We start from the raw sequence: 143,102 nt of genomic DNA, 5'->3' as shown, positions 1-143,102 counted from the left end.
CAAATTTGCTTGAAACTGTGTATGTTAATAAAACATTTACAGCTACTGATTGGCCCACCATTCAGTATTGAGCTTCATGCAGAGGTTCCTTGCCAACAGTGTAAATGTTTGAATATTGTAAATGTTACACCCGATTTTTACTCATTGCCTGTATTGGGATATAATCAGCAGAATTGTTTGGATCCAGGTCAGAGCTTGTTAAAGTGTATTAGCTTTCACACTCTAAATCACATTACCAGTATAAATAACATGTGTATGCTACATGGCATAAAGTAGTAAGCAAACAGTACTTTGGATGCTTTGGTACCTCAGTTGCTACTTTACTGTTTTGTAGTACTAGGGCAAGTAAATCCTCTTGAGACGATAAATGCTTAAAATTAAGGCTCTAGATTAGTATTTAGAAGACCTGTTTCTGCCCTTGAATTTGCCACAGCTTCTGCATTTGACCTTTGGGCAAGATAATTAGGGCTTTGCTCTGTGTGTTTAATTCACTGTCTGTGAAGTGGTGATAACGTTATATATGGCTAGTAGGAGGTAAAAGTATTCATGTTTGTAATGAATTGAAACACTGTGGTAATAAAAGACAGTGGAGGGTAAGCAAATGTGTAAAACCCCTTTGCTCCCAAAGTCTTGTCTTTTGCTGTGGTTTTGCTTTAAACACAGCTATTTGCCTTCCCTACCTGACCTCATATTTAGGAGAGCAGTATGAATGTGTTTCTGGCCAAAATCCCACAGTAAATACATAGAGTCATCTGCAGTCCAGCCCCTGCTCCAGGCAGAAATGACTTCAAAGCTAGATCAAGGTGCTCAGGAGTTTACCCAGGCATGTTCTGAAAATCTCCAAGGATGGAGATTCCCCATCCTCTCTGGGCAACCTGTGCCAGTGCTCAGACACTCTTGTGGAGGTGAATTTTTTCCTTCCATCCACTTGGAACTTCCCTTGTTCCGGCCCGTGTATATTGTCTTCACTCCTTTGTGCACCTCTGAGAAGAGTCTGACTCCGTTTTCTCTACAGCACCCCTTTGGGGAGAAGAGCACAGCAATCAGATCCTCCAAAGCATTCTCTTCTTTTTAAGCTTTCCATCTAGGCTTTTAGACAAAGTTGCGGGGGGGAGGGTACTTTTAGGTTTTGTATTCTTTTAGCTCTTCTGAAATAAACTGTGTTGAAATGGAACAGCAATTTTAAATTATCTGCAAACAAGATTTTTTTCCCAAATTCTGGAAAGAAGTAACCCAATGTCATGGTTTAATCCCAGCCAGCAACTAAGCACCATGCAGATGCTCACTCACTCCCCCCCCTCCCCCAGTGGGATGGGGGAGAAAATTGGGAAAAGAAGTAAAGCTCATGGGTTGAGATAAGAACCCTTTAATAGAACAGAAAAGAAGAAACTAATAGCAATAATGTTAACACTAATAAAATGGCAGCAGTAATAATAAAAGGATTGGAATGTACAAATGATGCACAGTGCAATTGCTCATCACCCGCTGATCAACACCCAGTCAGTCCCTGAGCAGCGATTCCCCCCGTCCCCACTCCCCCTCAGTTCATATACTGGGCATGACATCACAGGGTATGGAATACCCTGTTGACCAGTTTGGGTCAGTTACCCTGGTTGTGTCCTGTGCCAACTTCTTGTGCCCTCCAGATTTCTTGCTGGTTGGGCTTAAGAAGCTGAAAAATCCTTGAGTTTAGTATAAACACTACTTAGCAACAACTTGAAAACATCAGTGTAATCAACGTTCTTCACATACTGAACCCAAAACACAGCACCATACCAGCTACTAGGAAGACAGTTAACTCTATCCCAGCTGAAACCGGGACACCCTATTGTGGATCCTCATTTTTAAAAAGTGATGTATCTTAGTTTCACTCACAACAGAATCACATCAGTTTCTCAGAGTCCACCTTAGTACTTGGGATGGTTACATTAGTATTAGACTTTTATATTCAAGAATCAAAAAGTATGAAAATTCTACTCAGTGTTAAAAGTAAATAATCTCAGGAAAGTGAGTGGCAAGCTGGTGGCCAGCAAAGTGACACCCGTGAGCTCTTACACTAAGCTGACCTGCTAACATGGAGCTTAGAGAATAGGCAGACCATGCCAAAATTTTCACATACCTCTTCCTCCTCTTCTTTGGTGGTAGAATAAGCACAGTGGTGGGACACAAAGCCTCATGAATTTGTGGCCAAGTTTACAGTAACCCTTGAAAACTTATTTCCAAAACCTTTCACCTCAAACTCATATTTTTCTGAGGTAGGTAATTACTGTTGCACCTTGTTTCCATTGAGACTATGTTCATTAATGCTAGTTAAATTTTTTTTTTCATATGTATAACAATATAAGATAGGTATGAAATTGTGCTGGTTTTGGCTGGAATAGAGTTAATTTTCTTCACAGTATCTGGTATGGGGCTGTGTTTTGGGTTTGTGCTGGGAACAGCGTTGGCACCAGAGGGATGTTTCCCTTACTGCTGGGCAGTGCTCGCCCAGAGCCAAGGGCTGTCCTGGTTCTCCCCCACCCCACCAGCGAGGAGGCCGGGGGGGGGGCACAAGGAGTCGGGGGGGGGGGGGGGGACGGACACAGCCGGGACAGCTGACCCCGACTGACCCCAGGGATGTTCCAGACCATAGGACGTCATGCTCAGCAGATAAAGCTGGGGAAGGAGCAGGAAGGGGGGGACGTTGGGAGTGATGGCGTTTGTCTCCCAAGTCACCGTTCCTTAGCGTGCTGGAGCCCGGCTTTCCTGGAGATGGGTGAACGCCTGCTGCCGGTGGGGAGTGGGGAGCTGGGAATGGATTCCTGGGTTTGCTTTGCTTTGCTTGCGTGTGCGACTTTTGCTTTCCCTATTAAACTGTCCTTAACTCAGCCCACGAGTTTTCTCTCGCTTTTACCCTTCCCATTCTCTCCCCCATCCCGCTGGGGTAGTGGGGGAGTGAGCGAGCGGCTGGGTGGGGCTGAGTTGCTGGCTGGGGTTAAACCATGACAGAAATGTAGACTCTAGAGAAAGAAAACAGTCAGTCAACAAACATAAAGGAGGAAGGAAATTTTCACCTCACACTGAGTCAAGGAGTTGTTAATAGGCTACAGAAGTACAGACATGCCACCTAGCCTGCCAAAACAGCTTTTGTAACCCTTAAGACACAAACCAGTCCTTAGTTTAATAAGAACATCTACTATCTCTTAAATAAATTAGAAGAAGGTTTAGTTTTGAAGGAAAAGACTGAAAAAATTCTTCAGCAGTACTGGAGAGAGACTGCTTATGAAGCTAAGGTGCTCCACAGCTAAGATCTTCCTTCTGATGCAGCCTAAAATGTAAGAATGTATGATGAATCCCCTTAAGAAGACATCTACAATTGTTTCAGTGAATACAAGAGGTAGGACAGGCACCTTTTTGCATAAGAAAATTAAACGTGTTTTTTTCTTTCATTTCTTTAGGTGTGTCATATGTAAATACTCATGACTTCTTGGTCTACTGCAGTTGTCTTAAATAATTTCAACCTCTTCCTATCCTTTTAATGTTAGTGTAGTTTGAGCTGAATGGCCTTGCAAGGTCAGTGGCTAACTTCAAAGTATTCTCCATCTAGGAAAGATGTGGACAAGGAACGCTCAGAGGGCAGTAAGCATGGACCAAACCATTTGACATGTCTGTGGAATAGTATTTGCATGCGGGCATCACATAAATTACAATAATAAGGATTTGTATAGATAAAAGCCCAGTATTATTAGTGTAGTTGTCAACTCACACATAGCAAGACCAATGAAGCTGTTCTGTGCTTCTCTGTAACAAATAACCTGTCTCCTTTCACTTCTTGGCAGATAAATCATTCCTAAACAAAGAATACATCATCATGGAAGAGCTGATGTGGTTTTTTTGTCATTCTGCTTGCCCGCCTGCCTGAGTGGTAGATTGTTTTTAGAAAGAGAGGACTGCCTCAGCCATTTTTTGTGACTGTCAGTAACAAAACTGACACAATGAGGAACTGCATGTTTGGACATTACACCTAAGTGTTGAAATCAGAAACCGAGGCCAAGCATTCAATTTAAATTCTGGATTATACTAATTGCAACCACATTAGATTTCTTTAATCCTTGAAATCTGTGATAAAAGCTGTGTAAGTAATGGGCAACTTCTGCAATAACAGCCAAGTTCTAGACTGTACATTCAACCTTATGTGATACATGATCACAATCCCATTGTGTTAACAGCACTTCATATCTGCTTATTTAAGAACTGGATTTTTCTGCAAGTCTGGAAAGCTCTACTCAAAATAGAATTCTGTGCTTGCTTAGCAAAATGATAAAAGAAGATTGGGTTTTGAGGTAGCAATTCAGTCATCTGGGCTTTTGGCTTATTTGAAGCTTCAAAACTTTACTAAAAACGTATATATACAAAAGAGGGAACATGTATTTCCTTGTTTTGGAGAGTTCTAGGCAGGTACTGCTATATAACCAGCTACTTTATTCAGGGAAATTATGATTGCCTTTCATCATCTACAGCAAGGGAGTGTGCACTATGGCCACTTGAGAATTGCACAGTGCTGCTTAGTGATTATCAAGTAATGGCTGATTGCCTTTGCTAATGGGTTTGCTTTTGATGTTGTTTTTTGTGTCACGTCACTTCACATGCAGGATTTTGAAGTGTTTTGCTGAACAGGAGAAGAATGTTAAATCATACCTGTCCTAGAATTCTATTGTTTGTGAATGTAGGGGATGTCAGCTATAGGAGGGATACAGGCACTACACCTCTGCCATCATCATCACAGAAGAAAGGACAGAAAAATCACCAAAAAAAAGATATAGAGCTTACAATTCTGTAGTTCTTCAAAGAACAAATAATTACTTGGCTCTTATCATGTTTCTTCTTGCAATTTGATATCAAGTTTTTAATACTCCATGAGGTAGTTTTCATTTTTTAATGTTATCTTGCTGTACTACAAGTAATTCTCCAGCGAGCATTCAGAGTTATTGCTCATGTACTGAGGGCTGATTTTTATTTACATGAAATCCATAGTTTCTTTCTGCTTTAAGGGATGTTCTGTGAAACTGAGTTAATTATAGATTGTGTATGGTACTAATTGTCTCACTTTCTTTTATGTATTATGGCAAACATTTCACATAGAGCTTCTGAAAATGTCTATGTATTTACTTTTTGTTTTCATTTCATAAACACTTTGCTATGTTTCAGCATGACTGAAGATATATATTTGATCTGCAGTTTTGTTCCAGGGCAATCCCATTATTTTTCCATGCCTTTTAATCTACTTTTTTAAATATATGTCAGCTCTATGAAAGGAGGCAAGAACTTGGGCTTTATACTTTGAACTGTAACCTGGAGGATGAGTGTTTAATTACTTCTGTAACCTTAGTCATTGAGACTATCTGATCCCTTTATCTATGAAATAGAGGGGAAAAAAATGAGAGTAAACAAAACTTTTTTCTACCTGCAGTAATTTTGGCCTATTCATGTGCACTTTCACAGATGATTCTTTGACAATGTTTTATTTTTAATTCTCCAAAACTGGGAAATAAACAGAGTATGCTTTCAAAACTTCATTTAGAAACTGGAAATGGGAAAACTTCCATTAACACTTTGGAAAAAAAAGAAAGTTTTGGAAAAAAAAATATTTGGCAAAAAAAGTTCTGTAACACCTAACAATTTTCTGATTCACTGCACTTTGAATTCTTCATGTACACAATTTCTGCCTTGTCTACTCAGAAAGGGGGAAAAAATGTGCTTATATAAAACTATAAATGACTAGTAAGGTAGATCAAGTTTTATTAAGTGATAAAATTTGTTTACCCTTGAACAGTATAGTGAAGAACATTATTCTTCACTTAATGGCATGTTGTATTTTTCAGTTGGCCACCTCTTTACATGAATGAGATTATCAATATCACTTGTGTGACAAGAACACTAATAACTACAGAGATATCCTGCCTGGACTTAAGAATCGTTGGGTTTATTCTGCATTCAGTGAGGCAACTAAAAAAGGATAGACCCTATTTGTCACAATGGAACCTGTCTGGAGATGCCTATGAGACACCCAGCAGCACTGAAGATACATAAAAAATCTCGCATCCCAGTAACCCTCTGAAAGACACATCACATCTACAGCCTGATTCTGTCTTCACCCATTAAACTTATGACAACACAATTCCAACATTTCAGTGAAGATCCATTGGCATAAACCCAGAGAAAGGCACTGGTGAAGCCCATCCTGCAGAGAGCACTCCCGTGTAAAGGAAATAGGAGGTGCGATTCCCAAGATCTGTACCTTTGTCCAGTGACTGTGGAAGATACAAGGATGGCAGCTCCAGTCAATGAAGCAAAAATGGGGAAAAAATAGGATGGTTGTTCCAGCTTCTACTAGCTTCTACTTTTGCTCTGTGAAAGGAAAAATCTAGGCACAGTAAAAAATTCATCATTCCTCATTTCATACTTCAGCTTTTTTTGGGTTTATGATTAAGTCTTTCTCTTTTTTTTTCCTGTTCCATTCTTTTCTCCCTGTGTGCTTACTGTGGATAAGTATTACTGCTCTTTCTATTGTAGCAATGCCCGGAAGCCAACAGAGATCAGAATCCTGATATATTTGGAACTGTACATACAAGTGGTAGAAGCAATTCCTACTGCTAAGCATTCACATCCCAAAGGGACACAGTAAACAAAGTGGGAAGAGAAAAAGAAAAATTACTGTGGTTCGGTCTTCTCAGAATTACACAGCTGGGTAGTGGAAGAAGCAGGAATAGATCAGAAGACGATGGCTGCTATAGACTTTGCAGTACAACAGAACAACTGTATTGAGTCTAGCGGGGGGGCCACGGAGGTGGTTGAGAGGCTGGAGCACATGATGTACAGTGAGAAGCTGGAATTCGTTTGTTTAGCTTGAAGAGAAGGCTCAGGGGAATCCGATTGCTGTGTTTTCTTCTCCCCAAAGGGGTGCTGTAGAGAAAACAGAGTCAGACTCTTCTCAGAGGTGCACAAAAGAGTGAAGACAATATACACGGGCCGGAACAAGGGAAGTTCCAAGTGGATGGAAGGAAAAAATTCACCTCCACAAGAGTGTCTGAGCACTGGCACAGGTTGCCCAGAGAGGATGGGGAATCTCCATCCTTGGAGATTTTCAGAACATGCCTGGGTAAACTCCTGAGCACCTTGATCTAGCTTTGAAGTCATTCCTGCCTGGAGCAGGGGCTGGACTACAGATGTCTGGCATTCCCTTCAGTCCTGTATCCTTCTATCATTCCTTGTATACACTGTAGGATTTTGGCCACAAGCACTTTCACTGGACACCATGCTGCTCATCCCCTCAAGACTAGATCTGGTGGGTAAGAAAACATTCATGTTTCAAGTAGGGAACAAGGTGAGAATTCAAGACAGTTTGGAAGAAAAGCAACTGTACACCTTTGTTTACACCCCAGTAGTTACTCTGTGATTTGATACTCATATAGAGGTTTTCCTACAGCCAAACCCACATCCTTTTTTATTGGCCAAAGGCAACATGGTTCTGTGCTATCACATTGTCTTACTGGTTATAATAAGCCTGTCTGACTTCTTACCTCTGAACTGAACTTCTGGTTATGTAGATAAGACAAGTCATGGGCACTCCTGATAGCTAGGACACAAGCACTGAAACAATTGCTGTTGTCACCCTCTATTACAACAAACATTTTTCTAAGATATCAGTGAATCTTTCTGTTGTGTTTTATGGTGAAACTTACTTTTTTGTCACTGTGTTTCATACAAGCCTCATCTGTAAATACTTTTTTATTGCAGAATTGGCAGAATCTGAAGGTGAATGCTGAGCAGCTGGAGATGAAAGGAAATAAAAGCAGAATCCTCCTGTTTAGAGGAGAGAAAATGTAAAATATCAAATTGGCATTGAGTAAAAAAAAAGTCTCACTTTGAAGTCTTTATTCTTCAATGTTAGTTAATTCATTTTTGGAGAACAGTCAGAAGCCTTTAAGGAAGTGTTGTCATGGTCACTACAGTGTACAGTTTCTCTACAACTGCCATTAAATAAATATGGCATACTAATGTGATATATTTGTATCTGCTTTGAATAGATATCCATTTATATGTGCAGATCATTAGCAGCTATTGTCCCAACAAGAATGCCACAAGAGGTTTTTTTTTTGTTTCAGCAGGGGTTGATTCCTTTACGTATACTTGTTAGTTTTCAGGATGCCTGAGTGAAGGTCCATACAAATAGACAAGATCTTACTTTTCAATAGATCAAGTGCACAATTAGTCTGAGAAGTCAGCAACAGTGACTAAAGGATCTTTAAAAAAGGTCAGCCCATCCTCAGTTTCTCTAAATAGTTTGCCATAAAACAATGTACTTAATTTAAAACATTTGGCAGTTTTACCTGCTCTGTTATGATTGGGTTGTTGCCTTTAAAGTTTCAAACAGTGAAGTTGATTTCAGTAGATTTTTCATCAGGTCCTAGATCTCTTTAGGAAGAGGCTATTTTAAGCAGACATGACAGAGCATATTGTAAATTCATGTCTATTAACTTCTGCTTTTAATCATCAAGAAAAAGGGAAGGGGTGATAGCTAAATTATCTTGAAAGCTCTTGCATTTTAGATTGTGTTTGCACACTTCATATATTTCATATTTGAATATAAATTACTCCTCAGACAATGTTCCATGGAATTACAAAATGAGCCATAAGTTACTCCCAATAAAACAAAATACGTCTGTCTGTCTTTATGTCTTTATTTATTTCTGCAGAGGAAGATGATATCTCAATATTTTATTCCCAAAGTAAAATGTTTCTTAGAGAATTTTTTTGGCTTGTGGCTTTGAAACATAATAACATCTTACTGATCTGTGAACTTCCTGCCATCAGGTGTTATAATTGCATCAAGTGAAACATTTGGTCTCTAATACTAACTTTACTAGACCTAAGTACTTAGACAATATTTGGGGCTCTACGTACCGTTTTTGATGGTTTAGATAGAGAAAATAACAATGGAAGGCAGCTTAGTCATTTAACAAAAAAATCTCTCAAAATGGCACATAGTTTTGTTTTCTCCCACTACAAAAGTTCTAATTTAGTTTATTTTCTGACAGCTCTGAAGCTCCAGAGACAGAGTTATTTCTCAGACCCATGCAGTTTCTCTGTGCCTGAGGCTGTGGTTATTTTTTGATCTCCTCTAACAGCTCTTTTGATTGCCTTTTTTCTCTGGTTAATGGGGAATTAACTTCTGGAAATATGTGACAGAAGCAGTTAAGGACAGTTCTGACAAACTCTTCAGGAAACCCTGTTATCTACAGGACAATAGCCTATACTGCTGAGATACCTGAACTTCTTTATTAGCTTCATCCTAACTTTCCACAATATTTTGACTGTCAGATTTACTCATCGTTTGAGTTCAAAGGACTCATTCAGGTAGGGGGGAAGCCTAAGCTGGAATCAGTGCCCTTCCTGAGGAGATTTTGTCCCAAGCCACCCAGTAGGCTCCAAGAACCAGTATAACCTGAGATCGCTCTCTCAGCATCACCTCTTGAAGTGCAGGGACCTAACTCTTCAGCAGGGCACTGAAATCAGGATTTTCAGCTTTTCCTGTTCATCAGCCATCCTAGAGGAAGAATTACGTTTGCATGCCTGTCATGTTAAGGGGAGAACAGCAGTGTTATGGGAGGAGTTCTGATCACATCAAAAGATGTTTTTATAAATTTACTGTAAGTCTACAGAGAACAGCAATTACTCTACTTGGTTAGATTGCTCACCTGGATTCAAATAGCTGCTCTGATAAGAGTTTAAGTATTTTACATCAAGTATTCATTGAACAAGAAACTGGAATCCAAGTCATTTTCTTTTGAGATGAAAGCCTCTGCTCACAGGCTAGAAAATCATATTTCATTCTCTTTTAGATTCAGTAAATTCACAGAATCATAGAAAATATGGTACAACCAACAGTTTACTGCCTAGGCTACAGCCTACCAAGAAGAGTATCTGTCTTCAGTTGTATTTAAAATGGCATGAAGGACTTCATTTGTCTCTCATTCCTGCACATTAGCATCATTCTCTCGTTTACTGTCTGTCCTAATTACAGCTTAATTAAATATACAAAATGCAATATACCCAGAGCTAGCATGAGAAACACTCTTCAAAGAGTAGCCTGTAGACTAGTGCCTGGGTTCACATCCATGCCAGAACAAGGCACCGTTCTTGATTCTACAATGGTCTTGTCTGCCCTGCATGAGAACCCTGATAGCATCAGGTTTTGGCTCTTCTGAATGCTGCTTGTGCAGCAACTGCCTGAAATTCTTAAGAATATGTCATCTTTGCTCCAGTGAAGAGAAGAAAAAATGTTTCCTACACAGCTTTAGACAGGGCTATTTGCCAGCCAGTGGCCCCGAGAAATGAGTGAGATGGGACCATCCAACAGATCCTCTGAAGGCATTGGCACTTGGAGGAGATTGCCAGGGAGCGATGTACGATGTGCAGCAGGAGGAGCAGCACTGTAGTCAGCAGCAAGATTGGGATGTCCTTAAAGTGCCGCTTGCTGTGCTTGGTCTGCTATAGATCTGAACCAGCCACAGTGTAGGGGTGTGTGTCTCTCTAATGGGCCACCCCAGTGAGCTTTTTAACTCACTTCTCGGTGTCAGAGAAGAGCCCTTTTGGCATCTAGGGCTAGACTCACAAGAAGGTACATGAGACTAAAAATACAAAAAGGTATCTCCTGGGATTCATTTCTGTTTCTCTGTTAGGACCTCAATTCACATTACTTTTTAATAAGAGGGAGGTTGGGAATCTATCCACAGTCCCACCTCCTTTTATAAACAGTCCCTATACCTATTCCCTTGAGGGAATTCAAGAGGAACGTTGCTGCTGAGCTGGGGAGACAGTGCAATGCAATGGCTCAAAGTAGCAGCAAGTGCACTGAATGCTCTATCAAAATACCAAGTCAGTTAAGCCAAGTATGGGAATTTTTAAACTTTAATATATTGAAGTTGCATAGGTTCTTGCATATGTGGAAAACTGTGGTTGCTCAATCAAAAGAATAATCCTTCCCCCCCAAAAAAAATGTAGGAGAAAAAGTTAGGGGGAGGCATTTTAATTGCTTCTTTGCAATGCTAGTAAATCTTTGACTAAAGCAGTAATGGAAAACCCTCAGTAAAACTGACAGTTGCTGTTCCAAGTGTGAAGACAAAAATATGTTTCACATACATTAGCATCCAGAACTGAAAGTTTCAGGAAAGAGAATAAGAACAGGGCTAGTACAGAGTGATACTGTTCTGTCAAATACTAGGAAGACCACTTGTTATGGGAAAATAAAGCACACAATTAATTATCTTTCAGTTAAGGCATTATAAATGAAAAAGCCAAACCCAAATTATAGTTCCTATAAAAGAAAGAGTAGGAAACTCTTTGGATGTGGTGGTAAATCCAATCTCCCAAACCTCGTACTTCTATTTTGATACCACATTTCCTCATGCATTTTTTTCTTACGTTATAGCTGGCTCTATTCCAGGATCCCAAGGCTTGTGTTTCAGTATGACTGCATTCATGGCAGTACAATAAGTGTTTTGCAACATGTCACATCTTTTGTGTAAAGCAAATGGGCACTTAAATCATAGTATCTACCTTTGCATCTGGTCAAAGGGGATAACACTGCTATTAGTAAGGCACATGCCATTTGTTATCTGCTCAGGCTGTTTACGCAGTTGCTTGTGAATGGATGAGAAAACTTAGCATGGGTGTGCTTATGTCAACAGGCAAAATGGATGTCCTCGTGCTAAGTCACTTCTTTGAGGGACTTCCTGAGTCAAAGGTTATATCTGCCTTTTTCATTGTAATAACCTTTGATGGATGATCTTCTGTGGATTTGTCTAATCACTGTCATCAATGCTTTATATTTTTGGCATGTATACCTTTCTGAGGCAATGAATTCTATAGTTTAATCACACTTTGTGTGGAAGAAGTCCTTTGTTTGCTTCTGATCTGCAGCTTAGTAATTTCTTTTGATGTTTCCTGTAGTTCTTGTAAGAAATAGTGAATTATTGCCTATTCACCTTTTTCAGGGCAGTCATATGTCTACATACCTTGTCGTATTGCCTCCCTCACTTATTTCTTTTCCATGTGGAAAGATCCTAAATTCACTTAATCACTACTTGTACAAAATCCTTTTCATGCATTTGCCTTGTTGTCCTGTGCCCAGCACTTTCACAAAATAGATTCTGGATGGGAAGTTGTACATATGTAAAACTAAGAAAATATTTGTTCAAAAATTTACCCTGAATGGGCAGTCTGTTGAGCTCGGTGACACAAACAGGGACAACCTCTAGTTCTCCAGGCCTACACTGGTTTGCCTGAATTAAAATTTGCTTCCTACAAAGCTTTCTGCACTGACTTCCGTAGTTGCAATGAATCAGAACATGGTCTGGACAATGCTGCCTTCCCTGCTGTGCAGCCCATCACCTAAATGAGGCACAGATCATGTGGGTGAAGCATAGGGCTATGCCTGAAAAGGTTCTAAAAGAATTCTTACTGGAAGCTATCAGAGCAAGGTTGTGGAAATAAGAAATGCCAGGATTAAGGTAAACTTTTATCTGTTTGATTGTGGTGTGTGCAAGTTTTAGGTTTTCTTCTCTTCCAGGATAAACTGGAACCTCCCCCAGAAAATCCATATTAGATTCACAGAAAGATATAGATTGGAAGAGATTTCTGCTGGTCTTCCATCCAGCCTTCTGCTCCAAGCAAGTGCAATGTTGAAGCTAAAATAGGTTGCTCAAGGCCATGTCCAGCCAAGTCTTTGACTATCTTTAACGACGGAAATTTCACCACCTCTCTTGGCAAGCCGTTCCACTGCTTAACCAGCTTCACTGTGAAATTTCTTTTCTAGTATCTGAACTGTGATGCCTCCTTAGCAACTCCTGTGATAAGAGATTTGGAATTTTAGATCTTTTTCAGAGGTCCCTTTTAATTGTCCCAAGAGTGGCTGGCTATAAGGAGAACTTTTTTCACCATGAGGACAGTCATGTAGTGAAACAGGTTTCTCAGAGAGCTTGTGTAGTCTCCATCTTTGGAGATTTTCAAGGCCAGACTGGATAAAGCCCCAAGTAACCTAACCTCACCTTGTATAGCTGACCCTTCTTTGAGCTGGAGGTTCAAATAGATGACTTTCTGAGTTACCTTCCAGACTGAACTTTCCTATGGTCCTACCATCTCATTTTTCTATTATTTTTTTAACAAAATCCATACTTTACAAAGGAAGAGTACAACTACAGAATTTTTTTTAAACTTATCTTCTTAATTAATACTCATTGCATAAATCCCCCATACTAAGGCCACTGTATTTCACAGACACCTCATTAGTCATTCATGCTAATTGACTTAAATAGCTTTAAAGAAAACAGTTGCTATCAGTGCTGACCTTGCAGAACGCATCATCTTTTAGATATCCTGTTCTGTTACATTTTCAAGAAATCAGTCAAACACTATGCAAATAACTTTGTGTTTCTGTTTATTTAAAAACTCTCAGCTTTGAACTTGTTTTCCTGCTTTGCTTCAATTACAGTCTGTTGAAGAGATTACTTCAGCCCTCAGAATTTTGTTCTCGGCTGCACATGATGCTTTTCAAACTTTAGACGGAACCTACCCAATCTGTTTTTGAGTTGTTCAGTTAAGCAAGACATTGGCTGTTGCATGCGCTCCTCAAAGTTACAAAAAAGTGTTCTGAATAACTCCTGGTGCTGATCGTTATTTGAAATGCAGACCAAGTAACATTTATTTTACTGCTAACATTTCAGATTTCTTAAAAAGTTCACAAGAGAACTGAAAGGATGTACTTGAAGAGCTGGACTCTGTGGGACTTTCCTGTCACATTTGCAAGGTAGAGAAGGAATATCAGGTAGCATGGAAAACTTTATTTTGCAAATTTTCTTTTTAGAATGGGGTTAATGAAATTCTAGCCCAAACTTTACACCCAGAACTAAAAACATATGGGTTGGGGGTTTTTTATTTTGTTTTGTTTTTTTATTTTATTTGTTTGTTTCTCATACAGGGCATGGCATGTGAGGTTGAAATAGGGAAGTTTTAATGAGTGTTGGCTACTCTGCTTTGCCCTGGTTGGGTTTAGAATCACTGCCAGGCAGCATTAAGAGAATCAAGGGAAGCTGTTAGAAAGGGGCGGGGGGGGGGGGGGGGGGGTACCATTGAGAAGGCATGAGGTGGGAAGGGTAAGGATGATTATAATTTGGGAGACTTCCAAGGGAGTTCAGTGGGAAGCAGAAGATGTCTGTTTCTTGAGAGAGTGCAAAAAAGGCGCAGCACTTGCTCCCATTCTTAAAGCTTAGAAACCTCTTTAAAATGCCATCTTAGCCAGTGAAGACAGCCACAGTGATCTGCCAGAGATGGGGGAAAAAAGGCATTCCCTGGGAAAGTGTCATAGTAAGCTTGGATGTATGGCATGGTCTTGTGTAACATACACTCTTAAATATCTGAACTGGAATTATAATTTCCAACCCCTTCCAGTTTAATAGCAAATACTGCTAATTATTTGAGCTGGCAATCTAGAAATTGAGCAAGGCTTTTTTTGGTGAACATATGCTTCCAAGATATGTCAGCAGAATATTTTACTGTCATGACCAGTTTTGTTGCCTGTGCAGAAAGCAAACACAAAAGGGCCAGCCTAAGGCACAGTTGGAAAGTCTCTTTAATTACTACCTTTGGCAGAATTTATTTCCAGAAATGTTATCACAGAATTGGAAATAAAAATGTCTCCTGGCACCACAAGAGCATTTTTAGACATTAGTCTCAAATGCGACACTTCTGAGCAAGTTGGAGGAAAAAAGAGAGAATATTGTGCCCACTGACTTCTGACAAAATGTTATAACCCCAGAAAAACTCATTTTAAGAGACTTTCTGTATCATCAGCACTTACAGTACAGAAGCAAACCTTAATCCCTCAACAGCCCTGCTAAACTACCATGGCACAGTCACATTGCTTCAGATTCTGCTAGTTTATTACCTTTTTTTAATTTCTGCTGTTGGACATGGAGAGGGTTCTCAGGCTTCTCAGTACTAACCTGCTTAGCTTTTGTTTCTGCTGCACACAGAGAAGACTTGAGTCCCTTTCAGACTTAGACTAAGAGCAGACGTGGCCAATATCAGGTAAGATACCAGGTAGGGTAAGGCCTAGAACGTAGAGAAAAGCACCTCTGGATGTGTTATGAAAATACAATTTTTCCCAATATGCTGCTGCAGTCCTTACTGCTCATAAATTGTTGATGGGTGAGGTCCCAGCTAGTGGTGCCTGACGTAATCCTGTCTGGTGTCTGCATTTCTGGCTCCGAACGTGGCACCAGCTGAGGCAGAACTTGCTGCGGTTGGGTGAGGAAGGCTTAGTGGGTGGGCTCCAGACTTCAAGGCAGAAGGTGAGGGTTTATCGTAGGAAGTGGTGAACCTAGGGTGGGATTCCTGGCTTGGACAGGTGAGACCTGTGACAAACAAGTGGGAGAAGTGGGGACAATGAGCCTGGGGTCCCATTTTAAGAAGACAGGTTCTTGTGGCTCCAGAAATGGGTTCTGGAGCTCCTGCTTCTGCTACATCAGGTCATGCTTGCCGTGAAAGGTGGCCCCAGAGCACACCACGTCGGAGAGTCCTGGGCTACAGAAGCATGACTCTTCTGCTCTAGGCTGATGCATTTCCCCTGCAGGGAGGTAACCAGACCTGGATCAGTGGTACATCGACTGAGAACCACAAGATCAGAGAAAGCATAACCAAATTTTTTCCATGGTGTAACTTCAAATTACAGAGATCTTAATAAAAAATTAGAGGAGAAAAGGAAAGAAAGAGGAAGAGACAAGTTTCTAAGAGAGTACTGAGATCAGTGAAATACTTTATGGAAATACAGGCAGTTACCCACTCATTGCTGAGGTTATCCACTTACTGTTCTCTTCACACAGAAGCTGGCAGTACCTGGATTTGACAGGAGAAGGGAACAATGCTTTTGGACATTTTTAAATTCTCTCATTAGTCTCATTTTTGTCTGTTCTAGAAACCTTTATGACTTAAGCTAATTACAAAATAGAGAGTCACAGCTATACAAATCGTGTATAAATAAGGATCTTCACACCTCTGTGTTTTTCATACAAAAAAAGCTTTTCTCTGTATCTCTATACATCAGGTAATATCCAAAGACCAGTAATGTGAGCATGTTTTTTCTGTTCTCTTCAATTACCTTCAGATCAGATGTCGACTGAATTTCTCATAGGTGAGAACACTGGTTTAGAAAATAACTGGAGAGATGTATAGTCTTCTCATATCTAAAACTGTGGATACTATTCTGGAATAAAATATACTGTCACAAATACATTAATTCTTCAGCATAAAATCTAGACTAAACTTTTCACTAGCTCTTAAGAATTACCTTTAGAAATTACTCTAACAAATTCAGAAATGCATTACTCAGTTGCCATAATTAGTTTTTGTAATGTCTGAAATTCTTTGTGAAAAGACTTTCAGAGGATCAAAGCCATTTATAATATCTCAGTTTCAAATGTGATCCAATCCTATTGATAATGAAAATTATAACTAAGAAACGAGGAGATAGAGGATATATGATATGAACATAAAAGGAAACCGATAGAAGTCTTCCTCAGCATACATTTCCAGATCTCAGATAAGTTGAAAAGTTCTTGTCAATGCTTATGCTTTTATTATCTTTGATCAACACTGTGATCCATTCCAGACTGCATGTTACGTTCCGATGCCATGAATCACTGCTGTTTATTATAAAATTACAGTCATATTAGCTTACCTTTTACTGTAATCCTCTAAACCTGAAAGCAAATAAAACACCCCCTTAGAAGAAGAATGTGAAACCTGCTGGCTTTGCTAACCCAAGAGACCAACAGTGCTGCAGCAAGACATAACAGCTGCACGGCACGCTCAGAAAAACAATTCATACCAGTGTGCAGAATACTGCAGGCAGGGATGCCTTTGCAATTTAAAAACTATTGCTTGCATCTTATCTTTTAACAATGTTTTTTGCTCCACTGACTGTACTGCAAGTGTAGAAGAAAAAGGAGTGTATACTCCTTTCTAATTTTGAATACCAGCAAGACTCACTTTCATCACAGGGCATGGAGAGAGCTTTCCTGGAATTCTCAAAGGACACTTGCCTACAGGCATCTAATTTGCACAGACAAGCAAAGAGAAAGAGAGTTAGCAATAACATCTGATAGGATCTTACCACCGAATTGTTTATCTTAGTGTTCTGCTTTTCATGCTCACGTCTACTACAGAGATCTGCAAAACTGAAATATTTAAGTAACTTTCTATCTAAAAGCTCCTGGCATAATGCTTAGTGTCATAAATGCAAAAGGTGCTACAGGTAATTAGTTTGTATCTCAAAATGTAAATATTAGATTGCATCTTGCTTGGCATTACGGAGAAGCGAATGTCAAAATTTTTCTATACAGCTGACTAGATACTGCTTTACCTTAATAAGTCACATCATGAGTTCCCAATGCAGAAGATTCCACACACTGATCTGCAGTGTGTGAAACATTTCCATGTATTTCTGAACTCAGGAGCCATCCCTGTCACAGCATGCTCCCTCTCCTACTTCTTTTCAGGACTGAGTGCAATGCATTTTGCTGTTTGCTCCTCATGTACTCATGCAGTCCCATGCCTTTTCTCAGCAAAGTTGGTTATTAGTTCTGTTGGGTTTTATTTACTTATCACTCAGTGGTATAACTGAGATCATTGGATAATAGAAGAACTTAAACTGGAAGGAACTCTGAATGTCTTCTGACTCAAGCACAAGTCCAAGAAAGACTGTCTTCAAAGCTAATGCAGGTTGCTCAGGGTCTTGTCCACATGAGTTTTGAATATCTCCAAGGATGCCAATTCCACAACCTCCCTGAGCAACATATTTCAGTGATTGAATGCTCTCATGGTGAAGAATTTTTTCCTTACGTCTATTCAGAATTTCCCCTTTAATTGCTGCCTCTTCCCTTTTCTCTGTTGTGCTTGTGAAAAGAGTTGTGCCCCTGTTCTCTATAATTGCCCTTTAGGTGGTATAAGACTGGATCATTCAGGCAGGGTGAAAACAAATATAGAAAAATATACTATTCCTGACAATAGGAGTCACTATTAGTATCATTAATTCTGATTTCACAGGTAAGAGTTGTTCTGCTAGAGATATTTTTGCTTATGAAAAAAAATTAATGCAAACAATTATTAAAATAGCCCTGTCCCTTCCTCTTTTTCATTAAAGTCTCTTGTCTCCCTGTACCTGTTATCTTTCTACAGGTCTTGCAAATCTCAGTGAATCTCTCATCCCGTTTTGTTGTTGCACCAAAGTCTACTAAATAGGAAGCTGGCAAAATTAATTCTTCTGCTTTGCATTCTGATAGTATTTTCTCAATGGAATAAAATAATTCAGAACATACATTTATATGCAGAATATTTGACTGTTCAAATGTCTGAAAGAAATTTATCATGAAAATGTGTGAGCTTGTCCAAACAAAAACATAACCATTTTCTCTAAGCAATTATGCTACATTTTCCAAGTCCTGACATTCATTTTCTAAAAGGCTTTATGACTGTTTGGATACAAGGTGCTAGAGACTTGCTTTTTAGGACTGTTAATTGCAGGACTACTCTGCAGAACACTTACTTAACCACAGGCTACTCTCAGAAGACAAGTATGAAATGTACATCATTTCCATGGAGACACCACATACTCTCTCCTGGCCCTGGTGGAAGAGTCCTCAACCCCACTGAGCTCACTTCAGCTAGGAATTTGCAGAACAAGAAACATGACTTTACAGGGGAAATCAAGCTCATCTTCATCTGGGAAGAGTTTATCAAAGAGTTTTGAACTCCTTGATTTATTTCTCTTCTTTATTGAAGAAAAACTGTAAGAAAAGTTAAATTCCTAAGATAGCTTCTGTTTTTTCTTGGATAATCTGAAAGCATAGTCTGAATGCATATACTAAGACTGGGAATTATCAGCTAAGATTTGGAGATAGCAATATATCGTATCACAATATCTTCTCACTGATGAGAGTTCAGCATGAGAAGAACCTGCTGCTGAATCAAAAGTAAGTCTCTTCTTAGGAAGGAAAAAAACCAGGGCAGCAAGACAAAAAAGAGAGAAAGGCAGAGAGAGAGAAAGTTCCTTTAAGTGATAATTCGGTCTCCCTGGGCTTCTTTTGTGTTTGTTTTATCTAGCAGGCTGAGAAATATTCTATTCTCTCCAGATGAAAAGGTGAAGATAGACTTCACTGGAATTGAAAGAGGTATTTAATGAACTCTGCTGATGATATCCCTGGTAGTAGAACAATGGATAGCAGTGAAATATCTGACTTGCTTTGTATTCATAGGAGTTCAACTTAATAGTAGAGCTTAATGTTCTACTAGTAGAAAATCAGGTTATCCATCCTGAAAGTGCTTTCTAAGTAATAGGAAGAATAAAACAAACAGGCAGGCAGTGAGGCAAAAATGTTTTGTTCTTGTGTTGATTTTTTTATTAATAAAGAAGCCATACACAATGCTCAGCTTAGATGCAAATGCTGAAATGCTTTCTCCACAAAGTGATGTATGATACAACCTCCCCACAAAGTCTTGGAGCTATTCCCCTTCAGTACGCAAAAAGATGGAACGTGTCAAGGGGGAGTGGTATGACAACACATATGTTTCTCACCATTCCTTCACTGTACAGTTTAACAAATACATATCACAGGAGGTACTCTACCCCTCAAAGCCTTAAATGACATGTCCTGTCAAAGTCCTTAATGTAAACAATATGAACTATTTATATATTTCATAAAGGAACTGCTAACTCCCCTCCTCCTCATTCAGCTGCGCAGTTGCTCTGTGCCAGGAGGGGTGCAGGGTTCCTTCTGAATCTCAGTAGGAAAAGCACAGCAGCAAATGGTGTAACAAAACTGCTTTAATAACACCATCACCACAATAGCAATAGGAAGAGAAATGTAGTTCATGAGTAAATCTTACATTTCTTCAGGTGCTGGGAACCCTACTCACCTGCATCATTGGAGAGGCGCTGGATGCAGAGCCGCCGCACGCCGCGCACATCCCACCCGTGGCGAGGTTCACTACCGTCCAGTACCCTGTCTCCTTATAACTAGTGTAGCAAACCAAACCATATATCTTGTTTTGACAGGTCTCTTTCTTTATGCCCACCGGAGCATGCCTCAGTAAACATATCTAGGAACTGTACCCAGCAGCGGTACATATCCAGAGCTTTCCAGCATGTGGCCCTCTATTGCTATATACCTGGGGTTACGTGGCAGTTGCTCATGCGAACATACAGGTATATCAAGCACAAGACCCACTATGGCTGTCGGGGCTTGCTCAGGATCACCGACTCCTCAAACACAGTGTCTCCCATGAGACTCACAATGCACTTGGGGAGCTAAGACAGAAAAAGTTATGCAAGAGAGAGGAGCACAGACTGGAAACGAGACTGTGATGGGATGACAGCCTGTGGCAATTAGTGTATCTTTCCACTCTGGAAAGTCTAACGGTGCCTAAAATTCCCAGGTTTTATCATTCCTCTGCTGTCAACAAACATCTGTGGAATGAGGGCTGATTTAAATAGAAGATAACACCAGCTGTTGATGTTAGTCTTTCCATTATCTCTAGTGACAAACAGGTGTGCAAGAGATCTTCTTGCGATGGGCTCTGTGACGGGATCTGTGCTCTTTTAGAACAGAAGAAAGGTTTACAAATGTCATACAAAGGAAATGTTATAAGTAGACTCAAGCACAAAAAGTTCAGAAGCATGAACATTAATATTCGCTGCAAAAATCCTCTTTTTTTCTCTTCAATAGCTAATTCAGCACACTAGGTGTATCTGCCTTGTGGATGAAACAGGACAGTATAAGAACAGAGGCAGTAGAACTGCCTGAGTTTCAAGGTATGGTGTGAGCAAGGCAGGGTGCCATGTGAGACCACATTGGTCTCCTGATCAAGGAAATTAAATGCTAATTAGTAGACTTAGTATGCAGCCTTGCCTCTTCAATATTCCTGTAAGGATGCTTGTTAAATTAGTAAATGAAGTTACCTGAAGGTAATAACTCACTTATGTTCCTCTATTCTTGGATTCCGTAACTGAGACTGTATTGCCTGATTTAAATTCATCTTTCTGATTTGCAACTGTAGCAAGTACTTGCAACTTGAAATGAAATTAATAGTGCGGTTTCTCTGAATCTATGAGAGTTTCCTTCCCCTCAGGGGTACTGTGAAGGTACAATAACAATGGATCATGCATGCTCATAATATTGTGATGAGTTCTAGACAATGGTTTGTGAAGAAAATATTGGGTTTCTTCATCAGAGTGAGTTCTGAATAGTGTATAGTAAACAAGTTCTCATTGCAAAATAAGGAGAAAAAAACAGATCATGAAGTGTGCTGGTTTTACCCAGGAAAGAGTTAAATTTCTTCATGGTAGCTGGTATGGGGCTGTGTTTTGGGTTTGTGCTGGGAACAGTGTTGATGATAGTTCAGAGATGTTTTTGTTATTGCGGGGCAGTGCTCGCCCAGAGCCAAGGGCTGTCCTGGTTCTCCCCCACCCCACCAGCGAGGAGGCTGGGGGGCACAAGGAGTCGGGGACGGACACAGCCGGGACAGCTGACCCCGACTGACCCCAGGGATGTTCCAGACCATAGGACGTCATGCTCAGCAGATAAAGCTGGGGAAGGAGCAGGAAGGGGGGGACGTTGGGAGTGATGGCGTTTGTCTCCCAAGTCACCGTTCCTTAGCGTGGTGGAGCCCGGCTTTCCTGGAGGTGGGTGAACGCCTGCTGGTGGGGAGTGGGGAGCTGGAAATGGATTCCTGGGTTTGCTTTGCTTTGCTTGCCTGTGCAACTTTTGCTTTCCCTATTAAAGTGTCCTTATCTCAGCCCACGAGTTTTCTCTCCTTTTTCACTTTTACTCTTCCCATTGTCTCCCCCATCATGCTGTGGGGGAGGGAGCGAGTGAGCGGCTGGGTGGGGCTGAGTTGCTGGCTGGGGTTAAACCATGACATGAAGAAGTAATTGCTTAAATTAGCTCCAGCTAGTCTGTACACTGGAAGAGGTAAGATTACCATGGGAAACATCTAATGAAGCTCTAAGGCTCACAGTGGATTCAGAGGTAGTCAACTTCAGGGTCCAAAATCTCATTATCTTCTGTTTGTGTAATGTTAGTGACAGTCCTTGACAGTTGCAAAAAGTGTCAGAGCCCTAAGGGCACAAAGAGGTCTTGGTCAACCTTGCCCATGGGCTCCACCCACCCCACCCCTTCTGCTCCAGGCCCATTTAAGCTCCATCCTGGGCTGTTAGTCCCTGTTAGTCTGACCTATGCTGTAGGTTTGCTTGTCTCTAGCTGTATCGTAGCACGTCTGTGCCTGGCCCTGAACCTGACTGCTGCGCCTGAGCTGTGGACTGACTACCTGGTTTGACCTCAGACTTGTCAACTGCCTTGAAACTGCTTGACTGGATCTGACAAAAAGCAGCATTAAATGATTTAGCTTATGTTCATAGATGACTCCTTGTCTTGCTTCAAATATGGTCATGGATTTTTGCTTTAATATTCAAGTCTGAGGAACGCACAGTTTTCTTGGGGCTTGGGAAAGAGCTACATATGAAAACAACGTTAGGTCTCAAAAATGACTTGTGATCAAGTCCTCTTTGGATCACAATACTCTTTAGTGCGCTGGAGAGCAAAACACTCTTCCTTGAGAGATGCATCTGTCACATCAATCTTCTGACAGTAGTCAAGAAATTCCAGCTTAGACTTTTGAAGATAATCAGAGGTCGGGGGGGGGGGGGGGGTGGGGGGGGGGGTGGGGGGGGTGTTTACTTCTGTGGCTTTGAAGGAGATTTTGAACACTATATGAAAATGTGCTGTATGAAACTGGAGTGTGCTTTAGGCATAGAAAAAGCTCCAATCCACACTGATATTATTCAATCACACTGCCGTTTATGCCTCAATCCTTACAGAATCTAATTAGTTAAAATTAATGGATGGGGTTCTCATTTTCTTAAACTTATACGAGCACTTACTCTATGTAATTTTTCACAGTTCACAACAGCTGCAAATCTAGTCAACAGGCAGTCCGTACTTCAGCCAGCATAGGATGTGTATTTCTTTCACTCTTTGACAGGTAACCTTGCTCTTATCAGATAGTTTGAACAGCGGGCCATTAAGAATTTATTACTCCTTGCAGAAACTTGGCTGTGATAACAACAGAAGGCAAAACAGACAACTGCCATAGCCCACAGCTGAAACCTTTTTGTCTTTTCTCTATGCAGTTCATGTGAATCCTTCCTTATAAAAACCCAGATTCTTCAGACTGAGGAAGAAAATATTCTAGCTATTCTGTTATTCTAATATTTTGGTTTTAGACAAAAATAACAATAGCAAAAATATCATAAATTTTGCTAAAGAAAACAAGGTAGTTTCTATCTATGCATTCTGTGAAGGCAATAGTTACAGGCAGAATACTCCAAAGGATTCTTTAATGTGAACTGTATGTTGACACATGATTTCTCAGTTTGGGATGACATATCCTCTTTTTCGAAGTAGCAGTAATATTTATCTAGCATTTTTGTAATATTTATCTACAGTTTCTCCCAACTTTCTTTGGCCAATACCAGAGAAAATTCTTAAGTAGGTCTGTGAGATATTATGTGATGATTTTCTACAAAGCTTAGAAAAGACGTTACCAGATACCTTCAGTTCACAGGATGCTATTCAAAGAATTATAGAATACTTTAGGTTAGAAGGGACCTCAGAAGGTCATCTAGACCAGTCTTCTCCTCCAAACAGGACTAACTTCCATGTTATATCAGGCCTTGTCTCATCTCCAAAGATGGTTACTTCCAGGAGGAGTCTGGCTCTATCTTCTCTGCCACTCCCTTCAGTAAAGGAAGACTGCAGTGCGGTTTCCCCCCCCCAACTTTCTTTTCCCCAAACTTACAAACCCAGCTCCCTCAGCTCCTGCACATGCATCACATGGTCCAGCCTCCTAACCGCCTCCCTCAGTGAGACATTTCCCCTTTGTAGGCAATGGCAATCCAGGGTGGCTGCATGCCACTCTATCCTGAATGGCCAGCTTCTGATCCACCCTTGGATTGACTACGAAGCCCTTCAGCACAAGAGCAGCTGAGAGGTGGGCCTCTGGATGCACAACAAACCAGAGCCAAGCTGCTGTCACAAACTGATAAAGAGCAAGCAAGGTAGTAATATATATATATATTTTTTTTTTTTTTACATATGGATATAGAATATAATATAAAATACCACTTTGCATTCAAATAACACAGAGTGCCTAGAAGCAAGAAATTAAAGTGAGCTGCTCGTAAAGTCTTAGCAAATTGCAGAAGATACTTTAAGGAGTATCCCATATCTAGCTTTGAAGTTAGCCCTGCTTGGAGCAGGATGTTGGCCTAGAGAGTATCCAAAGGTTTCTTTCAAATTAAATTACTCTGGTTTTATTCTGCACCTTGAAGCACTCAAGAAAAGTCTATACCATACTTAAAAGAACATTATCTGTAAAGACAAGAGCAACTGACTGACTGGATGAAGGAAAGAACTCAAAAAAAACTTTTTAAAATTGAGATAAAAGAATATATAGATACTCGAGTCCAACATTTAGAAACCACAGGATGTTACTAAAATATCCACTAACCTGTTACTTAAAACTGACTGAACCCAGAATAGAAGATGCAATAGTTATATGACTGGGAGAAGTATATGAGGGGAGGTGTCTCTCATTTTTTATATGAAAGTGATGAACTACCACACGAGACTTGACAGGAAGAAAAGTAACTTTGAATCCTGACCACTAGACCAAGTGACACAGCTGGAAACAGGCAGATCTTGAACACAAAAGCCCTTCCCTAGGGCATTTATGAAACATTGCTGCTAGCCTGTAATAAGCCTCCCAAACTCACTAAATTCAGCAGCACATTTCCAATGTACAAAATAGAGCAAACGGACCTAGACTGTGCAAGAAATCTGTTGCAAACAAACAAAAGTTTGTCAACAGAACACCACTAATACCATGATGTGACAGAATCATCAGTATAAGGATGGCCACGTTGGGTCAAACCTAAAATATATCTTCTTGGTGCTGATTCCAATATTCTGCTTCTCCCGACCAGGAGCAGCTGGAGGGCTGCGCCTGCCCCCCTCACATTGCTCCATTTGTTTTTCAGCCACCTCAGAGCACCAAGCAGACATATGCATGGAAGAATCTTTTGTAACTGCAAATTCTCACTGCCAAGGGGTAACAGTCAGCTCAGAGCCATTCTTTTTATATGTGTAATTAGGATTATTCTTCCCCTCATGTGCATTACTTCATGTTTGCTAACAAGAATTTCATGATTCACTGTGGTGCCCAGCCATACCATGAAGAGCTTCTGCTGTAGTTAAAAATGCAAGGACTTTTTTACCACTCTGGTAGCTCAGCATCAGCTGCGAACTTTGTCACCTCACTGTTTATTTCCCTTTCTAGCCTGTTGACGAATGTGTCAAATAGCACAAGCATAAGCCCAGATCCCCAAAGAACTCTCCCTACTCCACTCACAGATCTGACCTCTGCACACTTCGCCCAGCACACCAAAAGCTCTCAGGAACTGTGGAGGTGAAAGTAAGCAGCCACTCCGAGTCAGAATTAAATCCAGTGGTAGTGTGTAAAGGATGAAAACGCCAGCCAGCAAGGAAATGCTTTGCACAGAACAAGCACTTCATCTCTCAGTCCTGATCCTCAAGGCAGACTTACAAACCACTGTGCACAGATGCACCTGGGAATTAAATGCATAACACTAGGACATCGAAACCCATGGATTCAATAGCGACACTTTTTATGGCACATTATAGTCTCCTTCTTCCCCCTCCAACCTTTTTGTGCTCCACAGAATACAAAACCTCTCTCTCCCTCTTCCTTTCCCCCCTTGCACTAATATCCTACCTGCTCTGAAGACTCCAGACAACTTTCCTTGCAAAGTTAGTCTAATAAGTAAGTGACCTCAGAGGACATAATCTGAATGCCTAATTATGTCTGATGTCTGCTGCTCCTGGAGAAGGGATTGCCTGCTCAAAAATTGTCTACTTTTCTCCTCATTATACCACTTCATCTGATAAGACATTGCTGCCTATAGGCCTTATCCAGATGATATCTTTAGACCATCGTGTTCATAACAAAATGCAATACTTCATGTTAGTTTTGCTTGTTTGTCGTTGGTATTTTACATTCACAGGGGATCCAGCTGGATTGTGAGATCTCCAGTCTTGAATACTCCCCTAATATTTCACAAATATGTTTACACTGGGCAATAGCCTAGTGCAGTGATTTCAGGCTACGCCAACTTAGTCTGACCTTGAACTTCTACAATACTTCCAGCTGTCTTATGTATGTATGTAAAAGTCATCAGCTAGCTTAAACCTTTGGCCGTCAGGCAATATTAGGCCAGCACTCAACACCAGAACCCAGATTCTCAGGTACCCAGAATGTGAATCTTCAGTAGAAGAATCCCTTGATTGTCTTTCATTCCCATGAAAATCTGACAGATAACAAGTGCAGGCATCCTGTTTCTCACAGACAGTGAATGAAAATGGAAAATGACACTCTTATTTGATATACTGAAAGGCACAATGGAACTGCAAGTTCCATATGTTCTTTTTGCAGTTCATTTGTTTAATGGCTTACAAGGAACTGCAAAAGGAACATATGACACAAAAGATGCTGACCTTGCGTGTCCTTTTGAAAGAGGTCAGAGGTTGAACAAAGTTATTGTGCTTTTCCTTGCTTACCTTCGCTCAGAACAAATGTGAATGCAATAAGCAGCCCCAGCCATATTCAGGTTACACATCAGTGCTACAAGTGCCAGCCAGGAACTACATTATGTACAGCAGCAACCCAAGTGCCTTCTAGATTCACAGGAAACTGCTATCCAGACAAATACACATTTCCTAGCACAGTCTGAAACTAAACCAACTGTCATTAGGGAAGATAATATCAATATAGGAAGTATTCATGCATGAAAATTTCCCTCATAATATCATTTATTCGTATCCTTTTAAATTGCTATTATGTTTGGGGATTTTAGGTTTTACTTTTAACAGTGACATGTAAACAGGTAACATGTTGCTCTTAAGCATTCAGAAATGCAGAAACTAAGGACAGATAGAAAGGAACATTTAAAGATCTGTCATCCTCTCTAAGCAGAATTTCAAGAATGATGCAAAAAAAGGATTAATATTACATAGGTACTGGACGCACTCTTATCCTAAGCTAAAAGTCTTTGCTGTATTGTATTTATGTTGTTTTACACTTTTTACTCACTTAAATGGATTTATTTACTCTACATGCCCATGAAATGAAGCAAGAAAAACAGTCCTGTGTTAAGGTACTTCTCTTACAACTGAAACCAATACAAGATCTTCATTTTACTGGCACTGAGAGATTAAAGTAACAGTTTAGTTGTTTCCCACCTGTTTCACTTTTCAGCTTCAAATATAATTTATCTTCAACAGGCAAGTTTATTTGCAAATGACATCTTTTGTTTCCTCTCCTGTAAAAATAATTTTACACTTAAGTGCACTTTAAGACAATATTTAGACAACTAATAGCACTGATAACACAGAATATTGTAAAAAGCCACAGCCCTTGAACAAAATGCTGAAAACAGTTTCACTGGGGTGGGATCAAACTACTGCGGATTCAAGGGAACTAATTCCCTGTTAGTCTGTTTCTTCTACACCACTGCCAAGTCCTTTGTTGCCAGAACAGAGCCACAACTTTCTGGCTTTCTGACCCCACGTAGCAGATACAGGGAGCTGGACCATGTGTGTCTCTCACCAGTAACAGCTCGTAGCAGTTCGTATCAGGCATGGAAATAATAACTATTGAGTTTAACCTTTGATACTAACGTGCCTGGAATTCCCACCATGGGAAAGGTCTAGGGATCAGAGGTTTTTTCTTTCTTTCCTGAGATGCCTCATGGAGATAGAAGAAAAAGGAGGTGGAAAAGGACACAAAACTTTAGGAGAGAGGTGGACATGATATGCCAGTACTTCCTCCCACAGCATCCTCATTTGAAAACTGAGAATGAGCGTGATGGACAAGACTGTTAGATGGCCTTAAAATTGTCTCGACTAACATGCTTAGAAGGCCGTGATCAATGTCCCGCTGCAAGATGACAGTGAGCAAAGCGGAGATTCGTACTCATGCCCACGTGGTTCAACATTTTCATCAGTGGCCTGGATGGTGACAGGGTCCATCTTCAGCAAATCTGTAGAGGGGACTGTCTGCGGGGTAAGGTTATGACCGTTAGGCTTTGTCAGGCCAGTAGCCTGGGAGAGAAACACTGCTGCACCTCCAGGCCTCCAGGACCAACCAGGAGCAAGGCCACGCGTGTATCGGCCACAGGCACACGAAAACAACATGTACATACATATACACACACGTCCAGCCACATGCGTCAGCGCAGGCAGACGCACTCAGCCCAGGCTGAGGAGGATTTGGCAAAGAGGCTGGGAGGACTGCAGGATCGCTGCCTGAAGAGGCAGCCACAAAGTCAAGGGAAGAAGACATTTCGCCGTAGCGCCAGGAAGCGTAAGGAACAGCAGTAGCTGCGTTCGGCACCTTGGGGGCTTCACCAGGAGGGCAAAGCAGCGCCAGAGCAGGTTGCCCGGGGAGCGGTGGAGAACGCGCAGCTGGAGGCTCTCAAGCTGTGGCTTGGCAAAACCCGGGCTGACAGAACACGGCTTTGTCCTGCTTGGGAGGAGGAGGTCAAGGAGGAGCGAGCCACGCGCTGCTCTGCAGCCGTCAGGGCAAGGGGCTCACCAGCCCACCAGCTCCCAGTCCCACAGCGTCCCAGCGGGGCGAGCGGGGCAGCCGGGGACGGGGACGGCCACGTTCAGCCAAGAGTCCAGGCGGGTCTGTGGTGGTGAGGCAGGTCCAAGGTCGAGCTGGGGGGACAGTCTGCAGGTCAGGGTCTGGGTGGGCATGAATGTGGAGATGAGCACTCCTAAAGCGGAGTTCAGGCAGGGGCTGAAGCCCCCAGGCTCAGCTTGAAATGGGGTTCCAGAGCCATGGGCAGGGTGGCGTGAGGCCCCAGGTGGGGCTGGTCAGGTCCAGGAGGCTTGGCAGCGCCCTCAGATCTGGTGGGACGCTGAGCTGGAACCCTCCGGAGGTCTCTGCCAAGCAGCATTTCCATGTTTCTTCAGATGGTGCTCAGTTAACTGGGGGTGGCAGCCGCATAACCTCCGTCGCCGTCCTAATCTGTGTTACTGGACCCGTGGAGCAAGCCAGAGAACTGAATTTCTCTTCTCTTTTTCCCCTCCCCCAAGGTAAGCTGGGAAGAGCAGAGAACCTGCTTAATCTGATTTTCATAAAGTAAATCTGATTATGGAAATGGAGAGTGCTTGCTAATGCAATCAGCATTTCAAAATATGTATAATTTTAATGAACAAACCCGACAAAAGGTTCCTAATTGCGCTTTTAAGCATACCTTCATCTTCAACTTTCTATATTCCTATAGTGTCTGGCATGTATTTTCTACACCGATGTATGTATTTTCTTTTGTACTCCCTCTTGGCTGTTTCTGTGAACCAAAAGCACTTGGTCATCCAGTAGGGAGAAAAGAAGGAAGTATCAATTTAATTTCTCTTTTTACATATACAAGTAGCAACTAGAAAAAAAGGACCAAGTAAACCATGTGAGGAAGTACACTTCAGTTTCAGCATTAAGACAGTATATATAAAGGCAAAATAAATACCTCTGAGAGATCAGCTACTCAAAATTATTGTGAGAGAGAAGGCATTGAAAACTAATTATGAGATGCGAAAGCCAGATCTGTAGTGGTGCATGAAAAAACTTGCATAATGAGGGGCAGAAAGGGAAACATGATGAGAGGTAGGCAAGTTCAGCACTATGTGAAAAGGGAGGTGTATACGAGATATGCCAACAAAACCTTCTGTGCTGCAGAAAGGAACACATTCAATGAGAAGCAAAAAAGCAATGAAATGCAAAAGAGAAAAAAAGATTTTCTGAGGAGATACAGAATGAAAGGTGATATATAAAAACGAACATGTGTGTAAAAGTGAAAAGTAAAAGCTTTAAAAGTCATAGGTGTGTAGAAAAGGGCATGATGAAATGGAAAAATCATAATGAAAGGCAAGTATGTAAGAAGAGGAAAAGGTGAAAGAAATGCAGAAAGCATCACAGACTGGTATGTAATAAAGAAAAAAGTGTAAACAGGAGGAAATGCAAATAAAAATATACATAATGTTATATAAAAAAAAGGAAACATAACAGCCTGTGGAAAAGAATATTCTTAATATTATATAAGAGGTAAAAAGGAAAAGCTGTAGTGTGATGCCCCAGTGGGATGGGGGAGAGAATAGGAAGGAAAAAGGTATAACTCGTAGGTTGAGATAAGAACAGTTTAACAGAACAGAAAGGAAGAAACTAATAATGATAATAATAACAATAATAAAATAATTGGAATATACAAAACAAGTGATGCCCAATGCAATTGCTCACCACTTGCCAACCAATGCCCAGTTAGCTCCCGAGCGGAGATCCACCCCCCAGCCAAGTCCCCCAGTTTATATACTGGGTATGACGTCACACGGTATGGAATATCCCTTTGGCCAGTTTGGGTCAGCTGCCCTGACTGTGGACCCTCCCAACTTGTTGTGCCCCTTCTTGCTGGCTGGGCATGAGAAGCTGAAAAATCCTTGACTTGGTATAAACACTACTTAGCAACAACTGAAAACATCAGTGTGCTGTCAATGTTATTCTCATACTAAATCCAAACCATAACACTATACCAGCAACTAGAAAGAAAACAAATTCTATCACAGCTGAAACCAGGGCAGTAAGCAATGCATAAGGATTTGTAAAATGGAAATGTGTAATGGCATTTTAAAGACAAATGGGGAACAAGATGTGAATAATGGAGCTGCATGATGAAATGTAGAATGGATATAAACATTAAAAGAGGAGACGCAAAAATCTGAAATAGGTATTGTTATACACCAAAGGAGGTAGTGTATAAGTTAAAAGATCAAATCAGGTGACTCATTCAGGAAAATTTCTAAGAAAAATTTAAGCTTCGTAAGAGACAAAAAGGAAAATTAATTCTGAAAAGGAAAATTCATAAGACAATGCAAAAATAAAAGTGCATAAATAAAGAAGAAAAGCATGAGAGTATTCAAAATTGGAAATGTGTCATGAGCTATAAAATATGAAACACGTCATTAGAAATAAATCAAGCTGCATAATCACATGCATTAGGGAAAGTGCAGAAATAGTTCTGAAAAAGAAAACACAGAAAAAGATGCACAATCTGAGAAGGCAACATGGGAGGATTTGCAGATATGAAAATGTATGCTAAGAGGTGCCACCACCCCCAAGTTTCAAAAAACACAAAAAAGGAAGTTCATTATGCATTTTGTAAATTAAAATCTAGTATGAGATACAAAAATGAAATTTGCAATGCGATACCATTCAAATGAGTAATGAGATATTAAAAGAATATGTTTATTGAGGTGCAAAAGAAAAACAGTTTACTCAGGTATTACAAAAAATGACAGATTTGAAAAATCATAGTAAGGTGTTAGTAGGAATATATGAAATTTGTCATAAGATGTAAGAAGTTAACCGAAGAACATGAGAAAAGGAAAATGCATGGGGAAATCTGAAAGCTCATGCTCAGAATGGTATGCATAGTCTGTAATGGGCAACAAGAAGGAAATTGGCTAATAAGCGATGATACATGAAATTCCTAATTAGATCTAAAAGTACATAATGAGATGCTGAAGCAAAACCAAGCAGTGAAATAAAAATGAACAGGCACAGCAAAAACCGAAACTGGAAACTGGAAATGAGATGTAAAAAAGCATTCATATTGAGATGCAGAATCAAAAAAGTGGGTAATGAGATGTGAAAAGGAAAACTCATAATAGCATTTGACATCAGAAATGCATAGGAAGTTGAAAAATTGTAATAAGCCATGAAATACAAAATCTGAAAGACTAATGATAGGCAAGACCAGAAATGCACCTTTGAGATCGAAGAGGAAAAACTAAGTAAGATGCAAAGTTAAGTAGTGAATCATGTGATGCAGTAGGGAAAATGCAGAATGAATTATGAAAGATTAAATGCATGATGAAATGCAGAAGGAAAAATCCATAACAAGTTGTGAAAAATCAGTATTTGACAGGAAGCAACACACACACACACCCCCAGTGTATGATGTAACATGAACTGAAATCCACAGTGAAGGTCTGGAGAATGAGTAATGAGATGTGAAAACAGAAATAAAATTATCTGTGATAACGATCATCCATAATGACAAGCAAAAACAAGAATTGAAATGCTAATGCAGCATGGCATGTGAAATGCCAAAGGAGATACAATAGCTGAGGTACATAATGGAATATGGAAACAGAAATATATAATGAAGTGTGAAAAAGAAAACATGTACCAACACAGGAAATGTTCATAATAACACAGGCATTGCAAACCAGTTTGTCTTAGAAGGACTGAAGCACAAAAAGCGGCATGAAAATAGAGCAGTAAAGAAGTTGAACTGTCAGAACTGAAACATTCAAGAGGTTCAGAGCAGGAATTTTACTTGAATATTTGAACAATGGGTTACTTACAAAGTCACTAGATGTTCTGGGCTTATTTTACCCTTTTTTTCTTTTGAGCTTGCCCCGCTTGCCTCAAGTCAGATAAAAGAAGGATCTGACCCTCTGTTCACACATGAGTTCTTGACATCCAGTGATACGATATCGTGATGTGCCAGCTTCACTTTGTGTGGCATCGTGTCTTGCCATGTCATAGCAATAGGCTACACTGGCAGATTACATAGGAGAAACAGCCTTTGGGAATTCTCCCTCAGGCATGTCAAGGCCACCAAGCATCTTATTAATTGCCTTAAGGCATTTGTGCCCAGCCCCACCAGCAGAAATGTGGATGACTTGGTTAGGTACAGGTCTACAAAGAATCAGACAATAGGTACACAGTGATTTTGAGCATGTTAATAGTCTATATAAAGAATAGGCTTAAGTGCTTAAAGAGGAAGCCAAACACTTGCGCTACATTTTTACTACCTCATGCTTTAGTTATGCCAGGCTATATATATATAAAAATATATATATAAGGCTAAATTCCCCAAGCAGCAACAGCATACTTGGTCTTGAAGCACACTTGTAAGCCTTGTGAGGGTGCTGTGTTGAAACGCTGGGTCTGCTTGGCCCTGACAGTGCCTTCTGGGCTGTGTCCAGCCATTGGGCTGTGACCTTGACTTTCACCTGTGAATATTTAATGCTAAAGCACGTCTGTTCTCCAGTGCACACCCCAAAGGCGATGTGACATTGGCATCATCTCATGTCCCCAGGATATTTCCATCCCACAGGTAACTCATTTTTGCAAAGACTCTGTAGCACAGGTAGGTTGCAGGTACTGCTCCTACAGGAGGCTCATCACCCCCGCGGAGCGCGCCTATGAACAGGGAAACCTCTGAATCACAGAGAGGAGCAAGATTTGGATCACGCAAGATGCGCGCCAGGGAGGCTACGCAGGCGGGTCGGGACCATGCTTCGCCTTAACAAGGATGAGCAGAATGCTCTCTGGGATAAAGGCGGGGACGCAGTAGCAGTAACCCCAGCTGACCCGTCCAGGGCCATCCTACCCCTAAGCCAAGTACTTCACAGGCTGGACTGGGAAAGCACACCAGAAATGCGGTGAAGCACAGGCTGAGTCACCCCTGGTCAGTGGCCTCCTCAGGAGGGGTCACTGCACTGAACACGTGTTGCCTTACTTCTGTTGCCAGTTGTCCCTGCCACGGGCCATAAAAAAGGCACTGCTCAGAAAAGACCTGGTACCGAGGCCACCACTGCTCCTTCCATCTGGAGTAGCTTTTTGGAGAAAGGGTCTCAGATTCCTCCAGGGAACTGGCTGAAGTAGAAGAGGGCAGCGCTGGCACTCACCTCTCTTTGTGAAATCTCCCTGTCGTAAAAATATCATGGCATGCCATCGTATCAACCAGCTGAGTCATCAGTTCTGATGGGATCAGCCCAAGGGATCAGCCTGGCATGCTGGTGGTGCTAGAGCAGGGTCCCAGCTGCTGGGCAGAGAAAACCGCAAAACCCTCACATGGCATCCCTAGGGTATTTCCTTTTTTCAGTACCTGGCACTAACAAGAAGTGTTCTATCATCTTCATAACTGCCCACTAAGATGTAGGGAGCAATTAGATCATCCATCAGTCTCATCTTTGTCAGAGCCCCTCAACATCATATGCTTCCTCAAGTCATATGTTACGGGTCTCTGATCATCTTTATCTGTTTGTCGTCATATACAGACAGCTAAATGCTCTGCCTAGGATTACTGAAAGAGTTGCAAATAAATGACACACCTTTCTTCCTTGCAGTCACGTGAGGTCAGAGGAGCAGAGTATAACTGAGGCAGTTGTTTACTGTAACCATGACACACATACATCAGAGAAAAGGCCTTTGCAGTCCTGCCTTGGACCATCTGTCCAAGGCAGCTCTGCCTCGGCTCCAGTCCGAACACAGGATAAGAGGCTGCTGGAGTTCTAGAAGTGGTGGCTGAGGAAGGACAGCTGCCAGGACAAGCGTGCCTGAGCACCCTGATCTCATACGGTGTTTCAGTCTAGAGATGCCTTGCGCTGTAAGGTCAGGACAACAGTCATGGCTTGGGGGCTAACATGAAAGAAGAATGCAAAGTGGTCTTCTTGGTGGACCTTTGCAATGGTTAGTATCAAATGTTTCAGCAGAAGTGGTGGTTCAGGAGTTTCTTTCAAGGGGAATGGTTGGAGAGGGATTTTTAATAGGGAGAGGCTTCTATCTCCTCACTCTTGATGCTTCTCCTTTTCTTACTGCCCACACAAATTCAATCCGACCCCTGCTTTCTTGAAAGGATCAACACCAGATTTGAAATGTCCAAGCTCTTTCATCTTATACCCATCCCTCAAAAATGAGAAACTCCTCATAGAAAGCTGAGTGTCATCTAAGATTTGGGGAAAACTCCAGCTGACTGCAAGAAAATCAGGATTTCACCAATAAGTCTACTTCAGAAACTCTGATCCTTCTAGTACAATAACCTGTAGAAATTGATCTGAGAAGAGGCAAAACCCTCAATGGCATTAAGCTTATTAGGCTGATTCAAAAGCTAAAGTAATACTGTGATTAGTGTACATTGCATGCATTAAGACTGTAATAAAGAATGCAATCAGTTGCCAGAAGCAGCTGGTAACTCGTCTTACGCTGTAGAGTCAATCCAAATTACTCACTGAATGGCAGAACACTTTAAAAATGGATAATGTTTTGGATGAGAAATAACACAAAAATATGGACTCTGATAGTACAGATTATAAAGTTAACAGCTGAATCGGATAGAGATACTGAACGCACATGAAGACTCCATTATCTTTCCACAGCATGCTTCCCTTCTATATATCTGGCAGCCTCCATTTATACTGTCTGGTAAAAGACTATTAAAACCATGCTCAGTCAGCTACAGAAAATGCTCACAGATTATTTTAAATAAATAAGCATTCAGCAGAACTCAACTTTAATGGTGCAAGAAGCGTTTTGTCAGAGCTAAAGAGCAACATGAGGATTGTATATCTCTGATACAAAATTTACCATACAGTTGGTTAGTGAGTGTTCCACTTCATGAAAATGTTGAACAACTTCTCTTTTTTGAGAAAATCAAAATGTCATTACAAAATAGTCTCCTTGTTTCAGTTAAATGTAAGCCATCTTTATGCATTCTCTGGGCACACATTATTCCTCCTATAAATAAAACAGGCCCAAATCTTGGAAAGGCATATGCATACCTCACCCAAACCTCCAAAATTTTAAGGGGCTGTCACAATAAACTTTGTTTGTAACTCCTCTCTAGCTCACCGTTTTGTTTTTCTTCTCTATGATGCTTTTGTGGTTCTCCTCCAGGACGTTGCTTGGGTGACATACTGCAGCACTGCAGTCAATTGAACCTGAACAGAAAGTTGCACCAAGGTTAGAAAATGCCTCAAAGAAAACTGGAGTCTTTGGCTGGGCATTCCTAACTAAAACATATGAAATATGCTCTTGCCTTCTGTATTTTAAATTGTCATGTTACCATGAATCAAGGATGCGGATGAGAGGAGACTAGTATTCAACCTCTTATCCTCTGATACATAGCCTAACAGTGTTCCAAGTGAGTTTACACTGGCTGGCAAAGACCACTTTGAATCTGATTTAAAATGAGTATGAGGGGTTCTCTAGAAGTGACACTGAACAGCACAAGTAAAAATTAGGGTTCATGTAGAAGTCATGATTCCCACATTGCACATTGAATGTATCCCCCAGCACTTTATTGAAAGTGGGGGCAGGCTGACTTTTAAATTTTTCATACTCATAAAGAAGTAACAAATTGGGTAGTTAGCATATAGTTAATATTGACTTGTTATAGAACTTGGTTTCTGCTAATGTCATGATTTAACTGAAACCAGGATGGCTAATTACGATTTTGCGAACCTTAAGCTGTTTGGGCTTGAATTCTCTCATTTATGTGCTTGCTGCAATTGACTGTTATCTTTTTAATTTTTAGCTCATGTAATACAGCTATTTCCAAGACAGATGTGCCAAAACACAATTTCTGAAAGTAATAAGTAAAAAAAAAAAAAAAGGCCAGAAGAAAAATCCCTTAATCCCTTCTGATAAATGTTTTTCTTAAAAGCTTTAGTATTTCTGCAGATGAAGGAGTTGCTACAGTCACTACCTATATAACAAGAAGGCTTTTTTGGGTCTCGAGGCTGCCCAATTACATTCAAAAGATAATCATTTGGAAATGAGACATCGGAAGTTCACAAACATTCAAAGGCTACAAAATTGTCAGAAGATGTGGCCTTCACTGAGTATGGTCCATCCCTTCACTGCTTTACATATCAAGCAAACAGCAACCGCTCAATGAGCCACAGAGCAGATCCGTATGTATCGCACTTCAGCGGTGGGCTGAAAGGACTTTGCCTGCTGATCCTCCTCCTGACTGACAAAACAAAAAGTCCCTCTTGGAGTTCCCAGTGCTTCCTCCAATGGCAAAGAGCACGAGGAGAGGCAGACTGCTCTTCTGCTGGTCCTTCTTGCAATGGGAACGGGAGTCCTAGAAGCAGAGTCAGGAACAGATTCCCATCATCTCTCTGCAGACATATGGGAACACCACCAGCAAAACGTGTCTCTTTTTTTGTAACGGCAAGTTCATGTACAGGCATCCCTTTTAATGAAGGGATAGAGGACTGTGCTGTGGCTCTTCAGGCCCCCAGCCAGCTGGTGACTCACGCTTTAAGGAGGACTGAGTTCTTTTTAAGTATTTCCCACCAAATTCTAAGGCAAGAAGTCTAACTATACTTTAGCTCACTTAGAAGAACAGCATGATTTGGAAATGGCTCTTTTCATAAAATGGCTTTGTAGAACACATTTGAAAGCAACTGCTTTCCTGAATGCAAATGTATGAATTCCTCTAATTATATAACTGGGGAAAATGAAGTGTTTTTCAGACTGCCAATATCTGAAGAAACTGTGAAAGGACAGTATTCCTTTTTAGTATGTTTTCTATTCTAGTTCTAAATACAAATAACCAGTGAGATTGACAGCACTTTCTTTCTGTTATTTAGTAATTAGATGTCACTCTTTTAAAAAAAAAATAAATTACAATTTAAGTTTCAGCTTGTCAATCCTAATTATGCAACATTGTCACACTGAAGTCTGGAGCCCCTAAAGACCATCACATGGAGTTCAGAGAAGTAGAAGGAACATCTCCAGGACTTCCTATTACAAACCTTAACTTGTCTTTACCCTGACAGGTAAATAACACCCCTGTAGTAAGTACAGCATCTGATTGCATGAAAAAGCATGTAATAGGAAGTGTATGTTTAGTTTCTTTTAATGTAATTTCACAGCAGGAAACTCAAGAAACAAGCATCATGGCTGCATCTGAGCTCCTTTAGAATATGATTTAGAGACTAAAACAGATTCTACCCTCACCGCTTACAGGTGGGACCATCATCAGGACTAAATCTAGAGACCTCTGCTCGGTTTTCCAGGGTGGGTACGGGTGGGGGGAACCACTGCAACTTTTATTTAATACTCTGAAGGGAATGTTCAGCTGCAGTCAGTCACCCCCCACCTATCTCACTGACCCTTCTGTTGACAGTATCGGGCAGAAAAAGATGGTCTGCATGTCTTTCCTAACTGCAGGAGCAGGTATGCCCTGTAGGTATTAAGAACTCGGTCTGAATGCATATCATATGGGTACTGGCGTATCAGAAGGAGATATCTATTCTTCTCATGATTGGCACTAGTGAGGAAGCCCTGGTCTCTCGGCCAGTTCCCAAGGTGGCTGCAGTGGGAAGCTCAGGTACAGATGGGGTCTGAACAGCCCCTAAAGCAGCTGCCAGCCCTGCCCCTGCATACTTACCTTCCAGCTGCCTCTCTTCCTGTTATCACACTGTTTGCTGTCATCTGTGCGCTTGAACTCCCATTTAAACAGCCAGTCATTGAAATTTTCACAGCTGAAGAAGTCTCTTCAGGTCCTCAGGTTAACCCTCTCTGATCCTGCTACCTCATTATTTTGTAGCCGATAGGACAGAAGGCAGAATGGTAAGAGGTTTGCTCTGCAGCTCAGTGGAGCTGTGCTTTCATGGTAGGTGTGCTGGGATTTGTCACAAGGATTTCTCAGCAGGTAAGAGGTCTTCCCATAGAGCAGTTGGCTTGGATAAAGGAAAGTCATGTCTGCACCACTGTATATAGACTTTGGTAAACTATTTTTTGCTCTATACTTGGCTTCCTTCCCCCAGGCACTGTTTAGCTTACTCCGGATTGGATGCAGAGGATGACCTAATTTGCACTCGGGGGGGGGATAAGGAAGGGACCAGATCTCTGGAACACCCCAAGCAGGTGAACTGACAGCATGATGGCACCGGGAGCATGGGGGAATTCTGCTGAGTCCCAGAGGAGCTGTGGCAGGGGCAGCACACAGGCACCGAGAGGAGCTGCCAGATCCGGCAGCCCGACAGAGGCACGGCAGGCACAGCTCCAGACCTCCATGTACAACAGCAGCAGCGCTGAGCCTGTGTTTGTCCCCAGCAGGCACATGCACAGCCCTGCACTGGCCGCCACGGGGGTTACGGTCAGGTTCAGAGCAAAGCCGGGGTCAGGTCCAGCCTGGAGACAAGCCCAGCAGCAGGGTTCACATCGAGACGGACCCCTCTGCGCCCCAGAGGTGCACTGATGGTGCTCATCCAGGGCAGACCCTGGACTGTGGCTGGAGGGTCCCAGCTCCTTTGCAGTGTCCCCTGGGTTCAGCGACAGTCCCTAGCACCGCCGGGAGCATGGCCAGATTCCCTGCAGGGGGATCGCAGAGGCACGCTGCAGGCACTAGCAACAGTATTGACATGTACACTGTCTGCATCATTTACAGGGTAAAGTTCAGTCCGCGGGTGGGTATAGAGACACAGAAGTGAGGAGAGGGCTGAAAGCATCGAATTCTTCATAGGATGGTGAGGCTGAAATTTGTACATTTTGGCCCTCCTAGGGGCTCCTTGGTTTTCCTGTACAAATCAGAGCCCTGCTACCTGATTCCATGAAGGTTGAAATTCTTTCTGTAAGTTGAGGAAATTGCTTTACAGCTGTTTATTTCCCATTGTAACTGGATTTCTCAAATTCTACTGGGCAGTTTGCAGAGAATCCTGTCTTAGCTTGTTCCTCTCAGGTCTCTGTCTGCTTCATGGCTGTCACAGTTTAGATCTCCATTTGTGGTGGGCTACCTGCTTTCAAAAGACCCTGAATATGTGCCTTTAAGTATACATTTTCTTCAAATAAACCAATTCCACCCACAAGAGCCAATTTATGTCTCATTTTTGACAGTAAGCTAGATTGTTCTCAATTCAATTACTTGAGTTGTCCCAGCATTTTCCCTCACAGTCATCTAAAGTTTTGGTGAATAATTCTAGCACATGGGACACATTTGCAAAAGCGTCAGTCCCTTCTACACATGGGAAATTTGCCTCGGTGATGGGCATGTCATGTTGCATCTGTGCTCCTACATGTTTGCGGAGATGCGCCTTTTATGGGCTGATTACTCTCCTGTGATAATCCTGGGAGTAGTCTGGCAGGGTATTATTTGGGTTCCCACCATCACCGTTGTTCCTTTGTGCACCTTTGTGTATGTGAAGACAAACATTTTATAACATAACCTAGCGCTTCCTAACTTGATATTCCCTAAAAGGCATATCTTCCACATCCTGTGCTTCAAATCCTACAAGAACAAGCATCTTAAAGTCAGTTCCCGTAAGATATTCTCCAGTGTTTTTCTGTGTCTATTCTTAACATTCCCTTCCCTGCAAATAGATCCAGCAGCAAATTTCTCTTCTGCTGATTCACTACCCATTCCTGGACTCCAGTTAACGCAGCAATTGAGACTAAGACTCTGCCCCTTTCCTTAGTAGACAACACAGAATGGTAGATCATTTCAAATCTTCCAAGTCTTATTCTTCTAAGGAATAACCAAGATGTTTTCCTTCCTGGCCAAATGTTCAGCACTGGATATTTAAGTTATGCAGTTAAGTCTGCATATCCTGCAAGATGCAGCTAACTGAAAGTACTGGCCAGCTGCAATCCTCCAGTCCCTTTAGGACAGGCTATCCTCTTCCACTGTTTGAAAGTCTTACTACCTTCCCATCTTCTTTAGATATTTTTCATTGCAGACCAAATCTTTCTGGTCAAATAATAATATATACAGTTGTCCAGCTCCTTCATGCTTTCAGGATGCATAGCCTCAGCAATCTTATACAGTGATCTGCCTCCTGGACATGAAGATGAGGGCACAGGCATGCAAATTTTTGTATGTTAACTGTTTCCTATAATTTCTGGTGTCTGGAAATTCATAAAGCCAAGGGATGGCTGAAAAGCAAGGAACCATCATGGAAACATGCCTGTCACACTGCAGCAGATAAACCATGCTACACTAATCCCAGTGACTGGTTCTGCACAGACCAGTGATCCTTGCTGCTCAAAAGTCCCTCCAACAATACCATACAATTATACAGTAGGTGGAAAAGTGTTCCATGTACTCGATCCCTGGTTCTGAGACAGGTGCGTATGCATATCTGTGTATGGTTTATATACATATAGATATTGATTTTTATACATGAATGTGTGTATTATGTAATCTCACATGGCAATAGAAGTGCTCTAGCTCTACTTAAGCATTTTTAATATTAACGGTTGTGGCACAAAATATTCTCTGGTCTGTTTATAGCTTCCTATCCTATTTTTCCCATTCATCTATAATGGTTCTTCTTATCATCTAAAAGTTGGTGGTGTATTAGACTAGAAAAGTAAGAAGGTACCATCTAGCCATTTCCTCTGTTGTTACCACAAAATCTGGATTTCCTCACCCTTCTCATCTGTCCTGTGAAGGAGGTAGAATCTCCCTCTTTCCTGCACACCAGATTTTTTCTGTTCCCATTAAAATATCATGAAACATTCTTGGTTAAGATGTATAAAACATACATACATATACAGATATATGTTGCTTCATCTCACATTAATAATGTTATGAACTTAGAACTCAAATCTCATCTTAAACATTAAGAAATACCACAACTGGATTTCAACTGCCAATTAGCAAGTGTCTCATTCTTATTCTCATGTTTCAGTATAATTACCTCACTTTTAGCAAAATTAAGAGATCCAGATCTTGAAAGTAGAGAATAGAGGCCAGTGGTCTGTCAGTATAATAAACCAGCACAACAGAACATTTCAGAGCAAAACAGAACATTTCAGTGCAGTGTAGTATGCATTCAGCTGCAATATCAATTACAAAGCCTTCAGATTAAGTTTGACTGTGGTGGAATCTGAAAACAAACAAGCTATTGGACTTCCAGTCATGTGTTTAACTTCACTCCTGAGCGCATAATTTGGGGACTTCATTCTCTGCTGTGGTTTGTAATTTGGGAATACTTTCCTTCTTCCTTCCCCCAATATCAACAATTAATTCTCCTGTGAATTAGCATAGCTATCACAATGCTATATACAGACTCCACTGACCCCTGTGAAGGTACCTTGTCAGACACAGAAGGAAGAATACTCATCCCAGACAACAAAGGGAGAGAAGAAAAGTCTATCTTACTACAGCTGCTTCTTTGTAAATCAGCCTCAAGAAATGGGAGGAACTCTGATGTCTTCTCGTCATACCCATTGTAATTCTAATGCAAGAACCTTAATAGGAAAAGATGATGAGGGACATACAGGAGAGACTTCATCAGTGCTGGAGCTGGAGAAGCCTGACCAGCAACCATTATTCTACATACACTGTTAATAAAATTTCTCTTCGTATGAGTTAAACAGGTTGCCCAGGGTTTCATTTCTTAATGTGCGGAGTAGCGGTGTGTTGGTAGACATGTCTATGCCACAGCTCCTGTTAGAAGACACTATGCTCCTGGGAAAATGGAAAGTTTTGGGGGTATAAATTACCTCTTCGAAGTAGCTAAAAAGCAAATCCCCTCTCCAAACAAAAGGCATGTGGCAGTGTGGCTTGCACACCAAGATGCTTAAAGTTTATGCAAGGCAGCCAGAAAGCACTTTAAAATAAACAAGGTGATTGTGGCAGAGGTGGAGGCACAATGGCGGCCTTGGTGGATGTGCAACACTTTTCCAAACACAGCGAAGGTATTAAGTGCATTTCATGGTGACAGGTATATTATGCAGGCCACTATGTAATAGCCAGGGCTATTTTAGAACAATTTTTACCAAGAGCAGACCACCTCAGAAGTTACAGATTGAGTGGGAAAAGATGTTTTAAGCCATCTTCAAACAAGCTTTTAAAGCTGTGTAACATTCACAGCTTTGTCACTATTAATGAAATAAAAACCCTCTATCACAGAGCACTTTAACAGGTTACTCAAAACCAAGATGTGGAGATATTTTATAACACACAACACTTTTTGCTACATTGATATATTATCAGGGTTTATAAGGAGCTATAACCATAGTTGCCCCAGAACTCTCCCAGCCACAGAGCCTATGGAACTGAAATCTTTAAACTTTCTGAGGGTTTAAGTTTAAAAATTTAAATTAAATTTAAATTAAAGAATCTTCACCTTTCCCAAAAAAAGGGGGTCGTGTAAGGGTGTCTGAAAGGAAAGTGAGATTTGAGAAGAGTTATAAGCATTCATGGATGAAATTTACAAGGTAGCTAAAATTGTGAAAAGGGATACCCATGTACAACTCAATAGATCAGAGCCACAAAGCAACTAAAGGGACTTTTTACGTGGAAGAACCTCAAAAAGTGAATCTAAATAAGGGCAGGCTCTACAAAATTGAGAAGGTCATCACTGCAAAAGTGAAAGGAAGGAAAAAGAAGGTGCTGGTGATGTGATGTGGCTCACCCCAGTTATTTAACAGTTGCATAGAAGCCTCCCAAGCCCAGGCACATCTAGTGATTGGGTTGGAGAGAGGAGAAAAGAAGGACGGTGGACAGTGGTTTATATGTCTCAATACCCAGCAATGCCAGCACCAGAATTTCCCCACAGACCACAGTCTTAGGCTTCATCATACAGCTGGTGAGGTCCTCGGAGCTCAGGTGAGTCAGAGATGGAGCTAGCAGAAGTATGATACCCACGCATCTGGAATAACATCAGTGAAAATGTCACCTTTGAAATATCACTGCTGGGCAGTAGACATGGCACTATACCTTGCAGAAAGGTGGTCCGTTTTGGTGGAAGGTGTGAACCATCTCATTAACCCTCACAACAAGCCTTCAGCCATCCGGTCTCCAGCCATTGGCCTTGTCTGCAATCCTGTCATATGGAAAACAAAGCTTAAACCAGATGAAAATCCTTACACTTTTCCTGAAACTGGGATTTTAGCACATACTGGGAGGGGGGCTTTGCCAGGGGCTTCTGCAAAAAAAAGTTCACTTTGTGGCAGGCATCAGTAGAGGGTTTAGCTTGCTCTACCTCTACACACATCTTGTAGAGTACCAGCTTGTTGGGGACAACTTGGTTGCATTATTGCGCTGTGTTCCAACCAGCAGTAATAACGAAGAGATAATTTCTGCAATTGGGTGGTAAGCTGTACTGCCTGCCAGTATACTGCCTGCACATTGACACAATTGGGGTTGAAATAAAGACTGACCAGAACAAGCACCTCTTATTTTGCTTTAGAAAGTTGATTGTAAAGTAGCATCTGCAGCCCTGGAAGTGTCTGATATTTTAATAAACCCCACAAACATGGTAGAAGTAAATTGTTACAGGGACCCAGCCTTGTAAATGAATTATACAGTTGTCCTGGTTTCAGCTGGGATAGAGTTAACTGTCTTCCTAGTAGCTGGTACAGTGCTATGTTTTGAGTTCAGTATGCGAAGAACATTGATAACACTGATGTTTTCAGTTGTTGCTAAGTAATGTTAAGTCTAAAGTCAAGGATTTTTCAGCTTCTCATGCCCAGCCAGCGAGAAATCTGGAGGGGCACAAGAAGTTGGCACAGGACACAGCCAGGGCACCTGACCCAAACTGGCCAACGGTGTATTCCATACCATGGGACGTCCCATCTAGTATAGGAACTGGGGGCAGTGGGGGCAGGGGATCACTGCTCGGGGACTAACTGGGCATCAATCGGTGGGTGGTGAGCAATTGCATTGTGCATCATTTGCATATACCAATCCTTTTATTATTACTGCTGTCACTTATTATTAGTGTTATCACCATCATTATTAGTTTCTTCTTTTTATATTCTATTAAACTGTTTTTACCTCAACCCACAAGTTTTACTTTTTTTTTTCCCCCGATTTTCTCCCCCCTCCCACTGCGGGGGGGGAAGGGGGGTGGTGAGTGAGCGGCTGCATGGTGCTTAGTTGCTGGCTGGGGTTAAACCACGACAACAGTCCAGGCTAGCAATGGTGTCCCTGATTTTCCAGGCTTTCCTGCTATGTATGCCACAAGTGTAGGTGGTATACTCTGTAGCCTGCCAAATAATCCGTGTATGTAAGAGGTACATTCCATATACTTCAGCTGTAGAAAGGCCAGACAACTTTTGAAAAAGGGGTTGGAAATTGTTAAGTCACGTGTTGAAAGCATCACTCAAGACATCGCTGAAAATATGTTTGGACACATTTCCAAGGCCATGCTCGGCAGGTTGGAAACACCAGCAAATCAAGGCGGGTTTGCAGCTTATTTACATTCAAAGAAAAAGCTTTAAAAGAAAAACAGACATGTCATGCCTTCTGGCACAGGGACAGCCTGTGCCTGCCCTTTAAAAAGATGAGGACAGGAGGCAACAGACAGCAGTCTGGCTGCGGAGAAGAAAAAGAACAATCCAGGCCAAATGGTGCAAAAGAAATTGAAAGCCCAGAAGAAAAAAAAAAAGGTGGCCTGTTCTATGACTCAAAAAGGAGATATATTTTTAAAGGGATGGCTTACATTTAGAGCGTCTCAGAATAACATAGCAAATCAAAGCTGGATTTGTTTGAAGTGTCCCCAGCACAGACTAGCATTGAGAAAACCTGTTTGTGGAGGTGACTCCTCTCTCCACCATGGCAGTCTGCACCTCTGCACTTTTTCATAGCCAGGACTGGGGAAGATTAGAGAGACCTGAACAACAAACTTCTGTACCTTTGCTGCAAAACTATGAAATCTGGGGGTCCAACCTCAATGCCAGTGAAGCTGTGAGCCTTGCCAGCCTCTCTTTTCCATCAGTTACATTGGGAGACAGACTTATACACCAGAGCAACAACTGCTACCTCTCCTGCCCGCCAATTTTGTCACTCCCCAGTTACAGCAGTGACACTGTCCACACTTTTCTTCATGGGGCTGTTCTGCAAAGACACAGCCAGGCAGCAGAAAGCAGAAAATGGAAAGCAGTCGAGGCAACGCTCAGCTCTAATGGCCCAGAGTAGGAGGATTGAGCACTTGGGACCACTTCACTGCGAACTGTTCTTTCAAGACAAGCTTTTGCAGAACTGAGTGGATGTAAAAATTAGGTTGATACGCAGCAAAGACAGCATTTGTTTGATGGGCTCCCTGGCAACAGGGCCTGCAAGCCACTTATTACCTATGGCTTGCTGTTTGTGAAGAGAGTGTGGGTGGCACAGAGGGTGCATTTGGGACACAGTGAGTCTTTACACATGGCCAACACTAAATACCTGCTTGACCGGGTGGGCATGAAAGCATTCAGCATAACAGGCAGGCAGCCATGTCAGTAACCAGGAAAATTTGTTTCTGGGACAGCTGCCTGAGCTTGTTATTGTGTTGATAGATAATGATGCTCTTAGCAGCAATTATGCTTAGAACCCTTTTAACTTTAAACACTAAGATATAAATTTTGTGGCTTTATATGTGGATGGTGAGTAAACCCTAGCAAAACCACTGCAGCTTGATTTTAGGAATAGCTGTTGTGTGAGAGAATACCTGCAGCTCATAGAGAGGATTGGCAGCCATATGAAAGACCACATATGCTGTCAACCAACAGGGAAGAGTTCACCCCTGGCTATAACCTGTTTGCCTTCAACCTGTCTCCAGATCAGCAACATGCTGATCACTATTCCTTGATTAAACATGGAAAATTAAACAGAAAACATGAGAGTAGAAATGCACTTTCCAGGGGCTTTGACCACCACTGTTAATATGATCGTGGGCAGCATATTTGGCAATGTGATAGAAGTAAACCAGAGGAGGTATGTGCCTTTTGACTAAATGTGAAGATGGACACCAAACAGCCCTCCTTTTTTTTTCAGCAAACCCCTGTGCCAGAGAAACATTGCTAGGCGTGTACCCAACTGACTGATGGCATAGCCCTGAGTGCACTAACAGATCAACACCTCCAGAAGATACAGGTCACTCGTCAGACGGTGGGACATCATGCTCCTAAGCCTACCCTGATAGCAATGCAGGGTGTTGGGTATCAAGAGGTATAAACCACTCATACCCATGGCCTAAGCGCTCCATTTAAGCTCAGTCCTGGGCCTTCAGTCCATTCCTGAGGTATGTATTAGGTGTGCCTGTCCCTAGACCTGTTCCTGGGGTGGTGTTTGGCTTTCCTGGCTTGACCTTGGACCTGTCTTGTTAACTTTGCCTATGCCTATTGGTCACAACACAGGTTTATGCCTGCTCAGGTCAACTGTTCCATGGATCACTACCTTCTTAATGGACAATAGTCTTCTGGCTAGGTCCACTACAGTTACCCCAAGCTGCTTACAAGCCATGGGAAAAAAAAAAGTTAAGGCTAATTACCAACGAAAATCAAGCTCCACTTCTTATGGTACCTACATATGATTGTTATTGTTTGGAGGTGGAGTTGTTTGGAGACAGCAAGCACAAAGCACAGGAGAGAGCACCATCATTTTTAGCCACTCTGCAGTGAAAAGGCCTGTGGACCAAGTGTCGTTTGTGGCTGTTGGAACATTGTATTCACAGGGGATTTCCATTAATATCAAACTGAGATCTAATTTCATGCTGGCCTGCAGCAGTGTGATGGCCAATGTCCTATAAAAAAAAATCTCAGAGGCAAGTGCAGAAGCTGTCATAATTTTCATTAAATTAATTTGGGATAGTAATTTAGGAAAAAACTGTGGGAATATGGGAACCTATTAACTGATAATATATAATTCATATTGGGCGCATAAAGAGCTAACATGGTGCTCAAGGTTTGCATGAGATTTAGTTCATTTTTTGTACAGGCTTTTTGGTAGCATTCTACACACAAGTCACTTGAAATGAGGAAGGCCACAGTAACCTCACTGAACACCTTTTTCCTCAAATTTTGTCTTTAAATGTCCCTATGTACTTTAGCCCATTAGCACTACAGTCTTAGACTTGAAGAACACAAACAGGACCATGAACATGCAGAGGCCAGCATGACTTTCCACACAGCAGTCCACTCAAACATTTTCATCATTATCTTTCTCGCAGCATGGGGGATGATCTCCACCATAGTCTCACTCCTCTCAAAAGTGCTCTCTATGCAGCCTCTCAAAAGTTTCATGTTTTGTTGGCAATAAGTCAGTTCTTACAAGCCAAAAATTTTCTCCTTCATTGCTTTGTACCATTCCAAGAACTGCTTTTTTGCCCCAGACAACGATCACTGGGCTGTTTCTGATCCTGATCACCCTCACGAAACCTGACCCTGACCTGCAGGTTGGCTTCCTGACTTGACTTGGACCTGACTCATTTGACTTGACCCCTGGACCTGACTTGCCTTATGATCTGAACTCTCACTTCAACCTGGCTACCATCTTCAGGGCTGTCCTGCTTGTCTTGCTCAGATAGTGCGGGACTGTGATTTGGACAGCGAGGCACCAGCCCTGCTGAATCTCTTGTCTTGCTCAGCTCATCCTCCCTGAGGAAGCAGCTAACCATCACTGTTCCCTGACACACATAATATTCACGTTGAGGAATGGATTGTATAATTTTGATTTTCAACAGTGTCAAAAAAAGGATGGGAGGAGGAACAACACTCACAGGCCTAGGATTGCAGTGCTTGGGAAAGGCTGCTTAGTTTCATGAGTTAAAAATATCTGAAGATTCTAGGAAATGGATGTTGAGACTGGGGACTTCCATGCACATGCATTAGGGCACCTTATTCTTGTGCCCAGGTGCATGGCAGGTAGAGCTAGCAGTAATATTGACAGCCTTAAACGTGTTTGTACAATGAATGACAAACCTCACAAAAATTTATTAACCCAAACGCCTTCCTGACACCCTAACCCTAATGCTCATTGTGTAAAAGGATAAAATGGGCCCCAGGATATAAGAGATTGTCAGCTGACAATGAGGACAGCCTGCCCCCATTTTTCCTCTCACACAAGGTGATGACCTATATTAACGCGTACCAAATCCTCAAACAGTGGAATATCACTTAGCAAGCCTTTCCAATTCATGGAAACCACTTTGTACCACTCAGTTCTGGGTCTGTCAGATCTGTCGCTGCTGTGAGACTACCAGCAAAACTAATATTACTGTCCCTGTTACTTAGATTACATAGCACTGCTCCTTGTCAATAATCTTAGAACTGAAGATAGACTGTATACAGCATCCCTAACACTTTTACAACAGTGAAAGAAGTCAAATACAAAGTGGACCCAAAAAAACCCCTCCCATTGAATATGCAGATTACTGACCCATTTTAAAAATGTCCCCTCATTCATATTGCTTAGATTCATTGGGGAGCAATATAAAAAAATCATGCATGCTGGCATGATCAGGACAGAGCTGATCATAGACTACATGCTCAAAGAATTAATGTAAGTAGTCAAAGATTTGAGGTATTCCCCCCAATCACTTTATAAGCAGTGAAACAATACCTGACCATTACTAAATCTGTATCCTTCCAAATGTTCCCTACTCCTAAATTTCTGAACTGCCAATTCCCACTGCCACACATGTTCCATACCGACCATGAGCTGCACTCTCTTCCTCTTCCTTCCTGCATTTCGTGTGAGCAACAAACCTGGAGTGTATCTGATGTCTCCTTTTGGGGATCAGCCTCATTCTAACTCAGCAGGAGCATGGGCTACAGCTCTCCTGGTGGGAAAAGACACCCTGCAAGTAACCACCATAGTGTGACAGGATCAAAAGAAAAATCAGATTCAAAAGAAATATGTGGTGGGTTGAGGGGATCCATTAACCGCTACCCTCTGGGCCTAAACTTCCAACCTGTTGTTTACCCCTCAAGTCATGTATCTATCCAGACTGTATCATACTGACTTGAATACTGTGGGGGACAGCACTTAGAGCTTTTCTGAAGTCACGATAGATGACATTCACTGCTCATCCCCCATCTACAGATGCAGTCATTCAATCACAGCAGGCAAGCAGGTGGGTCAAGCATAACTTATCCTTGGTAACTTACTCATAACCCGTAACTTACCCATGCTCACTGTTCCCAGTTACCTTCTTCTGCACGTGTGGAGAAGTGTGCTCCAAGATGACTCACTCCATGATTTTTCTAGGCACCAACGTGAGGCTCTATTTCCCTGGGTTGACTTTTTGTGTTTTTTTGAGGATGGGTGCAACTTTCTTCAGTTATATCAGTAATCCTCCCTCAGCCTTCAAAATTATGAAGCATGGTCATGCAAGGACATTGGCCAGCAGTCTTGGCACCCTCAGATACAGCAGCCCACAGGCTTCCATGTACTTGTGGCAGTTGAGTTCTCGGATATAATCCCCGACTCAGTTCTCACCTACTACTGATAGTTCCTCTTGTCCTTGAACTCTTTCACTAAGCACAGAGGCTGGGATATATTGTTAGGCTGATGTGCTCAAAGCCTCAGTCTTCACTGTGTCTACTTCATTAAATCCACTGACCCAGTAAGCAACTGGACCATGTTTTATTACTAAAGTAGCAGTAGAAGTTCTTGGTGCCTGTGATGTCCTTCACCAGTTTCAACTGCAGCTGAGCTTTGCCTTTTCTAATCCATCCCAACACTCCTGGACAATATTACTAAAGCCCTCCTTTGTACCCTGTATCTGCTTCCTCCTCCTAGAGCTGCCTTTTTGCATTGAAACCACAAAGTGAACCTGGTCCTCCTGCTGGTGTCTAATGATTGTCAAGGAGAGGGGAAGAATGGCTTTCCCCACCTTACCAGCTCCACTCTAGCCACAGTCTGCTGGTAGTCACCTTTGCCACAACAGCACACCACTGACTAATGTTGGACCTGGGTTACCTATTTTGCAAAGCTGCTGCCCAGCCTGCGGGAGTCCAAACTTCCTTGCTGCATGGGGTGATGCTGTCCCTCGTGCAGGGACTGGCCTTTGCCTGTGCAGTTGACGAGGCTTATTTTGACTCATTCCCTCAATGTGAGGGCAGCCCTCCCTGCAACATAGTGCCTGAGCTCCAGCTGGGTATTGTCCAGGAGCTTCCTGTGAGTGCCATCTGTCTCATCATCAGAGGATAATCCAGGTTGGAAGGGAAGACCGCGGTTCGTACAGTCCAACATCCTGCTCAAAGTGGGACAGTTATAAGACCAGACTGCATTGCCTCGGGCTTGGTCTGATCTCCAACATCATCACAAAAACCTCCAAGGACAGAAACTGCACAGCCTTTCTGGGCTACCTCTTTCACTGCTTTTCTGTCCTCATGGTGAAAAAGCTCTTCCCTTCTATCCAGTCCCATCCCTTTAAGGGTCCTATTATTAATGAGGCTTTCCTGTATTCATTTGGAGCGTAAACATTATTGTGACTGTAAGCAATATTGTAACTGGACTAATAATAATGTCTGTGGTATTTTTATTAGATTTTTAATTTGGGTAACAAATAAAGGTGAGCTCCTTTTTATCTCTAATAATACCTCCAGTGGAACAACAAGAGGTGGGAAGGAGCCAGACCACCAGTGCTGTGAGAGGGTCACGGTGAGAGGGGTGCTTCTCTGCTTCACCTAAGGGGAGTGGGCCAGATCAAGCATCTGGTGGGGCTGCTGCACCTCCCTGTTTCACTCTACCCCGCGTGAGGAACTGAGAAGTGCCCATCTCGCACTTCTGATGCAAACCTCCTCCCACAGCATGCAAGAGTCATACACAGACACTTCTGAGCCCAGAAAGGGCTGGCTGAAAAGTAGAGTGAGGGTACTGGTGGGCAGCAGGGATTTGAGGGACCTGCATGAGGAAGAAGCAGGTGAAAGCGGCTGAGGCTGCTGCCCAAGGCTGCCTTGGGACTAAGCCAAAACTGTGAGTTGGCTTCCTTCTGGGTGTGAGAAGAGGGAGAGTGAGGGTATTTGCCATGGCTGTTCCTCCATTGGGTTGAAGTACCTCTATAGATCAGCCACGGAAGTTGCTTCTCAGAGCATGGAGGTGAAACGTTGTTGTATGGCCAAGATACAAAACACCAGTTTGGGTGTTTTAGCTGTGTTTTATGTGCTGTAGCAGGGAAGGAGCTGGCTGGAGTGCATGGGCATGGGCAGCCATGTCAGTCTGGTTAGGAAGATAGCCATCTGAGTATCTTTACAGCTGCTGCGCTATCATTTCTCAGGAGGCAACACTCCAGTCTGTGAAACAGCTGGCTCCTGTTCAGCAATAATCTCTGGCAGCTGCTGCTTTCCCTGCTATGGTTGCTGTAGGAGACTGTCATTTGAGGAGATGGTAGCTCTCCACCACCCTCAAAGGCATGTGCCAAGTTTCTCCATAGGTTGCCCAACATGACCAAGTATCTGATGTTAGAAAGGCTCCATATTCCACCGCAAGAGGAAGTGTAGAAACCCCATCAATGCTCACTGGAGTTCTCTTCTGGCCTGTAACCCACTGATGGTTGGGGATGCAACAGCAGTGGATCTCTCCAGCATCATCTTCCCTAAGACTTTCACCCCACACACATACACACACTGCTAGTCCATCTTCCCACACAGGGTCTCCAAAATGGGGGTCTTCATCTCTTCAGGATTCCACGTACCTCTGAGCCATTTCTCTTATCAAAGGCTTCAAAAAACAACAGCCTCTGTGAATAGGGTTTTCACAACATCATGCAAAGGCAGTTCTTTTCATGACATGCTGATCTATATGGGAGCACAAGACCTAATGGGAAAGAGACAGAGGACTGAACTGGAAGCATTCTTGCCAAGATGGTATGATGTAATTTATCCTGGGAACTAGGCACATTGCCTGGCCCAGACCATGCCTGGGAACATTTGTAGGCACAGTTTAATTCACTAGTATAGTCATAGCCTAAGTGTCTGTCCCCCAAAATTTATATTTAAACTCCCAGCAGAGATCAGTAGAGGGACTTATCCTATTCAATAGGTTTATCAACAATTTAGAGAAGGAAATGCACAATGAATTCTCTGAGTTTTTGAATGATACTAAACTCTTCAGAAGATCAGAGGCTGATTTAAGTGTTCAGGTTGCTTGTGATTGTCCAAAAATGGCCACATGACCAGTGGTCATATCTTGAAGGGGAGGACTTTACATCCAAAAGCCCTGCACTCATCCCAAGCTCACGGCACTGCCTTGTGTTGCTGTAGGACTGGCCTCCTGGGACCAAGATACCTCCTCCACACGGTCATTGTCACCAGGGGCAACCACAGACTGATGCTGTTGATGGGACCCCATGTCTCCTAGAGGGGTGTGGGAGTGTCCATGTGCCCCTGCCGTCTCTCCATTCCACCAACAACATGGCATGGATACCTGTTCGCTCCATTTTATGAAGTTGTTCTGGAGTTCCTTCCAATATGAACAGCCTTTGAATACCAAAATGTACCGTCTGCAAACTTGGAAATTTCACTGTACACTGCCATTTCCAAGTCAGTGATGAAGATGCAAGATAAATCTTGGTCTAGTAGTGATCCCTGGGATGCCACTGCTGATACTTCTCTATCCTGGAAAATGACCATCAATCCTACTTTTTCTTTCCTGTTCTTTAAACAAGCTTTCAAACCATAAGAGGATATTTCCTCCAACCCTGTAGGAACGTGATCTCCATCTGTATGGGTTCCTCATACTCCATTTATCCCCTACAGAGACATAAAGAAATAATCTTGAAAGCAAACCAGCAGAGTAGCGTTACGTTTTAGGTGACATTCAGAGAGACAGCGAGGATGGAGTGCTGTATCCCCTCTATCCACCAGAGCCAGAGTAGTTGCTACTACTGTCAGAGCACCCCGTTTTAAGTGTTTGCCGTGCCAAAAGGTCAACTAACTGGCATGCTGCAGAGTATTCTGGGGTGACCAGCAGAGCACTGCTGCTTCTGGCTCTGTTCCCGCTCTGTAGGGCAAAGAAGCAGGTAAGAAGGTCTCTGTAACCTTGTGGATACGTAAGAAGCACTGTCCAGCTCTGTTCCAAACGGCATTTAAATGTAGTGGGTTGCCTCCACTAAGGGACAGAGAACATAGTTCCACGTAACATATGAACTGACAATTAAGTAATTATTTCATGAGGTACAGCAGGAATGACTGCTCTTTCCATCTGTAACCACAGTAGAATACCTTACAGAGAAAATGCTCAAAACACTGCATCCCAGAGCATCATGTACAGTCATCCTCTTGACATCATGCCATGAGTCTGTGAGGCAGGAACTCATCCTGGAAAACAAGAGGGCTTTATGAGGGTCCATCTCCGAAACAGGCCAAGAGCGATTTGTAATTCAGTTAGCCCAAAGCAGTGTCAGGGACCAGCAAGAGTGGGGCTGCCCAGCGAGAGGGGACAAGCCAGGAACTGAGGGCGACCACAGCCCCAGCGGTGTCCTCACTGACGGGGCACAGTCCCACAGGGTTAGGACCCAAGCCCACAGGATCTGCAGACAGCGGGCAGGGCGCTGGTAACAGGCTCTGTCATTACCTCAGACAAAGCAAAGCAATCATCAGGTTTGGGGGTCCACTTATGATGGGCAGGAGACAGGGCCAGAGGCAGGAGTGGAAATAACGTTACCTGCTGCCCATGTCCAAGGCTTGTCCCGAGGAGGAACTAGAGACCATCATGCCCACAACATAGCTCAAGCAAGGACTAAAGACCCAAGATTAAGCTTAAGTGAGGCCCCTGGGCCCGCCAGCAGAAGGGGTGAGTGAAGTCCCTGGGTGAGGCTGGTGAGGGCCTTGAAGATCCAAGAGGTCAGATTTTCTTGTAGCAAGGAAAGTACCGTTTCCTCGCCAGTTTTATGCAATGTTTTCAGACAAAACCATTCTACACAAATTTCTGGTTATGTTTAGGTCTCTCAAACATGCATGTTTTAGCAAGTGAGCTATTTAAAACCATATTCAGAACTACTCAGTTCTGCCCTACGTACAGACAGGACCTTTTGATGATGCTAGAGTTAACAGAAAATTACCTTGTTTTAATTCAATGAATTTTGACCACAACTCTTTAGAAGCTGAAAGCTGTTAGTGAGTGGTTCTAATTCCCTTGTACTTCAAGCTTGTTTCTTTTTAGAAGAGGTTATATGTACTTGCTGATGAAATCTTTTTAATGAGGCTCCAGTTTGGAGGTTGGGGGTCATTTTTTGCAGCTCAGTCCCAACTGCTTGAAAATTGAAGTATTAATTTTGCATTGTCTATAGCTGCACAGACAGCAACTGGATCATGAAAAAACAACTATTGCTTCTGACTTAATTTTCCAGGCATACATATCACCCACAAGGAAGCTTGGAGCTAAGTGCAGTAAGGTTATTTGTCTTACTTCAGGGACATATGAACAAATGCTCTGTGATTTATTACGACTGACAAATTAAATGAAAGAGATAGGGAATATCCATTCATGAGGTACTAACAAGTGCAGGAGCAATGCACCAACGTGTGAATAATAAAAATGATCTATTAAGATAGACTGCATGATATAAAGGCAATTTGTTATTCAGTACAGTTTAAAAAAATCTAAATGTTTTCTTTCCTTTTTTTACAGATAGTTTTGCAGAGCAAAATATACAAAAATCAGCAAAGAAATTAGTCTTTGTCTTGATTATTATAATTTACGTTTTTTATTGTATTCTATTCTGTTGAGCAATCCCATTCTTAGCCAAAGTTATAAGTTTTCAAAACAGTTTGCTAGATGGCATTGAATGATTTCTCTCCTGGTTCATCACTTTCAATATACTGTGAGTACTTCCTTCAGGTATTTCACATCTGTTCACATTTTTTATCTCTATTACCCTTGTCTCTTTCCTCTGTAGATGTATGCTTTGAAAAATCCGCAAGTCCTGGATGATGCTTTCAAAAAATATTTTTATGGTTTATTTGGTTCTTTATCTTTCCTACCTGCCTATATCCAAGAATCATCACAATGTGTGACTGCCTTTGGAATACACTCTAACTCTTTGCCAAGAAAATTTGGTGACTTTAATCCTTTTAAACATCTGTTTTTCCTTTTCTAGCACACTCTAGCTGACATGTTGATCAAATAAAGTCTCTTCCTAATATTTCCCATGAGAAGGTGGTGACAGAGAAGCAAAGGCACCCGAGAATCTGGAGCTATGAAGTTAATTCTTGCCCCAGCGGCTGCTTCCACTCAACCCAGCCATGCACAGACCCTTTAGATGGCATCAGAGGCCACAAGAGGTAAGGCTACGTGTTATGTTATGTAGACTTTGACTATAGAAACTGGATGTGTTTTGCCATGCTGGTGCAAAGAGCCCTGTGGGCTTGGATGTATCACTGATTTGTTGTCTTTGATCCCTTTTATTTCTTCTTCTGCCTACATTACCTCTGCCCTCTAATACCAGACCCCACCATCTCAAATTCTCTGAGCCTGTCCATGATGCTTAAGTCTTAGACTGGCTGCACTTTTGTTAAAAGTTAGGAGAGAGAAGACTTCCAGGTGATATAACTCAGACATCCAAGTTGAACATTTTGTTTTAGAATTGAATAGTACAGTTTCTCATTTCCCTGCTATTTTAAATGTTTATTACTACACAGTTTTTATCTTCATCTGAATTAAAAAGTACAGTCTCTCAGCTGACCATTAAAATCTTACTTTGCTGCCAGCTTATTATATACAATCTCTTCCATCTATGTCATCTTCATAACTAATAGCATACATTTGGAATCCCTCAGGAAATTTAGGGAGTGAGTGTCAGAGCAGACACTGTTAAACAGTGTCCTCAAAATGAACCATAGCTTTTTCATCAGATGTAAGGAATAATTTGTCCCTTGTGGATAAATAATAAAGATAGACTAAGTCAATTTCTGGGCATTTTCTGTTTGTGAGCTGAACACTTGGACCACTTCAACTTAATAAAAGTCATGGTTTAATAAAGTCATACCAACTGCAGTAAATTATTTGAGAGATACACAAAACAGCAAATGGAACAGTAGTAGAAACATATTCTAAATTTGAACTCCTCAACTGTGATTTCTCCTGAACTGTGATAAACGTGCAACAAGTTCATTTCTATTTTACATTCACATAAAACTTTAGGCTTAGTCTGGTGTCTAGTTCCAATTCACTAGAGGTATTTTTACCAGCTTTGTGGTCTTTTGACAGACAATCCATAGAGAAATGTTAATAATGTTGTAATTTCCGTTCTTATTTCCCTAAATATAACTGCAAATTCTCCACATGTATTGAATTTTAGGAGGAAAAAAAGGTGATTTCTATTTCACTTCCTGATGGATAACCTTCATGGTGGCAAATATGAGTTGTGTCTATTTTAATGTATCTTCAGTCTTGATAGTTACTAAAGCTACCTCCTCTTAGGTCTTCCTAAGGTCAGCAATTTAAGTCTTCATTTTATAACCATCATTTGTCATACTGATCATTCCTAAATAGACAAACATTTGGTAGTAGCTTATCCCAGAAATAAATTGCCAGAACTACCGAAACATGTGCAAACCATCATAGAATCATTTGGGTTGGAAAAGACCTTTAAGATCGTCGAGTCCAACCACCATCCATGCCCACTAAACCACGTCCTGAAGTGCCTTGTCTAGGTGCTTTTTGAATACCTCCAGAGATGGCGACTCAACCACTTCCCTGGGCAGCCTGTTCCAATAGCTGACAACCCTTTCCATAAAAATTTTTTTCCTAATATCCAATCTAAACCTCCCCTGCCGCAACTTGAGGCCATTTCCTCTCGTCCTATCACTAGTTACCTGGGAAAAGAGACCAACCCCCACCTCGCTACAACCTCCTTCCAGGTAGTTGCAGAGAGCGATCAGGTCTCCCCTCAGCCTCCTTTTCTCCAGACTAAGCAACCCCAGTTCCCTCAGCCGCTCCTCATAAGACTTGTGCTCCATCATTGGAACCTCTCTGCTCTATGTGTTGTCTGCCTCTGGGATCCTATTTGTCTTTTCTTATATTGCTGTTTGTTACTCACAGCGCATCACCCAGAGGTCCCATTTGGTACCAGAGGTTTGTTACGCAGGATGCTGCGTATACACGGGAAGATGGTGCCTCTGCCTCAAAGTCCACCCCACAGTGGCTCTGCCCAGACAGTGCAGGGGATGGCAGGAACGGTGCTTTCCAACACACTTTCAGCAGACCTGTCTCCACCCATACCTCCTCGTCCCCTGCCACGTGGAGCTTGTACCCTTGGCATCATCCCGGGGAAGCAAGCTCAGAGACAGCAGCATCGTTACTCAAGGGAAGTAGGTGTGGGTCCTTCCTTGCAGCTGTCTATCTGAACATCTCCCAAGCCTCTGAGGAAAGAGGAAGGAGAGAGATTTGTAATGTCAAATCACCATCAGCCTTGTACAAGGTGCTGGCTGTACCCACAAAAGCAAAGAGAGTGCACAGCAGTATTTCAGATCCACATCTGCAGGTGGCAGAGGTGAATCAGAAATCTGGTGCTCTTTTCCTACCCCTTCTGTTCCCTACCCAACTCTAGAAAATTCCCAGTTGCTCTCCAGTAACCACCCAGTCTGTGAGCAGGTTGCTGGGAGGTCAACAGCAACCTCAGGCAGGGGACAGAGGAAGTTGCCCAACTTACCTTGGGATGAGATGAACGCTGCTCACTTCCTTACATACAAATATATAGAAAAAGGCTGGAAAAACACAGCAGAGAACTGCCACACCGCTCACTCTCTCCTGCAGTCCACTTGCTACAGGCCATCACTGCAGCACCACTCTTCTCCCCCAGGTCAGAAACCACTCGCACCAGCATTCCTGGAGTTCTCCAAGTAGTCCTCTTCGGATATGGTCTGTAAAAGAGCAGTACAAAACTGGAAATAAATAGTTACGCCTAAGTGTGTCAGGAGTGGCGGTCATCCTAGGGCAATGGTTTCGGACTCGAGGTTACAGAAGTTACAGCCTGACAAAAGGGAAGCAGATTGGTTTAGAAATCTGCTGTAAACTGTAAAGTAGTCACAGACTGTTGTGTAGGCTACATTTACAGTAGTTAAGACTGAGATAGCTCTCTATCATGATTTAGAGACAAAATAATATATGTTCAAGCATCTCCTTTCTGCAGTACTGCAGACCCTCCAATTAGAAGCTGAAATAACAAGAAACTGTCAGAAAAGCTGCAGTATCAGCTAGAACAGCAAGCAGAGCAAGAAGCAGGTGTGGCTTGAAGAGCAAGCAATGAAGGAAAACAGCAAAAATGGAGAGCAGAAGCTGCTCACAGCACAAGCTCTACAGCAGATCTTCAAGGCTTGACCATAAATCTGTAAATATAATTGTTGCAAAAAGAACAACCTTCTTTTGAACTGGGTTCCTGCTAGCTTTAATAGTTTAGGCCTCTAGGTTTTGTATTGTAGAGCAGTGAACAGATTTGTAGAGCCCTATTTTACCCCCCCATCTTTACTAGGCTGTAAAGTTACATGGTAGGTGAATGGATTCAAGCAATGGAACAATGGCTTTTTTTTTTTTTTTCCCCCCTAAAAGTTCATATTTGGTTTGCTATTTGGATGATTCCTGGGCACTGAGCCAATGTCTTCATGGAATCACTTAGCATAGCCCCACCATCTTGCCCCTGAATGGCACAGATCAGCTCTGAGCCCATCATTTTACAATTGAAGCTATGCCTATCTTCTCCCAAAGTACATCACTTTACAGTTACTCTGTTGAATTTCATATGAGTAAGTTTATTACAAGACTGAGTGACTTGGAAATGTCCTTCAGTTCTTCATAGCCTGCTCTAAATCTTACTGCTATGAATAACTTTGCACTATCAGCAATTTTCTTAACCTGTTGCTCATGTCCTTTTCCGGTGAGCAGCACAACTCCTTGTAGATGTATTGGTGATTTCTCTTTAGCCAGACCTAACCATTTACTCTCCATTACTTACCTTCTTAGCCAACGATATATTGATGCATGGGCCTTCTGTCCTATGTCATAGCTAATTAGTTTCCTTGAAAGGTTTGGTGAGGGACTTTGTCCAAAGATACTGATCTCTTCTACTTATGTGTCCGTATTCTGGAAGCTCTGATGGACCAGGTGCCCCAGGACATAAATCAGTCTGCTAATGAGGCTGGCCGACTAATAGGCTTCACATAGTGAAAAGACTACTCAAACACAAGCAACAAACACAGCATTTAAGAAGCACCAACAGCAGCAGCAGCTGATGCAACAAACACCATAATGAACCGCAGGCTGTTGCAAAGTGAGGAAGGAAAATGCTGAGCATAACATGTCTTACATGCTAGTGTAAAAATCTAGCATGCAAAATCTGTAGGGCACATGCTGAGGCAAGGGTCTAAGTGCTACGCTATATGAACAAGGCCAGTCATTCATAGTGGGGAGCATTGGGGATAGATCCAAATCATGCTGACATAAGCCAGCCTCTGGCAAAGGGTCACTACGGTGTGATACAATGACTATAACTCTACATACGTGTGTGTGTGTATATATGCATACATGTATATAAAATGATAACAATATATAGATAAACCCAATATGCATTTAAAATGTTTCTTTTAATATTCAAATATTGAATAATATTAATTCATTACTTGTTAATTGAATCATTAGTTATTGATTAATCAGTAATGACTATTGAGTGATGAAATATTTACATATTTCTTTTTAAATTACTACATTTTTTAGATAGTTTAAAAATTTCTCTGTCAGGAACTTCCATGCCCTTTCATATCTAACTTTCACCCCTTACAGCAGCTGTCAAGAATCCCAGTATCATATGAATATTACAGCTGCAAATGCAGGAAGAAAATCTACAGCCAGACAGGTGCTTTTCAGATATGACAATCTAGAAAACACAAGAGGTTAATTCCTGCTGCTACCCTTCTAAATCCAAGTGCCTTGAAGGTCCCAGATTTTGGAATTCAGGACAGCCACAGGTACCACTGTGATGGATGTGATGAAAGAATCAGAAAAGGGAAACTTTGTTGTGGGGATTACCCAGCTCCTCACATATTTTATAGTAAAATTAGATTTGTTGAAAGAAAAGCAATGCCTTGAAAGAAACTGTTTTAACAGTGCAGTTCAGGTCACATGGTTTTTTCTAAATAAGGATTTGGAGGCAAATTTTCTTCCAACTAGCATTTTGCAAACTACATTTCAGATCTACTTTCTTAGAGTATAGCAATACACTGTATGTAATGACATAAGACTGACAGACACTGTACAAAAACTTAGCAAGCAAGATTTAAAATAGATCCCCGAGAACATGTGAAGAGGGAAATATCATAGTCATAAACATTGAACCAAGAATCTCCTTGGATGCAGAAATGCAACATAATGAAAATTTCAGAAATGTGGTCATTGTTCTCAACATACTATTGCAAGAGAAGATCTTTTGCTAGCAAAATACTTTATGCAAGATTTTTCATATCTCTTTCTTTTACGAAAGGCAGCAAGAGATTTTGGAAGAACTTTGTTGTCATTACAAACACTGTGAAGAAGTAGTAGGTAAAGCTTTGCTTTCAACATGATGAGTGCACATCACAGTACACTAAGTCAGGCAGAGCTGTTCTGGTTTCATAACCAGAGAGCCAGTGTCATGCTAGCTTTTCTTTCTATAGGCAGTGCTGGGACACTTTCCTCAGGTATGCCTGCATAAATTGCTGGTGTGATACAGTACTAAAAATAACCAAGAATAAAATCATAAAATCTGTCAGCAGAGGTATTCCCAGTAGATGGAAAATTGCTCCTCTGAGCCACCATCTCAGTAGTGGATCCAAGTTTGATGACCTATACTTAAGAAAGATTAATCTTAAAAGGCATCTGGAGAAGGCCTACCTGAAAGCTGAAAAGAGAAGGGGGACTGTTTTAAGAGAAACTATAAGAAAGTATTTGCTCTTTGGTTCCAAGCAATCCTCCTCTGAAAGGCAAAAATTATTCTAGAGTGTAGTGTATACACATAATAGCAGATATTTGAGTTAACATCAGGGAAGAAAATGAACTATTATCCATGAGAACAAATGATTCTTAATGAGCCATGAATAAATATCCATTTGAAATGAGAAGAGGATATCTAGACCATTCACACAATCACATTCTGAAATGGGATTTTGAGAAGAGCAGGATAAAAAACACCCTCAAACAGTTTAAAGATGGGTCTTAGTAAATTCATGCTTGCAATACATCTGAACTGATTCGGCCACCCAGGAACTGTTCACAAGTTCCATTGAACAGTGGCAATCACAGTTTGGGTAGGACCATAAGCATATTGCATGGCTGTCTCCCTATCTGTAAATTACTGTGAAGTTGAAAATTAATTCATTTAAACCCATGAGAATGGCCTTTGTGAAGTGGGAAATTAAAGAGCTGTACTAAAGAAAACTCTCAGAAAATTGAGTCTTCTATTTGTATTTTAAAAACTATTTAACTATCTTTATATTTGAAGTTTTATTCTTTTTATAGGCCTCCACATCTAAATTCATATTAAAACTGCATCTTAAACAACTGTTAGTGATAGTTTTCTATTCCTAGCCAGCCTCATCCTTGCTTTTAACTGACAGATTTCTATTCAGGTCCACAACCAGGTGCAGCAGGCACTCTCAGACCTTCCCAGCAGTCTCCTGAAGGTTAGGTCTTTAATGAAGATTAATTGACTGACATGATATTGAAACATTCAAAGCCTATTGAAGAATACCTATGAGAATAGTTCTTCCTGTAGACAAAATTAAGAGTAAATATGCAGTGGCTAAAAAGTACAGATAAACTGGAAGGCAATGAAAATGCAAACACTGGATAGCTCACCTGCACTCATCTTAACCTGGTGTATAGGAAGGGCAAAAAAGACACAAGAGAGATAACAGAGGCAATTTGAATGCTGACACTAAGAGCACTATGAACCCATGGTCTCAAAAGTAGTAAGGCAAGAAGCTTCCTTCAGTTTATATAGGTGAGATATTTTTCAGCCTATAGGGAAGAATAGGCTGAACTAAAAGCACTTCAGGGTGTTTATACAGTCTAAGTACAGAAAGTACTGCTATGGCCCAAGAACTATATCATTTGCTTCTTAAAGAGCTCGTGCTATATATGTCGTTTCCTGAAGCCTGACATCATGGCCATTAAACTGAACAGGCTAGTTCATTAGGATAGAAATAGTGCAGCATCCAAAAAGTGATGATGTTTGTTAGAAGCCAACAAGTTACTATACTTAGGAACTCCCGTTTCTTATGCATAATTCACATGGGAGGGACAACGGATCTGAAGACAATTAACTAAATCCCAACTTAGTAACTGATACAAATCTAGAAAATCTGGAATCAAATTATTAACAGTTTGAACATGTAGCCCTGTAATACAGTTTTCTATGGCTAGAGACAGGCCATAAGCTTTGTAATGCTTAAAAGGCACCAGACCTGAAGCTTCTCAGACCTGTTCTGTCTCAACTTTCTTTGACCTGCCTGCAAATTTGCTTTACTTGGTTCTTCCAAATTAGTTTGCTTGGTTACCACATGTCCATGGTTAATGTGTATTACTTGCGTTTATTTTTGTGTTGTGCAACCATAGCTTTATACAGATAGCAGTAGTAGTAAATTATTCTATGCAGAATGAGATATTTACACCTCTAACACGATGATAAAGTATAGCGAAACATAGGCCTGGTAAGATAGCAGAAAAATAATACATTTCTTAATAGTAATACATAAAAGACGCCAGATGTGGAAAATTTTGATGTAACAGAGCTGGAGACGAGTGAGGAAAGGGCAAAGGTGTAAAAGTGTGTTAGAAAACATACAGAAATGACCCAAAGTGGATCCTATATTGAGGAAGACAAAATTATCAACATGAGCCCCATATTCCTCCTGGCAAAGCACACCAGGTGCTGACAACTCACTGTAACGCCTACCACCACCACCAGAATGAAACCACAGAGAGTAGGATCCAGAGGAGCAGGGAAAGGGTGAGAATGACATCAGGAAATGAAGTTATTAATGATCTGGATGATGGGGCAGAGCGCTCCCTCAGCAAGTTTGCAGGTGACCCAAAGCTGGAGGAAGCGGCTGATATGCCAGAAGCTCATGCTGCCATCCAGAGGGACGTCGGCAGGCTGGAGTAGCAGGCCGACAGGAACCTCTCGTGAAGTTCAACAAGAGGAAAAGTGGGATCCATCCAACCCTCCCTCAAGCCCTTCCCTGTCAGTGGCTGGATTGACGAGAAAACCACCTGGGTCTCCATGTATGTGACCCTGGACACCAGGGACATGCAGTCTCTGCTGGAGAGACACTTGGGGTCTCTCCAGCAGTATCACTGGTGCCCACATGGAAAAGCAGCAGGGCAGAATAGCGTGAGTCTTTCCACAGCGCCCTGGATCCAAGCCCCCAGCAAGCAGACACCTCCCTAGACAGCAAATCAGCTCGCAAGTGGGGTCTTCTGTTTGCTGCAGGAGGGAGTCTCCCAGTACCGCCGGGGGTTGCTTCCTCCTGGTACTGTCACACAGCTCAGGCTTGGCCAGCTCTGACACCTGGTGCCCAGCCCCTCGCCCGCTGCCACGGCACTGAACTTATTCTGCAGGTGCAGACCCGCAGCTGGAGAAGGAACTGCCCTCCTGCTGCCTGAAGCCACCAGCCTCCAGCCTTCGAGTCAAATCAAATCGAATCACAGTCACGGGAGCCTCCATTTGCCACCCCGATGAGCACGAGGTCTGGCTGCTCCAAGAGTCCAGGCTCCTGTTTCTGCAGTGACTGGGTCCTGTCCGGACCCTGCCAACCTGTTTCTCGTCACCCCTGATGCTGTGCTACGTGCCACCCTCCTCCCACAGCTCCTTAACTTGATGGCAAACCTCCTCGACCAGCACGCGCCTCCTGTAAGACGGACACCCTCTCCCTCGGCCCCAGCCTCAGGCAGCGGCACCAGGTGCTCCTGGCAGCTCCGGAGTGGGAAAGCGGCCGCCTCTGGAGCTGCCCCTGAGCAGGCACCTCTGATATTCCCAGGGCAGTTGCTCTGGCCTGTGCTGGAACGGACAGTGCCCTGTAGCATCACGTTGTTGTCACATATGCCACCTCCTTCTGGGATTAGTGAAAACTATGCCCTTGCGAGGAAAATACATGCCTACCATGATTTAAATTCTAGGGCAGAGCTATATGTAGTAACAATTTATCACACACAGGAAACTAACAATAGGCAAATTGGGGGGGGGGGAATAAAAACCTCCTTGCTGATGTTACCTGAAGTAATTACGACAGTCTTTTTTTCTCTTCTTTCCTGTTAGCCTTTAGAGCCAACCCAGTACGGTACTGATAATATTTAATTAGCTCCTTGTTTATCAATTATTGTTCCTTTCAGAAAGAAACTGTATTTTTCAACCATTCAATATGTTCTGTAAATATTCTTGTTATTTAAATATATTATGAGCAGTTAAAGCTGGTCTTTCAGTATATTCTCACAGCTAAGTCAAACTTAAAACATAAATTTTCCACTTGTAAAAAGAAAACAATTTGTCTAGCCTAAATCTCAAAAATCTAATGGATTGGTTCCCTCCCCCACCTCTTTTCCCTGAAACTCTTTTGATGCCCACATTCTGTCCAAACTGGTTTTCTCCCAGTTTTACCTAAAGTTGGAGTCCAGGATTTTATGAATAGTAGAAAGCCAGTTGTTTTCTAAACCTGTTTAAGCTCTTGACTTCATAACGTACCTCAAGGGAAAAGATTTCCGCTGGTTAATGATGAAAAAGAAATATTTCAATCATATCACAGATGTAACAAGCTGTCTTCAGAAACAGTCCTGATTTTTTAAAATAAAGTCCCATCAACTGTTTTGCATCCAGAATAACCCTATCAGGAGATAAAGCAAGCCACAGTGGTGCATAGAAAGGGGATCCAGCAGTCACCACACCTCAGAAGGCTTAAGACGGGGTAGCAGATTCATATACAAAAAGATAATCTCAAGGAGAAAGCCTAAGTCAGCCTCCTAGGCTTTTTCCACATTTAAATGACGCAAACCAGCAAGAAACATGGAGAATATTCCTGATCACCTAAGCTGATTCCTTCCTTTTGTGGTTTGGGAAACATTTTCAAGAATGGCTGTAAAGGAAAAAAGGCCCTGTAAGATGCCAGTCTACAAGACAGTAAACACTCCTACTAAGGGAATGAATTATTAGAAGAGGATTAACCTTTAAACCAATAGATATTTTATAAATAGCAGGATTAAGAAACAAAAGACAAATTATATTACTAAATATTAGAACTGTTAAATAGATAGGAACAGAGATGTTTAAGTCCCTTGAAACCCCTTGCAAGAGAAACTGAAATACCAAAGCATAAATAGCTTGCTTCAGCTCATCTTGCACAGCAGTTCTGTTTTAACTGGAGAGTTTTCCTCACTTCCCTTGACCTGCTATGGGTGTAGGATGTGGTGTAGGAAAGGCTTCCTTCCCGAGTATTACAGGCTTGCTGTGATGGACAGAAACCATTTTTGTACCTATTTTTATTGTAAGCAAAATGAAACTTTTTTTTAAGGGAGCAGGAGGGGCAAAAATGTAAAAGCAATCTCTGTTTGTGCAGTTCCCTGTATATTTCATGCAGCTGTCTCATGAGGTCGACCAACCTGGACAGAGAAATCAGATCACAGAATAGCTCAGATTGGAAGGGACTTCAGCCCCCGAAGGTCATCTAATACAACCTGCTGCTCAAAGCAGGATCAGCAAAACATTGCCAAAGGTTTTATCCAACCTGGTCTTGAGTATTTCTAACAAAGGAGACTACACAACCTCTCTGGGCACCCTGGTCCACTGTTTGACTGTCATCATGGTTAAGAAGTTTCTCCTTACAACCAGGCAGAACCTCTCACGTTTCAATTTATACCTGTTGGCTCCTGCCGTCCCACCAGGAACCACTGCAAAGAGCCGGGCTCCAGCTTCTCGACGACATCCTTGTGGGTCCTGGCAGCCCACCAGCTGCCCTGACCCCTTCTCCCCTCCACGCTCAGCCAGCCCCAGTCCCTCAGCCGCTCCTTGCAGAGCACATGCCACGCAATCCCTGCGATAACACACTTTTTACAGTTTCCCCGAAAATCTGCAACTGGGTGAAGGGGAGGCACAAGTACGCGAGCATCCTGACACCAACGTGCGGTCATAGCTCAGAGGGTGTGCTGTCCATACAGCCGTGGTCAGCAGGAAAGCTACGGCTACAGGCTTCTGCCCAGCAGTGATAGCACAGGAGACACGTGAGGCACTGGGATTGAGGGTAGGAGGCAGAAACAGCAAAACCAGAAGAGACTGAAATTCATTGGTTCTGCTGCTCATAAACCAGCCTCCTTCTATCAGGTTTTGTTTTCTTCAGAGGCAAAATTCAATCACACTCATTATGTAAGATTCGTATTTGCTGTAGCCCTTTGAGCATGTTGCTTCTGCATAGATATTATGATTATATCTATTCATTGTTCTCTTCTTTATAGTTAAAAATGGAGCATGAAGCAAACAGAGATCAGCTTGAACAATCGTATTCTGCATTGTTCAACTCAATCCAAATCATCGATATGTGACTTTTTCAGAATTATAACTGTTTTCCAGTTTTTGAGAATAAAAGTAACTTTTACAGACTGAAAAGAATTTATAAAAAATGAAAATAGCTTGAATTGTTTCCACTGAATGGATATACAGTAGTTATTCCTCATAAATTACAATCCTGTATGTGGACACGTTACTTTCTGGGGCTCCCTGAGGTGAGCTATATTTTTTTAAGACTATCATCTCAAATAGTGAACAACTTAATTAGCAGCAGGATTTACATTCTAAGAATACACAGAATGTACCTGCAGCAACAAAGGAGACAAATTTAATCAAAATGTACTCTGCTTCCAAATCTTGATATCTGTCACACATGAAAAACTGTAGTTCAGTGGGATGCAAGGCTGATGAATAGGTCTAGAAGACCATATTTTTAGGTAGGTTTCCTAAGAAAATGAAGCTTATGCAATTCCATTTTCTAGCTGTCCCACCTACAGGTCTTCTATTAGAAGATCTGATTCTGTTGGCCAACTTCAATCAGGCTTGAAAGGGGTGAATATCAGGAAGATGACTGAGTTACTCTAAGTCACATGAATGTTAGCAGCTTGGTAGGTAGAGGACACCGAATCACAGCAGCATACCTGAGGAGGGAAAGTTGCAGAATTCGGCTTCTACGCACTCCATTTATCAACCATTGAAGATGCTGACATTTGAGTCTTACTAGCACTGTCTTAGATTTTTATAAGCACTTATTAATTATTTCAGTACTTTACACTTCTCAAGACATTTCACAAACATTAAATCCTGCATTATATTAAAACACTCGAGAGCATTTTCTTAGCTGCTCTAAATCAGTTAATTCCACAGCGGTATTCTGACACGCACCAACAGAGGAAGCATCCCCACAGAAAATAAAGTAATACTGGATTGCAGCTAAGGAGAAAAGAATTACCCTGATGCATTATACAGTCTGCGTGATCTATTTTTTCTTTCCATATGGGGGCATACTAAATGTTTTTATAATGAAGTAATAAAAGTCATCTAGATTTCACCTCCCAAAGTCCATGTATAAATGGAATAATTATGGAGTAAAAATGGAGTAATTCCCTGGCATGTGAAATCACTGAATTTTCAGGAAGGAAAGTGTTTTAGTGTTAGACATTGTTAAGTATAGGGATTAAGAGTATTCCTGCATACCTCTAGTAAACACTGTGTAGTATGAATTGAATACATAGAGAAAGAGGACATATTTAGTTTAAAAAAAACCTCTTTAAAAGCATGACCAAGGGATTCCCACACATGTTACAGCAGCTCTGTAGGGTGCCCTAACCTGTACCCAATCAGAACTGCCAAGAGTCCAAACCCCACAGGCACCACTCAGAAACTTGGCACGATTAAAATAATCAGTGGAACATTGAAGTAGTAAGGTACAGATTACATACAAAAGAGTTTTCTACACATTAGAGAAAGCTTGATTTCACATGTGTGAGTACATTAGCCTTACTAGTATTTACCACAGACTCCACTGGCCTGAATGCCATGTGTGGGTAGGAGCAGAGCCGTATCCAGAAATGCCATCGGCCACCCACCAGAGCGGTGGCAGCGACAGGCTGAGATAAATCAGAGAAGTGGCAGGTGGCAGTAAAGACAACAATAACTGGAGGCTCTAGTGCCACACGGTATTACATGGGTAGATGGGTAAGTGCTGCAGTAGGGCACAATGGACAAAGAAAGCATTAAGGCCCCCTAAATGGCTGCAAATTTTCTCTCTTCTTTATTCTTCCTTTTCCCTCACCCACTACAGGCCCCACTGATCTCTCCCTCCACTCCCCCTCTCTGGCACCTCTGTGCAATTAGCTTACTCATCAGTTTCTCCTTCCTCTAAAGCCCTTTACTGCTCTCCACTATCCTGTACAGTTGGAGAAGCCAGTATCACCAGCCCCTTTTAATGCAATTTTCTTTAATTTCATCATCTTATGCCTTTTCCCAGATCCTTTTCATTGCAGAAACTCTTTTTCTCTTCTGGTCCTTTCCTCCTCCACGCAAACCACTCTCAGCTTACCTCACCCTGGAGCCAGCCAAAGGTCTGGAAACAGCTGCCTGCCTCTGAATGGGGATAAAAAGAGATGTAGCAGGAGAGGGATGCCATCATCTGGACCACACAGCTCCCCTTTCCAAACCAACCCCTTTGCAGCTCTGGTGGTTGCCTCCAGAGGTGCTACCTTGCACTTAATAGCCCCGAATGGGTTTCTTTTCTTGGGATTTGTCCAACTGCTTTTCAAACTCAGATAAGATTTCACATACAAAATCTTTCAGGAGGAAATTCTGCAGCTAAACCAGTAGTTACAAAAATTGGTCCCTTTGCTCCCTTTCAACCTACACGATTTGTTTGATGCTGTTCACCTGTTATTAAAAGAGACAAGCAACGATTCCCTCACCTGATATTTTAGACCTTTGTCATGTCCATCTTCACTTATCTTTTGTCCAAGGTGAAAAGTCCTAATCTGTGTAGTCTTATTCTATTCCTAATTCTGTGTTGTCTTATATGGAAACTATAGAGTTTACATAGAAACTAAACAGGACATTACTCTCATCCCCTCCAGATCTGGCCATACTTTGAATAGACGGCTCAGATTCTTAAATTAATCTGAACTGAGGCATGCATGTAATGACCAAGAGCTATGCAGAAGCAACTTATGTAGAAAAGACATATGGGCTAGGCTGCATTGCTGAGAGCTGTTTTTAGATGTATGTTGAATTCAAAGTAAGAAATAGAATACCAAACCAGAAATCTAAAATATTTGATCAACCTCCAGCAGACAAAGGTTTGGCAAAACACAAAAGGTTTGATACACAGTAGTGACAAACCATGATTTTTTTTCTTAAAAACTACTCATTGTACAGCCTAGGAAGTAGCTGGAGAGAGAAACAGGCTCTAGGAAAGATTTCCTTTTGGAAGAAAATTCAGACCCTTCCACTACAGTAGAGCAAATGCTTACTTCTGACAATGAAAGCCAAGAAACTCTGGTAAAACCACACATTTCTCACAGTGTCAATATAAACACAAGACAATGAAAGTCTTAGATGCTCTTACAGAATGTTAGTCTAAATGGAGGCAGTACCCCAGCAAAAAGATACAAAATGAGAAACAGATTTTAGCACCTTCATCTGCAGTAACTTGAAGTAAAGGCGGGGGGGGGGGGGGGGGGGGGCGGCAGGGGGAAGATATGAAAGAAAAGTTTTGGGGGGAACCCAAATGTAAAACAACACCCAAACCCAGAGAGAAATAACTCTAATTCTGAGGTAAGGAAAGATAACCTTATGAACAACTACACCTGTGTTTAGAAGCTCTTTAGTTAAATGTAAGAGCCTACTCAAATAGAAGGTCTTCTGATTCAGCCTGTTTCACTTGCAATTCCAATTCCTCTTTAAAAGCACAAAATTAACTCCTAAACTGATGGTAAGACAGACTCCCTGCATACAGCCTGGACTGCACAGAAGAACTGAATGAAGTTCTGGCTTGCACATGTCTTTGGTCTATGTTAGAAGTCCTATTCCTATTTATTCTTCCCCATGAACATTCAGTGAACACAAAATTATTTGCCATGTGTCCTGGTTTCGGCTGGGATGGAGTTAATTTTCTTTCTAGTTGCTGGTATAGTGTTGTTTTGGGTCCAGTATGAGAAGAATGTTGATAACACTGATGTTTGCAGTTGTCACCAAGTAGTGTTTATACCAAGTCAAGGGTTTTTCAGCTTCTCGTGCCCAGCCAGCAAGAAGGCTGGAGGGGCACAAGGAGTTGGGAGGGGACACAGCCAGGGCAGCTGACCCCAACTGGCCAAAGGGACATTCCATACCGTGTGATGTCATGCCCAGTATATAAACTGGGGGGAGTTGGCCTGCGGGGGATCACTGCTCAGGAACTAACTGGGCATCAGTCAGCAAGTGGCGAGCAACTGCATTGTGCATCACTTGTTTTATATATTCCAATTCTTTTATTATTAGTATTGTCATTTTATTACCATCATTGTTTTCTTCCTTTCTGTCCTATTAAACTGTCTTTATCTCAACCCACGAGTTCTACTTGTTTTCGATTCTCCCCCCCATCTCACTGGGTGGGGGGAGCAAGTGAGCGGCTGCGTGGGGCTGAGTTGCTGGCTGGGGTTAAACCAGGACACCAGGGTGATTGCTGATATTATGTTACTGACTAAAGATTTCACTCTATCAACTCATTAATCTTAAGAAAATAGTATTAATGGTAAATTGACTACTGAACTAAAGCTGGATAACACAAGGAACCTTAGTACCTGTTTGTACAAATCAAAGAATCTCCAATCTGGATGACGTTCGGAGCTATTTTCAAGAGCGTCTTTTACATCCTTGCTGAGAATACCCTATTTTAAGCTGGCATCTTAAACTTGAAGGGAGAGAAGAAAAAAAAAAAAAGAAGAAAATGGCCATTTCAGGCTAGCTAGAGAAAACCTGTCAGTGTCCTAGTTCCATTCCCAAGAGCACTCAGGAAAAAAGAAAAATCTCTTCTGCATGCTAAAACAATTAGGAGCTCTTGCACCTGAGCTGGAAGTGCGTAGTTAAGGGACTGAGAGATCCCTAAGAAGAAAACAACAACTTAACATCTGGAATTATGAAACATTATGCTAGCGGTATAGCAGCACAGCTCAAATCGAACATAGGGTTTCCCAGGTATCTTTTTTTGATAGAAAAACTACCTTGGTCAGAGATCCATTACTGAATGCAAATAAAGTGTTCTGAGTACTACCCAATGAAACAAAATGAAATGACGCTTAAAGCTACCCTGTGGCTCAGGAGAGGTTTTATCCGTCAGGGCAGCATCCCCTCCAACCTGCGCCGGTGAGCTGCTCGGTTCGCGATGTGACATGAGCACGGTGCAAGAGCGCACCCTCCCTGCAGCCAGGGCAAATTGAATTTAGCAAATGTCATTTACCTTACTGACAGCAGAAAGCCTTGTAATAAATACCCTGTAAGGAGACAAATAAAAAAATCCTATGCTTGAGTCAGTTTAAAGACTTATTGCTTTATGAGCAATATTCAGTTCCAGGACTCCACAGGGAATTCCACTTGAAATAAAAGGATTATAAAAAAAATAAAAAAAATAAATAAAAAATAAATAAAAAAAAACAACAAACAACAAAAACCCCACACCCAAACAAAAAAAACTGTGCCAAATGCACATGAAAAAAGCTCTTTTTTTCTCCAGATTCAATATCGACCTGGCAAGAAATAAGGATAAGCTAATTGTGAAGTAACTACTGACAGCAATGTGCTTAAACAATGCTGAAAAAATTAATTCATGTTTACCACAATCCTTTTCATAAAACATCTTTAGAAAGATCCTGCTGAGCTCTTTCTACCTCATGTGCATCAAAAGGGCCTCTGAAATTTAAATGCATAATGAATAGCTCGTTTTGCCTTGGTAATTTAAATAGCCTTCATGCCTGGAGGATTACAGTCCTCACAATCCCAGATGCCCCCCGCCCCTCCTCCCCCATGGTCCTCTCTCCTCTCAGGAGTTCATGAGAGCCAGAAAGCACAGATTTTTAGTTCCTACAAAAGAGAAAGGCCTATAGGGAAAAGAGAAGATAGCTGTGAGAGGAATGAACAGGTGGATCATTTTGAGAAGTGTTTATTAGCCTTTTCTTTCTCTGAAGTTTGGTTGACGTGACTGTTTATACCCTAGGATACTCCTGGCAGCATCCTACATCATCTTTAGGGTCTGTCTGGGCATTTCTGAGTCTTCCAAGCAAATAATCTTAGCACTGCACTGCAAAATGCTGCTGTACACTTGGATGTCTCAACAGATCCATACTGTTTGATGAAGGTACAGGTGGACATCTCATCTAGCTGTTCTGAACATATCGGAGGTGGACACATGTCTGAGCAAAGCTCCATGTGTGGCACTAAGGTGCATCTTGTCGTTACTGTGCGATCATGGAGCAGACTCTTAACAGGATCTAACGTGCCCCATCAGCTTGAATGACAACTGCATGGTCAGGGTTGGTCCCAAAACCCTGTCTGCCATAGGCACAGTATTGGGACTAAGGCTTAGTGCCCTGGGCATCTCCTAGATGTCAAGAAAATTTCAAAAATTCCTCTGTCCTGAGAAAATAAACCAATAAATGAATTTCCTAATCCAAAACGTACTTTAGAGAAAGCTGCATCAAACACTTGAAAGGACTAAAAATAGGAAACTAGCAAGGATAAAGATTCAACAAGGTCAAATCTGTCATTAAGTCCTGAACCTTAACTCTTCCCAGCAGATGGGTAACAACCACCAATTCTGTTATATAAAGCTATAAGACCATGTTTTCCGCTAAGGGCATGTTCACAGCAGACTTTTTTTAAGCATCAAATGTAGAGCTGCAGGGAGTGTACAGAGAAAAAAAACAACTATATTCTACATAAATCTGAGAACATTGATATTACAAATATTGTAGAGCAAGTAACAGGTAAAATCAGCTTAGTATTTCTCCCCTTTGGGACAGTCTAAACTATCCATATGAAGCTAAAGCAAATACACTAAAATAGTGGAGAAGAAAATTCTTTCAGGTCACCAAGACCTGACTGCGCAAGTAGATGAGAGAGGGACTTGGGGAGGGGACAGAAATTTATTGCATGTAGACACAACGATCCTGTGGTAGATCTCTCCTTCCCTACAGGAAGACCCTTCTTGCTGATGAAGAACTAGCTTTTTTTCAAGCCATTGCAGACAGCCAGGAGCCACGCAACGAGAATTTAAATAGCTTACATGCCTACAGGATTATATTCCTTACAATCTCAGATGCCTCCCCACCCCTCCTCTCCCACAATTTTGAGTTTGGACCTATCTGTATCAGTAGGTCAATGAACAGGAATGGGAAGCAAGAGCTGTCAGGGACGGAGCTAGGTCTTGGATGCCAGGCTAGGTCAAAGGGTGTCATGAAATTCCCACCTCATTCTATCCACTGAAGTTATCAGGGTTACTGGAGGGGCCTGGGATGTTTCGTGCCTTTTTCCTCCAGATACCACAAAAGCATCCGACAGGAAACCCAGCTTAAAACCATTTCTCCACCAAAATTGATAAAGGAGGGCTGGCTACCTCAGTCATACCACATTCCCTAGACCTATTACATCCAGTCAGATCTACTTGTCATCCATAGATCTGAAATGACAGTCAGCAGTATATTCAGCATCCCCAGGAGGCAAGTCACTCCTACATCAAAGCCAGAGATCAAAAGTTTGTCAATGCAAGAATGGTGCAAATAGATGCAAAAAGCTGGGTGATGGTATCTGTCATTCCTAGTACTTCACATCATTTTGACATGACATCATAAAAGCTAACCTGAGCTGTGATGAATCTCCAGAAGAAATAGATCCTCAGGTGTCAGAAGATTCTTTAAACCTGAGCCTGTAGCTCTTCCATGACTGGAAGAGGATTACACTTCTTTTCTTTTTGTCCCTTTTTTTCCTGAAAGGAGGAAAGCCACAGGTAATTTCACCAGTAAAACCCAGGACTTGTAATAAAAGATAATCACTAACACTACTGGAAATACTTCATCTGATATGTCTTAGGTTCACATATCATCTTTACGAGACAGGTTGGTGAATTCAGTCGTACTGTCAATATGCCCAGGTCTCTCTCCTCTTTATCATTTCTAACCCATAAGCTTTCACTGTTTGGACATAGCTATAAATTCTTAATTTCCAGCCTTATGCTTTGTATTTCATCCCACCTCTAACACTCGGTACTAAAAAACTCTTAACGCTGTGTATTGGCCACGCTTCCCACATTCGCCACATCAGCAAACTCAGCCGGTGCGTGGCAGTTCTTGTGTCATGATCACTAGCAAACACAGTCAAAAATCATAGGTTTCCCAAACGAATCCTGAACCCAATGCACGGCCTTGGCCCAAAAATTTGCTCCCAGCGCCATCTATTGATACCCTCCCGCCGAAGTGGAAGGCAGCACCTCGCTCAGCCACCGCACGCCCATCAACTGTATCATATACACTTTACTGAACAAGTTAAATATATATATTTTTATTATTATTATTATTTAATAGCAGCAACACTGGGTTAGGCATTACAAAAAATTTGATGAATTAGTGTTAAATTTTGCCTCAGTTTCTCATTAGCCCTATTCCGCTTTCCCACAGAAATAAAGGTGAAATACTGATGGGAGTTGCCCAGATGATGACTTTTGCCATTTCTTAGCGATTCTGGTATCTTAGAGATCCTGGGAGCTCTTCTCCATACATCATAGCCCTAGAGGGTTATTTGCTGGTGGGTTTAAGTCCTTATTAGTAGATCTGCAGCTTGGCATGTCACAATTCCCATTCTGCTGGGATGGTTATTTTATCTTTCAATTTAAGATCATTCATCCCTTAGATTTTGCTTCCTTTTTCTTTGTGGAAATTCCTTTTCTAAATACCCACTCCTGATGAACGTTCTTCTCTCCCTGCTTTCTACGATGCAAAGGAAAGGATAGCTCTGATCTAGACAGATATGATCTAGATGTATTTAGGCAAAACTTGACTAACAGTAGCTTCCACATCTTACCTTTAAAAAAGCCTTTTCATGATGTTTTCAGCTCCATCAGTGCTGCTGTTCTACTACCTTTCAGGAAGCATTACTGTAAGTAATCTACCTGTTCCTGTACTGCAGAATAAATGCAAACAAGCAGATTTTAATTATCAAAAGTTTCCATGATGAATCTATGCAACTCTCATCAGGGAGAAAAGGTGAAGGACTTCGCATTTTGGAGTATTTTGCTGATGTCCTACACAAATCACTACTCCGACACATCTTCAGTGTGTTACCATTGCAAATGCAAGCTGACTGAAATCAAAAGAGACAAAAATATGTGTTTATCAATAATACTAATAAAACAAAGAATGCAAACAAAAATGCACTTTAGTCAGGAAAACTTATTGATTTACTTCCTCATCAGTAATCTATGTTTGGGGACCATGCATTTCCAGGGATTAACTTCAGAAGTTAGTCTGTTCTTACCTGTTTCAACCTGTTGGTCCCAGAATTTGCAGATACATTTTATCAAGTGCAGAACAAAGCAAAAAATGAACAATTCCTACCTGTCTTCTGTCCCCTTTAAAACACTTCATAAATCCAACAGATAAAGTAAAATAAAAAAATAGTTATTCTTTTTTGCGATATAGATAAATTCAGATTAGGAGCAGCCATACAGAGGTCATGTGGCCTGACCTCCTGGCCCAGCAGGACTGCCTTCGACATTAGATTGGATTACCCGGGGCCTCGTCCATGCAAGTTTTTAAAATTTCAAAGGATGGAAATTTCACCACCATTCTAGAGGATTTGCATTCAGTGCTTAACCACTTATGATTTCCAACATTCACACAGTGCCTGAAACTCACATTTACTTTACTTTCCCTGACCACTCCTTTTTAACGGAGGAGTAAGAGGAAACGGCAAGTAATTTTGTTCAACCGCTACATCAGGAGCTAGTCAGAAAACTGTTGCACAGACCTACTCTTGAGCAGAAGTGCCAGCATTTCCCCCTAATCTGAGGGGGAGACAGATCTACTGGGCTGACTTTGCTCCCCCCAAGGTCCTAGTAAGGACAGGAGAACAAATCTTGCACTTGCAGAGGAGAACTGCAACTCTGCTCTGTTCATCCGCAGAAAACTGCACACACCTATATGAATGACTAATAGATTAATCTCACTCTCCATTCCTCCATCTCCTACAAAATTTCCATGAGAGAACAGAGATAATTTGATGATGTCGCCCATGATTATGCAGTAAGTGGTACTCAAGCTGTCTGCTATCACCTGGACAGGCAACTCTTGACAAGGGTGAGATTTCACCTACTCGTCTTGGCTTCTCAAATTAGCCTGATGCATCCAACAGAAATCCTGAAGGAGTGGATGTAGCCCATCAGAAGATTCAGCTTTTCCTCTCTGAAAAGCAGAAGCAAGAAGTAAGGAATCTTCTTGCAAACACTTTCTTAACAGAACATCCCCAAGGGGATCAGTGCCAAAGTTTTCACTGATAGAAAGTGGCAATTTTAGCACAGATGTTATGGACTTCCAGATTAAACACTGCTTTCATCGTCTCACACAGAAAATCCTGTAATAGGCCCTCCTAAATCCTGCTTGGTTTAGGTTTAAAAATGAGTCAGTGAGGCATTTATTTGGAACCCATTTTTTAGTAAGACAGTAAATAAACCTACTACTGTTCAACTCTTGCAAGTTACTGAAGCAGGAAACAGCTTGCTGCACAGCTAAGAATTCACAGCAGAAAAACACGTTGCATCAGCAGGTAAGGGGAAAGCAGCTGGGGTGGGACGAGATGCCCTTTGCACCCACAATCCTAGTATCGGAGGCACTGGCACAAAGGCCGTTAGCAATAACTCAGCAGAAAATTTTCCTGGTCTCAAGTGTGTATCAACAGTATGAGCATGCATATGGGCTATTCCCCGAATGAAAAAATACCTCCATTCATAATTTCTCCTTATGTTTATGCATCAATCCCTCAACTAAAAAAAGACTTATTAAAAAAAGCAAGTGGTTGGAGAATCCCTAATTGATTTGAAACTGAAAGGCTGCTGTGCCACAGGCAACATTCTGTGCCAAAACTTTTGCAGTAGCGTAACACTGAGAAGAACTTGACCAGAGCGTTAGGCAGTATTTTGCATGTTTCGGGTACAAAGATGTTCTACAAGAGACATCCCTATCATTCCTTCACTGAAACACAACTATAGCCTGTGACCACTACTTTAACCAATTGTAACAGAAACATATGGCCGATCATCTAGCAAGAATCCTTCGTTAAAAAGTTAAAAACACGTTGCCTAATAAATCTCTCACAGGCAGACGTTGTCCATAGGTTTCCTTAAGTGATCTCCTACTGCCCAGAATAAATGAAGGACTTCTGTCATCCAAAATAGGCAAGGCACCCCCAGGACCGAAACTTACACGATGTGTTGGAAGGAAGTAAAAAACAACAAACCAATAATACAAGTTAATATCCTGGTTGAAAAGAAAGCCTAAAGCCATCAGAAGAAGATTTTGGGAAAGGTCAGCTACAGCAGTCTTCTGGCTGTGAACCCGAGGTTCAGTAAATGGTCAGTATTGTCATTCTGACACCATTTTCTGTTACAGGTTGAATTAAAGTAAACAACAACCTGTACTGGGTCTGAATACTGGTGTTGATTTACAAACCAACAAGATTTGAGCTTTTACCCCAGCTGATTATTCCACGCACTCATCCACTCACACTCCCAAACCATTACATTTGCTAGGGTCTCAACTCCCTTCCCAGGAGGGAGGTTTGCAGCCAGTGTACCAAGGTCAGGCAGAAAACCATGTCCCTTCACGCTGTACGGCTACCCACAGTTACCAGTCCAGGCCTGTATCAGCCAAGGTTTCAGGGCATCCCCTGGTGTTCTTCTCCATATACCTTCCTCATCTCCACGATCTTTTTTTTTTCCAGGTTTCCCTTCCTTCTAAGGCTACCTCCAAAATCTTTCTTTTGGGCACATCTACTTTCCAGAACACTCCAAGCCCCCATCAAAACAATCTACATGCAGAACTACAAGACATGATCAGCCACCTCATCAATGGCTCCGTCATGTCTCTTAACTGGAGAATTCAGAACAAAACTTTGGTTATGTTCAGGTGTTATCAAATTTATAACCAGACTATATTGGCAGCAGCCAGCAAGTAGAAGGCTTGTTGTCCTGGAAAGCTCAGAAGCTGATCCATTCACCCCCACACATATATACACCAAGTTATCTGTTGTCTGTTAGCATTCGCAAGTTAACCTTTTCTTTTTGCCCACAAATGATAAAGAGGTCACATTGCTTGAAAGTCTACTATATTCCAACGCTGCTCTTTGACAGACTGCTGCTGTGCCCATTCTCAAGATGCTGTCCCGCAGCTGTTCCCGTGGAAAGACAGACTGCTGAACCAACAATGCTGTACCAGCAGTCACACTTCTGTCTTCTTGCCCTGCCTCCATGACAAAATAGTCAGTAGGGATGGGGAAAAGATCAGGCGGATATCTGAGATTGTCAGACAACAGGGGTTCAAAGGAACCACATGAGACTCCTAATGCATTAGGAGAAGACTACTAACAAGGATAAATAGTTGGGCAGAATCTGTGGGAAAGAATAAAGCAAAGTCATCATCTGGACAGGAAAAGGGAAAAGGTGGAGCCCAGGAAAACTGAAGTTCCAAGACCAATGCTGCTGCACTAAATCTTTGTCTGCAGAGATAATATATATCCCTCTGTCAGTCATGTCCCACTGACTAACTAACCCTGACAGAAGTAAAATTGTTATTATCCCAGCTATTACTGAGTGCGTATTATTTTCCCTTCCCACCAATTCTCTACTTTTCTCCAGTGGATACTCATTAAGACTGACCAAGTACCACAGACCTCTCTGAATCCCTAGCCCTGCATTACTATCTATTAAAAATACTTTGGTTTCCTTTCTTGGAGCTCACAGATTTACACAAGTTCCTTCCAAAGACTCAATTTCTGAAATTTTGAATTTGATTCAGTTATTGACATTTCAGAGTCCTCTCACAAGGTTAACAGAAGTCAACAAAAAAGACAAGCTATGTCCAACCTTTGAGGAGGCTGAAAACTGGACAAATATTTTGAAAGGAATTCAGAAACTACAGGGAGGGACTAAAAAATTTATATGGAAACTTAAGGTATCCCAAGGAATCATTTAGTCAATCTTCTCTTTTAAGAATATTGTTGGGAACTGCCTCCAGCTCCTTTGCTCTCTCATTATCAAAAGATCAAATCCACAGCTACAAAACCAAGAGCCATGTTAGTTACTCCCTTTATAAACACATCACAAACATTTGTGGAGGGCATCCTTCCAAGCTCATTCTGAAGGTGTTCAGCATGAACAATTTAAAGCAGACATTCAAAGTGTATTTCAAACAACAGGGTAAGGTCAAGTATTACTACATCCATTAAATTTTCCATAAAAATGTACAGAAGAGTGACTGGTCTCCAAAGTTTATTAAAAATCAAAGAATAGAAAACTTTACATAAAAATATGTCAATTTTAGCTTCCACATAGTTGTCCACACAAAAAATTTAAACATGATTTTTTTTAAACCTGTAGCACATAACCACAGTGATAGCCAGGCCAATTTATTTGGTTCACCATGACTGAAGTGTTACATGATACCACTTTTCAAATGAGTTTTGCTTTAAAATGGACGCTAGTATAAGACACCAACTAAAGCCTTTGAAGGCTCCTTAATGTAGTTATGCTCAATATTGCTAGTGTGTGAAGACTAAGCAGTACAGGCTCATGTAACAGCCCTTAGATATTATTTATGAATCAGCTCACAATTTTTAAAATTATTTTTTTTAATTGTGATGAGTCTGGAGCATTAAGACAAACTTTTTGCAAACAGATATGCACTACTCTACTTTGGAATGTTGCCCTCTCTCCCCTCAAGGACCTGTTTGTGTTTGACAGATTCAGTAATAACATGAACTACTTCTGCTTCAAAGGCATACAGCATATTAAAAAGCTTCATGCTTGACACCTCATTTTAATATTCAGATATCAGTTTTAAAACCTTCTATATCTGTACACAGTATAGATGTCCTGTTAACAGGATTCTTCAGCTTTCTCTGCTAGTGGACTTACATAACTGATCTGTAGTTTTCTGTATAGCTTAAGAACTCTCATTAAAAAAAACAGGAAGTCAGAGGGCGTGAGATGTGACCTACTCCCAGGACAACTGTGGTGCTTTAAAAACTCAGGGTTAGGCAGGATGTACATTTTTCAAAAAGTTAAAGACAGTGTTTGTCATGGCAATACACACTTGCATAGTATACCTGTATGCATCTGTAAATTAAGTGCCAGCCACTCATACTGTGTACAACACTGGGCTGTGCTCTCCTGCAATACATTAAAAGATACTTCTCGTAATGCTTAGAGCAGCTGAAGTACTTTTTATATATTTGCTCTTAACAGAACTAATGCATACTGCTATACAGATTCCTTAATGGAATCAACATATTTCCTTTCTCCACATTCCTTAAGCCGGGTACCTCTGTTTAATAATGTTGTTTGAACCCAAACATTAACAGGTTACGTTACTAAAATGCATCAAAGCGTGTAGTTCACAGCTTTTTAATTTCACATCAGGACTTGAACCAACCTTTTTCCCCTCCCTCTCAAAAGTTTTACTTCTGGTACTACAAATGCTGGATTTGTTGTCTAGTTAAAGGAATAAAATTAAAACTCATTGGTCAGAGCAAGACGACTGATAGAGGCCAGACAATGAGCTAAAAAACACAGGGTCAAAATGCTTTGGAGCTTAATACCTTCTTAAAACCGTAAGCCAAATCGCACTTTCATTGTGAATCAAGAAGCCTCAAATATTACCAAATGTCATGTTTGTAACACTGCTCAGACAACCTGCCAAAACTATGAACCCAACTTAGATAATGCAACCTGGGAAAGGATCTGTAAATTAAAAAACCTCTTCCCCTTAAATATAACTTACGTGACAATATGAAATTAAATTAAAAATTCCAAGTTATTGCACAAATTATACTTCCAATATTTACAGAGCAAAAAATTCTGAACTTTGAAAAAAAAAACCAGGAGAGCAGCAAATTTACTTTTATGAATTCCCAACCTGATTTGCTGCAAAAAAAAAAAAAAAAAAGAATTCCAAGGGGCTGAAGTTTCCTTCACTTCTAAAATAAAAGAAAACAGAACCCACAAAGGAACAGATGTAGCCACAGCAAAAAAGCCACAGCATTTGTAAATGTCCTTGCAGTTCTAGTGTCAGAGCTGCTTCGGCACTGTATGAACCATTGTGGGAAGGCAGAAAACAAACTTCCACATTTAATAAGGCTTCACAGATAAGCACAACTACTTCTTGAAGATGGACTGAACCACCACACAAAGAAACATGCAAAGAAGTCAGCTGCAGATATTTGGCAACACCAATAAAACGATGTGCTGGACGCTGGTCTCCATCCCTCAAGTTGAGTGGCACTCACTCCATTTGTCTGAACAGGGAAGGTCATTTTGGCATCTGCCATTATCTGCTCAGACTAATAGGCAAACTGTCTCTGTGTTTTTTTCTTCTCCATATATTACGATTGTACTGGTGGTGTCCTCGGTTACCAACTGGTTGCCTCATGCCTCCACTGCTGACAGGGCTGTAGCTGTTGCCTTGGTTATGAGTTCCTTTCATGGAAAACTTCATTCCACCGTGCTGCTAAAAAACACAAGACAAGCACTCAGTTTAGGCATACAAACAACTGAAACAAGGCACATATTACCCGTGGTATCTCCTCAACATAAAGTCATTCCCACAGAACACTGCTTGAAGCAACTAGTCCTTTCGTGCTTGTCTAATTTTAGCTGTGCAAGTCCAATGGCACTAACAGCTTAAGAGGTGTTTTCTGAAGTAGGTGTCCTGCAAATTAAATGGTGTAGATTTCAAAGCGTCCTTAAAACCCTTGGATCTCAGCATGGAACACACTCCCTACACGTCACCCTTATAAAAACAAAGATCTTCCACATTAAATACTGTGACAGTTATGTCTATTTTAGAGGATCTTAGCAAGAGCATGACCAAGTGAGATACTCCATAAGACTTTCAGAAACATCATGGATAAATGTAAGGACGTGATCATATGTACTGATACATACAAAGCATGAGTCTGCTTCACCCATAATCTCACTCAGCTACAGGTAAACCAGCTGTGGCTTGTAAGGAGCTTGTAAATCCTACTGGTCTGATCATACAGCTAGATGGCTCCTATACCATACCGCACATCCAGACCAAGGCAAGAAAACTGAATGATCAGGAACATAGCATGACATTTGTTTTGGGGGAATCTCCAATAACTTGGAACAGAAACTGCCAAAAAGGTTTAGTGGCAGCCTGAGTAAATCTACCATACCATAAGGTACTACAGGCATCCCTATCACTTAGTGGCATACAGTAAGTTGGTTTAATGTGTATGTATTTAAAATGGCTGCAAGAATTTCAAAAGATTAAATTGAAACAGACTTCCCAAATACTGATAACTTCAATGCAAACAACCTGACACCTGATGGCAATAAATTTAAGACAGACAACTGACTGCCTTTAACAAAGCTAATACATCATTTTGTCTACCCTAAGTGGTTAAACAGGAACACCATAAAGCTGACATTTGAGACAACTGTTTAGAATGTGAAATATCTGCAGCTACTTTAGTAACCTGTATTTCCAAACAAGTTTGGAGTAGAAAGAAATATGAGAACACCAAGCCATCATTACAGTGATGTGCACAAAACCAAAACAGTTATTGAAGGCATAATTCCATAAGCAACATTTTACTGTCAAATTATAATTAGAAGAGACACTGAGCATACAGTAAAACAAACTGGTGAAGACTAGTATTAAGGAATAAAGTTAACTGCAGCGTGGCAAAAAACCCTTAAACTGTTTTTTAATTTGTAAAGTGTGTCCTACAGCAACCTAATCAACCTTCAACATGCACCTTCTAGACTCCCAAGACAGAGATGCTAAGTGTAGACTATCAATGGTATAATATTCAAGGACATGCAGAAAAAGGGAATGCAAGCTGAGAATCCCTCATTCTTAAGAGACACAACTACCCAAACCTTATTTATTGACATATGTTGCTAAAACATCTACTGGAAGCTATTTATGAAAGTCAACAATATGAGACTAAAAAAATTTAGAGAATGTTTTATATTTTTGGCAAGTGGTCCTTCAAGCAAACACATCTTATCACATCCTTGTGCAGCAAAGTCTTCTAGTTCAGGAAGTGTACATCTGACTCAATTATATCAGCAGACAATTAAGCATCTACATTAAATGAGGTCAAGATACTAAAAATGATCCTTCAACAGTTAAAACACTCAAAACAGCCAGTCATTACAGTTACCCTCAACTATATGCTGAAAAAAAGACACAGGAAAACTTTAGTTTTGCCACTGTACAACCAGAACAAAATTCTGACCAAGGAGCATACAAAGTCTCAGCAAGCCTATCCTCTTCAGCTGGAAATGGGAAAAATCTGGCAACTTCATCCTCATTTTGGTGATTCAGAAAGAAAATTATTGGGGGCAGGAAGGCAGGTCACCACAAGATCAGACAAGCCCCACGGCAAGTATGACAATTAAACCTATCTACCTGTATCCTAAAAGAAGTTGTATCCCTAGTTTATTCAGAAGGTAATCAAACTTCCAAACAATGATTAATAAGCTAGCCAGAAAGCAATCTCTAGCTTGTCATGAAGCATTTCACACTGTTTTTTAGGCCATCAAGATAAAGACTGTCAAACTGTCAAGAGCAGAATCTGAATCCATCCGTCTTACAACTCAGCAGACAGCAGGTACTTAAGGAAGTTGACTCAGGGACCTCTTAAGTCAGAGATGTTGCCTTTGTATTTACTAGTTCTCAACTAGATATTGTTTGCTCATTTGTTCGGATTTTTTAAGCCATAAGCTTTTAGCATCCTGCATCTTGTGCTATGGCATTTCACAGCTTAAATGAGCATCATGTTTAATTTGAACCTACTATCTGATGATTTTTTCAGTTCTTGGAGTAATTAATTTCTTGTCATTCTGCTCTCTGACTTTTCCACATACTGCTGATGACTACACAGACCTAGATCATATACCTCCTTATTTTATTCTCCAGGTTAAAGAATCACTCATTCTTCACACAGAAGCAATTCCATATGTTTGACCACTGTTTGCCATCCTTCCGTATTCTTCTCCCATTTGAATTATAACTTTCATCTGGTGTAGAAGGCAAAATTGTACTCACTGTTCATGATGGGGGACATACATGGATTTTTACATGATGTTTTCATTACTGCTCTTTATTCCTAATAATGTCTGAAATCTGGTTTGACACTCAATTCTCAGTAGGAAATCAAGAAAGCATTATCAAAGCAGTTTTCTGCAAAAACATCAAGATCTCATCTTTGCAAGAAACTGTCAGCCCAGGGCATACCACTCTTTACAAAATTTAAAGTATTTCTCTCCCTCCTGACGCATCACCTTGAAAGGTCCTGCACCCCTTCTCAGTTGGCCCTTAAGGAACTTAACACCACAAGCAAACTTCACCACCCTTCATCCATTGCCTTTCAGATGTTAGGGAGCACGAGGCCCAGCACAAACTCCTGCAGGGCTTGGTGTTCCCTGGTGAACTCCATTTACTACAAAAACTGAATCTTTGTTTCTAACTAGTTAATTCTTTACAAGAGGGCACATATCTTCCACTTAATTTCTTTCAGAATCTTTGGTAAAATAAGTTTACTTCATATCTTTTGGAAATCCCAAGACGCTGTATCAAACAGCTGTCTCTGGTCTACACATTTCTGGATATTCACATGCTCAGGACTCCCATAACCACCAAGAAATGGCAAGTCTAATGTGATGATGGCTGAAAGATCAGATAATCAAAAAAGAAAGCCCTACATCTGTGATACGACAGACAAATCCTTAGATGTTTTGACTTCTTTAGATCTATTTCTCTTGATAGAATAATCTCTCCCATCATAGGGCTATTGATTCAACAACTGACTGATAGAACTGGTTTGGTTTTGGGTTTTGTTTTGACAAGTCTGTTGAATTTGAACCTCTGCAAATAAAAGTTGCTAGATCTGGAGGGAAAAACTAAAAAAATAAAATGCATTTAGACAAGCCCAGGGTTGGCAGGGAAGGGTGGAATTCTGTGTCACATAACAGATTAGAAAAATTTCCAGAAATTTTAAGAAATTTAAGAAAAGGATGCTCCTGGCCTTTACCCCAAACACCACAAACCTGGTGGAAATTGAAATGCCAAGAAATTATTTACTATGGAAACAAAACTTTTATTCTTAAGTACTGGCAAATTTACTACACAAACCTGCTAACATTCAAAGACTGCCATTGTTAGAAAAGAAAATTTATTGCCAAAAATAAATCACCTACACTTTGAAATAACTCAAGTAACACAAGAGAGCTGAAGTCTAAACATAAACAGGGTTTCTGAATTGGTTTGGTGTTTGGGTTTTTTTGCCTGTTAGCATCTCTAAAGAAAGAAGAAAAAAGCAGAGAAGTGTTAGCAATGAAAATGAAGTATCAGTACTCTAAAAGAAAAGTGTGTATACATACAGCACTCAAAAATAATTGGTAAGGACCTACAAAGCTAAAGTTTAGAAAAGGCACAAGACAGTTTAGAAAGAACACATACTTACTATTTTGTTGCTAAGACTACAGGATTAATGGCCATGATTGAATCTAGTCTGCAGTTGATCGGAATTGTAATCAAACTCATACTTCAAAATCATTCCATGTGAAATATTATGGAATAGTATTCAGAAGAACTTTAATGCACCATTAACATTTTAAGTATCCATTTAAATAACTTAACATACATTTTCAAAGTTCTTTTCAATTTCTCACCATATTTCCAAATTCTCTATTTTAGGCGTGTAGCAAAAAAACACGACCAAAAAACCCAAACAACAACAAAAAAACAATCAAAACACAAAAACATAAAGAACACTTTTTTAAAGGATTTATGTTTACTTTCCCACTTTGAGCATAACATCTGGAAATATACTAAAAATATGTATTTTGCATGTAAGTAAAATTTAACTTCTTTATGAAATAAATTCACTGTTTTGCAGAGAAACAATGGGCAATGACCTAAGCAACATTTTAGTCATTACTGCATGAGCAATAAATCAAGTATTAGGCAATGGTTCAACCTAGCCTCGTTACTTTACATTAGCTAACAGGATTCTACAAGATATTTGCACTAGCCACCTGGCCATACTCTTAATCTGGTAGGATTTATAAGTGGTTTAGACTTCTAAGCTGAAGTACAGCAAAACCAAAGTAAGTTCTTACTCAACTTGTTTAGAACTGGTGGTCTGGGGAAATAAGGCCCAAAGTACTGCAAACTTTAAAGACACTTCCTCTCCTTTTGGACCCCTTGTTCAGACCTACTGGCTACTTTCAGCTACAACTGACAAGATCTTGAGTCCTGAACAGATTTTATAAAATGAGCCAAAACCCATTTCTGCTCCTGTTAAAAGAAGAAAACAGCATTTATGCAGTCAGCTGTGAGAGGAGCAAAGAAAAAAATCAACATGGAGATTAGAAAGAGTTCAGAAGAAAGAAAAGTTTTAGATGTTTCTTGTCTTCTAACACTAGAGACTGAAAGACTCAAAGCCACAAGGGAGCAGGTTATATTGGTCCTTCGTACCCTATTTTACTTTGTGTGGTAGCTCTGCCAGTAGCCTGTAACAAAGAGAAGCTTTTTGTTCTCTTCACCTTTAACAACAGATTAGGCAAACTACTGTTTGAGAGACCAGAGGGCCTAGTCCCTGGAATGAGTGACTGACAGTAGATACTACCATCATAGTCTGAACATATTTTGAGCTACCTTGTGGTAAAGGAAGGAGAATCTGACACACAAAATAAACACCCTCTTTGATCTTGTCACCAGTCAGGTTTCAAAAGTGAGGGGGGAGAGTCAAAACAACACTACCAGAAGACAGAACTCATACTGCAACTTCGCTGCTGTTGTGACATGGGCCATGAAATGTTATCTGCATACTTGTCATTAAGGAGAACGAGATAACAGCTTCTCTAGCGTAAAGCTGACAGTTTTAGACCTTAAAGAGAAATCTTACCTCACTGAGATTTCTCACCTTTTTATTTGGAACAGAAAGGTATTATTACTGTGAGCAGACCCAAAACACTTTCCAAATGATGAGCTGGTATCAATACAGTACACGTGAAAAAGTCAGTAGAGGAAATGCTTCTGTGAATATTCAATCTCAGTTTGGAAGCAACAATCTGATCACAGTGACACTGGAAGATAAAGGCGTACTACGCAAACAAAAATCAGGTATTACTTCTACATTTCTTTAAGTCTATCTTTTATTTATGGTGGGTTTATTTATGTTCCTAGAAACTACTATTCAGACTTTGTGTCTTTCCTGCAACTCAAAAAGCACTCAGGAAGCAACCAAGGTGGCCAGAGACTTTCATACAGTCACATAAACATCTAGGCTGGATGTTTATATGGAGACCTCTGGAGACCTGGATGTCTATATGGAGACCTCTGGAGATCATTTAGTCTGACCTTCTGTTGTAAGCAGTCAGGTTAGCTTATCCAGGGTCTAGTCAAGCTAAGTCAGTTTCCCTATGCAGAAGGAGATCACCACATAAAGACTGTCCATGTAAATATATGAGAATCTAAGATGAAAAAATATCTTGAGTACTGCTTTCAGCTGAACAGCCTCTGAAACTCAGATGCAGTTTTTTCTTCTCTGCATTCTTTGGGAAATAAAACATCATCTTTTCCTAATTTTGCTTGTATTAAATAAAAAAAACAAGCAATGATCTGTCATACACAGAAGATGGGAGTCTGACATTTAGAATCAAAACTGCTTCCAAAGTAGGCAGTAGCATCCTCCTCCTTTTGCCTAACAAAATGCATGGACACCAAAAAGTATTCCACCCTAAATGAGAGAGCTCTAAATAAAAGATAAGAAAAATGCCATTTGGCTGAAGAAACCTTCAGTACCTAAACAGCTTAATAATGCCATTGAAGAAACAAGCCAAGTCACTTCTAAACTGAAGTTAACATACTAAAAACTCTGAAGCATCACACTACACTAAGGGAATTTAGCATATTTGTACATCTGACTAGTTGACGACACCTGCGTTCTCAGAAATATTTGGTAAAGTGGACTAGCATTCGGTCTTGACATGAATTAATCTATCTTTACAAATGTATCTTTTGTCACAGTGAACTACACTTAACCTGCCTGCAATCATCTAAAAGAAATACATTTTTTACTGAAGTCCCTGGCCAATGTTATTTTTGTTTCCAATGCTGCTAACTTTTGAGGAATCACTCCAGAGATACTAGCAGTATCAGCATTACTAGTCAGACAAAGCAACACCATTAACAATTGTTCTGGATAAGAGCAGACTGAAGTGTTTTGGCCAGTGAAGTGCCTGTAAAGCAATATAAACAAGGTGTTTAAGTTTAAGTGTCTGGCCTTATATGACCAAACACAAAAGAATCTGAAAAACAAATTACTTCTACAAGTTCTTCTAAGACTGTGGTATTTCAGCACTGACATTAAGGTTTCATTCCTAGTTGTCTCCTGTGCTTCAGAACTGAGCCAGTGAATGCTGCTATTAAATTTTCAATTAACATATTCACGATCAGACACCACTCATCTAAAGGGTCTTCAGTGGAGGTTTTCTTAGGCAGCACAGCAGAAGGACTGGTGCTTACTGGCTTTAGATACTTTTGAATCAAAAGACTGCTCTTTGGGGAAAAAAACCACAAAGTAAAAGAAAGGAATTCTTCTGACCTAAGCAACACAAAGTTTCTTCTGTCTTCACTGGTGATGAAGTGACCAGCAATCCAAGAACAACTGAATTTATTTAATCCCAAAATAACAAGGAAAGTAGTCCTTTTTTCTCCATGGGAAGTCACCAAGCAATTTCTGCCCCCTCCATTCAACTGGACATGCATGCCAATATCTGTTTTTCTGCTTATTTCAGTGGGCAGCACTGCTTCATAAACTCTTCTGCTCTCCCAAGTAAAATTTCAAACTGCTTGTCAGCAAAGTAGAAGAATGATTACCTTGGAAAAATGATGATGATGATCCAAAAAAGCATGCAGACCTTTATCAGGAGCTTAATTAGTCCCTGAACTACCTGGAAATTCTCCAATTAATTATGCAGTATGTAAACAGAATTGGTAATCACACTAAAGCTACTTCAAAAAAAGAAAGTATTAGGAAGCTCTAATGGCAGAGAATTTGCCTAGAAGGCTGCAAGCTGTTCAAAGTACAGTTAGTGCTCTTGACATTGGCACCTCCTGCTTTTGAGGGTAATACTGGAAACCTAGGTACAGCTTCCAAGCTAAACTGAGGCAGAGAAAGTTGCCAGAGAAAAGGCTGAAGACACCATGCAGACAAATTACTCCCTTTCAAAGACTTTTTTAATACGAAAGAACACTCGCTGTTAAGAAAAAGGCTTGCATGTGTTCAAGTCTATCAGGATAGGAGTCCTCTGAGCTAGTAAAATGTGCCCATTAAGACCATGCTAGTTTATAACTTTTAAGTTACATTAACTGCAAAAGGAAAGCCATCAACCTAATCTAGCTCAGTCACGCTCCAGAAAGTTGCAAATGGAGACATTTACAGTATTCTGGGTTAGAATGATTTCATTTCCCACTTCTGACTTGGTCATAATTCGTATGAAAAAAGAACATTTCTACCTGACAATACATAAGCTTTTGTTAAATTCAATGCAGAAAAGCCATCATCCCATTTCTGAACTGTAGATAGCAAGAAATTCCTCTGATTTAACATGAATCTCAAAGGCACATCCTTGCCAAGCAAAAGCCACAGAAAAATTCCCGATTTTAAACATAAGTATTGTACAAACTACTAAAAGAACAGTTAACAAGTATTGGAGAGGACAGCCAAGTAACAGAAAGCCAGAAAAAGTGCTACAAAGCAGTTGTTTTCCAAGATTCAAAATGCCAAGAGAGATCCAAAATTCATGCAACACATTGCCTCTTCATAACTGAGGAAAAAAACTCTGGATGCCAACTTGTTTTGTACCAGCAACTGCATGCCTCAAAACTGGAAATTTTTTTTGTGTAACTTCAATGAAGTTAAGCTCCAGGGTACCTCTTCAGAAAAGCCAAGTTGTTAAGGAAAAGAATAAACTCAACTAAGTTTGTATTTTAGATGAAGTTTAACTTCAAATAGCTCTCCAGTTTTATTTTAAACAAACTTCAAAAGTTTCAGGCTGTACACTAGCGTGTGAATACTCAATTGCAGGCACTAAAAACCAATATATTGTTCTCTCAGCTTCTCACTAATAGACAACATTTCCTGTGCAGATAAGCTGGTTTTGCCTAGGTAAGATTCAGCAGTAAGGGAGGACAAATAAAAGGGGGGAAGAGGCAGGGAGGAATCTATGTCATCACTTAGAAGATCAAAACAAAAGGCATACCTCAAGATACAAGTGGGGCTTTGTAGATGACTGAGGATTGTGGAGGTAGCTGGGAAGAGCATGTGATAACAGCTTTCAAAGATGGTACCCTTTCTACATTAACCTGCCTGCAAGGAACCAGTGGAACACCTGCAGTATGCAAAGGGAAAGCAGGTGGTCTAAATGATAAAGAGGGTGAAAACCATTTCAGTGACATGCCTAAAACAAGCACTGGCATAGTAACTATGAAGAATTTGGGCATCAAGCTATAACATACCCTAACTCAATGCTGATATTACTGAACATTGAAAATGCTGTCCAGATGAAATTTCTTCATTGTTTATCTAAAAAGTTTCAACATTTAAAGCACTATGATTGGGGTTTCTTTTAATTCTGTAGTAAGCAGCAGTTACCATCTCTAGACATATAAATCAAACTCACAAGATGAATGAGAAGTATTGCCTTACATGCCAGGCTCAAAGTATTTTGATCAGCAGCACGCAGTCCAGCTGGAGGTCAGCAGCTAGCGGTATATCCCAAGAGCTGATACTAGGACCAACACTAGTTAACATCTTTGTTAATGACCTGGATGATGGGAGAGAGTGACCCTCAGCACAGTTACAGATGATACAAAATTGGAAGGAGTGACTGATACATAAGATGGTTGTGCTGTCATAGAGGGACCTTATCAGGCTGGAGAAATGGGCTGACGGGAATCTCATGAAGTTTGAAAAAGTGAAATGCTAAACTCTGCCCTTGGGAAGGAATAATCCTCCACACCAGTACGCACCGGTACGAACTGGAAAGCAGCTTGGCCTAAAGTGACCAGGGATTCCCAGTATTGCATCAAGGAAGGCCAACAGCATCCTGGGCTACATTAGGAAAAGTATCTCTAGCAGGTCAAGGAAGGTGATCATTTCTCCTCTACTCAGCACTGGTGAGGCCACACATGGAGTGCTGGGCCCAAGTCTGGGTTCCCCAGTAACAGAGAGACATGGACATACAGGGATGAGTCCAATGAAGGTCCAAGAAGATAAATAAGGCACTAAAACATTTGTCATACAAGGAAATTATGACAGAGCTAGGACTATTTAATCTCAAGAGACAGCTCAGGAAGGATCTTACTGATGGGTCTCGTTAATGAGAGGGTATAAAGAAGATGGAGCCAGGCTCTTCTCACTTGTGCCCAGTAAAAGGGCAAGAAGCAACAGGCATAAACTGAAATACAGAAACCACCATTTAAATTTAAGCAAAAACTTTTCTACTGGAACAAGTTGCCCAGAGCAGTTGGGGAGTCTCCATCCCTGGAGATACTCAAAACCCTGACTGGAGAAGGCCTTGAGCAACCTGCTGTAGCTGACCCTGTTTTGCGCAGGAGAGTTGGACTAGGTGGCTTTCAGAGGACCCTTCCAGCCTCAACTACTCTGCGATTCTGCAAAATACTTGAACATAATCTCAAAGCAGAATCTGAAGCAAATACATCTTGTGTCATGCCAGTGCTGAATCGAATTAAAAAACACAAAGTCATTAAGTTGAAAATATCCTGGCCCTAGATTCCCAAGAACTGTGATAGAAAGACTGAGAAAACAAAAACCTTGTAAGAACCTGATCAAAACTAGGTTTCAAAGAAACCAGCTCATTATTTTGTTATCATAGGCAACCTACAACACACAACTTGCATTAAAGCTCACGTGAGGCAGCTGTTCTGACTAATAGTTTTAATAATCAAGATTGAGGGAATATTTTCCTACAGATAGAGGCACTAAGACTGTAAGAAAAAAAATTTTTTCCCCCATGTACTGTAACAGATACACTAGCTAAATACTTCAGGCTAGTTGAGTAACATACCATTTCCCTGCATGTTCACCTCCCAGCATATTTAAGCACGCATTTTTTTGGTAAAAATTCTTGTAGACATGCCCATAATTAATTTTCTGTTCTCTATCTTTAAAATGTATTACAGAAAGTTACAAGTGTAGTCAGATCTGTTCTACTAATGCAAAATTAAGACAACTAAACAAGCCTAGAGAGGTCAGTACTATTTCTTCAGATTCAAAAACTAGCTTACAGATACACCACCTACATGAAGTTTCTACTTTAAGAACAGGAAGTTAAATAGCCTAAAGATCTGTAAATATCCCACTGGTTAGGCACCAGGAGCCTCAAATACAAATTAAGAAGTCAGACATCTGACACTCTCCCTTCAACTTATTCCTAGGCATCAGTGTGCTGTGGAAGGGCTCTTACATTCAGAGATGCATCTCAATCACCGAACCCTTTCCCACCCATTCTTCTCCCCACACTTCTGACATGGCAGATAAGTACTTTTATGATTACATGAAGTTTAGCACATGCTATATGAAGGTTATCTTCAGAGGTTTTTAGACTGACAGCACAGCAAAAATGATCTACACTTTCGATTTGATCGCTTTCTCATGAAAAAGTTGCTCCATTTAGTTGGCTCATACCTGATTACTGGCGGCCATTATCAAGGTTCTCGTAGGCGCAGATTGGGGTTTACCACTTGGCATAGGCAATGCGGGTGGTAAACTGGCCATAAGCTGAGTCGGTGCTTGCAGACTGAACTGGTAAACATTAGGAGCTGTGCAAGGTGGTGTATCAGAATCCTTTTGGCAGAGAAAAAGGGGAAAAGAAAAGCAACTTTACAGAAAGTACAGTATATACAGGCTATGCATGTGAAAATGCACCCAAATATCAACTCATGTGAATACTGTAAAATTCAATGATTTTTTTCAATGGTAAAAAATATAATATAAGCCAGCACTATGTTTATTTTACACATCTAGCAGAAGTTTAATTGAACCTGCATCAAGGAAACAATGTCAACAGGTCTATGGCAATCACAGGTCAGTTCCAGTCAGCTCAAAAGCCAAAGTTATATCTCTACCAAATGCGAATTAAAAGATGGGAACTAAGGTTGGGAGAAAAACAGAACAAGAACAGCAACACTGTTAGTGATACAAGGGCTAGAATTTTAGATATCATGACAGAATCAGTCCTCTGAACAGTGTTCTGGATTGTATTTATCTGTACGGCAAAGTTACCCACTGCAATTGTTATAGTCTTCTCCCATTCTACCCAGCAACAGCAAAGTTAGGGCTCCACCTACCAAGAAACAAGGAGACGGTCTGCCAGTCAAGACTAGTATACGCACACCAGTCCCCACTTCAACTGCTAGTTAGGAGTTCTGTTCCCCTCACTTCCCAACAGAAATCTGAGTGATAATTCTTCAGGGGAAGCAAGATGGATGTAGGTTTACAGAAAAAGAGATACTATAATGGAACTGGTATTACTGATCACTATTTGTCTTCCTTCCAGCCTGACCAACAGGAATTACAGATGCATCATAAGTAGTCATAGTGGTGATGTTAAAACACTGTGTGCCTGGAGCACTTAGACAACAAGCAAGGAGGCAAGCACAGATGTAAGGGTTTATAGGAATTACTGAAGCCTGATAACACCCAACTTACTGCCTCAATTCTTAAATGACCAATTATTTTCTAAGTTGAGAAAGTTGAAAGGCAAGCTACAGCCTTTTGAAACAACTTTGAACACAGACCTTGTAAAACTCATTTTTCAGCCATAACACAATGGCAGCAGATAAGTACCTTTCCCTCCATTTTACTGCCGCTTTTTAACTCACCCTTAATTCCAAAGTGTTCTGAACTTGAAAATAATGGAAAAACCTATTCTTTACCCCAAAACACTAGTGGTTTTTTCCATTTCCAGCCATCTGGTTCAAAGTATAGCAAGAGATGGGGCTTGGCCAATTATCAGTTTAGGAGTTACCATATTAAAAGACATTATTGTCTCAGATTATCAAGGATCTTTATTGTTAATTACTGAAATATTCTATTGTTCTTTCTCTAAAAATTAATTGCCTGGAAGCAAAAACTCTTCACTTAAACCAAGCAAACTTTAAATAGACCTCCAGGGCTACTACTTGCCCTCACATGGCTGTGCTTTCCAAATTAGATTGTTCAGTTAGAGAATAGGCTGTCCAGGAAAATGTTTTCAAGGACAGAAACAAAAAAAAATATTTTAAAGATTTTCTTGGGGAAAGGAGAAGGTCACTTAAGACAGACTGACAGTTGTGAATACTGAGCAGCCTAAGCAATGAAGTACTAGAAAGCAAAACTTGCATCCCAGCTGAAGTGAATGCCCACAGTAGAAACAGTCCTCAATAAAACTGTCAGCTATTAGAACAATCACTCCTACGTTGTGCTTACTAAAAAATAAGTTCTAGAAAGAAAGGAGCTGCTCTCCTACTAGGTTAGCCAGTGCTAAAAGTTACAGAATGCCTTTGCAAAGCAGTTTCAGATATTTGCATCATTAATGCACTAGAGACAGATCGTACTGGTACCAAGAATCTGTGCAGAAACTTAAGTCTTATTTATGAGACCAGATGTTTACCATTTAATAAATATGTTCACAGTGGGCATGTCGTAGCACTGATCAAAAAATTAAGCTTAGTTGTATGCATGTGCAAAGCCAACTGCCTGGATGAGATAGCATTTTTCTCCTTTGCCCAATCTTAGATTATTAGCCATGGGAACAGGCTAAGGTTTCTACAAAGATGAAGCTGATACTTTCTTAACTAAGTAGGTGGTAGAGTCAGGTACAGGGGCAAAAGCTTGGATTAATAAGCTGTAGTTTCTTTAGACACTATTGGTCATGGAATTATTAAAAAGCTTATAAAAAGAGAAAAAATAAAGAAGGAGTAGTAAAGTTTGAACAGACAACTTCTGCACATGCTCACAAGTAACCATGAGCACGCAGATGGAAGGGAAAAGGGGATCTTACCATCTATCCAAACCAATGCATTATCTTCTCTGATGCAACCTTCACAAACCTGACCAAGGAATAGTTTTAGTCTCTCCACTCTTTCTCAGCTGCTTAGATACAATTAGACCCCCTGAAGAGTCACATACCTAACCTAGATGGGACACTTCGCATTTACAAGATTTCTAAGGGGTTTTATGCAATAAAAAGTTAACTCCAGTATGAAAGCAGCAGCAGATGGAAAAGAAAAGGAAGTCATATGGTTTAACTGAGACTAGATAAATTTCAGCACAAAGGAAGCTTGTGTTGCTTTAATTTATAACAGGTATGTTCTTCTGCCTCAATGTTATTTACTGATACACATCTCATACAAGTAGATTTTATCTCTCTTCTGAGGTCATCCTGGATTGCTAACAGGATTACTATGTGGAATTGATACGCTGACTTCTCATCAGCATCAAAATCCTTTTGTGAAGAGCATTACTTTTCTTACTCAAACTGAAAGGTTAACCTCAGTGACCAGAAAATTGAGCCCAATGTGAACAAAACTGGTTTTCCACAAGCACTGCCTACACTGAGGGATTAAGTCTTATTTGGTCTTCTGGACAGGATTCTTAAGTGTAATGTGCAAACTTGAAGCATTACAGAAGTTCAGAAGATCTACAAGTAAGTAAATGCACACAGGTAATACTCTGACACTTTAGATCCGTATCTGGAAGACAAAACCTCTGACCCTTATTAGGGTAAGGGCTGCAGACATCACACTGCAAAAAGATGAATGTAAAATAAAGGGGTAAAGCTTACAATGACTGCACTAAGAGCCAAGATATGTTTCCAATCTCTTGAATACTACTACTATGAATGCCAATCATACAGAGTCCTCATCCTGCAAGGAAAATATCTTCTAAAGAGATGCTTTTGGAAACAAAGAGAGACTGCCAGATACAGGTTTATCCTACCTGTAAGTTTCCATTTTAAAACATACTCTTTAAACCACTTTCAACTTCCTGACTCAGAACTTAGTACCTGGAAGGAAGATTTCTATTATTCATAGCCTTGATTACTGAGGACTCTTTAATTTACCTTAATGTTAGAAAGAAGATAAAAGTATGGAAGAGACCTAGAAACTCAAGTGTTAACGATGATCTCTCACCTAACTGCAAATTTTGCTTGAGAAGTGGGATCCCCTAGCCTTCTGTGTAGACAGAAACAGTGAAACACTGCAGTTGTATGAAAGATAAAGAGCTGAAGCAATCTTACAATCCAAACTTCTCTTCCTGACATCAGGAGAGAACAAAAAATCCTTTACTCTTCTGCAAAATGCATTTCCCCTTATAAGAAGTCCCAGGACCCCATCAGCAAAACAATATTTACTTACCAGAAGCTCCTTACTAACTAGGTCTGGCTGTAAGAGCTTATTCCATTCCATTAATAACTCAAGGCTTAAGATACAAGGTAAACTGTACTGGTACATTCATCCATCAAGACAACAGTTCAGTTTCCATGAATTTCATGTGCACTCAATCATACTCATATGCTTGCTTTTCCATGATTCTAAATGCATGAAAAAGCAGTGCCTTCTGCTTTGTTTCGTGATGAAGTCAGTTGAGAAGTTTCAACTGACTGACAACAGCTTCCATTTTAGAGCTTTCAATTTCCAAGACAATGGGGTTTTTTTAAAAGCTGGAGTGGCCTAAAAAGATTAATTCACAGTCTCAGTCTGTTTAAGTTTTGGCCCAGTGGTAGAAGAGTCTAACTATCCTAGAAATCAGTATTCAGAAATCAAAACTTAAACAATAGAATGCAAATTTCTTGCTTATGTGACAGATTTGGGTTCTTACACCCCACTGCCCACCTCCCAAGAATGAACTACAGAGGTCTTGGCAAGAAGGTTCTTACTGTTTCTATTCTCCAAACTTCTGCCACTAATTAAACAATTGTTTTCTTTTTCCCACAACATTCAGGAGCTGGAAGCTGAGAGAACAATGACCACTTCAGTAAAAATTGTGTTCCATCAAGAACTGAAAATAGTGAGAAAATTGGTGTTTATAGTTAACACTTTACACAGATTTTTTCATGTGCTCCTCTACTTTCTTAGAATTAAACTGATTTAACAGCTAACTGCTGCCAGTCTTACTCCTTTTGCCTCTTTTCCCATTCTGGCCTTCTCCATTATACCTGCATTAGCATTTAATGTTATTGAGCCAATTCACAGAGGTGAACCACAGAAATAGTAATCCCCTTTTTGCTAGCTTCACCTTCTGAATCAGCTCATCATAGGATTAGGTGAACACCAGGGCAGAAAAGCAGGAGCAGCTAGTGAACAGAAACATCCCTAGCAAGAACATCTAACTACTGGATTGGCTTAGTAAAAGTGTAAAACCACACTCCTTGGAGCATAAAGCAATACCAGAAAACCTCAGACATTTCATAGTTTGGGGCCACGTGCAAGAACAGAACTTCAGTGCATGTTCTCACTTGACTGGTTTTAGCCCCAGCATACTTAACTCTGCTCAGTAAATCAACATGCTTCCAAAGTGATTTCATTGATTATACATCACATTTCTTCCGCATCACCTTGTGCCATTTCCCTTTTTGGTAGGTGGAGCCATAACTTTAACTATGGTGTAAATACGGTAGAATTGAAACGAACAAAATTTCTCCTTCTATAGGAGGTCACAGGGTAGAGAATTTACATCAATGCAGTTGTACCATTTCCATTTGCCAGCCTATGAAACAATACAAACAGTCTTGAGTAAGACACAATTGGTTGATTTTTCTGCCTTTAGGTCAACTGCATTACAAAAGGAAAACATCTGGGTCATTGTGCTTACAGGAGGGGAAAGTGAAAGAAGAGATACAGAATACACAAGCAAAATTAAAAATATGCATCCTCCAAAAGCATTAGTGTTAATTTTACAGAAAGACAACTAAAAACGTAATCTAATTAGTATCTACCAAGATTAAATACAAGCACAGTACCCCTTTAACCTCACCCCATATCCTGCCAGGCCTGACTGTGGGCTTATTCCATGTTTTAATCAATACTCAATATATTTCAGATAAGCCATCTTAAATATAAAAGGTCCCAGAAGTGCGTCATTTCAAATTTCCTTTGTTACCCCCAATACCTTCATTTCACAGGCTTTCAATTGGTCTGTATTGTTAAGAGTACAGTAATATTTCATGTTTTTCAAGTTAAGCACTCAATTATAGGACTCATTATGTAAGCTGAACATGTACCATACTAGAATATAAATACTGAATTTAGGTTTTCTTCCATCCTAAAATGGCTTAGGTACCTCTGGATTTTTCATGGGAGGGAATATTAAGATATGGCAAGAACAGGACTAGCCTTTGGCATCAGAAAGTAGTCTGAACTTGACTTCTACAAAACTGTGTGCTTCTCTCCTTGCTTCACTGACATCATAGCAGCAAAATCCAATTTCACTTGCTGATGTACACATTCCTTCTGTACCCTTTGCTGCTTAGAATACTTGTTATTAAATTACTTTATAATTTTGTGCTCGAAATTGTGCCTCCTGCAGCTTTGCAGAAATTTATACTTACTTCAAGTGGATACAGATAAAAGACTGCTCAAGCAACTGAGAAGAACTGAAGGAGAGCATAAGACAGTATAAAACAGCACATGGTCAGAGATACGGGTTAGAAACACAAAAAGAAGTGTGGGGACTACATGGTGAAAAATAGGCAAAAGCAGCACTGGAAAAATTTGTTCCACTCTGGTCCGCAGAAACTGTCAGTAATCTGCACAACACTAATAGGAGAAAAGAGTAGAGTTTTAAAGGATTTGGGGCTTAAACTCTTAAATGATCCAAATCAAATGTCAATCAAATACTTTTCCCTGGTAACACCAGGTTGTCTGTGTCTGCGTGCTCAGAGTTGCCCACTGCTTTATTTGGAGACAAGCTGGCTGCAAGTCACTTAAGCTTTAGTCTTTAAAGAAAGATGTAAGAGGCCTACTTATTGAAGTACTTGCCTCTTATTTGTTCAGGAAGGGGAAAAGAGTAAAATAGACTCTGCATTCTTCTACAAAAGGATGATCAGCTATCCATACATATATTTGAATTATTACTTTGCTTAGGACATGAGAATATTCAGGCATGTAGAAAGAAGGGAGAAAATCTCGCTCTCAGACTGAGAATTTTGTTAGGCCACCCCCTTCTGCCCCCTCTCCACACACACAATTTCAACTGGAACTCTACAAATTAATCATAACTATTAAGACAGATTTAACAAGACTACAGGAAGTGCTGTTACAGTAACTATTATGTAGTGTCTGTCCCTCTGCTGCAGGTAAACACATGCCTTACACCTGCAAATTTAATTGCTTTAAAAAAAGCAACATTTATCAGGACAAGGTATGTCATATACTCTATCACCTCTACCTGTGAATACGGAAGTACAACAGTTCCTTGTAATAAGCTAAAATTTCACAGTCTTTGATTAACAGGAAAGAAGGAGAGATGGTGGTAACTTCATTAAGCATGTTGAGTTCAAGTACTAACCCACGATTACTGCAGAGCAAGTTCCAAAGTCAATATGGATCCTGTATGCATTCAGCAGAATGATAGGAATAATGAGTATTAGTCTTATCAGTCATATTTGTATACTACTCTCACAATGTAAGCATCCAATCAAAGTACTGAATATGTAATACTTGAAGACAGTGAAAAGACATGTTCCACGAAACACTTAAGACGCTGCTCAGCATATCCCCTAGCTGATGGGGGCAGAACAGCAGGCAGATCAAGCACTGACATTCTGATGAAAGGTTGTTATAAAGCCTCAACAGCAATAGCTACAGCTAAAATTTCAAGAACAGTCTGAAAAAGCACAGTATAAATACTAAAAACTAAAATAGAGGCAAGGATTGTGTTCTCCCCCAAACTAGACTACACAGGCACCTTGTTCACTGAAACTTCAACTACCTGGACATGACTGCATGGTCTTGAGAACTCAGAACTCTTCACAAAATAATCTTGTCATAGAAGCCCAAAGAACATTATCACCAGAAACACTAAGGTAAGGTGTATGAAATTTCTTAGATCCAAACGTCTAACAGACAACTTTGAGATTCTGCGCCGGACTGGATATGAGATTATATATCCAGAAAAGAGCTTTAAAACTTGCCTATGAGCCATTACATCTGTTACTGATATGGAGGTATCACTGTCACGTAAAATGCTATGCTTTATTTGGCATAACAGCCTCAAAACTGTGGAGCATACTTAGCACCAGGAATTATACCAGACGAAAATGAGACTGCAAAACCATACCTAGGACTATTTTTTACTTGGCAGAGACTGTTGATCAGGCAGCAGATATTCTCCAGCATTACTTTAGGACTTCGAGCTAATAAAAAACAGCTTTCTGCAATGTTTAAGCAACAAGAAATCCAGGTCACCAGTTACAGAGTGCAAGTTCAAAACAAAAAAGCACCTGGGGGCGGGGAGGGGGGAATAAAAAGGTATTTTCAAGAGGAATTTGGTCACTGCTTAAGTTCAGACTGACATCTGCAACTAGCCAGAACAAGCACAGAGCTGGGGGCAAACATAGCTCATTTCATCTGGTTTCAGATTCTCATAACAATCACTTAACTCAGTATGAAGGTTAAAGTGAGATTTCCTAATGCCAAAGGCTTATTTTCTATTGTGGAACAGTATGACTCTTCCTCCCATAGTGTAAAAACTCACACGCTTTGCACTGTCCTTGATGGCAAAGATATTTATAAAGCATCTTCCATTATTCACTTCAGCATTTGTTGGATCATTTTGGAACATGTGGCATTTTGCAACTTACCTGTTGGCATGAGTAAGTAAAGAATACAGACTGCCTTTTTGTCAGGGCAGCATATGGCATTTTAAATACCTGCACAGCAGAATACTTCACTGAGAAAAGACTTACTACATAGATGTTTGATAATTAACAGAATCCAGAAGGATGTATGTGCAGTCAAATACGTTGTGATGATCAGATTCCTTGCATCCGTAAGTTTATTTCTATGTGTTCCTCAGTTTGCTTCTGATCACTAATATTTATATGCTTCACAGAGATGAAGTAACAGGGCAGGAACTTTAGTACTTGGTATTTTGCAGGGAACTACACAGAAGTGCCAGTGGAAGAGTCAGAGCTCTGTATTGACATGTATAGTAAGACAAACCCATAAACTGAACAGCTATCTCAGTAATAACATTAGTGATACCAGAAGACAGATTTCTCTTCTACACAGTCTTTGATCTGAAATTTACTGGTCCTTACAAAAACTTTCTTTTGTGACTAAGATTTCACAGCTTGCTAGCACACTTACGAAAGACAGCACAACTAGAATTTAATCAGCCAGATAGTGCTAGCATAAGGCATTTTGCAAATAGCTTTGCTGCCTTGGAAAACCCATAAAAGGGTACTTCTTGTACAAATTATGATTTAGTCTCATTAGATCCAGTTCTTGCTTTTGGGCTGCGCAGACAGTGGCCCAGAATTATGTTCCCCCGCAAGCTAGTCCTGGACATGCAGAGATGAAAGCAATCATCTTCCTGAATTTGAGGCAGTATACTGAGGAAAAGCATATGCATCTAAAACATATGGGGAAAGACAAGGCTGTCCTTGAAGGAGGCAGTTCTCTTGTTCCTCAGTGGTACACAAGTTCTCATCTTCAGAAGGTTACCATCAGTATGGTCCCCGAAGGAAGGAAAGCAGTAGCAGGAATGGGAAGAAATCAGGGTAGTAGCTTTAAGCTCTTATATCCCTACACTTCCTTTTTTCTGAGTATGTACAAGAGTCAAGAGGCTGACTTTACGTGTTATCTCTGGTTTAGGCCAATCCAGTCTCCAGAAAAACCTGCTGCTTTTTTATTGTTCTATTCTGACACCTGTTCTCTGGCTGCTGGAACAAATCTATAACCATTGCTATCTCTGAAGTGCCCGTTAAGTCCAAGATGCCAGGAGCCTTGTCTATTCAGCTGCTAAGCCATATTTACAGAACAAGGCAAAATCTGTAATGCTGCTAGAACTTCAAGGAAGCAAATCTTTAAACACCATACAGCATGCTGTATTACAACCAAGTAAACTAACTACTGTTACAAGCAACTATTAAACTATAGGGTTTAACAGAATTTCTAGGATCCCTAAAAGCAATACTGCACTGCTTTGATAATGCTTGCATACTTAATATATACTGCCAATACTGCTTCCAGGACATACTGATGAATATACACAAGGCCTCAAGACTTATGGCTGGTGTACAGTGATGTGATGACTTCAGAATATAGCTAACTCCGTGCTAGAGTGGATGGCTGGAATACTTTAACTTCAGTAGAAGCCCATTTCCTCTTCCTCAACATATGTAAGTTGACTTTGGTTATATTGGTAGGCAGATCTCTGAAAGGTCAAGGTGCAGCTGATCACTATTACCAGTGAAACTTTAGCAGTAAATTGAAAAGCAAATACACTATCAAGTCCCTCTAGTCTGACAGCTAGGATCTTGTAGTTGATACACAGCAAAAGATATTCTGCTGTCATGCAAAATGCATCTCCAGAAACAGTGTCTTGACACAGAGCTTGTGCTTAAGGTTAACAGTGACATCATAGGGATAAATATTTTGCTATTAAAATAAAACCTTAATTATTTGGGAAGAGATCAGCAAACTGTCAATCTAGGATCTCCCTGTCTCCTGCATTTTCTTTATAAGCTATACCTTGCTTTCATGTCTTCAGTATCAGAGAAGTTCAGAAGATTTAACTTTAAACAAATACAGAATCATTCCTGAGCAATCCTTCCACAAGATCAGAGCTAACACTACATATAACTCTACAGTGATGAGATGTGCCATATTCATATTCCCTTGTTCTGAAGCTGGTACCCAGGTTCACTGCATCATACCCATTTGCAGTGGACCAGCAGTTTTTGCACAAATACCAGTTGCCACACATGCTTGATGTTCCTCTGCTGGAAACTGGGCATCGTATTATACCAGATCATGCCACAGATAGCCTCTTCAACTCAACCAGGACTGCTCAACCAGAACTTGCTCATCCTCACATATCCAAGTGTGATTAGGATGAACTCATCAGTTATTTGTCAGAAACGTGCCATTCCATTCCAAATTAAGATAACATACTGGCAGTCTACTAAGGACATAATACCAATAAATGACCAGGGCTTAAACTAGGGTCTGTCACAAGCACATGGGCATAAGGCTTTATTTTGTTAAAAAGGGCAGCATTTCCATTTACTTTGTGGATGCCCAAGCTGATTGCAGGTCTTTCTTTTTGAGAGCTTCCTTTTAACTTTTCATTAATTTCTCTGGCATCAGGCAATGAAATTTCATCTTCAACGCCAGGCAAAAAGGGACTAAGGGGAGGTCATAACTACTCACCACCCATTACGTTGGGAGTGCACAACATTAAGCAAATACTTGGATTTTCTCATAAAACTTACTACACCAAAATCTTTCTGACATACTCAAACCAGGAGCATGGCTAGTAGTATCACTGGCAAGCATCATGCTGTTCTTTTTCCATTAGCCAGATGGTACAACTAAAGCATTTAACATATTTACTGAAGGTGGAGTGAAAAGACAATTCAACACAGGAAATTCAGTAATGTAAAGGAATTACAGAAAGCAACCAGAACATATAAAGAAAGCGCTTGTATTCAATCAAAAATTAATGAGGGACAATTCCCAACTTTTAATTCCATATTTGACTAGTTTTTGAAAGCAGTCAAGAAACAGGTACTTGGACCTCTCTTGGCCTCATCCAGTTATTCACTATTGTAGTCAACTGGTTATTACATCTTGTTCCAGTCAATACCTCTACCTAGCACACAATGCTTCACTAGATTTATAATGAGCACCTCTTGCCATGCAATGCAGTTTTATGCTTTATAATTTGCGTTGCCCAATTTCATGTCGATTTAACTCAATACCAAAACAAAAACACCTTATAGAATCTTAAGAGTCTGGGAACATACCTAAAGAGACTACAGCCTCCTCTTCCAGGAAATTACAATAAAGCCCAGCAATTACTTTCAAACTGCACTTCCAAACAAGGAAGCTGACAGCAAGGACTTTAAACATACGAGGGCCCCATTACCATTAAAACATGAACTGACTGCTGCTTAGCTGAAAATAGTAAGGAAAATTATTCACCTTCACAGCACAATATGACGTTCCATGTTCAATTTGGGGGGGAGGGGGGAGGACCAGAATTTGACAATGGGGGATCAGAATTTGACAATGGGAGATTTTGCTTGATGGGAAGATTTATGAAGATATGTTTCTATTCTTCTACTTAAGTAGCTACTGTTAACTTGGGTTTTTATATTTTATTACATCTAACTACTACCACAAAGAGTACCAAAGATTTAGGATGGAATTAAGACCCATTTAATTTAATGAAAAAATATTTGATTTCAGTAATTTTTCTGAGCAGGGGAAGCTATTAATTTGCTGTAGCAGCTTAGGGATAGTATCACATTAACTGCTGTTGAGGCTTTGAAGAGTATGACAAACTCTGCCTCTTATTAGTTTAACCCATGAAAAGAAAAAGCTTACAATGTCACTGCCGGAGAGTGATGATACAGAAGAGGCAGATGAGCCAGAGGATAACTGTTGTGTACTAGCCAATGACAAAGCCAAGCGTTGGTTGTAAGATGGTTCAGAGTCTCTGTTCTGTTGCTGTTCTCCATTGCACGGAGCTATCTGGTCTCTCATTTTCAACCTATTATCTGTTAACAGAAAACATAAGTATCATTTAAGAGCACAGAATACAAACACATGGGCCTTGAAGTCTAAGAAGAGCTGCAGTTTAACAAGCTAATTGAAAAACAGGCTCAGAGAAAACTAGTCTTGGGTTAGAAAGTTACAAATTCCTTTTATTTTTTTCCTACATTTCTGAAAGTGATTAATTTCAAGGCATAAGTATTTCGAATTACATCAAATTCAAGAAAAAAATTTAAGTTGGTTTCAAAGATTCCTGCTATACCTACCAAGTTCAGGTGATAAATTAATTTTGCTCCCCCACTTCTTTTTAATCCAGGCCCTGTAGTCAATCACTTCTTGGGTCACTTTGATGATTCTACCTAATGTGCTAAAAAAATTTTTCAGTTAAGTATTAAACAAAGACTGTTACATATTTGCAAGCATTTCAACCAGCAATCAAATTATGCTACAAGTCAGTTTAAGATATCCCTAACCAAAGAATCCTTTTGAACTTTCATTTCCTTAGCATACTATTTAATCCACTGAAGCATCACAATTTTTAAATTAGTGTATTACTTATCTTTTACCATACTAACATGCAAACACTGTAAGATTTTTACTCTGTGTTTCTAAATGGAGTGCTTCTTAATTATCAAGAATGTACATGCAAATACCAGCATGCTTGATAAAAGCAATTTCCAGGTTCTTGCATTTCTCCATACAGAAAATATTTTTCCACAGAATCTGGATTTCAACAGTTATGGGATGCACTGAAGACATTAATATCCCAGCCCCCAGGCTGACTTTCACACTGAAGACAGAGATCTTCACTAGCCCTTGCTTACAGATTTACAAGACAACTTAAAAAGTGTAAGATCCCACAATTATAAAGGAAGTACCATGGATCGTGAGGTAGTGGAAACAAGAAACAGACTGGCTCCAAAACCAGAATAAGTTAGAATTCAAATAAATTCATAACAGTAAGTAATTCAGAGAAACAGTCTACCTGGTCCCGGTGAACAGTGACCAGTTACCAACAAGTACAAAGTAATATTTTTCCAACATACCTTCCCAACATCCAGCTACTTGAATTGTACTGCTTCTTGAGCAGGAGTTGTGTCCTTGTTTAAGAGCTAAACCTTCAAGCTTTCCTCTCATCAGGGACTAGTGGCTGAAACACTAACTATAAACTCCACACTCAAGATATATGAAGGACTGACTATTGTACAAATATGGGCTGTGAAAAGTTATCATCTTGGAGAAAGCAAATTATTTTAGTTTTGAAAATCTTCAATGGTTACAATAAAGCTTATTTTGTATTTCACATCATAAAGGTACATTGTACCTGTACTGGAATTTTCTTTTGGTTTAGGTGTATAATGGGAAGGGAAGACATACATGAAGGTATTTAGACTACCTTTATTAGGTCATTTCATAGTAACACTTTAAAAAGGAGCAATAATTCCCCTACTAGCTTACGGATTACTATTTCATGCAAGACCAAATACCACACGTTCCATGTTTGGTCTTCCAACTTCAAAGACATGTCAGTGTGTTAGTACTGAAAAAGGCAGTCCAGCATTTTAAGCAAACATTGAACCAAATAATATCATCTAAGTTACAAGTCCAATAGTGCAGAAGGGCCTCAGACAGAATGAATGTCATCCATCATTCTATTTATGTAATGTGGACAAAATGACGCATGTTGGAAAATAAAATCTTGAATTTTACATGCAGAATTAAAAGTGCAATTGTCACCACTCAGCAACTAAAGATCTGGGTTATAATAGGTAATTCTTTGGAAACCACAGTTCAATAGTTAAGTAGAGCACATTAAGAAAGGAACAAATAAAACAGAGAATAGTATTTTGTCAATGTACACTCCCATCACGTAACAGCATTTTAAATACTCGATGCAGTTTTGGTTTCTCAATCCCAAAAAGGAGGTTAAGCCAGAGGAGACAGAATGAACACAGGGATGACCAATACTGCAGAGAATCAGCTGTGGCCCTGAAGTTGCAGTTTCCAAGACAGCAATGCCAGTATAGGACTCATACACATGCTGGGTCTCTTCAGCACTAGAACACAGAAGGAGATCTTGCAGCTAAAAAGTTTAATCTAAGAATGCCTTCAGAAAGATTTGAGCTTTTACTCCAGGATAACACAAACTTCACAACTACTGCTAGCTGTGGTCTTAGAACCAGAAAATGAACACAGAATGAGTAACAGAAGCTCTTACGGAGAAGGAATTTGTCAAGTCTGAAGCTTCTTGGAGTACTTTTCCAGAAGCAAATCAATCAGTAGTCATGCCTTCAAAGACCAGAAGGAAAATGAATTATGTAGGATGGTATTTTTATCAGCCTGGGTGACTGATATACCAAAAATGCCTGCTATCAAATAGGTGTAAAGGAAGAAACTACTGCTACACCAACAGTTATGGCAGAGTTGCACATACAGAACCTGGGAATCTCTTCTCTCACTAGATCCTTTCACAGAGAATAGAGATCAAAGCCCCACACTCTCATTCTTGGTAGAAAGCGGGGGGGGGGGGGGGGGGGGGGGGGGGAGAAATCCACTAAATTATCAGGTCAGGAGTTCAAAGGCAGATCTATGCTACATTGCTTGTACACCAAAATTAAAAACATTATGAGACATCAGAAACTGAAAGGTGATTAAGGCTATACTGCCATATATGTAAACATAGCAGCAAAGAAAGAAGCATGATCAGACTAGATACTGCTCGCAGAGAACACCATTTTGTATGTATATGACTCAAGCACATCCACGGGGTCAGAGAACAATTTAAAATAAACATTTAAAAATTGTGCTTATATCTGTTTTCAACATTGACAATGCTTAGGAACAAAATACTATTAATGTGCCCTGCCTTTAGTATGAGGAAGTCCCACGCTTTGGGGTTTCTTTTTGGCTGAGGCCAGAATTTCTACAAATATAAGACGTTCCCACAATTCTTCAATGATGCTTGTTTGGAAGACATGGAAAAAGCCAGTTAACTGGTTAATAAAATTAGACAGCTCTCCTATGAAAGATAACCCTTTAAGGTTTTTTCCTTAATATCACCATATAGTAAAACCAGGAACAAGCTAATTACATAGCTGATTTATTTTATGATAGGAGCTTAGAAGTTCCTCTTTTTACACACTGCAAGCCCTCAGTTCACCAGGACACTTTCTAGCTGTCATTATAGCACAACTACAGTGCAAATAAATCTTAAGATCACTCTCAAAAGGCTCAGATTTCTGACGTAAGATTCAGCAAAATCAAATATCTAAAGCTCCAGCCAAGCTCCACATGAATGAGTACCAGAGCAGGAAAAAAAACATCAAGTCTGTGAAAGAACAGCCAAAATAACTGTTTGGTAGGCCTTAACTGAACTTATGAAATATCCCCCTGGTATTAAAAGGGCAATATAATCTAAAAGCAGACTAAGGAGCACCTGACCTGAGAAGGTTCTGCTTGAGCATGAGGATAAAAAAACAAAAATAAAAACCTTTACCCAGACAAATACTCTGTATAGGAAAAGCTGATACTACTGACACCTCTTTAAGAGACAGCCTGCATTCTAGTGACAGACACCCACCATTTAAGATGTGAAGCAAAGGAAGGACTGTTTCAGACAGCATGTTTCTGCTGCGTCAGCACATCTAGCAGGCAAATTTAACATTCCCTTTGACAGCTCCTAGAGCTCCCAGGACTATCCTTGCCAACGAGGGGCAACCCAAACCTAACATACAGACCTGTCAGCAGTTAGATCAGTTGAACTGTACACTAGGAAGAGACCAAACAGCTTTCAAGCACAGAGATGGAAAGATCACTGTATATTTTGAAGATTATCACCTATAAATGACAACTGCAGACATGCAGCAGCAAAACCCTGCCAAGGCTTCTTCAAACTCTGAACTCTGGCCTGTTGGCATGACAGTCCCTTCCCCTCATCCACCTGCACATGTCTGGCACTCATAAGGAGGAACCTGTTGCCAATCTGCAAATTTTAGGAACTGAAGGTTTCAAAAGTCTCAGTTATACTGGAAGGGCACATCACAGCAGAACTAATCTTCCATTGCCCATTTCATTATGAACTCATCTGCCTCTCAAATGTGGCTACTCTGCTGTTTAGAGATGCAGACTGAGCACACATTCATATGCGAACCATGCAACAGGTCAATATGCAAGCCAACATCCTGACCTAGAGACATAAATATTAACCTAAGGATGCATCTTTGTCACATCCAGATCGGCATAACTTATGGCTGTCAAATGGTACAGTACCACCCTCTCCAACTTCCCCCAAACATGAACTCCTGCTGCTTCTCTTCCTTCTGATCTGCCCATCATGCAGCCACAAGCTGGATCAAATTCTTGATATGACAGGAGTGTTGATGTATTTGCTTTCAGTCAGATCAGAGAGTTCATCTGACTCACCTTCTGACTGCAGGATCACTAGATCTTATCCAAGGCAAGAGTCAGGAATATACAGACTGAGGAAGGAAGAAAAAGGGCAGCTGACAGGAGATAGCCCACAGATAGTTAGGCTAGACAAGGTATAATGTGAAATTGCACCTTAATAAAGAAACCATGGACAGGGCAGTAACAAATAGCCCACTATTTCAATGAACATGAATCAATGAGCAAGAGCTTGTTGCCAAACATTTGCTAAGGTTTCCTGTGGTTTATCAAGAAACAGAATAAAACTGGGAAAATGGTCACTAGCTTGAAACTTTGTATCCAAAGAAGAGCAACAAAACTGGTGAAAGGTCTCCTGAACAAGTCTTAGGAGGAACAACTGAGGGAACTGGGGTTGTTTAACCTGGAGAAAAGGAGGCTGAGGGGAGACATTATCACTCTCTACAACTATTTGAAAGGAGGTTGTAGTGAGGTGGGGGTCAGTCTCTTCTCCCAAGTAAGAAGCAATAGGACAAGAGGAAATGTCCTCAAGTTGCACCAAAGGACATTTAGGTTGGATATTAGGAAAAATTTCTTCACCGAAATGGTTATCAGGCACTGGAACAGGCTGACCAGGGATGTGGTTGAGTCACCATCCCTGGAGGGATCTAAAAAACATACAGACGTGATGCTTAGGGACATGGTTTAGCAGTGGACTTGGCAGTGTTAGGTTAATGGTTGGACTCGATCTTAAAGGTCTTTTCCTTTCCTTTCCATGATTCTATGAAAATATCACTCCTTACAGACTTCTTTAGTTGGCTCACTTAAGATGACACACTCTTCTCTAGTGACAGGCTATGGCCAAAGCTGTTCAAAGCACATACTGACACTGACCCTTAAGCAGGAGCTATCCTGTCCATAAATATATTTTACAGCTAGACTTATGTCCCCAAAGGCCCAAATATTAAGAAAACAATTGTTATTTTCGATCATCTTGGCTGAAGTCACAACACCAAACGTTACCTTGCATACAAGTCATGCAGATTCAAAATAGATCAGTCTCCTCCTTTTTCTACTAGGAAAATCCCTCCTTCCAAGATAACGGGGATCTGTTTGCTCTAACAAAATATACTGAACTGTCTACTAACCTTTCCTGAGCTGTTCTTGAAAGAGGATGGGTAAGAGAGACTGGGGACTAAACAGTGTTAGGGTAATATCTGTAGCTGTAAGAATTACCTTCAGGACTCAGCTGACTACTGTCTCCACTCAGGAGATAGCTTTCAACCCTCACTACACTCCAGATGTTATATTTGGAAGCTTGAATGAAGATGCTGGTAAGAGTTGAGTCCACCCCTTATTATTCTGTGGGATTTGTTACTACAGAACATGGAAAAGAAAAAGGCCTATGCTGAAGGTCCAAAATCTGACTCTTTTTCACACTGGGAATATCAGAAGCAGCAGCTGGCTAGAAAGCCTTAGATTAACTTAGGCTTGTGCTCCTTTGAGTTGGACTGACCCTGAAAAAGAGCAGTAACAACAATCGCCCAGAAAGATTTGAAATCTGAGATTGTCATCTACAAAATAGGACTCTGTACACGAAATTTTCCCTGGAAAAAGCTGATATGAATTCAAACACACTAGGTAGTTCAAGAACAAACTGTTCTACTTAGGGGAAAGCTAGCCCCATTTATGAAAAAAAAATTAATAAACTCAAGTCAGCCTGGGGAGTTCAGCCTCCTGCAAGTTCCTACCCTTTCAAGTGCTCTTCATTTAGTCTCTGTTGATCCTTCTAGTAGAATGTCACATAGCTAGTCATTGCTCTTAAACGGAGCCCATTGTTTACAGTTTAACCCACTACCAATAAGCCTAAAAGAAGGAAAAAGATTGATCAGGACAAAGGGCTCCTGGACGGCTAAGGCTTTAAGTCAGGCCACCAGAAAAGTCTGCGCACAGTCTGGACCATTCTGCCTAACGGGTAGAAGAAGGATCTGAAATACACCTAGATTGCCCAGGCACATCAGGTTTAACTAAAAAAATGAGACTGAATATGGACTGCTGTTGAGGGTCTGCAACAAACTTGCTACCAAACAGCTCATCATCCACCTACAGGTCCTTTGGCATTGACAAGACTGGTGCTAGGGGAATTACTTGCATACAGGACTTTGTTGAATGCTGTTCCTTTTGCCACACCACTCCCTTTGACAAAATGGCAAGCCACTGGCATGTCTGAGTCTCAGAACTCATCATCACTGGCACAGTTAGCCCAGAACTAGCAGAAAGACAGGTCAGATGTATGATACCTGAACACTGCTGCAGGGACTTCTCCCCAGGTTTGAAGTTGTGACAAAATTCAAACATTTTCCCAAATACAATAAGTGTACATGTGAAGTGCACATACTGATGACATCTGAGGCTGTGTCCTGGTTTTAGCATTAAATGCATCTACAAATATACTTTTTGCTGTCTGTAATAAATACAGGTGCCTCATAAGAGAACAACTATATCCATTGGAGAACCACGGAGAAGTTAATGAAGGCCTGTACCCAAGACACAAGCAAGATTTCAGGAATCCCCAAGTTGTTTTATCTATACTTATGTAAGAATAAAGTTTCATTCAGCAACAAGAATTGTCAGCCAATACACATTTAACAGATACACCTTTAATCCATTGTAAAACAGCAGTCTCAAATGTCAGTGTGTAACACTATGTACCATTCTTCCTATACCTCCATCACAGGCACAAGTGCGGTCTCAACCTCTGTGAATTTAACACCACAGAAAACCTGCTATTAAAATACTGTCAGTTGTAAATCCACAAGTGAAAGACTGCATCCACTTTGTGGTAAACTTACTATAGGAGAACTATTTCACCTTCCAATGACATTAATGCTGAAAGTTAATAGCTTGACTAGAGTTTGAAATTTTATCTAGATAGTTTATGTGACTTGTTACAGCCACCCACCCCCGCAATTAGCTGGGAAGCTCAAAGCCATTGGGATTCTAGGGAACTCTCAAGGAAGAGACATCCTCTGATCTAGCCCCAATTTGTACTGAGGTTTAGAATAACAGATGCTAGAGCAGATACATGAATGAAAATACAACATATCGGACATGTCTTCATTTTCTTTCTCCTCCCCTTTTCAAAAAACAGAAAACTTGCAAAGGTCAGAGCTGGGAAAGTACTAGCCGTACAGTGTTTCTATGAGACATTAAGAACTGCATTAAAAATGACACATCTAGAACTACGCTACTTTTAATGGCAGTTCTGACATTACAGCCAAACTGAACTGATTCTTTTCGTAGCTTAATTATATATCAAGCCTTTTAAAACAGTTTATTGGATGTATTTATGTATTAAAGAACTAGAGAAATTTCTAGCCTTGTTGTCTAGTTTTGTGTCTAAACAAGCAGTCTGATCACACACATTTCTTTTTGCCATAGTACAGACATACATCATACCAAACATTAAACCAGCAGACCTTCCTTTGAAATACTTTAAGCGGAATGTTTGAGGGAAGACCACTTATCTTCTGGCTCCCTTCCACACTAAGAGAACCTCACATTGGACTCATCCTGGGTTTTGTCATGCTGTCTTCATTTCAGTGCTGCACAGCGAGGTATTACACTCTCATACCACTGGGCAGCCTAAATTTCTGGGCAGATTTCAATACAGCTGCAGTTAAACAATAAATAACAATATTCCTTTTATTGATTTAGACCCAAACATTCCTAATTGATTACACAGACAAACGCATAGTCAAAAAGTGGACTAATTACCTCTCAGAATCTCTATTTGGATATGATCTTGCAAGTGGTGATACTGCATGGCTAAGAACAATGTAGGCATAATCAAAAACTTGTTTCACTTGCATGGCACCGTAAGAACTTCTGCCAACGTCGTTTCCTGAAATAATGTGACAGTCATCAGATCATCTTTTTTTAATATCAGTAACCAGAAAATTATTCATACTTAAAGCTCAGAAGCCTTAACAATACAGCTTAACTCTGTTTAAATTGGTTAGCCCATCCTACTCATATCAGGAACAACTTAGGTGTGCCTATCTCAATAAAAGAAGCTAATCTTAGGAATGACACTTAACATAATGCATTCAATTTACCGCTTATAAAATACCGATGTACCAGCTCCTGAAAGAAACAGAGAATAGAGATCAGCTTAAAGCTCTTACAGATGTCTTAAGAGGGAACCTACCAAGCTTAAAGCATCATGTCTCACTTACCAGTAGAGTTTCTGCAGGCCAAATTCAGCTTAAAATTCCACTTGTGCAACCACATTATCTTCATAGGGCCAGGCATACTTACATCAACCCCTACTTAACCTTATCAAAACTACAGATTAATAAATGAGCTCATACAGATTACTTATCACCACAGGATAAACCAGTTTGTCAAACTCTATCATAGAGGATTCCAGAAGTTTGTACAGCATTGTTTTTTTGATCAAGTTAGTGGCACTTCTTGACTGCCTCTTTTTAAGCATGAGTGACATTTATAACAGAACTCTTTCCAAATCCAGTGCCACATGTGTGGAACTGCAGAAGTTAAGAACACGCTAAAGCTTCTGTATCAGGGACAATGTACAAGCATTGGTCTCCCATTTGACATCTATAAAGATCTTGCTATTACTAGCAAGAAGAAACATTTGGGGGTTTTTCGTAGATTTATTTGGCACCAGACACCAAAGTTTCACTGTCACCACTCAATTTAAGAAACAAAGAAAACTTCCTTCAAATTGCATGTCTAAAATAGCAACTAGATCTCAAGAGGGTAGAAAGCTGCTTACAGTAAAAGGTTCCCTTCTTCAGAATGATGCTTTAAATGCTGTGAGAACACTGGAAAGGGATGAACCACCAAACACACTTATTTTAAGCTTGAAAAATCAGATCAGGGCCTATGAGCAGGTTTTAATGAAAAATCTGCTCTGAAAATTGGTGGGTAAAGGACAGAATCTATCCTTTGGAGGACTGAATCCAATGAGGCTAAATCTGACTTTAGAGGAACCCTTCACTCGCTAAAGTATTTTGTCCAGCAAGCTGTTATAGACAAACATGCTGAGGTCTGCCATCCAGGGGAAAAACCAGCCTTGGCGTTACTACTTGACAACATGTTTTAGTCCTTCAAGATTCTCCAACCATAATGCCGCTTTAACAGAAAAACATAATCAATGAAAACAGACTGGGAACATAAGAGCATTTTGGGAACAGAGAATTTCTTCAGCATGGTCAAATAAAAACTGATCAAGAAATACTTCCTGTTCACTGAAGTAACTGAGTATCTTGTTCTGAATGCACCACTGCAGTATCCCACAGCTACTAGGCTCAAAATTACAGAAGCCTCTCTAAATGGCATATTTGCAATTGGACTCTATCCTGAAGTAGAAGCAGAGACCAATGTGGGCCTAGGACAGTGAATCTAGGAAGAAACACATTGTAATTAAGTTCAGAGCTGCACTACAAAGTAGCAGAGGACTTCACAAAGGACTTAGTCCAAAGGCAGCTGAATAGAGACCAAGCTATTTCAGTGGTCAAGAAATCAGAACACAAAAATGTTAATTCTACTAGAAAAACAATTATTAATTCAGTACACGTTTCCCAGGGGCAGGACACATTGTTGTGTCCTGCAGCAATGCCACCTTCCACATAATGACATGCTAAACAAATATACAAAAGAGAATTCAATTGGGAAGCAATATAGAAATGGAATATATACAAGTGGCTAAACACACACAATTGCACCTACCACTAAATTCAAGTCCATCTACAGTTGGTCTCAATGATCTTAAGGCTCTTTTTTCAACATAAATGATTCTATAAATTCACGTAAATTAAGAATATGCACTCAAACAAATTGCATTAGTTTAGTGTAATCTGGTGCTAAGGCAGTTACATTTGATATGCACCCTGCATGGAGTTACACCAAAATGAAGACACTGCTGCTATAAACTGTTGGTTACTCCTTTCATCAGTTGTTGCCACCTCCACTGTTGTGCCACCAAAAGAAATCATAAGCCTTCCCTAATCCACTTACGGCAAACTCAGGCAGTTTAGTTTAAACCACCAACGAAGTTGTGTATGAGTCTTGATTGAAGCAGATTTGGGAACAGAGGCAGGATAGCTCATGCCATAGCATGCCTAGGTTCCTGGATTGCCTCATTCTGCACCTGTAATTAGTTCATAAAAACGTCTGAATAAATACATCTTATTCAATTATACAGTCTGCAGAGCTTCTGACTTGCACTGCAGCTGAAAAGCAGGTATGGAAGCCAAAGCTACTACGTGAGCTACTGTGAAGTGTACCAGTCAAGTCTGTGTAGAAGTGGCCCTACCCAAAACAGAAAGGAACGTATTAAAGCAGCCAGAAGATCACATATTTGCATTTGCTGTCCCAAATAGATTTTCTTCTAAGAGATTGTTCTCATTAGCAGATCATGTCTTATATACCTGACTGAGCATCCTTCTTCCATCACAATCTACAGACTGATCAGCAAAAGCACGTAACCCGTATGCTCTCACTCTTTAAAAAACATATAGACTTCAATCCTCATATGTACATTAGTAGGTAACAATGGTGTGTGATTTCATGTATAATTCAATCCTCATACTTTCTCTCTAAAGGAGCATGTCTAAGATTTCCACTCACTATCAGCATTACCACTCTGTCAGGTAGCCTTCCATTACCTGAAGCAGTTTTAAGAACATGGCCTGAAAAGGTAAAGGTAAGACCACGAGCTAGGACTGAAGCAGATCCATTTATGTTAATCTGTTATCTAGTAAGTACCTTTTTGCAATATTCAGCATCAAAGGGTTTTTTTCAGATGCTAACTTCAATCTATTTGTGTATTTTTATAAATGCATATATTTTATATACACACACATATATTTGCATGTTCTAATGACAAATAACATATATTGAAAAGCTGCAATGAATAACTTTGGGCAGCCACTAAGGCTAGAACAGATAATCCCAATAGTTGTTGCCAATCTCAAATCTAATTACTTCCTCTATCTGTGACCTATCAAGATGCAGAAGCAAGCACCATGAAGCATAATTAGTCCTGCAAGTTAAAGAGTCTCTTTTCAAAGAAAATGCACTGAATTTAAAGTTTAGAACTTTTGTTAGTGCCTATAGCAACTCAGAATGAAGAACAACCTATCTCATTAAGGGAGCAGCACAGGAGGAACTCCAAGTCTTAAACCATGATTTAGCTACTCTTGCCACTACCAATCTGAACAAAGATCAAAATCAATCCTGTTCTGAGCATCAGAAATGACTGAAGGACTTTGGTAATCACCTGATTCACAAAGGCATAAAATAATAAGCTTCCTTAACAAGCTGCTGAATAAATGCTAAGTTGTTTTACAACCACAGACTAAAAGATTTGTCACCTGCAACTAGAGTCATGTCTTCCAAGACAGGATACTGCTAGACCAACTCTGCACAAGCCTCTTCTAGGACAGTATCATCTACCCTGCTCCACCATGTTCCTGTTAACAGACTTCCGAGTGCCTGGCTTTGCAGTTGTCCTAAATTATTGCTTTCACTTTTTACACATCAAAGAAAGGACAACTGCTTTGAGAAACTGAAATGGTGGCAGCTACAAGGTGTTTATAGGAACTCCCTTTGGATGATGCTAAGGGAAAGATTTTCATCTCATTACCCTGTCCTAGGACCCAGGAGAATAAAACCCGCTATGATCAAAACAGCAACACAACAGGTTGATGCTGTCCCTTCCAAATCTAGGAACTAACAGAAGGTACTGAGCAGGTAGAATTGAGGTATCATATCCTTCTGATGACATCACTTATCTGTTAGCCAGACATCACCATTTCTCACTGAAGAAAAAACAGTTCCTCCAACTTAAAAAACTAATCCCACTGAACTTAATCCTGTCCTCTACAAGACTGTCTAAAGATATTCTTATGAGTTACACCTTTCAGCATCCTGTTGCTGAACTACTGCATACACTCATAGGAGGGACTTTTACACTACTTAGATAATCTTGAGAAATTTTAAGGCTTTTTTTCATCCCTATATTTTTCTATCTGATTTCTGGATTAAGAAGTCATCTTTGGAACTCTTCTTCCAAGGTTCAACCAGAATTTTAGAGAAAGCTGTGATCAGGCTAAAAAGGATCACAAAAAAAAAGATTAAAAACTTGTGCATACATTGCAAAAACAGGTTTGAGGAAAAAAAACTTTACAGCAGCTAATGCTAACTTAAGTCAAGAAACATCTGTGTCCACTCTTTACCAAAATACTTGTTCCAATCTCCTCCACAGCACTGGCACTGACCCTCATGGAGTTAGAAACTGAGTGGATCTGACCACAAACTAATCAAGCAGAGATGATAACTTGTCAACTGTGGGCAAGAACCTGAACCCCTGGAAAAGTCTTTTGTACTGGGACACAAGCAATAACTGAACTAAAGTAATTAACAAAATTCTAGACGTTATCTACATACACTTGACAGGTACTTTTAGATACTGTAGGAATATGCAATTAAGTCTAGATCTAAGGAGGCTGTATTCATGAGATCCAATTCAAAGAGCCATCCCATATGTTCTATATAATTTTCCTCCTAGTTCCATCAGGCAAGTTCTGAAGCTCTGTGGTAGCTGCCAGAAAAATATCCCTATGGGACATAGTGGTCAGGTAACCAAGCTATTGTCAGCTTTCATTTCCCTTACCAAAACACTTTACTGTAAGAATTACATTACCTCAGCCCATATAACCTCATCTAAAATTTAATTCTTAACTCTTTGACAGCATATAAGTATCTTTCTTCTAAACTACATTTCTTTGCTTCTGCAAGATTTGTGCTAGGAGGAACAGTTCAGAGCCCCTACTAGACTTGCGATTTATTTTTTTTCTTCTCTGAAGAGTCACTGAAGAAAAAATTCCAAAGCACGATTAGCAGTGATTAAAATATTGTGCAGTGTATGTAATTTCTTCTCTTTCAGTCCTCAGCAGATAGGAGGGAACAGAACTGGAGGACAGTAAAGGTTTTTGAAGAAATGCAGCTCATGCTGCTACTCAAACAGGTCTTCAGGCAAGTAAGTACACAGCTACTGAAGGAAAATCTCAATAACACAATGAAAGTTCTGCATAATCACACTTATGCCTGGCCGAGTCCAGAGTCATGATGGATACAAACTCAGAGCTAGAAACATAGAGATGTGGTTAGACAAATGAGCATCTTAGCTTGCAACCTGTTTGAGAAAACTATGAACATTCAGCATATTGAATATTTAGAAAGGTGCCAGACTTCAGCTACTGATCCATGGTATTTGCTTTAAAAGTGCCATACATAAACAGTCTACCCACAAGACGTGACAGTATGGAGTTTAAGTGCCAATTACATTATAGAAATATAAATGCTGAAGTCCAAATTAACTGAAAATTGATTTTGTTAAAAAGCTGGTTTGGAATTTCAGCTACTTGTGACAGTCTAAATAGAATCCAGAGTACTATAAAGCTAGAAATTTGTTTCAGGAGCTCACCTAAAATTAATCTTGATTACTTTGAAGGTTACTGAATCAAAACCAAATCACAAAGAAAAAAATATTTTAAGGTAGTTACTTTCAAAAGTACATGCAACTACAACTGGCATTCTCTAAAGCTCCCTGTGCAGCACAGAAGCCAGTTATGCAAACCACTCTTCACACCAACACCATAATACAGCTGCTGCCTTGCTACACATTCATGGATATACACCCATGTTCCTGTGCAGTCTCTACTGCACCGCCCTGCAGAAGAGGTACCTCATCTGGGGCATTTCTTTACCGTATAGTATAATTTATCTGAAGTATGGCACCACAGACTGTGGCAGGAAAAGCTACACGTTCCATTCTCATTCTCTCATAATGAACAATAGAGAGCTATTCCTACTAACAAACCTCCTTCCAGGATTTCCGAGACCTCTTTCTTTCGCTACCCCTCAGCGCTGTTAGAGAATCTTACTATACATTTAGCACAGTTCCAAATCTCCAATGCATTATGTATCTGCGCTGTTTGCATGCAATTCAATTTACTCCGGCTATGAATCTCAGGAAACTTCAGGTCATTATCTCTTAGCCCATCTCCATAACTGCACCTTGACACCAGCAACAGTGTCTTCTCAGTGCAGCTTCTTAACTCATTTGACAGACTTCAGGGGTTCTAACATAAACTGCGAGAGCACAACTTGAGCCAGAGCTCCAGAATATTGCAAGAAGTGTACAGTCTTACCAGGCAGGAGAGGATCTTCAATACATAGCATGGATGGTCTGTATCCATTAGTCATGACTTTCATAATTTCTTCTTTGGCAATATAGGCACCTCCATTTTTTATTCTAATACCAGTTTTCAAGTAGTTAAAATTCCTTCCATAGAGTTCAAAAAATTCTATCAGAAGCATTCCAAGGTTTTCATCAGCTCTTCTGGCATCAATTCTTGGATGCAGCTGTGACACAGAACAGTTGATAATTATTAAAAATTAACACTTTTCAGACCTAACAGTGCAACAAAAAGCTCTCATTTAAACAGCTGAGTATAATCTTGTTACACAAGTCTGAATTGAGTCATTAATTCTTCATGTACTTAAACTACTTTCACATAACCAAGAGGGGGCAGCACTTCAGCAGTATCTGGCAGCCAAAGAATTCTTCCCTCCTCTTCCAGCTTTTTCAGGATTAGTAAATTCTTTTCCCGAAGCCAAAAGCACTAAAGTACTGCATGCTACATTACGGCTTAATTAGTAACAGAGCAATACCTGATTTTTCACAGAAAAATCCATCAGTCTTAATGTTTTCAGAAGCAGGGAGGGAATGTATTTATCCCAATTGAAATGCAGTTCTTTTCTCAACCTCCCCATATTCTATACAGTAGGTAAAATCTATACTAATATTTCAATTAATCATTAACAGCAGCAGAATATGTAGGATTTTACTCTATCACAGCTGCTGAGACACTAACATCATACCTCACTGTATTCGTACAAAGCTTACTATCACAAAAATTTATTAGAAACAGTTATAACTCATTAGCTATTTCATCAGTTACCTACAATATCTGCCAGTTTTAAGTATGTTGAAACCTAACCAACATATAATTAAAAACCAACTTGACTGATTTCATAATTTTAATAAACACTGAAATCAACTACTCTGCACATTCAGTATCAGTAGTCTAGGAAGCAACAAACTTAAACTGCATACTGGCAGATTTACAAAACACCAGCAAGATGATTCAGGTACCAGACTAGGCTGCCCAGGAAGGTAGCATAATCCACATCATAGGCCCTGGTATAGAAAGCAATGCACAGCCTCTATGCCAATCACAAGGCTCCTGCTGCTGTTTCAGTTCATGCAGTGAACAGAAGTTCTTTGAGGTTTGAGAGGTAATCTGTAGGAACTGCCAGTGATCAAACACCTGGAGCTGTAACAGTAAACCCATGCATTGCTATGGGAGTCAAAGAAACAGCACCATAACAGGGCATAAGTACAGAAAACAAAGTACTTTCAAGAATACAGAAACAAATAAGGAACAGACTTACCTGCAGGAAACTAATTGCCATTAAAATTAGGCTGTAAGAGCTAATTCCACCAGTAAAAACTTCATTCAAGTCCCTCTGAAGGAGAAACTGTTTTAATACTAAAATCAAGTAAGGCAGCAAAGAATATTTCTGCAAAGCAAAACAAGTCTTATAAATTACAGTGTCAACATTCCAAAACAAATAACTACACAATTTCAACACAAGAAGATTCATCCTCTAATACAAAAATGTTATTCAGTAGTGTGCTATAAAGTGTTTCCACAGGAAGAACTGAAACATGCTTTTTTTTTTTAATTCTAGAAACAGATTAATAGACTTCAACTCTTATTTAATCAAACAGCTTACATATCAAATTTATTTCTTCCCCCTAAACAGGAAGATTTTTATATCCTTCTTTGAATGCCAGTGTCACTCATAGTCAAAGCTTTCCATCTGAACAGTACTTTTACTGCAGAGCATAAAAGTAAACCTTATTTTATGTAGCTACAGAAAAATTGGGTTTAGACGTTGTTTAAGAAGATAGTATTCATAATCAAGCATCACTTAAATTCAAGGTAAGCAAAACTTGAACAGACTTGCTTTAGAAGCAAAGTTTAGTACCTATCTGCAGACCTAGATATGATTGTAGAAGTCCTTTCAGTGTATAGGTTTATCCACACAAACACATATCACTTGAAGGCAATACTTAATAGATACCAGTAGAAAATAAATTAAATATCCATGTTTAATTAGTATTAATGAAAATAGTCTTCAGCAATAAATTTTCAAAAGTCTTAAGCCATACCAAAAAAGGTTAGTTAGGCATTTAGCACATCCTTGGTAAGTAGTATAACATTCATTATATGGCTGATACCTTCATGTATTCCTTGATAAATCGAGCTGCCTTCACACCAGTTTCTACATTAAAACTGATGTCAACTTTCACTTCTGTCTCCTGGTCAGTAAGTTTTATTATTGGTACCTGAAAAGGTTAAAACAAGGTTTTATAAATCCCCAGAAATGCAACACCAGTGCTATTCTCTAGCTTACTCACTGAAGACACATGAATACTATGAGTCCAAATGAATGCAACTATCAAGACAAGGAAACATGGTTTTGAGAAAAGATAATCTTAACTTGACTCAGAAGCGAATACTTTTTAGTGAGGTGACTAAAAACACATGCATGTATGAACACATTAACTTATGATCACTCACGTACCCTCCCATAGCTATTCAATATCTGCCTTCATAACTGCAATATGAATGTTTTGTAAGACAACTAAATCTACTTAATTTAATGACTCACTGCTGTTAATAGGAGACATTCTACTCTCATAAGCTGTGGTAACTGCATTCATCTGACCCAGCACCGCACCATTCACTTGCTAAACTGACAGAAGACTAGCCTAGCAGAAAAAATAAAGCACTGTGTGTTGGTTTATCAGGCTGAACTGGTTCACTGCAGAGTCAAACAAAAGCCAGAATGGATAAAAGCAAAGCAGGAGTAGCAGTACTTTCTCTTCTGGCAGAAAGAAATTATTACAGAACTACTGAATATGTAGTTCAGTCTCACACCACCACCTTGAAGACAGTGTCCTACAAAATTGTCTTATAACCTGAACTTCAGCTGATAACATTTATTTTACAATTGGATTTCTTGTATTTTTAATCTGAAATGGAAAATAAAAAAGATCAGAAGTATAACATCATTTTATACCAACAGCAGAGGGAATAAAATAAGAAAGGCTAGTAGAATTGATAAGCCTAGCCTAGTGCCATTTTCCATCACTAAATGGTATCACTGATTCTGAAAATCCCACCCATCCTCAAGTAAACCAAAGATTACCAGAGCTACTGTTAATGTACTGTTATTCCAATGCAAGCCACAGGAATCTTCTGGACCTAAAAGAGTCACCCTATTTAAGAGACCACAAAACATAACAGCTTGCTCACAGAAGTTTGGAATACTTTTCTCAGTCTCCTGGGGAAAACAACACTTGCTCAGTAACATAAAATTCTTATACTATAAGTTTTTAACATATTCAATGTGATCCCTTAGGCTTACAAGACAGATGCAAGAGATACTACACATCAGTTTCACAAATGAAATAAAGCTCTTAAGTAGCATATTTTGGAAGGGAAAAAACAAATGTTGGGTTTGGAACACTTCACTATGCCATCAGAAACAAGACAACCTGAAAAATCAGGGTTTCAAGGTGGACAGCTCTAGTTACTGGCCCCTGACTAAACAAAGTCCTCTCAAAGGTCAGTGGAAAAACATTATACAAATAGTTAATTTATTTTACTAGATATTTTGCAAAAATTTCAGATCTTTATTGACAAGATAAGCAAAAAGTATGGTCTTCCAGTAGATATACTACAGAGAATTACCACTGTCCGCATAAAAAACTGTGCTATTGCTAAATCCATACACATTCTACTAAAATTTTGCAGAGCAAAATGTTGTGCTTAAGACAATATCATTTGCTTCATGACTTAAGAACACTATTTATCACCAACATCTTAAGTGGTCTGAAAGCTTTTCAGTTCAGTATTCCAAAGACTATTACTTACCGTAGCTTTATCAAGTACTTTAATGGAATATGGCTCAGCCACATTGTGTTTTCGTAGTGCTTGCTCCAGCAGCTGTAAAGGGGGCCGTTCCCATTTCCCAAAAACAACTAGATCAATATCACTAGACAAAAAGAACACAGCATGAGATCCTGAAGTCTCAAGCATAATACTCCACAAAAAAAAAATGGTACAATTGGCATCCTACATATTACAAGTCCTCCAGGGTGATCATTTTGTAACTTTTCATCTAGGCTCCCAATAAGCTTCCTTAAGCAATGTTAAGTAAGAGATGGTCTTGTGTGCTTTAGGACCCAAAGTAGTATTCTAGTTTCTTGCTTTCAGTTCTCTTATGAGTTCTTTGAGCTCCTCTCCCTTTTACCTTTCTTGCTCGCTCCCCTCTGACTTCCACAGCCCAATCCTACCCTCATCTACCCATGTTGGCAGGCATGTCAATACTCCAAACAATTTTTATCATTGTTATTCATAGAAATGAAATTTCCAGTGCTTTCCTACTGAAAATGTAATTGATGTAAAGACAACATAGTCTTTAAGACACAGCTACACAGGTTTTCTACATCCATCTCTTGAACCGTTAAGCAATATAAAACACTGAATTAAATAAGACATTTTGCTCCTCAAAAAAAATGGAGAAACACACCTGCAATGACTCCTCTGACTTTGCACAGTAATTCTGTGGTAAGTGACACACTCTTAGAAATTCACCTTATTTAACAAAACACAATCTTTACCCAGGAAATATTAAACATTCAATTTCATTGTATCTTGAAAACAAAGAGCCAAAGACTAACCTCAGACACAAGGAAAAGGTAATTCACCAAAGGGTCAGTAAGTACCTAAAGCAGTACAATGATATATCAAATATTTCTCAGATCTGTAAGTTCAAAAGCTCTTCCCTTTGTCACATGGGACATTAGGCAAAAAATTTATTGGAAGTTTGGATAGGTTTACACATTCCAGTCTAAATTCACCTTTGAAATTTACCATTACTCTAAAAGATGACAAGCTTCTATATAAAAGTAAATTATTACTTACCTAGTTGGAAGATAAAGCCCTGTACTAAAGCTGCCAAATATCTGGACCTGAAAAAAAACCACCACCAGTGAAATATCTTGTAATTATGAATGCTCACTTAATTTACTTTCACAAGACTTAAAATTTTTCTGGACTTTCTAAGGATACAGCCCAGGAAAAAAGTTATTGAACTTACTTTACTACATACTCTGTTAAGCCTGTACAAATACACTTTCTTTTATAGATGCAACTTTAGAAGCCATTGGGGTTTTTTAACATGAAATGACTACCAATCCTGCTAGCAGCTGAGCACAAGCATTTGAAACAAGTCCTTTTCACTATTTATTTCCAGTTCGACAGAAGTATAAGCTGTTACATATTTCCTTCCTTCCTGCTCCCTTCTTTCCTCACAGAACAGCTTTACAGAAATTGGAAGAGTTTAAGGGAAACATTTTTCCAAATTTTTAGGTTTAAAAAACAGCAAGTGCTTCTAAACATATAATTCAGATAAACATGAATACTCCAGATTTTACTGTAAAAGGTGACTATGAAATTGTGGTAGTGTTTGTGTGTGGAAAAGAAGGCATGCTGAAGAAACATTCATGGTCCACATCAAATACTTTACTATGCTTCCAATCTAGAGAATTGAAACATTCTTCCTCTGCTACAGCAAAGCACAATCTACAAGTTCACTTCTTTGAAGTGACCTATGTAAAGGCTGGGCAACTCTGGGCCATTTCAGTGTTAAAATCTGTTCCCACAAGCCAGAAAAATATTATTACTAAGGGAAATCACAGGTGAGGATGAAGTAGATGAGATTTATAGCATCTTTAGCTCAGTACTGTGGCTACAGTCCTCACTCTTTGTCACGGAATGCTATGAAATCAGTGGTTTGAAATGTTTTTCTGCTTATTAATGACAATGCTACTATCTGGTAATCAGAAAGGTGATGTTAGAGATACAGTTTACATTACATTCCTTTTGGATGTTTTTTGTTTGGAGGAGACCTACTCTTGGGGTAATAAACTGTTACCACAACCAGGGGTTTGAAACTACAACAACTTTGGTTGCAAGATACCTCAGGAAGTCAAGTCCAACCTTCCCACTAAAGCAGGGCTAAAGTAATTCCCTGAATGTCAAATTTGTGAGGAGTACAAAAAAAATATGGGTTCTTTAACTGTTCTTTTGTAAAATATTTGTATTTACAAATATCCAGAGAGTCAGGACTCCTTGCAGAAATGGATGCATAGGTAGTCAGCCTCACTTTAATATTAAAAATTAAGTTATGCAGAGACAATCAATTTAATAAGTCTTTAAGAAATACACTTCTTAAAGTGGAGAGTTCTTCACATCCCCAGTTCTCAAAATGAAAAAATTATCAGTAGCCTTCATTAACCAGAAATCTAGGTTTTAAATTTCCTCCACTTTTTAAAATAAACTGCCAAGGACTGCAAGAGCTGTGATATTAAGTCAATTGCCTTAAGTTTGAAGTCTTATCTGTTCATTTCTAAAACACAGACAGATAACAGCAAGGTTAAGTGAACCGAGCTCTACAATTTACTAGAGAAGCAAATCAACACTTAAATTACACTCACATCAGCTGTAGGCCAAAGATCTTTGATGACCGTTTCTATTCTTTTCACCACTTCTCTTCTCATAGCTGCTTCTTCAGGACGAGGGGACATGAAGTCATAGAAGTCAATTATTTCTTCATGTAGTCTAAAGTAGAAAGTAGCATCAGTTATAATGACCATTTAACTATTACAATAAATTTCAACAAAAACAGGTCATAGGCTTTATTAAATATCATCATATAACCAAAGCCAGCAGTACTTTCAAGAAAGGTGAATACCACAACAATTAGGCTTTCATATGGGAAACTGGAAGGTTTAGGATATGGGATTTGGGACAGACATAATCATACTTGATTTTCATGGCAGCACCTCACAGTAACCTCAGCAATACCTACATATTGGCCCCCATCACATTACCTAAATGCTAAATATGTCAAAAGACACAGGACACAAACACTAGTAGACATTTACTAACTTTCTTACTGGCTCAACAGTGAAGGTCAGATTCAATTCCTGATTCCCAAAGATTATTTTCTTTAAAAAACAAAGCATAGTCTTAAAAACTACACAATGATCCAAATGTGAAGCAGCACAAGAACAATTAAAATCTTCAAGGAAGTTTGTTCTTCTAGGGGTTCTTTCTTCTGTGTACATGGAAGTTTACATGGACTTGGAATCAGGCCACTGGCATTAAGGAGTTTTTGTAGAGAGTGATAAAAGGGACATTTTAGTATTCCTTGATGTGAAAATGTCCACTCTGACAAACTGTGATTCCTTTGACCACTCAAGCCCTTTATTAGCCATTCATTCATATAGGAAGTGACGTTCCAACTGAACTACTCAAAGTGAGAAGCATTAAATATATTCTCAAGTGTAAAGTACATTAATACCAGCATTACATGAGGAGTTCTGACACTGGATCTTTATACACCTGTGAAGTCCTTTTGTTTCCCATTTCATGATACTACAGCACACTTGCTGCCAAATTTGAAAGAAGATCAATCTGAGTTTTCAGGTGAACATCATGTTTGCTTTCAATGGAAAAGCACCAAGACATGCAAAAAAAGTAACTAACTACTGCTGTGATATTTTACAAAAACCTTTTTGATGTTGACATATTTCTGAGATTTCTCTCTAATTCAAGAAAGACAACAGTTCAACATCGTAGTGAAATCCAAATACTGTCCGTCCCACCCCAAAAAAAGTCAGGTTCAATTCTTAAGTCAACATACTTTGCCTTCCAAAAGGAAAATTTTATACATCTCTGGGAGAATTCTTAACTCTTCACCTGAGACTTTTGTAATTCATTTTACTAGAGAATTCCCACTCTAACAGATAAGTCTCCAAAGACCACATGCCTAATTTTTAAGTGTCAGGATTCCTTTCTATCCACATTCTATTCAGATTTTAGCACCAAAGCACAAAGATACTTCTAAAAGCATACAGATTTAGAATTACAGTTTGCCCTTTCTCTTATCTTAAATTGGGCCTGGATCCACAATTGAACATTTAACTATGCAGCAGACTTAAATATTTCAGTTTGTTGATGAATCTACTTGATTTCAAAACTTCAGAGCAAGACAGAAAATACAAACTAACATGCTCCTATTTTATTTTGCTTCTAGAAAGTATGCTTTTCCTGCCCCCCCTTTCCAAAATGACAAAACCAATGAAGAAAATACTTGAATACACCTCACAGCAGTGGGGCCAAACTAAAGACAACCCATTGTCCTGCTTACAAAAATCAGCAGTAGGCAGATACAAGGTGAAAGCAAGAAAAGACAAAGCAGTTATCCAAACCCCTTGCAGCAATCCTTCCAAGCCTCCAATAATTTTGTTTGGCATACTTTTGGGGTAGATCCCAACCATAATGTTTATTAGCTGAAAGGACTTTTCTTCCACTGATTTTTCCAGGTATTTTTAGTCCTTTTATGCTTTAGTTATTCATGGCATACTTTGAGAATTTAAGTATGCATTAGAATAAAAAAGTGCTTTATTTTAAATTGTTGCCTGTTAATGATCTTATCTGATGCTCTTTTTTCTTGGAGGGGCAGGGGGGAGTTACTAGCAATTCATCTCCAAATGTAACACTTCTCAGGCTCTCAATTCATATCCACTTGTCTCTATCCACCCGTTCTTTTTCAAGCTAGCAATCCTCATCTGTTTTTCCCTCCTTACACAGGAACAGGTCCAAAGTTTGATCACTGCTAACCTTCTTCAGCTTTTCAGCTGCACCATGTTTTCTGACAGGTGGCCAAAAATGCACACAGAGCCAATCTATAATTACGCCATTCAATCCATGACACACACCTGTTCTCATTTTATTGTCCATATCTTTGCAAGGATTGCTGTTAACTGCTATTTGAGGATATCTGAGCATACCCCTGCTCTTTAAAAGAAACCCATTACAAAGGAGCTTCAAAGTGTTTTCTGAACAATAACCACCAACATAAAGCCCACCAACTGGGTATATTCAGCCTGAATTATTTTTCTTCAGATTCATGATTCCATATTTACTAGAATTTAATTTTATCAGCAATTCTATAATCTAATGAACAATGAAGTCCCACGGCAACTGTCTGCGGTCAGTCCTAGCTTTCTCTTATCCTTTCTATCCTTTTCTCAATCATTTCTTCCCTCCAGATATTTATGACTATATCAAGCAACAGGGTCTTGAGTAATTCCACTGGTAACTCTCCCTTATCATAAAGTAAATAATTCTTTCTTTCCCCTGGTTACTTCTAAGCAGCTAACCCATATGCCCAGCAAACCTGTGACTCTTCAGTTTTTACAGTCTTCAAAACAGTATCTCATAAACATTCTTCCAAAAAGAAAAAACACCAACAGTTCTGTGTTATCAGACTGACCACACGACTAAGGATTAACAATAAAGCCTCCAAGGAAATGAGACCTGTGAGGCACAACTAACTTTATCAAAGTATGCACTAGCTCCTTTCTTTATGTTTACTCACACAAATAAGTTCTGTTTTGTTATCAAACCCCATCCAACCACTCCAGGAGATCCAGACATTCCTGAAAGAAATGCATTTACAGTAGCCATCCCATATTAGGGAAGGAGGAGAATAAAAGCAGTCTCAGTTCCCCTACACACTGCAGCCTCTACCATACACGGCGTAGTCTTTCAAAAGCAGCCCCTAGTGTCAGCAAGGTCAGAAAAATAGCAAGCACACAAGAACTCTCACTTCACTGCCCCACTAAGGTTCTGTTCAGATGACATACACTGTCACAATTTTTAATTATATCACAAAAGACTCCAAAGAATATCAGCCATCACTAGTCTACATTTACTTGCCTGATCTACTTTTTAAGAAGTCACCTTCATATTTTCTACCTTGCACTGGCAAGGCAACACTTCATTTAATGCTTCAGTTTGCAAGGGACAACAGCACAAGAGCTAGATAATCAAAACTCATTTAAAGATCAAGCCATACGCTGTGGTTTCATGGTTAAGTTCCTCTGGAATTCTTCAGCATATATCACCAGACATGGCTGTAAAAGTTATCATTCTGCTGATGGATTTAGATGCTCCTGACTGAAATTTAAAATGACAGTTGCCTGGAGTCAAAGAAAGTTCTGGTGAGAAGTCTCTTAAGCCCTTCTCTAACAAAAAGCAATACAATTAGTTCACTTAGTTTTTACTACATGATCTGACTTCTCTTGGGTGCCCTTTCATGCCTCTCTGAGCCCTAGTGACTCTGGCAAGTTTCTTGCTTTCGATGTGCAAGGTTTTCAGGTTCTAATGCACTTAGCAAAGCAGTTCTCAAACCCTCTGTCTTAACAGACTTCTATTTTGTTTGCTCTTTCCAGTTTTCCTTAATTCAACAGCTTCTACTTCTCAGATAACATCATCTTCCTGGCCTACATTCTCCTGGATAAGAGTCAAAGCTATCTTCACAGTCAGCATATGACAACAAAACCATCTTAATACAACATTTTCAAGCATTTTACCCTTTTGGCTTCCTCCTGAAGAAGCTTCTCAAAACCAAGATACTTTTTTAAAATGTAATGTTACTATAGTTTACATTTCTCTAAACATCTTTGCTCAGACAAGGTTATTGGAACACAGTCACAAAAAAAAGCAGCTCTGATATACATAAAACAAGATGCTGTATGCTGCTTAGGACTAATCTCAGAGTAACTTCTCTATTAGCTGAAGGAATAATTTGGTGTCCGAAAAACCAGATCACAACAGGATATTCCCACAAGAGTATTTTGCTGATGTAGTCTCTACGACCTTCATAAGCACTTGTTACTTCTTAAGTGTACTGTGACTTAAGTAAGATACTGTGACAGTATCTTAACATTAGGAACAGAATTACAATTTGCAGCCCATGATGTACATGCAGATATAAGTGACATCTTAACTTTTTTTTTTTTTAAAGATAGAACTTCTTTCAACATACAGCATGAGTCAATTTTCTCAATCTCCTTCTGGTGTCCTAAAAAATTTGGGCTCCAGCAGCATCCCAGCACCTAGCTATCTTCTATCACATTTTAAGATGCCTATTACACTACTTTCCCAGCAAAGATAAGCGTTTTAATTGACTTTTTCACAAGGCAGTTTTGCTATATTTATAGAAACACTGGGAATGAAACTCTTGGTGAGATCTAACTGTACTGTTAATGCAAGGTGGAAAAGATTAGAATGCAGGGATGCAGAAGAGAGGCTACTTGTACTTGCTACACTATTCAGCTTGCTAATTTTAACAGCCTGGAGGTACCTACCACTCACTAATGCTATTACTGCTAAGCACAGTAAACATCTGCTACTTCAGGCTGAACTATGCAACAGAATTGACACCTTTTGTTTACCAAAAATTTATCCCTTTTACTGTTTTAGGAAAGGCAGACACACTTCTAGTCTTCAGGTTAAAATAATGCTCAGGAGACATTCTCAGACCTTTGTAATGTTTTTCCTTAAAGGCAGGTTTCTAAGAAAGGAGATCATTTACTTTACTCATCATTTACTGTACTGTTACAACTATTATTATATATGACATTGACTTGTTACTTCAAGGACTAACTTCAATGCAGTGAAATGAAATTCTCAAACAACATCAACAAACTAGGTGAATGAAAAGCTACAGCAACTTTGTTCCCTCAAGTAAGCATGTTTCTTTTCAACATCATGTCTACACTACTAAGCACATTAATTTATTCTAAAGAAACAGAGCTATGACTGCATCATTTACATGGAACAACTGATCCTTTTTAAAAACATACTCATTCCAGTAAGTAAAGAATATTTTTCTAACTGAAAAGTCTAACGCATCAGCCAAGAATCCTTATAAAAGGAAAGAATAGATGTCATAGTTAAAGCATGTGGGTGTAACACCAGGGGTGAGTAGGAAAGGGAGGTAAAGAAATGGGGAGGCATAGGCAGCATTTCAACAGAAGCTTTGTTGAAATAAAGGTTACTAATAATAGGATAAGTTCTTTCATAAAGTGTGAATTCAGAAACATGCCCGAGGACTTCACTGTCTCAAGATTAAATGGCGAAAGGCCCAGCAGCCACTGTGCATATTTCAGAAATCTGTTGAACTACACCTTCACCTACAACTACTGCAAAGCACAAGTGCATTATCATGGAAATGCAGGTGGGATCTTACACTATAACCATCAAATGCATTCAATAGTTGAAATCAGTGTTACAGTCTAAAACTCGGGAACACAGTTTAGTGAAATAAAGGAGAATATATATATGATTGAAAGCAACAGTATATTCTGAGATACAGAATTTTTCCAATATTATCTAAGATTAAGACATCCGCAAAAGTAGAAAAAAAAGAACTATGACCAAGAAGATGAGAACTTACAATTCCCATCCCACTCACAACACCCATCAGGTGCCTTTACTTTTTTTATACCAGTCCTCCTCACTACCAGTAACACTCAGATAATAGTACTCTATGCCCTATGCAATGTTCTAGGCTTACAGATGAAAGAAACTATGAAGACATAGTGTTATGTTCACAGACCGTACTGCCGCACCAAATCAGTCTCGCATTACTACGTAATTCAGACAGCAGTTACCTTTGTCACTGTTATTGTATGGAAGGCAGCAAACTCAAAGACTGGCATAAAAAAAAATCTCAACTGTATAGAACTTAGAAATGTTTTACAGGTAGGTACCCTAAATACTAAACTCAAAGAAGAATCACGCTTACTTTGCATGTTAGCTAAGGAGAGAATGGAAATAAAGTACTTTTGTTCTCATCCACAGAACAAAGAGCGGTTTATAACATATATTGTACCTTTTCCACAAGAGATCGTGTTATTTCCCCTCTAAGCCTTCTCTTTGCCCCACACTCTTGCAAGTCAGAGCCAGTCCTAATTTTAGATTGAGTTTCTTGTCAATTAAATTTTACCTCTTAAGAGCACTTTGACAGCTCACGCACTCAAGAAACTAAGCTTGCTGGACTGATTTACACCGCAAATTTCCATACTTAAGTAACAGAATTTGTTTGCATTTTGGAAGAGAAAAAGAATCAAAAATGAACCTATTTTTGCAAAGTATGTCAATCCAACAAAACTCAACCAATTACCTTTCAATGGCTGGATGTACTTTGAAAAAGCTGCATTATAAAAATCTAGAAAAGAAACCGATATATCCTCAAGTTAATACATGGCAAAATAGATCTGCTACATAAGCTTCTGAACAGCTGTACATCACTCCTGACTTAGGCTGCTGGACTTCACCACACCACCAAGAAAACATCACATAATTATTTTGTTGCATCAGTGAAGGAGCATACCATATGTTAAACCTTGGAACTGAATCAGCAAGCTCACTATGCCAATAAATAGAACCGCTAAACACTGAAATTCCTGTCTTAATACTATTCTTCTCCAAATGCCCAAAGATAGCAAGCGATTAACATCCCAGACAAGTCAGAAAGGTTGCAACAGCAAAAACACATTAGTGATGAGAGACTAATTATGCCCATGTAGATCAGGTATACATTACACCAGGTTAGCCACTGAAACATTTAAAAGAAGCAGCAACTCTTGATATAATCTCAAGCAGCAGAGCCTAATTCAAAATGCATCCATCAAAGCACCACCAGCAGTAAACCCTGCACATTCAAAGTCAGTATCTCTGCAAGGCAACGAAAGCTGGAAAAGCCTCTTCTGGATTTAAGTACTGCTGCAGTTCACCATATAAAAGAGCTTCTTAATTTAAGAATCTCAACCAAAAGAATAAGGTGTTCCAGTATTAAAGATACCACACTGGTTGTTTAGCAAAAGCATGCATCACTAATCAGATTTTAGGGAAAGAAAGATCTTCTACTACCTTGTCACAGGATTCCATCAGAAGATGTCTTCAGAAATCCTGAAGTCATGTACAAAGCAGGAAAAGAGGATTGGAAGATTAAGGATATTAAAAAGGATTATGAGGAACAACTTAATGAGATGCAAACCTATGCTTGAGAAAGGATAAACTAGCTCAAGAGCCCAAAAAACCTGCTTCTGTTAAGTGAATTAAGTGATCAGAACAGAGAAAGTTAAGTGATCACAATGCATGACAAGTAGAGAAGCCAGTTTTTATTTTTTCTTTTTTTTTTTTATCCCTCAGAGGTTTCCCTGATATCTAACTAGACAGGGAGAACTTGTCCCAAGCCAACTTTTTAGTAGAAAATACTTCACAGCAAAATCTATTCCTGATAATTTGGTATTCACCAAAAGCAGCACTCACTTGATACTGCATTTGTATCAGAAGAACATTAAGCAGCCATTTTTTTTTAATTTAAAAGCATTAGTTTTGCCATTCATAACCGTCAAACTAGTCAAAAGTAGAATCAATGCAATACATGAATAGTTATGACTGTATCAAGATGTCAACATAGCTTTTATAAACGGAGTAGCATCTTAAAACCATTTGGAATTATTTTCAAGAATCAGTGAACCACAAAGGAAATCCTGTTATCTACTTGGATTTCCAAATGGCATTTGATAATGGTCCCACATGTCTTTATGAAGACTTATGAAGAAACTAAGCTGACATGGGATGAGAGGGAAGACCCTCATGTAGATCAAGAACTGTTTCAAAGAGAAAACAAGCAGCCGGAATTCTTAGTTTCCATATTAAAGGAAGGTCACTAGTGAAGCCCGGAAGTGCTCTATGCTAGTCAACATCCTCCTAAGTGATCTGGCATTGGGACAAATAGTAAAGAAGAGAAGTCCGAGGCTGCAAGGTTATCTAGAATAAGCCAGCTCAAGAACTGCAGATTGACATTAAAACACAGAGTGCACAATGAAGTAGCAGGCAGAATTTGAAATGGGATAAATATAAGCACAACAGAGGCATATGAGAAAATTCTATCTTTACAAAGATGCAATGAGGGGCTCTACACCAGCTCTAAACACTGATAATCAAGATACTGAAATAAGAATTCTGTTAAAAGGTCCTTTCAATACTCAGTAAGCAAAAAGAACAGGCAAGTCCCATGGTAGTAATCAGGAAACAAAGTACAAGATAGAACAAGATAGCCTAAGATGTAGGAATACTGTGACACTATCACATACAGGTCTGGTTCATCCAAGTCCCTAAGATACAACAGAACTGTAAAGCATACACAGGTGATAAAAATCTAGAGGCAGGAATCAGCTTCAAATACAAGGAATGATTAAATAGACTAGAAAACAGACAACTGTCAGGTGATTCAACTTTTCCCTTCCCACTTTCAAGTCAGCCACAAAGAGCATTCATGGACTGCGTCATTAATGCACAGACCTGTGGCTGCCAGCACCTACAACCCTAGTGACAGCCTCAGGCCAAAAAAAAAAATCTTTACATAACACATAGCTCAACTGGGGAACACCTTGCCACAGGACGCTGGTGATCCCAGAAGCTCATACCAGCTCAAGATGAGATGAGACAAATTCATACATAAAATCCACAAGTTTAACAATGCACTGCCTGTAGCCCAGGTAGTCCAAGAACCATAGATCATTTAAAATCTGAGAGAGTATTCCAGGAAATAGCATCACAGGCTCCTGTGGATATATTCTTCTCCCAACATTTGGCACTGGCCTCTAATGGTCTCACCCAGTACAGCTGTTTATGTTCTTAGTGCCAATTATCTCTACTGCCAAAGTCTAACAACTGTGAAAAGCATCATGAAGCCAATGCCAGGATTAAACTGCTCCAAACATGTCCCATTTTCCTCTACACACAGATGTGAGCACCTGTCATGCAAAGCCTTCTCATGTTTTACTACTGTAGCTCAGCCTTTCTGACCTCTAATACTATATTCTCTCTCAAGTCTACTGCTGCCAAAATATTCCTTTCATTCCCTTACCAAAAGCATCAGAGTCTAACTCTATGCTAGGCAGCCACTTTGCAAGGAAACTTTGAGCTTTACCTACTCCACTCAACTTAGTCGACCGCAAAAAAGAGATGTTATGTTCTTTTGACAATTCATCCAGCAGCTACCCTTGAACTCTGCTGCGTACCAACCTTTAGGCATGAAAACAATCCTTTCAACCACATCACGATGCTCTCTCAAGTCTCTGTCCAGAAATTTACTACGACTAACAGGCCCTAGCTACCCCTGCTCTCCTCCTTGCATACTACAGTATATACTGCCTAGTTCTGCCCCGATACTAAAGCCAGATGAAACAAGAATCGAGTGTACATTGCCAGCACTGCCTGCCTCTTACATTAAGACCTTCACTACAGGTAACAACCGAACACTGCAGATAACAGACACTAATGATTTAACAGTAGTGTGAAGTATAGCCCACTGTGTTAATTCTTTATTAGAAGGTATTAAAGCAAGACAGCACTGTTAAGTACAGGACGGAGTTAGAATAACAGCCTTGGGAATCCCTTTAAAGCCCTTACAAGTGCTGGACACCCCAGTGTAGACAGTAAAGGCTTCACAGAGTTTCCCAATTCTGCATTTTTCCAGCTCAAAGTACAAGAAAATAAAATTTGCAAAAGGGGCTGACAATGTGGCATCCTTACACATTAATTTGCATTGTCCAGCTCTGACAGCAGCATAATAAGAAGTGAGGATTGATAAACGTGGAACTAGAGCTCTGGAAGGCCCTGAATGCAATGCATTTTTAACAGTGCATTGCACAGAACCCAGTAATTGAATTTATCTTGGTCACCGAAGTTCAGCAATATATCATAAAAGCAAAAAACCCAGTAAGACTGGAATTACAAACACTTCAGCATACAGATGAAGAAATAAACAAAACCTAATACACACTTAGTTTATAGTAACACCACCACATCTGAGTAGCTACAGAACCTAATACACACTTAGTATATAGTAACACCACCACATCTGAGTAGCTACAGAAATGAATCTCTGGACATCATGTTTGGTACACAGTATCCTTCAGCTCCAAACTAGTGAACACTGAAACAAGTCTTCTGGGGAAGCATCGTCATAAGCTTACCTTGCTTATGAGGACTCTTCCCAGGCATCTGCTATGGTCACCAGACAAGGCTGGCCTGAATCCTCCTTCAGCCTAACCAAATGTGGAGGTGTTTGCACTGTTGTGCTCTACAACAGAACTTTTGTGTCATTATCAAGAAACAGTTAAAGACAACAGGTATGGAGGGGGAAATATGAATGCAGTAAGTAGACAGATGATATCCAATGCTAATTAGTTCAGGCAGAGCACCATTCCAATGTATCATAACACTTCTGGTATTCACACTAATCCTCAACAAGCCAGTTCTTTTGTTTCTGCACAGCACTATAATGTACCAAGCAGATATGCCAGGTATTTTAGCACTGATCTCATTCAAAATCTACAATTTATCTGAATATGTAGTTGAAGGTATTAAGCAAAACAGGCTCATATTGTTAAAAATGCTTTAATTCTTTAGTTACTTTGTTAAATTCCTATTAAGAAGCAGAATAATATTAAATCAGATATGATTTTATACTATTCATAAGCTATTAGCTACATCTTAAGAGATAAATGCCCTATTATCTGTGCACCCAAGCAATGCAAACCTAGCAGTAGAGACCTTAGTAAAAAGTTTAGAATAGCTTGATTCTATATTTTGAAATAAAATTCCAGCACTTTTAAGCTCTCTGGATGCTTAAATTAGTCAGATATATTTAAGATACCAACTTTACAGAAACAGAAGGCATTACTTTGATGTACAAAGGCAGCAGACCCTAAGATGCTAGATGTAGTTTAAAACCACTCAAGAGGATACTTTACAGCATCCTCTTGTACAGAGGATACTTTACAGCATCCTCTTGTACAGAGGATACTTTACAGCAAGAAGCCATATATAGTTCTGAACATCAGTCATAACAGTTTGAGCTAACCTCACAATATTAAAGGACGCTCATCTGCATTGCATATGAAACCAATCATTTTGTCATCAGTACTCCTAACCTAAACCCATGCATTTAAAAATTTACACTGTTTCTACATTAATCATTCTGTTGAAGCACTGGAATAAATATGGCTTCATTCTCCTCACTCCTTACCTTCAAAAAATCTGGAAAAAGATGACACAGGCCAATCTAGGGCATCCTAAGGCATAGCTTTAGGATGAAATCTAATCAAGCATGGCTATTCACACTTGTGTTTTATGAGAGGGAGAATTTCCTTTACAATACAAAAGATTGGCATGCTGCTGTCAGAAGGTGGTAAAAGCAATAGGTAGGAGTCCACCAGAAAAAAGGAATGCTGTACATAAAACAGAGCAAAACACAGCCCTTACAACATAAAGCATTCCTAAACCTCACCACACCTACCATCACAAAGCCACTGAATATGATCCATTTGAAAAAAAAACAGTGACAACTTGCACTGCTACAGACCATCTCCAGCTCTGAATGAGAAAGCCGAGAGAGCACAATGCTATTTCAAAGTATGCAGGCATTTCATCAAAAGTACTACTGCACCCTGGGAGAGGGCAGAGATTACCCTTCTTAGTCCGTTACCAAAAGACAATACAATAACACTGTGAGCTACTGCACATCACTTGGAAATTCCAGCATGTTGTAGAAAAACATTCTGCAGAGAACTGTACTCATGGCAGAGTAAGCTCTAACATTCATGCATAATATGAGTGTAAGAGCATCTATGAACAAGTCCTCCTTCCTATAATCTATGTCCAAAGCAGACTGCAACTGAAGATCGTAAGGATCACATTTTTTGACAGTTGCATACACCAGTTTGACACCGCTGAAGATGCTCTGTCAGTAGACCATCACAGTTATGGAAGTGGTCCCTCAGGACTGGGCTGACAGTTCCAGGTAACACCAGGCAACAAATCAGAAACATAAAGGATCCAGAAGAAACTTGTGTAGGGATCTGTTCCAACCCCAGTCTTTTCAGTGCATTTTTATTTGAATAGCCAATTAATACACCAGCCCTGGCTTCAGGAAAATTCAGTTAAACTCACCAGTAGTCAGGAATTACTGCAGAAGATAAAACACCTAAAGCCACTCCATCGGTGACAGTATTTTTGTTATTTCAATCATGTAAGTACTTCATAAAAAAATTTCTAACACCAATCAGAAAATTGTTTTAGAATACACACTTGTCCAAAACTCACCTTGGGTAACAGAACTCCAAGTTTAAGGCAGAAACTGCTTCTCATATTTAAGTCTATAGTTTCAACTTCCATGCTCTCCTTCAGCACTAGTTCCCTGCTACTCTAAGGAAAGCTGGACCTATGGGATCACACATGCTGTAGTTACCAGTGTCCCACTCCTAGCACCAGATCTCACTGTAGTAATACAGATCCATGACAGAAGATCAGGAAACACAGCTTCCACTTTCAAAGATATTTAGCCAAGAACTTGTCATTAACGCATCAGCAAAAGAACAACCTGTATTATGGAACTGAACAGCGCAACTGAAGCTTGGCTAAATAATTTTCTTGTGTATGGATTCTCTATAAACTTATACTTGAAAAGTGGCATAAGCTTTATTAAGGGAAAAGCCAACAGAAAACAAAAGGGCAGAAGATGAAAGATAAGGATAGGTGGTGCTGCCTAACAGCTAGAGGACAGAACCTGCCGTGCTTGGATTCAATTCCCAGGTTTGCCATAGACCTGCTGGGTGACCCCAGGCACTCCCTCATCTGCCTGCCTGGAGATCTACCTCAGTGACACTGACTTGCCTTACACAGATAAAATGTTAACTTGGTGTTCTACTACATCTCTAGGGAAATAAAACAAAGAAATTCAGACTATTTTTAAGATACTATTGGAATTTTAGACACACATCTTATTAGTACAGGACCCAAAGCTCCCAGCATATGACACCTCTTAAACATCCAAATCAGCTTCCTGTAAGCAATTTTCATTTTCAGTCTCAGGATGGAATTAAAAAGCAGTAGTCTTAAGTCTTATCCTCCCCAGGAGAGGGTACGATTTGCAAAAACAGAACTTAGAAAACATCTTTTAAAACTTCTGGATAACTTTAATGTACCTGACGCCTGATAGTACCATGCAAAAGAGAAAAGGAAGATGCTGTCCTTAAGTTAAATCTCCCAAATTTCTCCAGCTCTGAAAGCGCACCCTGTTATCTACCTCCCTCTACAAACATGCAGTGCCTTTACTCCATGGGCATCCAAGGGTCTTGGACTTTAGGAGTTCCAAGAAGCTACTTTTGAAATGACATCAGAAATCTGCTATGGTCAATCAATGCAGCCAGCACTTTTTCCATGAATAAAATAACCTTAACATCAGAAAGTAACACTTTCCCTTGACTGAGTGAAATTTGGCAGCTGAAATACAGAAATCTCACGGAGCACCCCAGAGGCGTTTTGCTGAAGTTTAGTCCCTTCTACACACCAATCAGACCAAACTGAATACTCTGCCTTGCTAACTACCCATTTATATGAGAAAGTTACAGCCACAGAATAGGATAAGCTTCATAAAAGCGATCTCTTTAGAAAGCCAAGTTTTAAGTTCAGATATTGGCTGGCTCAATCTATTCTAGAGCTAGAACACTTCCCCCAAAAACGTCCCAAGACCACACTGACTTTCATGCTTACTTCAGCCAGAATTGGGCACTTCCCTTTCAACTGATGTTCCTAACACTCCCCGAAGTAATCAGCCTGCTACACCCTAAGCAGAAGCACTTAAAAATGAGTGCAAGGGTTTTCTCTGAGCCTTCCATTTCCCCCTTATGCTCTGAATTGACCCCTAGGAGCTTTGACAAGCATCCCCCACCCATCTTTGCTTTGATTATTGTAGGTGTCATTTGATGGTGGCCTAGCAACTTCACCTCTCAACCTAAGCAGGCCTAAGACCCTGCATCTGCAGGTTCCCAGGCCCTGCCCGCGTTGCCACTTCGGTCAGGAGCCACCCAGCCAGCGCAGGCCAAGGTGATTTAGAAAAGAACACGGTTTTGTGCCCCACCATCCTCCATCATCGACCTCACTGCCGCAACCAGCTCCGGAGGAATTTGTGTGGCCCCAGCCCACACCCCACACCTCCCGCCCCGTGCCCGGCGGGGCCGCAGGAGAGGCCGCCGAGGTCCCCCTTTCCTCTCAGGCTGCAGCAGCCCCAGGGGTCCCGGCTGCTCACCCCTGCACGCCCGGGCTGTATTTCCTGGTCTTCCAGGGTGTGCCAGGGCTCTGCAGTGCTGGCTGAGGCGGCTGCCGCTGCTGGTGGGGCGAGTTGTTGATGGCGACGCCACGGCTGCCGGAGAGCAGGTAATTCATCCCATAGGTGCTGGCTTTATTCTCTCGTTTCCTACGGCCCGGGTGGTACTGGTGCTGCTGGGGAGAGGCCGGCGGCGGCGGGTGGGGGCTGCGCGCCAGGTGCGGGGGCTGGTGGTGCCCGTTCACACCGTTCACTTTGTTCTCGTGGAAGTTAAAAAACTCCCCGGGTCCGGCCCCGCTGCCCAGCAGCCCGGGAGGAGCCACCGCCGCCGCCCGGGGGCCGCAGGAGGAAGAGGAGGAGCCGCCGCCTCCGCCGCCGCTGCACGATCCCGAGGAGGAGAAGCCGGGGCTCTCGGTGCCGGACTCCACCGACGAGCAGGAGGACGAGGAAGACACGGAAGGCGACTTCTGCAGCCGCCGCCCTCCCTCGCCGCCGTTGACCGTCGCGGGGCCGCCGTCGCCGCCGCCGGCGGGAACCAGTCCGGTCAGCAGGGCCGGAGGGGAAGGCGAAGGCGAAGGCGGCGAGGAGGAGGAGCAGCAGGCGCCGCCGCCGGGCGCCCCGAGCCGCAGGCAGCTGTGGCCGCGGGGCGGGGAGGCGGCGGAGTCCAGAGCCGGGGAGTTCAGGCAGAGGTAGTGCGGGAAGCTGGCGCCGCCCCGGCCCCCCACGCCCTGCGAGGTCTCCCAGATCTGCATCCACAGCGCATTCGCGGGGCCTTTCTGCTCGGGCTGGATCCAGGCCACGCGGGGATCCATCCACGCCCGCCCGCCTCCGACCCTCACGGCCCGGCCAGAGCGCCGCGCCGCCGCCCGCTCCCTCGCCTCAGCGCGCCGGGCCCGGCAGCGGCGCTTAGGCGCGGGCCGGCAGCGGCGGCATGTGCCGCGGGGACGAGGGCGGGAGGGCGGCCGGAGAAGGGGGGCGCAGCAGAGCCGGGCGAGGCGAGCGCGGCTCGGGAGGAGCGGAGACGGCGCGAACTGTACCCGGCCCGGCGCTGCCCGCAGCGGCTCCCCCTCGCCGTTCCAATGTGGCGTCCCCCTCGCCAGGGCCAGAACGAGCACTGCGCATGCCCCGCAGATTTTAAACCTTCACTGGAGACGGCCGCCCTGGCAACCGCACATGCGCGCTGGCCGCCCCGGGAGGGGGCGGGGCCAGGCCCGCCGAGAGCGGTGGGAAGGCGGGCGGGGCGGGGCGCGAAGGGCGTTGGGCGGGCTTTCCCCGCTCCGGCGCGCGCGTCCTCCCGCGCGTGCGCGCCCGGGATTTGGGGGGGGGGGACGCCGGCAAGTTTGGGAAGCTCCTCGGGCGGGAGGCGGGGGCTCGGCGGGCGCCGCGCCTGCGCAGAGCGGCCCGGCCGGCCTCCCGCCCTCAGCCCGGGCGGCCCTGCCTGCCGGCCGGCGGCAGCTGCGAGCTGGGCCCTGCTGGCGGGAGCCTGTGTGAGGCCGCGGCCGGAGCAGCAGCCAGCCGCGGCCCGGCGGCCGTCTATCCCCAAGCACCGCGTTGTTGTCTTCTCCGTGCCGGGGCTGGTCCCTTCGGA

The 143,102-nt window shown here is 40.7% G+C and overlaps 1 protein-coding gene across 5 annotated transcripts; it reads right to left on the bottom strand.

The window, feature by feature from the left end:
• Nucleotides 1–80,279: 80,279 nt before the first annotated feature.
• Nucleotides 80,280–142,671, bottom strand: TENT4A (terminal nucleotidyltransferase 4A). Of its 5 annotated transcripts, none has more exons than XM_049824072.1 (12): nucleotides 141,497–142,671; nucleotides 126,969–127,092; nucleotides 125,395–125,441; nucleotides 124,342–124,462; nucleotides 122,640–122,747; nucleotides 121,787–121,915; nucleotides 120,481–120,694; nucleotides 114,014–114,140; nucleotides 106,120–106,220; nucleotides 105,686–105,858; nucleotides 93,774–93,932; nucleotides 80,280–82,528 (listed from the first exon to the last, which is right to left on the bottom strand). In XM_049824072.1, exons 1-12 carry the CDS (start codon nucleotides 142,324–142,326, stop codon nucleotides 82,349–82,351), a joined length of 2,313 nt encoding a protein of 770 aa, XP_049680029.1. In that variant the 5' UTR covers nucleotides 142,327–142,671; the 3' UTR covers nucleotides 80,280–82,348. The 5 variants fall into 5 exon arrangements, with proteins under 5 accessions (XP_049680029.1, XP_049680030.1, XP_049680031.1 ...); XM_049824073.1 differs by having other exon boundaries at nucleotides 80,280–82,525; XM_049824076.1 differs by lacking the exon at nucleotides 80,280–82,528 and adding an exon at nucleotides 94,375–94,431 and having other exon boundaries at nucleotides 93,902–93,932.
• Nucleotides 142,672–143,102: the final 431 nt, after the last annotated feature.

Source organism: Accipiter gentilis, chromosome 20 (assembly GCF_929443795.1).
Source record: "Accipiter gentilis chromosome 20, bAccGen1.1, whole genome shotgun sequence".
Taxonomy (NCBI): Eukaryota; Metazoa; Chordata; class Aves; order Accipitriformes; family Accipitridae; genus Astur; species Astur gentilis.
This window is presented reverse-complemented; position numbering and strand designations above follow the sequence as displayed.

Bases quoted from the DNA above. Each gene is read 5' to 3' on its own strand.
- TENT4A (XM_049824072.1), bottom strand. From the start codon at position 142,326: ATGGATCCCCGCGTGGCCTGGATCCAGCCCGAGCAGAAAGGCCCCGCG. The intron at 121,916-122,639 runs GTATCAGCCATA...TTTGCTTTGCAG, and splicing joins TTATCAAGGAATACATGAAG to AAATATTCTTTGCTGCCTTA. The intron at 93,933-105,685 runs GTAAGCTTTTTC...CTCTGCCAAAAG, and splicing joins CACTCTCCGGCAGTGACATT to GATTCTGATACACCACCTTG.